Below are 143,361 nucleotides of genomic sequence, written 5' to 3'. Positions count from 1 at the left end.
AACTCTGCACCTTTGGGCGGGGGGCTTAATGCTTGAGGGACTTTAACTCTAACATTCCTGACAGGCAGTATGTCCTCAAGCCACTGATATGAATCTGCAGATTCATCTGCAGCCCTGATTTTGGTCTATCTTAGGTACTTATTTGTTTCCATAGGACATAACCACCGCCTCCTAACACTCCAGTGAGGCACGGCAAGACTATTTTCCCCAATATACAGTGTTAGGGGGCTTATTCCTTCACCCACTTACTTCCCTGATCCTTCTCGCATGAACAGAGAGCAACAATACCCGAAGTCCAAAGGTACAAACAATTCGATGTTTATTGGGGTGAACTTCCAACAAGCGTGATTCCAGTTTCCTTCCTTAGTGTCCCCCTTCCCAGCTCTGACACTACAGAGCCTTATACCTGTGTCCCTGTTTCCATTCCTGCCCTTAGCTAAACATGATTCCAATTTCCCCATCCCCATTCCCTGTTCCCATTTCCCCCTTTAGCAAAATGTGATTCCAATTTCCCCACCCCCATTCCCTGTTCCCATTTCCCCCCGCACACTTCCTGATTGACTGCAGACTATACAATGGCAGGTTGTGAGCTGTAGCTCATGAAAGCTTATGCTCAAATAAATTTGTTAGTCTCTAAGGTGCCACAAGTACGCCTTTTCTTTTTGCAGACTATATCGTAAAACTTGAGTTCTACTTTGCTATACCTTAACCAATCATTTTCCTGAAATTTAACTAACCAATCCTAACATATTGTAACATGATTATTTAACCAATTATATCCCACCACCTTAATTAGTTTACACCCAGCAAAATTAATTATACAGCAGACAGGAACAATCACAGAACCAGACAGAGATTATACAGACAAACAATAGCAAAGTGGGAACTATAATAAAACAATACAGAAGTGAGGATTTCACATCCCAGCTATTGATAAGTGAGTTCTTGCCAGACAGGATGCTATCAAATTAAGTTTCCTTTTACATCTTCTAGGCACTTCCCTTTCTCTAGAGGCAATAGGCACTATCAGGACAGGGTTGTATTCCTAACAGCCCAATAGCACCTTATTTCAATGTGACTAGGTTGAAATGTGAGGATGTGACCGGTCGCTTCCTAGCTTGTGGCTGCCTCTGCTGCTTAGCCAAAGGCCTTAGACTCAGAACAGGGCCTCAGACTGTCACAGTAAGAGAAGGCCCTTACGCTGGCAGACAGTGATTTTGATTCTTTTATACCTCTAGAACTAGCCAAGTGATAAGAATACACCTAAATTCTTAGAGTATAGGCCTTTACAGACAGGCCTGAATAGGACATAACCACTGCCTCCTAACACTCCAGTGAGGCAGGGCGAGACTATTTTCCCCAATGCACAGATGGGAAACTAAGGCAGAGAGTGTCTACATGACTTGCCCCAGGTCACACAGGAGGTCTGTGGTGGAGCAGGGACTTGAACCCGTGTCTCCCAAGTCCTAGGCTAGTGCCCTAAGCACCTCAGCTTAACAAAGTTTTGTATATGAAATAAATACAAGGGGGGGGGGGGAAGAGTCCCCCGCCCCCCAGAACACCTGATCCAAGCAACCCAGAAATTCATAGTTCAGATCTAGATGTGAGCTTTGCTACAGGCCCTGCTCTAGCTAATGGGCCAAACTGAAAACGGTGAATCTGAACTTCTTGAATTCTGGTGGAGTCTGGACCTCAGAGCTGGAATGTTGCTGCTCAGCCTCATGCCTGAGGTGCCATGCACAGATATATTTGTCTGAGCTGTAGATGTACTTCAGTAGTCTGACTCACTCTTTATTGCTCATGGCAGTTCATTTGTTGCCGCTGCTTGGTGCCCAGCTGATGGCTGTGGGCTTTGGAAATGGGCTTTGATCTTACTTAGCTTTCGGATTTTCTTCTCAGAGCTCTGCAGCTGAGAATTGAAGAACCTGCAGAACTTCTGCAGCCCTTTCTCAGGATCCCTCAGGTATAAGGTGTGGAGTTTGGAAAGGCTCATGTTGTGCATGGACAGCATCTGCACCGAAGGCTTAGTGAGAAGTTTCTCATTCAGCAATGGCTGAAGGGAAGCATAACATTCCAGATTAGAGCAGGTGAGCACAGGCCTCGGGTTCTCCACTGGATCAATCTCTAGAACTGTGCACAGATCCCTAAGGGCCTTTGCGTTTTCCAGGGGGTTGTTATCATTTAGCTGCCGCCAAATGTAAGTGTTGGCCAGGTTCTTCAATTTGTAACTCCCAGCCTTGGGGATCTTCTCTTTAATCAGGGGCAAGATGTCCAGGAAACCAAAGACAGCTGCACTAAACTCCTCTTTCTTGCTAATGAGATCCAGGGATTGAAACAGGATAGGAAGGGCTGGTGACCAGAGGTCATACCCTGCTAAGATGGGTTTGTGGACAGAGTAGAGGTAGTGGAATAAAGTCTTCACACCAATCTCACAGATACTGCCTTTTGAGATCAAGCCAGGCAAAGATTTCAGAGGCTGAATCAAGATGGTAAAGTTCTTTTCTCCATCCACCACAGCCAGCTGAAGGACTTTATTTGCCGCTGGGAGTGAAAGACAGAATTAGTCGAGGGAAACTAGAACACTGAGTGAGCTCCTCACCTGGTGTAATCATGGACTTCAATGGAGCTACAACGATTAACAGCAACTGGGGATCTGGCCCATTCCAATTCTCCTCATAGCCTTCCCCAAGCAGGTCATCAGTGTCTGACATCCAAGTATAGCTTGCCACATCAGGGATGCTTCAACTAATCCTTCCCATTTACAGTATCAACTGCTATCTCTGTAGCATCATGTTTCTGGGAAAGGGGAAAGGTGTCTCTCTGACGCTGCTATGATGGGGCATCTGAGGTGCTTGAGAAGCAAGTGCTTCCTCCCTTGAATGTGTCACTTCTGAAAGGGAATGGCTGCTCCAGAAAGTCCTGTGGCCATTAATCTGGAGCCCTGCATGACCATGTGGAAGGTGAACTGGCCACTAGCAGCTGACCATCCTTACATAAAATATTCATGTCCTCATGGACTTAGTGCTCCTCCCAATGGCAGAGCTGCCTCGCCATGCTGTAGGGAGCATATTGCACCCTAATGGGGACATGACAGATTGTACTTTCCCCAGCACGACCAGGAAGCCCCATGATATCTGGCCTGCCCCTCCCTCCCCCTTGATAGGACTGTTGCTAAGCACAGTGATCTCATCCCAATGATTTGCAGACAGGGATTCACATTTGCCTTTAAAACAGAAATTCTCAGGATCTTACTCAAGAACTTGAGGTCAAAGAAGAGCAGTGATGCTTGTCTCATGTTGAGCTCCCTCAGGCTGCCAGCAGGACAGGCCAGGATGTCTCCCTTGCTGCTCTCACAACTGATGCTGTTGATGTCGTCTGGCAGACTAGAGTCCTGGGAAAGGAAATGGTGACTTGTTCTCAAAAGCTCCTAAAGATGCCAGAGCATCAGCTCTGGAAACTCACGACCTCTAGTTCCCCCAGGATGGGCTGAGGCACTGCAAACTCACTAAGGCTCTGTCTTCACTGCAGAGTTCATTCAGATGATTGGCAACTGGGGTTTAGCTCCTGGGTTAGCCTAGCCTGGATGTGAGCAGAAAAGCCTTGCCTGGGTTACTGTGTCCTCATGGCTGCTGTGCTCCCACGTGTGTCTTTAGGGCTCTGACACCCCTCCGATGGTTCTTAACACAGCAGTGAGCTAAGCTGCTCTATGATTCTTCCCAGATAATTGCGGGAGACTTCCTTTATCCTTCTGGGCACAAGGGGATTGTGGGAAGGCAGTGGAGGACTATCAGCACTGGAGTGGTTTAGCTGTATACTCACTGCAAAGCAGGTGGGTTACCCAACTCAGTGAAAGCAGGGCTCTAACACTCCCCTCACCCACTCCAAGCTGGGCAAGCTAACTTGGGTGTAAAGCACTGCTAAACTCAGTAAGGGGGTTTTGCGTATGGACAGGATGGGGGTTGGAGCAACACCAAGGGAAGAGCCCAGGTTAACTCTGCAGGGAAGACAAACCCTTAAGTGCTTTGGTAAATCCATTAGGTGCCTCTCTGCATCGTTAGGTGTTTAAATATCTCTGCCAATCTGGTCAGGGGCATTAAATCTCCTTTGAAAATCAGCCTAAATGCTGAGCGCTCTACACCACATATACAGACAGTGTCTGGTATGTTCCAGCTGAGACAGGTCATACTGGAAGTTGCTCTCCGTCTCCCAGCATCTACCCTGGGAGCTGTGATGCCATAGGTACTCTTGGGCATTATGCCGCACTCACTGTTGACTCTTCATCGCTGTCATCCCCATCAGAGCTGTTCAAACAATCCGTGGGATCATCTGCAAGAGACGAAAAGGCACGTCAGACCCCTGAAGGTGTCTGAGTGTGCCAGGGACCGCAGGGGTGTATGTGCAAGACTAGGGATTGGTGTGTGTGATAGATAACCTTCCTTTTTCACATGGTGCACAGTTAGCCTGTGGAACTCACTGCCATAGGAGATCATTGAAATCAAGGTCTTAGCAAGATTCAAAAGAAAGACTGAATATTTTAATTTTGCTGCTTCTAACTACCCTGACTGTCCCCTTGTTCTTGTATTATGAGAATGGGTGAATAGCAGCCCCCATCTACTTTCTCCATCCCATTTATGATTATGTATGTCTGTGTCACATCCCCTCTCATTCATCTCCTCTCTAAGGTGAAGAATCCCAGTCTTTTCAATCTCTCTTTCTATGGAAGATTTTCCTTACATATAGCAAGGGAAGAAGGGTGCAGGAGGCCAGGCTACCAGAATCTGAACAAACATCCAAGTTGGGGGATTTATTTTGCTCTCATTTAAACTGGGTTTTCTGATGATTATATGGGGGTAACTAAGAAAGGAAGCTGGCACTTGGTGTGCTTCGAGATGCACACATTGCCTGGAGAAAGAGAAGAAAGGGAGCAATTCTGCACCAAGCAACAGTCCCCCAATATTCACACCTGGTATATGTCAAAATTCTCTGGTGGAAAGAGTGGAAAAACACAGGGCTAATAATAATAATTAAAACAAAAAATTGTGTGAGATTTTCTTAAGGAAAATTAGGCATCAATGGAAGTTGTGCACCTAACTTCTTTAGGTACCCTGGAAATTTCCGCTCCTAGCTAGCAACTTAAATTCATAGTTTAAGGAGAGAAGGAACCATTTCTGACCTTCTGTATAATACAGATCAGGTAGTTTCTCCCATTTACCCCTTCTTCCACTGTAGGACCCAGCTCGGGTTAGGTATGGAGTACCCCGAGGTCAAGGGAGGCACTTGCCCAGTGCAAGTTTGCCTTTTCATTTGTCAGTTTTAGGTTTCCATGATCTGCGACTGGTAGCTGCAACCTCAGAGTCTGGTGCATTCTGGGGCATCAGAGCAGAACCAATCAGCTGTGGAATATATGAAGATACATGTGGAATCAGCTGTATGATAATGCCCTGTGTCACTGTGTCACGTCAGGCATTCAGCACATAACTCTAGGCTTGTGTCTGTGTGTGTCCGGGGCTGCATGTGTTTGTGTAGGGATGAGGAAGTTTCTGTGGCCTACTCTGGCCTATTAAAGAAAAAAAAAGTTTGCAGGTCACCATTACATTACATCCTGTCAAGCATTTATGTGGCTTTCCTGGGGCTAATACAACACAGTGTAGAAACATGAATGGAATTAAATCCAGTGCAGTTAAAAGGGAATAGGATCAACCAATATATACAACTCATTTGGTTCTGTGAATAAGATCTTGAACAAGATCATAAAGTGACCATCCCTTTAGGAAATCTGTAGGAAATCAGAGGAGGTACTTTTCTAACTGTCCACCAGATGTACCTCTCATAGACTCAGACTTTAAGGTCAGAAGGGACCATCAATGGTCATCTAGTCTGACCTCTTGCTAATTGCAAACCAAAGAACCTCACCCAACCACTCCTGTAATAGACCCCTAACCTTTCGCTGAGTTACTGAAGTCCCCAAATCATGATTTAAAGACTTCAAGTTACAGAGAATCCACTATTTACACAAGTTTAAACCTGCAAGTGGCTGTGTCCCAGGCTGCAGAGGAAGGCAAAAAACCCACAGGGTCTTGGACAATCTGATCTGGGGGAAAATTCCTTCCTGACCTCAAATATGGTGATCAGTTAGACCCTGACCATGTCAGCAAGACCCACCAGGAAGATACCTGGGAAAGAATTCTCAGTATAACTCAGAGCCCTCCCCATTTAGTGTCCCATCACCAGCCATTGGAAATATTTTCTGCTAGCAGTCACATATCATTTACATGCCATTGTAGGCAGTCCCATCATACCATCCCCTTCATAAACTTATCAAGCTCAGTCTTGAAGCCAGTTAGGTTTTTTGCCCCTACTGTTCCCCTTGGAAGGCTCTCCAAAACTTCATTCCTTTTATGATTAGAAACCTTCATCTAATTTCAAGCCTAAACTTATTGTTGGCCAGTTTATATCCATTTGTTCTTGTGCCCACATTGGCCCTTAACTTAAATAACTCTTCTCCCTCCCTGGTATTTATCCCTATTGGTGTATTTATCTCCCCTCCACCTTCTTTTGGTTAGGTTAAACAAGACAAGCTCTTTGAGTCTCCTCTCAGAAGTGGGTTTTCCATTCCTCAGTTCATCCTAGTAGCCCCTCTCTGCACTTGTTCCAGTCTGAATTCATCTTTCTTAAACCTGGGAGACCAGAATTGCACACAATACTCCAGATGAGGTCTCAAAGGACCACATTTATTTCAGGAATCTCTTTGTGGATTCACTGATGTAGATGGTCAAAGTGATCATCTCTGTCTACCTGGCTCACATGGTTCATAGATGTTATTTTCCAGCAAGTCAGCTACTTTGGCTGCACTGAAGCTGTCAGTCACACATGAAGAGTTGCTTGCTGTTGAGGAGCTGGTCCCCGGTTGTTCCAGCAAATTCTGTTGGTGCTTCCCTGCTGATTGCTCCCATTTGCCTGCATCAGCTTCGGTCTTGATCACCTTCGCAGGGGCCTCGGTTTGGACTCCTTTCCTCTTCGCTGGTAAAGACAACGAAAGGGCCTAAAGAATGAAAACAGATCCTTGACAGCTCATAGTTTTCTGCTTGGGAATATGTTTGAAAGAGTTTTTGGAGATGGTGCGGCTCTAGGTTCCTTAATGTGGAGGCTAGACATATGCATTTTACACAATTCTGGACACATAATAGGAAAGGCCCTGACATATCATAACAATGGGTGATGGATGGATGTTCTCAGTTCTTGGAGATGACCCCAGAAATGTGGAAAATGGGTGGCGCTTTCTGCCTCCACCTGCCAGTGGATGGAGAAGGGAGCAGCACCCAAGTCATAGTCAGTGACAGTATCATTATTTTTTTCTCTTTGGGGAAAAAAAACAAGGTAATTCAGTGCAAATAACTTTGTTAATTAAAACTGAAGTTGGCAATTTAAACCCTCACATCAGGAAATGACATAAGGAGAACTTACATCTGCTTACTCACTCTATCTCTGTTCTCAGCAAGTCACTTCATTCTCCCAGCACCCCAAATACATTTCCCATTCCCCATCCCCTTAAATAGTTTGTTAGCCCATTAGTGACCCTTACTTTCTTCTGAGCTTCTGAAGCCACCAGGACCCTGTCAGAGCAGTGGTCTATATACATAGGGAGGCCATGCATGTAAGAGATGTCTAGTAAACATGCTCATTTGGAGCCACTGTAACCATGTGCTTCCTTTATATTACCTATATTGAGTAAAGAGACAAAGACAAAACAAAATCCCCTTGCCAAGTATCAGTTAGGGAACTATTTATATACACCTGTACATCCTGAGCATTTGCTAACATTAGAATCTGGAATATTTACATGGCCTGTGTTTTGATGCCTCAAGGTTCAATGTCTTTCCTACACCTTATCATGTAAGGTGGCGGGGTTAGGGGTGGCATGGAAAGGGCAAGAAGGACAGTGAGGGCTAGGCTCTACAGCCCTTCCTAATGCTGGTGAGTTCTTACTCACATCAGCAGTCCCACTGGCGATAATGCTACTGATCTCCTTTGAGATCTCCTACTGATGAAAAGTGCTAGATAAGTCTGACGGGGTGTATCAACCCCATACTGGTGAGGCGAGGGTTAACAATCTGCTTTGGACCCAAGAGGCCATGCCTCCTCGCCCTTGCTGGGCATACTCCCAGTAGAGAGAATATTCAGAAGTGAGCAGCACAACGCAGTCTTGGCTTACTGAGGAGGAGAGCAGTTATGTGCTGCAGTCTCCTCCCAGGAAGCCGCCAGGACTCCCAGCCGCTGGGTCTGAGCCTCCTAGTCAGTCGGCCATGGGAACTAAAGGGAATGACTTCCTGTTACCAGCTGAGGAGTTGCTCCAGATGGACCAGCACGATCGCGAGAGATACCCCACGTCCGACCCCAGAGATGATGCTGGAGGAAATAAGATGAGGGCAGGAAGCGACCCAGGGTATAAGTGTGGAGATACTGGACCTGAGCTCTGTGCTAGGCTACCTGGTTTTAAAAGGCAATGGGTCAGAACATGGAGGAGTAGGGTAGGCCCTGGTTCCCCTACCCTCCCGACTTTCACCACAGAGCGATAACGCCATGAGGCAAAGCGGCCCTTTGGACTCTCACAACACGGCAATAACACCCGCGAGGTGAAGCGGCCCCTTGGACTCTCATCTAAGGGCAATAATGCCTCGAGGCAAAGTGGCCCCTTGGATGGTCATCACAGGGTGATAATGCCATGAGAAAAAATGAGTTCTTGCACTCTAACCACAGGGTGATAAAGCCATAAGGCGTACTGAACCCTTGGATTCTCACTGTGGGGCAATAATGCCACAAGGCGAAGCGGTCCCTTGGACTCCCAGCCACAGGGCAATAATGCCATGAGGCAAAGCAGCCCCTTGGATGGTCACCACAGCGTGATAACGCTGCTAGGCGAAGTGGCCCCTTGGGCTCCCAGTCACAGGATGATAACGCCGCGAGGTAAAATGGCCCCTTGAACTTCCACCACAGGGAGATAACTCCACGAGGTGAAACAAGCCCTTGGACTCTTATCACAGGGCAATAAAGCCATAAGGTGTACTGGACCCTTGGACTCTCACTGTGGGGCGATAATGCCATGAAGTGAAGCGGCACCTTGGATGGTCACCACAGTGCGATAACGCTGCAAGGCGAAGTGGCCCATTGGACTCCCAGCCACAGGGCAATAGCTCATGAAGGCGAAGCGGCCCCTTGGCCTCTCACCCCAGGGCAATAATGCCATGAGGCAAAGCGGCCCCTGCGACTCCCACCACAAGGCAATAATGCCATGAGGCAAAGCAGCCCTTTGGACTCTTACCACAGGGCGATAACGAAGCAAGGCGAAGTGGCCCCTTAGATGGTCATCAGAGGGAGATAACGCCGCAAGGCGAAGCGGCCCCTTGGACGATCACCACAGCTCAGTAACCGCTGCAAGGCGAAGTGGACTATTGGACTCCCAGCCATGGGGCAATAACTCATGAAGGCAAAGCGGCCCCTGGGACTCTTACCACAGGGCGATAACGAAGCAAGGCGAAGCAGCCCCTTAGATGGTCACCAGAGGGAGATAATGCCGTGCAAAAAACGGCCCCTTGGACTTCCACCACAGGGCAATAACACTACGAGGTGAAGCGGTCCCTTGGACTCTCACCACAGGGCGATAGCGCTGTAAGGCGTACTAGATCCTTGGACTCTCACTGTGGGGCAATAACGCTACAAAGCGAAGCGGCCCCTTTGACTCCCAGCTACGGGGAGATAACACTGCAAGGCGAAGCGGCCCCTTGGACTCTCACCACAGGGCTATAACTCTGTGAGGCTAAGCGGCACTTTTAACTCTCATCACAGGGCAATAACTCCGTGAGGCGGAGTGGCCCCTTGGACTCTCAGAACAGGGTGATAATGCCGCGAGGCGAAGCGGCCAGTTGGACTCCCAGCCACAAGACAATAACACCACGAGGCGAAGCGATCCCTTGGACTCTCACCACAGGGCGATAACTCCGCGAGGCGAAACGGCCCCTTTGACTCTCATCATAGGGCAATAACGCTGTGAGGTGAAGTGGCCCATTTGCTCCGTGACTGGGAGTCCATAACTCATGAAGGCGAAGCAGCCCCTTGGACTCTCACCACAGGATGATAACTCTATGAGGCTAAGCGGCCCCTTGGACTCCCAGCCACAACACAATAATGCCATGAAGCAAAGCAGCCCCTTGGACTCTCATCACAGGGCGATAATGTCTTAAGGCGTACCAGACCCTTGGACTCTCACTGTGGGGCAATAATGCCACAAGGCAAAGTGGCCCTTTGGACTCCCAGCCACGGGTTGACAACTGTGCAAGGCGAAGTGAGACGAAGCGGTCTCTTGGACTCTCACCGCAGGGCGATAACACCTCGAGGCAAAGCGGTCCCTTGGACTCCCAGCCTGGGGTGATAACACGTCGAAGCAAAGCAGCCCCTTGGACTCTCATCATGGGGCTATTACACCACAAGGTGAAGCAGCCCCTTGGACTCTCACCACTGGGCAATAACGCCACAAGGCGAAGCAGCCCGTTGGAATCTCACAACAGGGCGATAATACCTCGAGGCAAAGCAGCCCCTTGGACTCTCACCATGGGACTATTACACCACAAAGCAAAGAGGCCCCTTGGACTCCCAGCCACGGGGCGATAACGCCGTGAGCCAAAGCGGCCCCTTGAACTCCCTGCCACGGGGCGATAATGCCGTGAGCCAAAGCGGCCCCTTGGACTCCCAGCCACAGGGCGATAACGCTGTGAGCCGAAGCGGCCCCTTGGACTCCCAGCCACGGAGTGATAACGCCACGAGGCAAAGTGGCCCCTTGGACTCTCACCATGGGGTGATAATTCCATGAGGCAAAGCATCCCCTTCGACTCACCACAGAGCTATTACGCCGTGAGGCAAAGAGTTTCCTTGGACTCTCACCACCAGGCGATAATGCCGCGAGGCGAAGCTCCCTATTGCACTCCCAGCCATGGGGCGATAACACCGTGAGCCAAAGCAGCCACTTGGAATCTCACCATGGGGCGATAACTCTGGGAGGCAAAGCGTTCTTTTGGACTCTCACCACGGGGCAAGAACGCCACGAGGAGAAGTTGACCCTTGGATTCCCACCATAGGCAATATCTCCGCAAGATGAAGTGGCCCATTGGTATCTCACCACGGGGCAATAACACCATGAGGCGAAGCAGTGCCTAGGACCCCTGCTGTTGGGTGTTATATCCCGGAGCATCACCATTGGATGGTGCTGTCGTCCTGGTTCATCCAACCAACCCCCTGAGAATAAGAGCTAGGGATTATCATTTTTATTGGCTCACGTGTCCGCCAGTATGGATGTGCAATCAAACCTTGAGGCAGGGGAAAGGGAGGGATAGCTCAGTGGTATGAGCATTGCCCTGCTAAACCCAGGGTTGTGAGTTCAATCCTTGAGGGGGCCATTTAGGGATCTGGGGCAAAAATTGGGGACTGGTCCTGCTTTGAGCAGGGAGTTGGACTAGATGACCTCCTGAGGTCCCTTCCAACCCTGATATTCTATGATTCTATGAAAGGGATGGAATTGAGGGAACAATAGGACCTTAGATTAAAATTGCTGTATTAAAAACAAGCCGGGGCAAGAGGAACATGTATATCAATCAGCCCTCCATTCCAGCCAATGATCCTGAGAACTGAGCTTGGATTTCTGCCACAGGTACAGGAAATGCTGCATGTGCTGATCCCCAACTCTGTGAAAACAAGCACAAAACTGTCTTACCTTGTTGGAATTATCTATGGATCTAGCTGGGGCAGCTTCTAGAAAGAACAAAAAAGAATGAGTTAAGTAACAGGCCAAACCACCATCAGTATGCATGGGAACAGCAGTGTTGGCTAATAACAAAACCTAGCTTTAATATAGTATTTTTCAGTCGTACATCTCAAAGAGCTTTGCAAAAGAAGTGTCATTCTCCCTGTTTTAAAGATGGAGAAACTGAGACACAGAGTGGCAATGTGATTTGTTCAAGATCACCCAGCAGGCCAGGGGTAGGGCCAGTAATAGAGCTCAGGTCTCTTGAATCCTAGTCCAGTGCTCTATCTACTAGGCAAAACTGCCTCCCAAAATTGCTGGTAGGAGCCCCTACAGAATGCAGAAGAGAGCAACTAATGTGCACAACCCATTCTCAGAAAGCTACCAAGGGTAGGAGACAAATTCATGGTACACTGAAGCTGCATGGGGTGAATGGCCATGGCATATCAGCTGCCATTATTCAAAAGCTCTAGCAAGTGTCCTACATGCCTGAACATGTGCTGCCACTTTGACTGAGTCAGCTGGCACCACTTAATCCACTCGCCTCACACAGCCACTCCCTGGACCAAGCAGCCAGTGCACACTGGCAGAGCAGCCTACTCACCGCTCACAAGGCCCAGCTAACACACTGCAGGATCGGGGCTGCACACGGGACCCGGGACAGGCAGGCAGAGAGAACACAAACCCTCATGCACTCACACACAGAGTGAGACAGCAGGTGAGCATGTATTAGGGAACTCATGAGAGAAGAATAGGTGGGGCTAGGTGTAAAGGAAGGGGGAACTTCCCCATTAGGCAGCGAGAGCCCTGAGGGGAAGGAGCCATATGGCCCCTCTCTCAAGGCCACAAGATGCTGCTGAGGAACACAAAGGAGGAGAGGAGGAGGAGTGGAGGGTGAAGGGAACCCAAAAGTTAAATAGCCAGAAGCTGATGGTGCATAAACCCAGCCTAGAGATAAGGGGCAGATTTTAACAGGGAAGGTAACTGACCATTGGAAGAACTTACCAAGGGAGATGGTGGATTCTCACCCCATGAAGTCTTTACACTGAGACTAGATGGATGTCTGTCTAAAACATACACTCCAGCTCAACTATAAGCTACTGGCTGGCTGCAGGACCCCGGGTGGTTCTCTGGCCTGTGCTATAGAGGCAGGTCGGACTAGATGATCATAATGGTCCCCCAGCTTTAAAACCTATTGATGGATGCAGAGACACACATACAATTCAATCCATCAGGACTTCATTGTCCTGCCAGACTATACAAGGGCGACAAACAGACAGAGCCACAGGAACCTGTCAGGGGTAGTTGCTGCGTGCTATGCAGACACAAAATGAGAAACAGTCCCGGTCTGAGAGTAGCAGCCGTGTTAGTCTGTATTCGCAAAAAGAAAAGGAGTACCCGTGGCACCTTAGAGACTAACAAATTTATTAGAGCATAAGCTTTCGTGAGCTACAGCTCACTTCATCGGATGCATTTGGTGGAAAAAGCAGAGGAGAGATTTATATACACACACACAGAGAACATGAAACAATGGGTTTATCATACACACTGTAAGGAGAGTGATCACTTAAGATAAGCCATCACCAGCAGCAGGGGGGGGAAAGGAGGAAAACCTTTCATGGTGACAAGCAAGGTAGGCTAATTCCAGCAGTTAACAAGAATATCAGAGGAACAGTGGGGGGGGGTCCCGGTCTGAACAGCTTTCAGCCTGACTAGAGGATCCACCAGGACGAGGTAGCCCACTGGGTTTGGGGGTTGACCTGCTGTGTCCATCTGTCACTCCTGCCTGAGGGACTGGTGGCTATATGTGCTAGGCCTTGGCTGCCACCTCTCTCCTAGGGTCAGGAACGGCTATTTCCCTCATGGCTTTTTGATGAGATGACGATTCTGATTCCTGCAGTAATCTAGGGAGAGGTCTTGCTCCCGCTCCCTCGTAACTTGGATACTGGCACGGAAGCTGATTCCAGAAGAACACTGAGATGATGTCATTGTTAGTACTAGTGTTATGCAGAGGCCCCATGATGCTAGGTGCTGTACAAACACATGGTGAATGACCGTCTCTGCCCCAAACGACTGACAAAGGCAGTGCTGTTATCCCCTGTGTACTGAGGGGGAATTGAGGCACAGAGAGATTGGGTGCACTGCCCAGGCTTGCCCAGAGAGAACTGAGCCCAAGTCACCTTAGTCTTCCTTATACACAAGGCCATCCTTTCTCCTCAGTGACACACGCTTTTCAGGGACATAAAGGGAAAGGAAACATGCAGCGTCCAACTCTGGCAATTATCAAAGCACCAGGAAATCGAGAGGACTAGCAAGGGGAACATTAATACTTCTTCTTTTTGGAAAATGCTGTAGTCAGGCCCTGGCGTCCGCGCTTGTGTCGCTTGCCTCTGCCATGATCCATCGATGTGCCGGTTGCTGTTCAGGCCCCCTCTCCTGTCCCAGCCCTCTCTTCTGCCTGTTTGCAGAAGCAAACAGACTGGGGTTGCACAGGTAGTTTGGTGGAGGAGGTAGATGCCTGGGGAGGAGGGGAGATGGAGTGGCTGCTGGAGCAATGGGCAATGGGTGCTGCTGGGAGCAGGGAGACACTGCCCTCTGGGGTGTCAGGAAGGAACAGGTCCAGCAGGTCTGAGGGCAGTGATGACACTGACAAGCCCATAGTCTCAGGGAGGGGTGGGCTCCCTGAGCCAGGAGGGGCTGGAAGAGGCCGCTGCATGGCTTGCCATCAGCTAGTGGTATTCTGCAGAAAGGGAATCAAGGCCAAGGTGAGGGTGTGGAGGGAGCAGGAGATGGATGTGATCCCATGCAACATAGACAGCAGGTGCCTGTTTGTGCTTTGCTGTCCTTTCAGGATGCTGCTGCCTAACACCAGGAGACTGTCTGCCTGGCTTACACTAGCCCTGGGCCGGGCCGCTAAATCCCCAGGCTCGGAGGCCAGAGGGCCCCATATCTCCCCACGGACACTCGGGATTTCCACCTCAGTACTTGTGAGCTGCCTGGAGGCGGTCTCCTCCTCCCCCTTCCTTCGCGCCTGGGCTAGTGGAGTGGTCGGTAGTATTGGAGAGTCATCACCCTGGTTAGCTGGACAGATATCTCCTCCTCCATCCTCAGATGGGTGAGGCTCAGCCTGGGAGCTGGGGGGACACGTGGGGTCCTCATGGGAGAGCAACCCTTCACTGTCATTGGCAGGGAGGTGTCTCTGCTGGTGGGAAGCCTCTGGAGGATGCAGAGGCTCAAGGCTGAGCGTCACAGTGCTCTTGTCCTCCGAAGGGGGGGGCCCATTGGGGAGCAGAAGTACCTGTGCGAGGGGGACATAGGAGGGAGAATCAGGAGCTGAAGGGCCGCCTGCTCCATGGGACCAGTGACCAATTCAATAGAGCGGATTGTAGGGTTCATGGGCGCCTGCTTGCACAGGTGGTAGTGCTGTGGACGGGTTGGGGGGAGAGTAGATGGGGTGGAGATTCCTATCTGGAAACCCCAGCCATCTGGGGCAGTCTCCTTCCAAATGTAACAGCAGGGGTCTTCTGAGGACCTCCTTGAAATGCCTGCCCCCAGCTCTGTGCCCCAGACCCCCAAGAGGAAGGATGAACTGAGCTGCAGGCTATGCCAGCAGTGCCCAATCTCCCAATGCCCATCGTGGTGTCTCAAAGCATGCCCTACAGCAAAGCTGCATCCTGGGCGTGGACATTGAGCCCCTGTGCCCCCGACCAGCTAGCCCACAATGAACCATCATGAATGCCACATTTGTTGCAGTGATGCTACATGTCTGCCTCAGAACTAGTGCCATCTGCTGCATGGCTACGCTGCTTCTTTCAGACTCCGAGGCCAGTGTCTAATTGTTGGTGCTGCTGCTCATGGGGGTCGAGACAGCAGTGCATGGCTCCCATGCGGCGCGTGAGACATGACAGTGCATGTAATCAAGTCCAGTTGTTCCTTTACACCAGGGTCCCCCACTGTGCTGTCTGCCTACATATGTTCCATCCCTATGTGCCTCCCTTCCTGCCCAACAAAACGGGTGGGTCTCTCCCCCCCAGTACACTCCTCTTTCATCATATGGTGAGATGGCTATGTCCAGTAGCATCCCTGCTGCTGCCCATCGCCCAGGTGGCTACCATTTCCTGACCAGACTGCCCCTTTTTGAACACTTGTGACTGCTATTATCTTGACAGACACACTGTGATTGAACCAGGAACCACCAGAGCTAAAAGCATAAGTTCACTAACTGGAGCGGTAACAGACATATCTCCTGTGCACTGGGCATAGATAGAGGCTTTGTTACACCCACCTATCAGTGGCTTACACACACTCCCCTGGAGGACGGCCAAGACCCATCCCTAATAGGCAGTGCTCAGTGTGTATTTTCAGAAGCCCTTATACAGCCAGACTGATGTCTTAAAACTGGCATCACATTCAATGCAGCCAAAGGAGAGCTCTCATGCCTGGAAATTCTGGCCTTAGCTCTTATTTTTGCTTAGCGAGTCATTCCAGAACCAGCAGTATCTTTGCTATTCATCAATACTCACCGAAGAGTCTGGACAAACACATTTCAGATCACGGATTGTTCACCACTGTTTCACTTTGACTAGTCACCATTCATGATTCTTGCTGTATGATTTGTCACCTAAGCCTTTTCACTCCATGATTGGATAACTGAGTATACCAAGTAAGGAACTTCCCTCTTTCCACTACCATTTTTCAGATAACAATTCATTAGAGTGGAAGTTCAGGGCCGTCAAACACCCAGCTATTTTTCAGAAGCTCAGAGATAATTGGCCCTCACCAGCCAGTGAACGCAGCTTGACATTTGGGTTAAAGAAAATATTGGCAAATCCTTTCTTTTACCAGTCAGCCTACTCTAGTGAATGGTAAGCAGATAATGTTGATGGTGCGGGGAAACTGTGGGTGATCACTAGAGTTGTCAAGCGATTAAAAAAATCAAACATGATTAATCACATGATTAAAAAAATTAATCATGATTAATTGCGCTGTTAAACAATAATATAATACCATTTATTTAAATATTTTGGATGTTTTCTACATTTTCAAATATATTGATTTCAATTACAACACAGACTACAAAGCGTATAGTGCTCACTTTATATTTATTTTTATTACAAATATTTGTACTGTAAAAAAACAAAAGAAATAGTATTTTGCAATTCCCCCATTACAAGTACTGTAGTGCAATCTCTTTATCATGAAAGTTGAACTTACAAATGTAGAATTATGTACACAAAAATAACTGCATTCAAAAATAAAACTTTACAGCCTACAAGTCCACTCAGTCCTACTTCAGTCAATCACTCAGACAAACAAGTTAGGTTACAATTTGCAGGAGATAATGCTGCCAACTTCTTGTTTACAATGTCACCTGAAAGTGAGAACAGGCGTTCGCATGGCACTGTTGTAGCTGGTGTCGCAAGATATTTACGTGCCAGATGTGCTGAAGATTGATACGTCTCTTCATGCTTCAATACCATTCCAGAGGCCATGCGTCCATGCTGATAATGGGTTCTGCTCAATAATGATCCAAATCAGAGTGGACCAACGCATGTTCATTTTCATCATCTAAGTCAGATGCCACCAGCAGAAGATTGATTTTTCTTTTTTGGTATTTTGGGTTCTGTAGGTCCCACATCTGAGTGTTGTTCTTTTAAGACTTATAGAATCATAGAATACCAGGTTTGGAAGGGATGTCAGGAGGTCATCTAGTCCAACCCCCTGCTCAAAGCAGGACCAATCCCCAATTTTTGCCCCAGATCCCTAAATGGCCCTCTCAAGGATTGAACTCACAACCCTGGGTTTAGCAGGCCAATGCTCAAACCACTGAGCTATCCCTCCCCCCAAAAGCATGCTCCACACCTCATCCCTCTCAGATTTTAGACGTCCCTTCAGATTCTTAAACCTTGGGTCGAGTGCTGTAGCTATTTTTAGAAATCTCATATTGGTACCTTCTTTGCATTTTGTCAAATCTGCAGTGAAAGTGTTCTTAAAATGAACATGTGCTGGGTCATCATCCGAGATTGCTATAACATGAAATATATGGCAGAACGGCAGGGCTAAAACGGAATAGGAGACATATAATTCTCCCCCAAGGAGTTCAGTCAAAAATTAAATTAACGCATTTTTTTTTCACAAGCATCATCAGAATGGAAGCATGTCCTCTGGAATGGTGACCAAAGCATAAAGGGGCATATGAATGTTTAGCATATTTGGAACGTAAATACCTTGCAACACCGGCTACAATAGTGCCATGCGAACGCCTGTTCTCACTTTCAGGTGACATTGTAAATCAGAAGCAGTATCTCTCATGAATGTAAACAAACTCGTTTGTCTTAGCGATTTGCTGAACAAGAAGTAGGACTGAGTGGACTTATAGGTTCTAAAGTTTTACACTGTTTTGCTTTTGAGTGCAGTTATGTAACAAAACAAAAATCTACATTTATAAATTACACTTTCATGATAAAGATATTGCATTACAGTACTTGTATGAGGTGAGCTGAAAAAATACTATTTCTTTTATCATTTTTACAGTGAAAATATTTGTAATAAAAATAATATAAAGTGAGCACTCTACACTGTATTCTATATTGTAAAAGAAATGAATATATTTGAAAATGTAGAAAAACATGCACAAATATTTAATAAATTTCAATTGGTATTCTATTGTTTAACTGTGCAATTAATCAAGATTAATTTTTTTAAATCACAATTAATTTTTTCTGAGTTAATCATGTGAGTTAACTGTGATTAACTGCCAGCCCTAGTGATCACTAATTCACAGGCCAGAAGAGACCATGATGATCATCTAGTCTGGTCACCTGCATAACACAGGCCAGGGCATTTCCCAGACAGGCTCTAGAATTGATGCTCATCTTCTATTTTGTCTCATATGCACACACACCACCCCTGAGGCAATATTCTCCATCCTCACTCTTCAAACTGACCCAACTTGCAAAACTAAAAGAGCAATCAAAAGCTTCATTATGCAGTCACACGTGAAAGGGTCACCAGCCCCACTCCATCCCATGCTGGCGGCAGCCAGAGGTAATGATGGTACCATGTCTACAACCACCATCTCAGAGACGTGTCAAGTTTGTGAAAGCGTCTTACCTCTGTCCCCAGTCACTCTTTCAAACAGAGCCTGGAGTCTGGCTTTACACTTGGCGAAGCCTCCAGCCTGCACACTGGCTCCCACAGCCAGGGGCTGCAGCTTCCTGAACTCCTCCAGTGACCCCTTGATGAAGGAGTGCAGGTCCATCACCTCCTGGTCTGATGCGTAGAGATGCATCTTCTCCACCAGCTGCTTGCTGGCCCCCATCCTCTTGAGCACGGCTTCTGTCTGCTGCAGCTTCCCCTCCAGCTCCTTGTTCCCCAGGTGGTGCTGCCTCTCTGTCATCTCCAGCAGCTCCTGCTCCTTCTCTCTGATCAGCTGAACCATCTGCTTGACTCTCTTTCGGATCAGCTCCTGGGTTTCAGTCGTCACTTGGTCCAGGTGGTCAGCTTTGCTCTTCAGGTTACTATAGGCATCTTGGAAGAGTTCCTCCTTCTTCTTCAGCTCTTCACTCGTGCTCCCCAGCTCCTGCAGCCTCTGCTGGATTTCCACCTTGATATCACAGTGCTTGCCCATGTGGCGGCTGTCCAGCAGAGCACAGATGCAGCAGATCGGTTTTTGGCATTCTCTGCAGTAGATGCTATTGATGAAAATTAAATTTAGAACAGTCATTTAGACGACTCTTACCCCATTCTGCTGGTGGTCTTATCACACCCTTCCCATAGCCAGTCCTCCTTTGTCTAAGGGTAGTATGGGAAAGTGGCCAAGGATATCGAAGAGTAGAGCCATTAAATCAGGCAGTGAGTGACTTGGGATGTCTGGCTGTGCTGGGTTTCAATTAACTATTCAGTTATAGGCCTTCATTTCTTCCCTCCTTATACTGCTCCCTGCTGGGGAGTTCAGATCATTCCCCAGGCACAGCAACCCTTCTCTTCCCACAATGCACTCCTCCAGCAATATCCTTGACTAGGACAGAGCCTGCCTGATTCCCAGCCACCTCTCCCTCCTATGACCGACTGAACAATTCTGCGCTGACATTCTCATTCCTCCCTCCAGCTTCCTCTTTGCCAATCTGCATCTGCCTGCTAAAGAAAATGGGCCAGATCTCAGTTGGCGTAAATCACTGCAGTTAAAGAGGTGAGGCCCATTGATACCAGCTGGCCCAATATGATTTGTCACCCAACAGTGCGTGCCACAGGGTGGTGGGCCCCTTTAAATGATGCAGATCCAGTGCCCCTGTGCTAGAACCGGTACTCCCAGCTTGGCCAGCTAAGAGGGCAGGGCAGCAGCTGGGGCTGTGAAGAGCCAGGGTGTCAGAAGGGAAGGGAGAGTAGTAGCAGAGTGAGTTCCCTGGAGGGGAGGCAGTGGGAACCTGCTGGGGAACGGGAGCCTCCAGGGCAAGAGCCCTGGGAGATGGTGTTCAGCTAAGAGCGGACAGGAGAATCCTGCAACAGGCCCTGAAGCAGGAAGGACTGAACGAAGCATGGGGCTGGGAGCTGGAGCCCAGGCTGAGCTGAGGAACTCTTTTGGTGGTTTGCCTACATGTGAAAAAGAAAGCTGGACCTGGAAAGAGACTCTGGGTGCAACTGCATGGAAAACAGATCAGGTTGTGAACATTACCTCAGCATCTGGTTCGCATGGGTTGGATTGGGACAGGACAAGTTACTGAGCTTCCTGGAACCACCAACGAACTCCCTGGCAGATCCCACCCTGAGATCCCTCACCGTCTTGGCCTCATGGCTCTCTCGCTTTAGATACCTCTGATGGGTCTCAAAGCACTTGACACAAAGGAACTCCTCACAGTCAGAGCACCAGAACTCTCCCTCTTGCCTACAGTTGTCACAGACCAGGTCACTGCCTTTGACGATCTTCTGGTAGGTGCTCAGCTTGTCCTGCAGATTGGCGAAGAGCAGGTTGTTCTGGTCTGGGATCCCACTGGCTTGTGGGATGGGAGTGTGGCAGATGGGGCACTGGCCAACAGGCTTGTTCTCTTCCAGGCAGTTGGAGCACAAGGTGTGAAGGCAGGACAGGAGCTTAGGATTTCTGGGTTCTTTCTGGCATCCCTGGCAGATCAGGAACTGGAATTCTTCCTCCATTGCCTTTGGAAAGAAGAGAGATTGAGGCCCGGGGTTACTAATACTGTATGGCTCTGTTCTGCAGCCCAGTAAGGGAGGCAACACATGCTGTATGCAGGCAACTTGATGGGCCAGGTCCTGAACCCCATTAAGAGTGCTTTCCCATTGCTGCTCTGGTGGCACAGAGCAAGTCGCATACTATTAGGAGTGTGACCCCATGCCACCCCCTATCCCAGCCTCATGGCATGGAGGAAACAAGAGAAAAAGCACCTTTCACTTTCTCAGCTGGGTATCATCCCAAAAAACCCCTCTCACCCCTACATCTGTCTCTCCCCCCTGCCTTTCTCTCTGTCCCCCCAAGCTATCTCTCTTCTGGCAGGGCTAAGAGGGAGTACTGCTCGGTGACTCTGGGCTGAAGCTCCCTCCCCCACTGTAGATGCATCTGCCCAGCCTTGTTTCATCTTTCTAAGGCACTTATTGCACCCCTGTTATCACAATTCCTCACAACCATTGAGGCACTCACACTTACAATGGTGAGGTGGGAATCAGTTATGCCCATTCTCCAGATGGAAAACTGTGGCACAGATCCTCAAATAGGCTCTGAACTCCTCCTAGAATCAATGGGAGTTAGGCACCTCTCTACGTTTGAGGATATGGGCTTGAGTGATTTGCCAAGGTCACATGGGGAACCTGTGGGAGACACCAGGAATAGACACCAGGAATAGAACTCAAGTCCCCTGATACACAGGCTAGCACTCAAACCACTGGGCCACCCTACCTCTCCAGAAGGGCATGCTGAAGAAGCAGCCCATAAAAGTCCAGGACGGAGTTAGGTAACTGGCAGCCATCCCCAGTGGCAAGCAGGAGACTCCACCGAGCTGTGAGACCCTCCCCACTGCCAGGTTGTCTCTCATTTCCTGTTCCCCCTTTGATGCCCTATTCCTCCTTTGCCCAGCCACTTCCCCTGCTGCATGGTCACTGTCATCATGCTAACCTCCCTTGTGTGCTGGACACAGCACCACCTGCCATGGGGAGGTGGGATCCTCAGGCATCTCCTGGACTGCTACACATCTTGCTGCTCCTCATTTTCCTTTTGCATGTATCAGAATGCCTCAATCTCTAAACACCCCAGCCAGTCCCTCAGGAAGAAGATCCGACCATCACAATAAGCTCACCTGTGTCTGCAGGCTGCCTGGGCTCCCCTGGGACAAGAGAGCCATAGTCCATGAGGCCCTGCCTCTATCAGAACTGTATCTGCGGGATCTGGACACTCCTCTGCTGAGTAATTGCTTCAGCAGGCTCTGGCTGGTAAGTTTCGATTTCTGAGAAGGGAAAGGAGTACTTGTGGCACCTAGTCTCTAAGGTGCCACAAGTACTCCTTTTCTTTTTTTGAGAAGGGAAAATAACCTCTCTTCCTGTTTCTGGCCTGTAGTGAGTCCCTTTCCCTGTGCAGCTGCCTCCTGCCCTGCCCTCTGGTTATCATTTGCTGCTTTGACACATTATTTATCTTGCCAGGGCAGAAGAGAAATTCTGAGAACACCCGGCCCTCCCAGAGAAAGAGCTTCTCAGGGAAATAATGTGCCTGAGGCCACGCATGTTGGGTCTGGATCAAGGCCTGAGCTTCCCAAAGCTCCAGGGTGCATAGATCAGCATTTGGGGTTGAGCCTTTCAGAAAAGACTTTAACTTACAGTTAAGGGGCCTAATTCACTGCCCCACTTCTGTTCCAGGCCCCCATTGGCAGACAGGGAAGGTGCCACTGGGCAAGCTGCCTGCAGCACTCACTCCTTGCATGGCTGCGAGTGAGCAGGGACAGCTACTAATGTGGACTGATTCCACTACACCTGATTGCAGCACCCCCCTGCAGCAGCCACCAAGAGGCCGCTGTACCAGATGGTCAGACGGCAGCAGTGTTCCAGTCACACCCCAATATGTTTTTTCTGCAGGTGGGGTGGGGTGGGAAGGGCTTGAAGGGGGTGGGATAGAACAAGCTAAGCCCTTGTGTGCAGTTGGAATGATACAAAGGGGCTGATGTGTTTTCCATGACACTGTTTATTTCTGTATCATCTTTGGACCCCTTCTGTTTCTGCTTCATCTCCTGTGATTCATAAGCACCATACAAGAGATCACCTAAGATGCAAACATACATCATCATTTCATGGCTGCTAGCAGGGACACTGGAGATGTGTGACAAGGGGCAGGCACTGAGGCCCACCCACTGATGGGTTCAATCGCAATGTAACATGCATGGGATTCGCCACACAGTAACAGCTGTGCTGGGTGCCTAATGCTGCCATAGGTGCCAATGAAATCCTCGCTTCCCCTTAGCACATGGCTCAGAAGCAAAGCTAGGTCTTTTGTCTCACTGGGCCAGATTCCTGATCTGTTATACCAATGTTATCACACCAGCTCTGTCGACATTTGTGGGTTACTCCCGATTAACATTGGCATATCTTGGCCCAAGGGGCAGGCGGGGAATAAATCCCTTACTCTATTGCAGTTTTGCTTTCAGCCACAGTAGGGCACCAGCTTGCTATTTAAAAGAAATCTAAAGCTTGTTTCAGGACAGGATGGTTATTTACAGAGAGCGGGGCCAGCAGAAGGGATTGTAGGAGATCAGGCCTGAAAGCACCAGTAAACGGCTCCTTGTTTATTGCAGCTGTGTAATTAATTGTTGTGGGCCAAAGTGCACCTTCCTTATATAGCAAAACTTCTAATCAAGGCACTGGGCACTTTGCTTGACTAAGGATTAAAGAGTTTGCCCCTGGTGGTTTTGTGCTGCTCAAAGATTGGTGCTTAAGGCAACAACCAGGTTCCTGGCTAGGGAACCTGCCAGTCCTGCCCAGGATATACTCACACAATAGACTAGAGCAAGACATGCTCTATAGGAGTGGTGAGTGTGTTTCCTTTGTCGCTTTCATGTCACCCCGGCTGTGACACTGGTATGGAACCAGGGGGGCTTATAGCTGTGTCAGCCACCAGCTGAGTGTTCTGCTGCAGGCCTAGCTTGCTCTTGAGGATGTCTCAGAGTTGCATGGTAGGACAAGTCCTCATCTTCCTGTATCTTTTAAAAGGATTTGGTGCCAGGAAAATGGACTCATCTATCCTTGGTGTACAGCACATTAATTATTAATAAACATTTCTACTGTATAAGTGCCCAGAGGTCAACCACGCTGGGCCCCATCATCCTAGACCCTACAATCTCAAAGCACATGCAGAGGCAGGGATCAGCACCTCACAAGATGTACCTGGCAGATCCCCTCTGTTGACTTCCCTGAAGTTATGCTGATTCACAGCAACTGATGAGCTGGCCCCTGGCCTCCAGAACTCTTTGTAGTCTCCATATTTTCAAGCTAAACATTTATTTTAGATCATAGGAAACAACAAAAAACAAATGATTGTTCCCCTGAGAAAGTGTGCAGAAAGAGAGTGGGGATCTCCCACTTCCAGCATGCTGCATGAGCTCTGCAACACATCCTGGCAGACAGTAGAGCTAGAGAAATTTAAAGCTGCAGTACACCAAAGTTACGTAGCTACAGATACCACAAAAAGTGTTCATTAACAATCCCTAGCTCTCATGTAGTGCATTTCACCCATAGATCTCAAAGCACTTCACAAAGGAGGGCAGTATCACTATCCCTATTTTACAGATGGGAAAACTGGGGCAGGGGGCAAAGTGATTTGCCCAAGGACACCTGCAAGTCAGTGGCAAAGCCAGAAGTAAAACCCAGATCTCCTGAGACCCAGCCCAGTGCTTTATCCTCTTAATGTATACAAATGATCAGACCACCACAGTCAGATAGCTAGGTACATGTAACATGTTTATTGTAGATCAAGAATTAATACAGAGGAACTTACAAAATAAAGATATGTACATATACACATCCACATATATAGCTAATCAAAAGTATGCAAATCACTTTGAAGCACAAATTAGACCAACCACTGAATTCTAACAACTTGTGCACGGAAGTTCAAGAACTTCTAGGGATCCTTAGTCTAGGACATTCCCAAAAACTCCTTCTCTCATCCCTCCTCTATAAATTCTATGGCCCAAAGTTTTAGAAATGCCTTTGTTTTCACAGGCACAATTTTTCACTTGCAAATCATGGGTGCAAAAGTCAGCAGAGAACAGGGCTTGTCTATGTGGACGTTACTACATGGCAAGCCAGGGTGTGAATCTATGCACACTCTGGAACTTTTAATGCGCTATAGCAGTGTCCACACAGGGATGCTGCACTGTGGCAAGCTAATGTACTGTAGAGTCACACCTTGCCATGCCTTGCAGTAATGTTCCATGCGGACAAGACCTAAACATCCCTTTGCACCAACAAATCGTCATTAGATGACTAGCTGCAGTGCTGGAGCACTGCAATTCCACCTCTCCTGCTGGAAGGGAGTGGTTTATTTTTTGTTGACAGGAACCCAATGCCACTCAATGAGATTCACCCGACAGGTGAATGCCCAGCAAGATGGATGGGATTTTAAGGGTTTAGTTGCCCAAATGTCCCCATTCAGGGGACATGTGTCAGGATTCCCTCCCCACTCTGAACTCTAGGGTACATGAAAGACCCCCCTAAGCTTATTTCTACCAGCTTAGGTTAAAACTTCTCCAAGGCACATATTCTTTGCCCTTAGAGGGTACGCTGCTACCACCAAGTGATTGAACAAAGAATCAGGGAAAGGACCACTTGGAGTTCCTATTCCCCCAAAATATCCCCCTGAGCTCTTACACCCCCTTTCCTAGGGAAGCTTGGGACTAATATCCTAACCAATTAGTTACGAAGTGATCACAGACCCAAACCCCTGGGTCTTAGGACAATAGAGAAATCAGTCAGGTTCTTAAAAGAAGGAATTTATTTTAAAAAAAGGTAAAAATCACCTTTGTAAAATCAGGATGGAAAATAACTTTACAGGGTAACAAAAGATTCAAAAACACAGCAGAATTTCCTCTAGGCTTAGTTTCAAAGTTACAAAAAACAGGAAAAAACTTCCCTCCAGCAAAGGAAAAATTCAGGAGCAAAACAAAAGATAATCTAACACACCTTGCCTGGCTTTTACTTACGATTTTTGTAACATGAGAGACATTTAGGATGGTTTATAGGAGAAGGAACTTTCTGACCTGATGCTTCTCTGCTGCCCAAGAAAACACAAGCCTTCCCCCCACCCCAAGATTTGAAAGTATCTTCTTTCCCCATTCGTCCTTTTGGTCAGCTGCCAAAAAGGTTATTTGAGCTTCTTAACCCCTTGCAGACAAGGAGGAATTCTAAGCTACCCTTAGCTGTATGGTTATGACAACATGAAACTCTTGTAGACTTCAATTAGGGAGTAACACAAATTCCAATTGGCGGGGTGGGAGGGAAGGTTCTGTACTAACATGTGCACCCACAAAAACAAAAGCGTCGGTTGAAACCCAGCTGTGCATCAAGCCTTTCACCTGATGTTTTTCCTCTTCTTGAGCTGAGTCATAGATTGTAAGCCCAGAAGAGACCATTAGACCTCCTGCATAGCACAGGCCAGAGAATTCACTTAGGCATGCCTGTGCTGATTCCAACAATTTGTGCTTGGCTAAACCACATCTTCCAGGAAGACTTTCAGGCTTGTTCTTATAGTACTGAGAGCTGCAGAATCCACCACTTCCCTTCGGAAGTTTGCTTAGGCCTGACCCATTGGTACCCAACCTCCATCATCAGAGCTTTGTGCCAAGCAGATTTTCATAGAATCATAGAATCTCAGGATTGGAAGGGACCTCAGGAGGTCATCTAGTCCAATCCCCTGCTCAAAGTAGGACCAATCCCCAATTTTGCCCCAGATCCCTAAATGGCCCCCTCAAGGGTTGAGCTCACAACCCTGGGTTTAGCATTGCTGGGCTCTCAGTGTGGCCTCTCGCACTATCATTCTGCAATCCCCCAGGGCGCTCCTGTTTGGAGGGTGTGACACTCTACATCCCAGGGGAGCGCCCTGTAACCCACATATTAATCATTTTGTATATAATTGTGATATTGCATATAAAGTATGCCGTGTAAGGTAGCATGGGAAAAGTTATGATCTGCTGAAACCATCTAAATATATATATATATCTTTCCATCTAAATATATATATATGTGTGTGTATATATATATATGTGTGTGTATATATATATATATATATATATAATATATATATATATATCATTGGTCCATATGAAGTTATGAGAAATTGTGTTGTATGGTTGTCAGTAAAATATGCTGTAGGTTTGGGAAGCACCCAGATATTAGCTCTCCAGAGACAATAACTAGGGGGATAACCAATGCCCAGATGAGTGTCGAACAATCAACAACCACCATTGTCCAGCAAGGGAGCTACAATGCAATGACTCACCTGCAGAAGGCCATACCGTGGAATTGCTTAACCTTGCCAAGTGGTGTCTCAGCAATGCCCATCAGACATGCCTGGACTTGTGTTCTCCAAGCACATGGACTAAGGGTATAAAACAGAACACAGCTACATGCTTGGCCTTTTCTTCTTCCCCCACCTATGCTGCAAGCAGCAAGGACGTCCAGAAGACTGAAGACTCCAACAGAGGAGACTGGTCCAGGTTTCAAGGGTGAAACCTGTGTACTATGAACTGCAGTATCCAGTGGGGTGAGAAAAACTGCTTAATCTAGATGTTTCCCAGTCTAATAGGGTTGAGAGTTTAGGCTGTGTGCTTATATTTTCTTTTCTGTTGGTAACTAACTCTGACTTTTTGCTTATCCCTTAAAATATATCTTTTGTAGTCAATAAACTTCTTTTACAGTTTATCTTTACCAGTGAATTTGCTTGAAGTGTTTGGTAAATCTGCTCAGGTTTGCAAAGTTTGGTGTATATCCACTTTCCATTGATGAAGTGGCAAACCAATTAATAAACTTGCACTGCTCGTCTTGAGCAGTGCAAGATGGTATATTCCTGAGGTACAGTGCTGGGAACTGGAGGGATTTTGCTGGTGCCTTTCTCTGCAATTCATGAGTGGCTCTGGGAGCATTCATGCAATCTAGCTGGGTGTGGGGCTCCACATGTGATTGTGCTGAGTGATCACAGCGCCTGGAGGGGTTTGCTGCTTGTCATTAGCAAGGCATTGTAAAAGACAGACCAGGCTGGAGAGTTAAGGGGGCACAGCAGTCCCACAGTCCCAGGCTGCACCCAGGGATCCCATCACAGAGGGGATTTGTCTTTCTCCTCTGTGCAATGATCAATATCCCCAGTGTATGAAACAGAGAACAGAAGAGCTTGAGTCCTCACTCCCTTCACAATTAAATGGTTCTCCTGACAGACTCTTCACTTCTCCTGCATTCTCACACACGCACACATGCATGCACGCATGCATACACACATTCTCTCTCATTCTACATTGGTTCATTGCCTTGAAGAGCTCGTCTAGTTTCAGGGCAATGCTCAGGTCGTCGTTGAGACACGCAACCTCCCACTCATGTAGGCACTCAGAGGAGAAAGTTCACCTGAGAAGAAAGCCTGCAGGTCAGTTTCCGTCATCTCCAGAATCACATCAGGGTTGCGCTCAGGGTCCCCATGGCCAATCCGCCCACTGCCTGCAGGGTATGGATATATGGGGGGGGGATCAGTACCAGGGTTTCACATCTAACACCTTGGGGAAGCCAGAGACCCTTTGTGTTTGTTTTGTTTAATGAAGTGAATTTAGAACTGGTGAAAGGAACTCCTCCTTTCCTTAGAGGAGAGGAAAGTGATCAGGAACAGTCAGCATGGATTCACCAAGGGAAGGCCATGCCTGACTAATCTAATCGCCTTTTATGATGAGATTACTGGTTCTGTGGATGAAGGGAAAGCAGTGGATGTATTGTTTCTTGACTTTAGCAAAGCTTTTGACACGGTCTCCCACAGCATTCTTGTCAGCAAGTTAAGGAAGTATGGGCTGGATGAATGCACTATAAGGTGGGTAGAAAGCTGGCTAGATTGTCGGGCTCAACGGGTAGTGATCAATGGCTCCATGTCTAGTTGGCAGCCGGTGTCAAGTGGAGTGCCCCAGGGGTCGGTCCTGGGGCCCGTTTTGTTCAATATCTTCATAAATGATCTGGAGGATGGTGTGGATTGCACTCTCAGCAAATTTGCGGATGATACTAAACTGGGAGGAGTGGTAGATACGCTGGAGGGGAGGGATAGGATACAGAAGGACCTAGACAAATTGGAGGATTGGGCCAAAAGAAATCTAATGAGGTTCAATAAGGATAAGTGCAGGGTCCTGCACTTAGGATGGAAGAATCCAATGCACCGCTACAGACTAGGGACCGAATGGCTCGGCAGCAGTTCTGCGGAAAAGGACCTAGGGGTGACAGTGGACGAGAAGCTGGATATGAGTCAGCAGTGTGCCCTTGTTGCCAAGAAGGCCAATGGCATTTTGGGATGTATAAGTAGGGGCATAGCGAGCAGATCGAGGGACGTGATCGTTCCCCTCTATTCGACACTGGTGAGGCCTCATCTGGAGTACTGTGTCCAGTTTTGGGCCCCACACTACAGGAAGGATGTGGATAAATTGGAAAGAGTACAACGAAGGGCAACGAAAATGATTAGGGGTCTAGAGCACATGACTTATGAGGAGAGGCTGAGGGAGCTGGGATTGTTTAGTCTGCAGAAGAGAAGAATGAGGGGGGATTTGATAGCTGCTTTCAACTACCTGAAAGGGGGTTTCAAAGAGGATGGCTCTAGACTGTTCTCAATGGTAGCAGATGACAGAACGAGGAGTAATGGTCTCAAGTTGCAATGGGGGAGGTTTAGATTGGATATTAGGAAAAACTTTTTCACTAAGAGGGTGGTGAAACACTGGAATGCGTTACCTAGGGAGGTGGTAGAATCTCCTTCCTTAGAGGTTTTTAAGGTCAGGCTTGACAAAGCCCTGGCTGGGATGATTTAACTGGGACTTGGTCCTGCTTTGAGCAGGGGGTTGGACTAGATGACCTTCTGGGGTCCCTTCCAACCCTGATATTCTATGATTCTATGATTCTATGATTCTATGAAAGGAGACAATCCCCTCCCTCCAGCAGCAGGGCAAGCTTCTCCCTACAGTGCTCCAGCAGCATCCTAGATGGGAAGGGATGTCCTCCTCCATGCCCTCTCTGCTGAGGGCACCAACAAAGGTGCCAGTTAATGTCTAGGATGCTGGTAGGTTACTGAGCAACATGGCTGCCCATCAGCTAGGAAGTGGAGATCACCCAGACAATGTGCTTTAGGCCAAGCTGCAGCAATCCCACACCACAGTAATTGCTCATTATAAAGATGGGCAGAAGACATATTTCTGTTTGTAAAATTTTCCATCTAAATGTTTTTTTTGAAGGAATATTGAGTTTTTGCTCTCCACAGAGAACTGATTTTTTGTTGAACCACCAAGTACTCAAAAACTGGAATATTTTCAGCTGCAAAACCAAAATATTTCTATTTGGAAATGCTGCTGCAGTGCCTGATAGGAGTTGTAGTTCAGCTGCTTCATGCTCCTATTCTTCCTGTGCCAGCCAGGCTGGACTTCATCTCCCATGATACACCATGGCCATGCAAGTCAAGGTCATGGAACAGTGTGGTATCATGGGAAATGTAAAGCTATGTGCCATCCCTGTGCACCCTTTTGTGGCTGGATGTGTCACTACAGGTTAGCCCTACCTTATATTCCCCATTTGGTGTCAAAATGTTCCCCATAAAGGATCTGAACAAGTGCAAGGCAAAAAACAAGCTAATCAGAGTAAATTTGTCTCCTTTAATAAGCTCTCACCTCAGACCCTGGCTCACAACTCCTCAGCTAAAAGTCCTCACAGCAAGGTGTCAGGACCAGGCACCTCCTACTGGGCCTGAGTACTCTCCAGGCTGATAGATGGGTTCTGCTAGGGATGCCTGAAGAGAGTCAGTGGGCTTGTTTTTAAGCTCAGCAGCAGGTTGCTGGCTGCTCAATGCTGGGCCCGCAAATGTGATGGTTTGTGCTCCAGCCCATGTCCCCTTCCTGGCTCGGGCTGTGACCTTTTGCCCCCTCAGCCCAATTGTAACCACTGAGCTGGACTGCCAGTGCCCAGGCCCCTGACACAAAGTCTCTGAGCCTGGTCAGGTTCATCTTCTGGAGCCCAGGAGAGAGAGATATCACCACTCCTTGCAACCTGGATTCCTTCTAGTCCCATCTCCTGCTCAGTGACCGGTTTCTGTTTAGACAGCAGAGCAGGGAGCCTCCTGGATTATACCCCAGCTGTTCTGGTTGTGAGTTCTGGCTGACCCATGGGGTGCTACACGCCTTAGTAGAGAACGAATCCTACCAGGAGCTTTTGTTAGAGAGGGGACTGGGGTTGGTGATATCACCTCCCCGCCAAACTACAACTCCCAAGTAGCACCATTTCAGAACCAAAATATTTCAATTATTCACTGAAAAAGTTGAATTTTTCCATGGAATTCCCCCCACCCCGCATTTTCCAACCAACTCTACTAATGAGTTCAGCTCTGTGTGTGGGGAATAAAGAGCATGCACATGCCTGCACCCACACACAATCACAGCTCAAAGTCCTCACCCACCAAAGTGCCTCCCAAACACAGGGAGAATAAATGGCAGTGACCTGCAGTGAGATCTATGAAGTAGGTTCTCCGCGCACCACTCGGAAGTATGATGTTGAGCTGGTAGGAAGCTCCGACTGGCCCAACCAAGAACTCAGACAAGAACAGCTCCAGAGATGACAGCAACTCCTCAGGGCTAGGTTTCCTCCTGCTGCTGCTACCACTGGTGGTGGTGATGGTAGGAGCTGGTGGTTCTGCCTCATTCACTGTCACCACGCTGTCTGCTGGGGACAAAGGTGTCAAGATGGGTTCGGGGGCGCCAGGCTGATTGAGATGAAGTTAGCTGTCAGCGCAGGAGTGGCAGGGAACCACAAGCCACTGTCCAGTAAAGCTCTGATGAGTGGTCAGAAAGGAGTCCCCTAGTCCTTCCTGTCCATCCATCCTCTATCAGCCACATGTATAGCACACGAACCCGCATCATATCTGGGTATTATATTAACGCACTAAAACATAAAAATAGATAAAAGAGGTATTGTGAGTCCTGTTCTGAGAGTTAGGATGATCCAGTGGTTAGGGTACTAGTCTGGGACTTAGGAGACCCAGCTTCAATCCCCTGCTTTGCCACAAGTTTCCTGTGTGAGTTTGGGCAAGTCCCTTAACCTGTCTGTGCCTCTATATACTGGAGATAATAGCACTGCCCTACCTCTCAGGGGGCTGTGCGACTAAATACAATAGATTGTGAGGTGCCCATATACTAGGGCAAGGGTCTGAGAAGGTACCTAAATATACAGTCCTTATTTAATCTCTTCTTCCTGTCCTGGTGACCGTGATAGAGACATTTGGCAACACTCACTGCACACCAGCATCTGAGATACCAATTATCTCCCTCCTCTCACAATGGGAGGTTGCCACGACTCTCAGCTGCTGCTCTATGGTCACTTCTGGCAAAACTTTGCCACCAGAGACATGGTCTGTCCCACTTGGGATCTGAGAGACAGATTCATCCATTGATGCCTATAGACATCCTGGCTGTTTAAAAGCCAAGCAAAGACTTCTTGTTTTGTCCCCCTGAGGATAAAAGCAGAGCACATAGCAGGCGTAGTGAGGGAGGTGTGGCCGGGCTGATTACTTGTCTCAGGACTAGCTGCTGCTGCCACTGCCATGCTGTTGCTAAAGAAGTGAGTAGCCAGCTGCTGAATGGTGTTATGTAGTCCTTCAAACCCAAGGATCTGGAGTGTCATGGTCAGAGGTCCAGACAGACTCTCTTGGGAGGGTTGCAGCACTGCCTCCAAAATCAGCTCAACCCGATCCACTTCCAGGCCTCAGGACTTGGGTCATGTCGTTGATTTCAAGCTAAAAGGCAATTGGCAAAGCAAAAACCAAAAACATCCCAGTCAGATCTGGGTAAGTGCAAAGCAACAGACTATAATGGAGCATGGAAAAGACCCCTCCACTCTGAGCTCTGGCTGAGCAGGCTGAATGGAAAGAGAGAGGCCCCCAGTGCATGCTCCATTCCCTCCTTGTAGTCCTGAGGTTGTCCTCTGTGTATCCGCCTTATCCCCCTTACACCTGCAAGCCCCTCGCTTGGTTCCCCCTAACGCATTCTGCCTACCTTTCCCCTGTGCAGGTGTAAGGACCCCAGACTGCCCCATAGGGGCTGCATCTCCACCCTATCCTCCTGCACACCCCAACACACCTCTGGCTCTGAGACACAGTGAAACCTTGAGAATCCACATAGTCGCTTGGAGGCAGATTCAGGGTGAAGCAGCTATAGTTTCCCTCCTTGGTCGTTATTTCCGTGTGTTACATAGCTAGAGAATTAGGGATCCAGGTCCTTGTTTCAGATGAAAGGTTTCCTGCAGCTGGTGAAGCACAGTCTGCAATGGGGTGCTGCACTGTCCATGTCACAGCGCAGGAGCAGGGCCCAAGGTCACAAGCAAACTCTCACCAGGAGCTGGTCCCCAATCCGCAGCTTCTCTGTCTGGATCTCCCTCAGGTTCTTCTTTAGCAGGGTCTTGTTCATGGCATTTTGGGCCATCATTCAAGTGGCTGCATTCAGATCCTTCACCATCATGACAGACAGCACAGGATCCCACACCCGGAACTGGATATCAGCCCCCATGGAAATCACGGCTCCATCGTTGGAGGTCAGCTGTGAACAGAAGCTTTAGCAAGGAGGGCCCAGATCCTCCAAGCTATTGATTCAATGGAAGTTAGGTGCCCACATACCTTGGAAGATCTGGACTGCTATCCCCCAAACTCTAATTCCTGACCAGTGAGACTTCCCCCATTCATTTAAACAGGCAAAACAAAATGTAGGAAAACCCCACAAAACCCCCACAAACCTTCCTCCACAAATCTCAAACCAAACCTTATTTATAGAGTTACAAAAACCCAAACAAGTTAACTCCTTCTCCTTCATCTTATGTATCATGGCTAGGGCTCTACAAAATTCACAGCCATGAGAGACACGTCACAGACCATGAAATCTGATCTCACGCTGTGAAGTCTGGTCTTTTGTGTGTTTTTATCCTATATTTTACAGATTTCAAGGGGAGACCAGCGTTTCTTAAATTGGGGGGTCCTGATACAAAATGGAGTTGCAGGGGGGTTACAAGGTTATTTTAGGGGGGTCCCGGTATTACCACCCTTACTTCTGCACTGCCTTCAGAGCTGGGCAGAAGGAGAGCTGCAGCTGTTGGCCAGGTGCCCAGCTCTGAAGGCAGTGCCCGGCGAGCAGAAGCACAGAAGTAAGGATGGCAATACCATACCATGCCATCCTTACTTCTGTGCTGCTGCCTGCAGAGCTGGGCGGCCGGAGAATGGCCGCTGTTGACTGAGGGACCAGCTCTGCAGGCAGCAGCGCAGAAGTAAGGGTGGCAATACCATACCATGCCAACATTACTTCTGCACTGCTGCTGGCGACAGCTCTGCCTTCAGAGCTGGGCTTCCAGCCAGCAGCCACCACTCTCCAGCTGCCCAGCTCTGAAGGCAGCACCATCACCAGCAGTACCATAGAAGTAAGGGTAGCAGTACTGCAAGCCCCCCTACAATAATCTTCTGATCTCTTCCCTGCCTCCCCTCCCCCGCACTCAAAACTCCTTTTTGGGTCAGGACTCCTACAATTATAACACCGAGAAATTTCAGATTTAAATAGCTGAAATCATGAAATTTATGATTTTTAAAATCCTACAACTGTGAAATTGACCAGAATGGACCGTGAATTTGGTAGGGCCCTACTGATGGCACTTCTTGGTCCTTCTGGAACCAGATGCCAGTGCAACCAAGAGACTGTGCTAAGGGCTCCTTTTGTGTAGTTTCCCGAGGCAGACACTGGAAGTGCTCAAGATTTCACCAGGCAACCTGTCAGTGTGAGCCTTCTGGATGAATTTTGCTGTCTTGGCTGAGTATGTGAATCAACTTTAAGGTGCTTGTCCAGACCCGCACTCTACACCGACACAGTGTCACCCAGCACCAATGAGGGGGGCAAGTTCTACCTCTCCCTCACCCTGTGTCTGTCTTGTCTATCCAGATTGTAAGATCGCACATGCAGGGGCCATCTAGTGGTTGTCCTGTTCTTGTACAATGGGGCCCCATTCTTGGCTGGCCCTTAGGCACTGTCATAAAGAACATGATTATTATTATTGATGTAAGCAGGGTCTAAATGAATTCTTCCCTGATAGCTAGCTGGGAGGGGGAGAGACTTTAGGTGTGTTCATGTAAATACAGTTTGCTCCTGCTCTGCTTAGATATTCAGCAGATAGAGTAGTGTGTTGCTCAGAGTAATCAACTTTGGCTGGTGTTGGGTTACAAATCATTTTAGTACTGAATGCAGGGGTAGTGAAATGCTGTTACCAATGTTGTCATTATTGTATGAATAAAGGGGAGCAGAACTGTGCTTAACCTGTCCCAAATGAGGGGGTCACCCTCAGCTGAAAGGACCTTGTTAAGCCAGGGCTTGAATGCCAGAGCCCTGTGACAGTAAGAGGAGTGGGGACAGGTGTCCTAGCCAGGAGGTGTGGACCCTCCCCAAGAGTTCTCCCCAGACTGGTTTAATCTGTTCTTCTGCACTGTTAAAAGAAAGAGCTAAATAGGCTTCATTAGGAGCCTCTTTGTTATTTTAAAGGCTCAATCAGAGCTGAAATCAGTTATGGTGGGACTGTGTTCAGCACAGAGCTGAAAATTACTAAGAGACTGATGTGCAGAGGTCACAGTAGAGAAGCAGGTGGCAACAGAAGACAAGTGGCTGGTGAGGCAGTGACCAGAACAAGTGGCTGGTGGGACAGCCAGTGGAGAGGAACCATAGCTGGTGGGGTGGCCAGCCAAAGCAAGTGCTCAGATGGTGGAGCAAACATGATGCTTTCTTCCCCAGGTGGGAGGTGAACTCAGACAGATGCACCTCTGAACTCTGGGTCTTCTCTGACCAAGGACAGGTACTGTGAGTGGGGTACGGTGAGGGAGCTGAGAGGGGCACAGAAAAGGAACTTTTGGTTGTAGAACTCAAGAACATGAGGCGGAAGGCACTGCCCCACGCACACTGGGGTGAGTGTCCTGCTCACAGTTTTATGATTATGAATCCCGCTTGTACCATTTTCCCTAATTAATGTCAGGTGACTTCCCTCCTTTCATTAACACTCAAACTCTGTGCTTGTGAGTGGGGAAGTATTGCCTCCCAGGTGCGCCCAGGGGTGGTGTGTAATTTTCCCAGATTATGGGGTGGGAACTCAAGCCAGTTCTATATTGCATCGATGGAAAGGAAACCCTAGATATTGAACCTGGCTCTGGTTGCTGCTGGCTCCATGTGGCAGAAGGGTTACTTTAACAACATCATCTCAATTTCAGATCTCACAGCTTTGCAACTAATATTTTTTGTCAATGAGACATTGACATTTTTTGTCAATGAGACATCTGTCTACATTTGTCTTTTATCCATGGCTCAACCCCCCCCCCAACCCCACCGCCCAAGGTTGGACTGGTCTAAATCACAGCCAAGTTCTATAAGAGTAGTGATTGTGGGTGCCTACGTGGAAATACCTGAAAAGGACCTGATTTTCACAGGTGGATGCTCAGCACTTTTGGAAAAGCAGGTGTCACTTACCCACAAATTCAGGCACCAGAACCACTGGTGGCTTTTGAAAATCTTGGCTCAGCATACCCCATCAAAGGCTGTGCGGAAGGAAAACCCTGGCCTGTGATCTCATGATATTTGGCCTCAGTTCATCTAAAAGGTTTGTGAATCTGAACTACAGTTTTGCAACAGGAATGAAAGCCCAAAGCATGCAAGATTCAGCATGTGGCTTTCATTAGGAAGGTTTGCAAAGGTCTCTACCCTGATCTATTCAAGAGGGTTGCAATGGATGACGAGGCTCATCAGAGAAGCTGCCACATCGCATAGCAAATCCTCCGCCGTAGAAATGGGTGTAGCTCACCTTACCTGGTGGCACATTAAAGACTCTTGTCCTCAAGTCTACTCGTTGCCAGTGATCTATGAACGGCAACAGCAGGACCATTCCTGGCCCCTGGGGGGCTCGGATCCGGCCCAAGCGGAATACAATCATTCGCTCATAGGCAGGGACTATCTGGAAAGGAAACATTTAAACCAAATAAACAGGAGGAAAAATACACATTGGGCACTTTAAAAAAAAGTCTTTTCTCTGTCTCTACAATGCCTGGGCTTAATGCACAGTGCTCCCTCTAGTGGTTGGCTCTGGCAAACATAAGAGCCCCACACAGCTAATGGAGCTCATCCTTTTGCACCAACAGTAAGGGTTTGTGCTTCTGCTGTGGAGCTCATGGGTTCAGTCCCCAAGGACAACCATGGGCTCTGCTGCATCTGGCCATGATTCATTATATTCATATCAACTGGGAGAAAATGAAAAACTACAGAGATATCTGAAAGTCATTTGGCTCCACCTGCGAGGTATACCCTTCTCTGGCAGGTGACACCAGATGTTTGGTTGTAAACTCAATACTCAGTACGCTGAGCAGAATCCGATGGCCAGATGATGCACATTATAGGCAAGCTGAGCTCCTCCAACTGCCCCTGGAGTCAACAGGAGTCAAGGGTACATGGCACCTCTCATGGGGCTGTAGCACATGACTTATGAGGAGAGGCTGAGGGAACTGGGATTGTTTAGTCTGCAGAAGAGAAGAATGAGGGGGGATTTGATAGCTGCTTTCAACTACCTGAAAGGGGGTTCCAAAGAGGATGGATCTAGACTGTTCTCAGTGGTAGCATATAACAGAACAAGAAGTAATGGTCTCAAGTTGCAGTGGGGGAGGTTAGGTTGAATGTTAGGAAAAACTTTTTCACTAAAAGGGTGGTGAAGCACTGGAATGGGTTACCTAGGGAGGTGGTGGAATCTCCTTCCTTAGAGGTTTTCAAGGTCAGGCTCGACAAAGCCCTAGCTGAGATAATTTATTTGGGGATTGGTCCTGCTTTGAGCAGGGGGTTGGACTAGATGACCTCCTGAGGTCCCATCCAACCCTGATATTCTATGATTCTATGACCAGGGGATCCCCAACTTTGAGATGCCACAGGCTGCACTGGCAACTTGCCAGTAACCTGCAGCTGCATTTACCTTAAATATACATTTACACAAATTTTAATAGTAGAAAATAAGACACTCTGCTCTTCCAGTCCCCCAGGAGAGACTCTTGCACTCACACCTGGACCATTGCACCAGTGGCAGCCTTTGCGCTACAGAAACTACTGATGTGACACTCGCTATGGACTATCTGGTGGGTTGGCTCTAGTCTGGAGAGCTGGGTCTCACTGGCAGCACAAAGGGGATGGCCTGAGGTGAAGATAATGCTGCCACTCCCGTCAGTTGGCTTTTATGCCATAGGTGCCCACTGGAGAGGCGGCAGCAGGACGCAATGCAGCTACTTAAGGACACTCCAAGCAGCAAAAAGGGCATCATTGCCTTTCCCCAGACTCTCCCCGTCCCACCAGCACCTGTATTTAGGGGTAAGGACCAGGCATTATTTCCCACTTACTTTCAAGACAAACCATGCGGAGATGGGGAAGGTGATGACCATCAGTAGGAAGGCCAAAAACGTTACAATCCCATGGCAAATCCATGACAGCCAGCCCTAGGAGGAACCTGTAGGAGAGAAAGAGAGGGTCAGGGAATGAATTTGGAGAGAGCAGTAGCTCCCCCAATCCCTCAGCACCACCCATAGCTTGGTCTCAGGCCTATGGCCTTTCCCTTGTTTCAAGGCACACCTGCAGCAAACCACAGAAAGCAATGCTGGGATCTCGTAGGCAATTCATGGATACACCCAACGACTGTAGTCACAGATCTGTACCCCGGTGTCCTTCAGCAGCATTGCCCTTGAGGGGCACGCCATAAGCTGCAAGCCGCCCAGAGACAGAAGGGGCTGCCTCAACCTCATTCTGCTCTGTTACACCAGCCTCAATCCACTGAAGTTAGTGCAGCGACTCCAGATTGACACCAGCACAACACAGAACAGCATTTGTCCTGGGGTCTCTTGCTCCTGATCAGTGAATGTCCATACACCTACAGCATTCACGGAGGGCCACAGGAGATGATCCCCAGCCTGGACTCCCCCAGCCTGCCTCCATCTTGGACTCTTCAAACCCCTGAATCCCCAAATGACACATCCATAGGGCCTTATTCTGCTCTGCCCAGCGCAAGCCAGGAGTAACGCCAGGGCAGCCGTGGAACTGCACCCTGCGTAAGGCTGGTGTGAGGGAGAGGCCAGTGTTTGTAGGGGCTATAACCACCAAGGTGAATGGTGATGCGTGGGCCAGCAGAGAAGGAAACCTTGCTCCCCTGCCCTGTACTCACCTTTCGTATGCGGGATCTGGCCCCATGGATCTTGCATATGCCCAAAGGAAAATAAGCTCTTCTGAGATCCATAGAATCCAATGCTGGATTGCTGGAAATGGTCAAAGTCCCCCAGTGGAAGAGCTTGATATCCCAACCTGCTGAACATGATCCAGTTTACCTCCTAAGCCTTTGTAATAATCTCTCCACTCCTTCCCACTGCACATCCTGCTGGTAAAATGGCTGGTGGGAGTCCCCAGGGCAGCATTCAGTTGCTTGTGCCTCAGACTGAACAAACAATTAGCCCACTCCCCACAAACACTGCCATACAGTCCTGCTTGATTCTTTGAATCTTGCAATTGAGTGCCATTCTTACCTGCAGGTTAATGTAAAAATTCCTGCACACCCAAGGTGTTTAGCGGCAGGGGAAAAAAGATACCAAGAACACTTCAAGATGTTGAATAAAAAAGAAACAAGTATTTACAAGCGACTCTGAATCTGAGAAATCCAGCTTCTTCAGGGGGCCTTTGCAGGCTGGAGGGGTAACAGAATACAGTCTATGCTTGCTTGCTTTCTAAACTCAGACACAGCTTTTGTACCTAGCCAGCAGGGCTTCTGGATGATTTCAAAGCCCCATCAGCACCATAAATAAAGACAAAACAGTCCTGACAGTTCCTGACAGTCAAATGCCAAACAGCAGCACCGAAGATTTTCAATACCAGGCCAAGGGCAATTCTTAAGCCTTAGATTAGAAATCATTGCTAATCCAAGGTGAGCCGTCACAGAGCAACATTAAGGGCTCGCTCCCTACCACTCTGATCCAATCCCCTCCCCTCCCCTGGATGCTAGGAGAAAATCCTTCCCAGGCTGGAGCAAGGAGTGTCTCCATCTGCTTTGTGTCTCCTCCGCAACCCCAGCAGATCCCTTTCTAGCCCTTGCCAGTGGATCTGGTGTGTCTCCTTCCAGGCAGGGATGCTGGCGCAGTAGCACTTCCTGGTATTCTACGTCATGTGGGCACTGAGAACAGTACTGCCTGCAGAGCAGGGGAAGAGGAAGGTTTTCTTCCTAATGAGATTTGCTTCATCAGCTGCAGAACAGCTCCATCCGCCTTGGGGAGGATTCCCTTCGATCTCCCCAGAGGCAGCAGCAGGATGGCATCTCTCCAGGAGCTCCCCTCTCGCTGTGCTGCAGGGATCCCTTCCGAAGGCTGGCACTGACCAGCAGGGATGGGGATTGGGAGGAAAGCCCTTGGGAGGGAGATTTCCCTTTGGGGTGATCATTGTCACCAAATCTAATGAGAATGCCGGTGAGGGGATCCCCAAGGGCAGCCCCTGGGGGAGTGGGGTAAGTAGCATCCACTAGGAGCCCAGCACAAAGGATTTAGGCTGTAAGTGGGGAAGGTTTTTCTCAGTTGCCAAATCATCCCCCAGGGTCACCCATGCCCCCCCGACCACGGCTGACCCTCCACCCATCTCCAGTTTCCTGAAACGGCCCTATGGGGAGAGACTCCAGCCCCAGGTTCTCAGGGCAGCACTGGTTTGAGGCAGCAGCCACTCCTCAGCTGTCACTCTCTGCTTTTCCATGGGGTGGGGAGGCTGGGGGGGAGCTGTGCCATGGGAGAGAATCAGGGAGTTTCTGTAGCATGGAGGGAGGGGAGGGATTGCACTGTCAGAGGGTCCTAACTGGACGGTCAGGTGGAGGCTGGCTCTGACTCTGGGATCAATACAAACCTATCAGTCAAAGGACTCACCCACCCCCAGCCTGAACCCCATTGCTGAGAAGGGGTTAAATCTCATGGAAACAAGGCCAACACCTGCCCAATAGGATCCCCAACCTGCTGCTTGTCATGGCTTCGTTCTGCTGGGGTGCTGCCCCCAAGGCTCCCCCCCGTACCCACACCCGCAAAACACTGGGTGAGGATTAAGTCATCCCTCATCTGAGACAGGCCCCAGCCTGAGCACAAAGAAGGAGCAGTGCTCCAGGGAGATAAGAGGAGGCCCAGAAGGCTGGCAGTGGGATCAGCAAACTGCTCTTTTGGGGGCGCCAATCCCATGGCATGAGACCAGAGGTCCAGCATGGGGAAGGACAATGGGCCTTATGTGGGGTTTGGGTGACCCGGTGTCCGCTTTTGGAGTGGAACACCCGATGAAAAATAGATCCTGGCGGCTCCAGTCAGCACAGGTAGAGTTACATATTTCGAGTTCCAAAATAGAGGACACTGCCAGGGGAAGAGGGAGGGGGAACTGGAGGGGTGTGTGTGTACTTGGAGGGAGGTATTTGGGGGGTGCATGTGCAGTGGGAGGGGGTATTTGGGGGTACTGGACAGGGTTCCTGCAGTCTCACTCTCAAGATGGGGGGCAGGGTCACTCCCTGTCGCCATGGGGGGGGGGCAGCTGGCGCATGCCCAGGATGCAGCACCAGCCCATCAGCGCCTCCCTGCAGGCTTCTCTTCGGGGTGAAGAGCCAGGGTCTGGCCCTATCACCCCCCTTGGCCAGGCTCTGATGCCCTACGGCAGGGAAGGCAGTCCAGCTGAGAGGCAATGGCATCTCCACTTACCTGGCAGGCCAGGCTGGGGCAGGTTATATGCTCAGTACAACATAGGCAGCAAATTCTGACAGAGAGCAGTTTATGCTGCTGGCAGCCGCAGCCGTTGTTGTGGGAGGGACCAATCTGGGCATGGAGACAGCTTTCTGAGCTGCAAGGTCTGCTCTGAAAGGAAAAATCCCAGACATTTCCTCCTATTTGAAAAATCCTCCTGTACACAGATGGGCAGATCAAAAAAAAAAGAGGCCATGTCCAGGAAAACCCAGATGTATGGTAACCGTAGACACAGGCAAGTCAGGGCCTTGCAGACCTCACTGCACCCAGTGGTCGGTACCATCCCGGCTTCATTAGGGATGAGCCTGCTGTGCACTGAGCATGTTGGCATCCCAGGCAGGGCCAAGGCACAAGCCTGGCCCCCTACATGCCGCAGGCTGAGACAGGCAGCCTGCAAACGGAGAACTCGGCCTGTTCAGGCCCTGCAGCCAGCTGCTCCCTTCCCCCAACAGTAGGCTGTGCCACCTTCCTTGGCAGCAGTGGAAACTTCCTGCAGCTCCTCCTCCCAGCAGGTCACACAGAGAAAATGAAACTAGCTGTGGCGCTTCTGCTTTGCAGAAAGCTCCTTGTTACTCTCCGTTGGCCGGTTACTCTTCCTTGACCACAGCAGCAGCTAGACCGTCCCCAGAGCCGTGGCAGGAGCTGGCTGTGCATCCGCTCTCAATGCAGGTATTTTATCTTTCACTCGACTTTGGGTGATAGTGTGCCATTTGTTTCCCAGCTACACAGAAGGGGTGGGGGGATTCCTGCATGAGACAAACCCCAGCTCCCCACTTTTTGGAGACCATTTCTGGGAGAGACCCACTTTGCGGGGCACACTCTGCTCCGGATGGGATGGCGCATCAGCCATCAGTATTGTGGCACAGCCTCAGTACATCAGTGTCCTGTGACACCATTGTGCCATGATGCGAAAGTGCAAAATGCTGTGGTTTCATGCACCCCTGCATTTCTGGAGGGTCCCATTAACTTCCTTCACATGAGGCAGGCAGGCTGTGAATTTGGGGCTATCCCAGAAATACTGAGGTGGCTGGATCTAGTGCCCAGAATAGGACCATGGAGTTAGCTCTCAGAGCTGGCATCCTACTTGTGCATGTTCCTCTATTCCCTAAAAAAAAGAAAAGGAGTACTAGTGGCACCTTAGAGACTAACAAATTTATTTGAGCATAAGCTTTCGTGAGCTACAGCTCACTTCATCGGATGCATTCCTCTATTCCCTGTCTGCTTCCCTCCCCATGTGATATCCCAAAGGCCCAGCCTGACAAAGTTGTATTGCAATTGACTTCAGTGGGAACTGGCTGCTAGATTATTCAACAATCACAAGCTGAAATGGGTCTCAAAGGCAGCATACACCTCTGAAAACAAGCCCACACAACACCCCCTAAGTATGTACTCCACCCACCTGGCGACCCACATCCCTAGGACTAATATTCCCACCAGGGGAGGGGCTGCAGTTTGCTCTGCAAACTTGCTGACAAGGAATGGAGACTAATTTTTTGTAACTACAGCTTTGCCAAGACTGGAGCTTCACCCCCATCTCCCACCCATCCACACTCCAGTGTAAAATCCTTGTTGTTGCACTTGTTGCTGTGTCTGTTCTATATTAGTTCTTATGCTGCTCTCATGGCTATAGTATCTGAGTGCCTTTCAGCAGTTCACTGAGTGACTAACGTATGTCATGTAGTGTTTGACACTAACGCCACCCCTCCTGATCTTGGTGGAGAGACTCACATGTGGCATGACAGTATGCTTGTGCTGAGAGGTAGCATCACAGCCCTACCTGTACTGGGATTCCTTTCTACTGGGAGAGGTGGCTCTTGTCCATCTCTTACCATTAGGGATGATTGGAGTCCTCCTCCAAACTTTGTCCAGGGCACAAAAAGTCAAGCTTCTGCTTTAAAAGCTGGTGACTAGTTAGCAGACACAATGGGGAAGAGGGGTAAGATGGTTTTGTGGTTACAGCTGGGGAGTTGTGAGATCTCTGCATATTAACCCCTTGGTGGCTTGGGCGAGTCACTGAACCGCGCTGTGTCTTAGTTCCCCATCTGCAAAATTGGGATAATAATATTTCCCTGCCTCCAAGGACTGGATAAAATAATCTTTCCATGGTGAGGTTTTATACCGGAGCAGTGGGGACAATGTAGACACCCAGGAGAGATAGGCATGCAGCCCTGTTGCATGCAATGTCACTGTGAACTGTGTTCTGTAATAAGCCAGTTCGCATGATGTTGAGGGCCATTAATTTGCAATATGTAGGCACAAACATATGAGTGCCATATTCAGGGGCAGGATCCTGCAGCCTCCAGTAGGGGGCCTCTAGGCCAAGTCCACCCCATCACACAGGCCATATATCACACCTCACAACACTTCATAGTTACCATTGTTCCCCTTCACCCTTCCTCAAAACACAGAAACAAGGGGATGCCTGGGGAAACTGAAAGGTGGCAAATTTAAAATGGATAGAAGGGATTTTAAAAAAATACAATACATGGTTAGCGTGTAATATTATTACTGTTACATAGAGACACCTCTTCCCCCCCCCACCCCCATCACTCACTGGAGTTCACAGCAGAGCAGCACGGCATTGGTGACTCCCTGGGTCTCTCTCTCCCAAAGGTGATGGAAGAAGAATTTCAGTTCCTGCTCTGCCAGGGGTGCCAGAAAGAACCCAGGAATCCCAAGCTCCTGTCCTGCCTTCACACTTTGTGCACCGACTGTCTGGAAGAGAACAAGCCTGTTGGCCAGTGCCCCATCTGTCAGGCTCCCATCCCACAAGCCAGCGGGATCCCAGACCAGGACAACCTGCTCTTTGCCAATCTGCAGGCTAAACTGAGCACCTACCAGAAGATTGTCAGCAGCAGCGACTTAGTCTGTGACCGCTGCAAAGATCTGGCCGAGTTTTGGTGCTCTGAGTGTGAGGAGTTCTTTTGCATCAGATGCTTTGAGGCCCATCAGTGGTTCTCAAAGAAGAAAAGCCATGAAACCAGGAAGGTGAGGGAGCTGAAGGCAGAATCTGCCAAACAGTTTCTGGAGGGAGCAAAGAAGTCCAGAATCCTCTTCTGTTCCAATCCCACCCACAATGACCAGAACTACATTACAAGGTAAGAACATCAGCCTTCTATGATTTATTCCCATACAGTTGTGAGCACATTGGAAAAGGGTATTGGGAGGGAGGGTCTGTGGTGAAGGCCAGGCCTGGGAGTCTAGGGAACTTAGGACCCTTTCTTCCTGCACCAAGATATAAGAGTAACTCCCATTGACTTCCGCAGGAGCTACTTGAGTCATGTAGGAAGAATATGGTCCTTCGGTTCTATTCCCAGCTCTTCCACTGACCCACTATGTGACCTTGGGCAAGTCACAGCTGTGATAGGTTGGACCCCTCTTCTGGATGTACCGGGGTTTCACTGAGCCCCACCTGCTCCACCAGCCTGGATTCCCTCTCCCTATTTTGCTGAATTAGGCTCTCCAGCCCCTTGCAGCACACACACAGAGGTAGGGCCACACCCAGCTGCAAACACAAACTGAAGCCAGCTCTGTGTGAGAAGATTCACCCAGCACTCATTTGCACACCCCTTTTTGGGAATAAACCCAAAATAATATTGTCTTGTGCTATATAGAAAGATCTGCACAGCGCAAACTCATAAAAATTTGCCCTCTCCCTCAATGTGAAGAGAGATATGCACAACTTCCCCCCTCAGTTAGAAATTGCACAAATTGGGTTTAATAATAAAACAAATTTATTAACTGTAAAAGGCAGATTTTAAGTGATTATAAGGGATAGCAAACAGAACAAAGCAGATTACTGAGCAAACAAAATATGCATACTAAGCGTAAGATCTTAAAGAGAGTGGTTTCAAGAAGTAATTTCTCACTCTAAATGTTATTTTAGGTAAGTTGCAGAGTTTCTGTATCTTAGAGTTCCAGTTATTTCTTCTTACAGACTGGACCCCTGTCACAGTCTGGACTCGCCCCGCCTTTCCCCTCAGGTTAGTTCGTTTGTCCCTTCAGGTACTTTCAGCAGTCTTTCTTCTTGAGTAGGCAATGGAGGAGAGTCCAGATCAACCCGCGCCCCAGCCCTTAAAAAGGATTTACCTAAGGCGGGAATCCTTTGTTTGATCCCCATCCCCCTACAGTGGAAAAGTACCAGCTGTGTCTAAACAGGTATTTTTCATCAGGTGAGATTATCACCTGACCTTGTAGTGTCAATACAGCATCCCAGGAAGCACCTCAGGAAGGTGGAAGATTTGTATCTTCAGAGTTCTATTGTCCTTCTTAAATGGATCATTCAGGAGGATTGCCTACTGTCTGGTGGGAGTTCCTCCAAAGTACACACACAGATGTAATTGTTACATAGTCAATATTCCTAACTTAGATACAGAAATTATACATGCATACAAATTGGATAATCACATTCAGTAAATCATAACCTTTCCAATGATATCTTACCTGAACCATCTTGCATAAAGTCTTAGTTATGCCATATTCATACCATCACTATCTTTCTATGCAGAATATAGGGTATACCGTCACAACAGCCTCTTCCTGTGCCTCAGTTTCCCCATCTGTAAAATGAGCCCAGCTCTTTTTCAAGTGGCCTCTGCACATTCCCACCCTTGCTTCATGGTGTCAGCAGATCACAACAATGTTCAGGCTGGAATTCGCATCCCCCTGCACCTCAAAAAATGCCCCAGGGCTGCTCTTCTGCAGGTACTGAACCTGGGACCTCAGCGTCTAAATTCATGTACCCTTACTGCTTGAATTAAAAAAACAGGCTCTTTAGTTTGGAGGCAAGAGGAGACTCAAACTTCTATGTGTGGTGCAGTAATGCGGGGGACAAAGCATGGGTCACACACCCCATAGAACAATCGGCCAGGTACATCTTGGGATTTCCCTCCCACACACCATCTGACACAGGGCATGTTGACCACTGCTGGAGGCACTGGCTTGACGAACCCTCTGAGCTAGTCTGGGAAAGCCTCTATTCCTAAATATCCTTCATAGAGTCTTACAAACTCCTTACACATATGTCATATGGAAAGGCATATAACCATGGGCAGCGGGTACAGTAGGCCAGGAGGGGCTAAGCTTCCCCGGTGCAGCCACTGCTGATCCTGCGGCCGGAAGCCTGGGCCATGGTGGCTCCACCTCTTCCCCTCCATGCTGGGAATGGACTTCCATGGGAAGAGTTTGCTTATTTATTATGTGCCATGCAGGTTCCCAGGGAGCTGAGGAGCCGGTATCTGCTACTCAGCTTCCTGGGTCCCTGGGACTCCCCAGGGAGATTACTGATGAACCCAGGAAGCTGAGTAGCAGATATCACCTCCTCAGCTGCCCAGGAATCTGCATGGCTCATATAAAAGCTCAGCGTTTTCTGCCTCGGTGCTCCTCCCCAGCACTCTCCACCCCCCTCTCTGGAGGTCCCTCCCCCACCGCTCGCTGGGTCCTCCTCTCCACTCGGCCCCCCACCGCCGGTCCCTCCTCCCCTCCCGCTTGGCCTCCAATGGGAGGAGAGATGCGGTGGGTGGCGATGGGGGGTTGTGTGGGAAGAGGGGGTAGGGATGTGGCGAGGGTCAGTGAGGTTGGAGGAGAGAAGGGATGCACATGGGGAGGGGGAGAGAGGAGGGACCAGTGAGCAGAGGTGGGGGAGGCAAGCGGGGACAGGGGGAAGAGGGACCAGCGAGCAGTAGCTGTGGGGCTGAGTGGGGAGGAGGGGGGAAGGAGAAGAGGGTCACATACAGTGAACAGGGAGGGGACCAATGGTGGGAGCAGGTACCAGTGAACAGCAGCAGGGCAGGCTGAGAGGGAGGAGGAGGGACTGGCGAGCAGCGGTAAGGGGACTGAGCAGGAAGGGAGGAGGGACTGGTGAGCAGCAGTGGGGGCCCAAGTGGCAAGGAGGAGGGGGGATGGAGAGGAGGAACACCCGTGACAGGGAGGGGGCTGAGCAGAGGAGGAAGTGGGTGTAACAAGGAGTTTGCTTGTCCTTGCAACAAATCAGCCAGAGACCTCTTCTGAGTACAATCACCAGGGCCTTTTATTCACAGTGTCAACTCCCATCACCTTCTATTTACAAACCACTGCAAACTAGCAACCTGAGGGAAAGCTAGTTTCTCCAGCCAGCAGGGATGCACAGTCCTTGGCTCCTCCCTTTCCTACCTGCCTGCCTGCAAGCCCTATATAGCCCCCTAGCTAATGAGGCCCGCAGGTGCTTCCCTTCTAGCAATTAAGCGTGGCGTACTCAGCCAGCCCCAATTAATGCTTCTTAATTGGAGCTCGGCTAACAGAGGGCTGGCCCAGGACTTCCTGGCCAGCACCCTGTTACAGTGGGCCCGGGGCAGAGTGGGGGTGCAGTGCGGTGGGGCCGGGCCACTGCCAGAAGAGGTAGGACAGGGAGCTAGCCTCCCCGAGGGGAAGCTTCACCCACCAATCATGCATATAACACACATGTATAATAATCTATTGCTGCCTGTACCAATCACTAATTCATAGATTCATAGATATTAAAGTCAGAAGGGACCATTATGATCATCTACTCCGACCTCCTGCACAACGCAGGCCACAGAATCTCACCCACCCACTCCTGTGAAAAACCTCTCACCTATGTCTGAGCTAATGAAGTCCTCAAATTGTGGTTTAAAGACTTCAAGGAGCAGAAAATCCTCCAGCAAGTGACCTGTGCCCCATGCTACAGAGGAAGGTGAAAAACCTCCAGGGCCTCTTCCAATCTGCCCTGGAGGAAAATTCCTTCCCGACCCCAAATATGGCAATCAGCTCAACCCTCAGCATATGGGCAAGATTCACCAGCCAGATACCCAGGAAAGAATTTTCTGTAGTAACTCAGATCCCATGCCATCCAACATCTCATCACCGGCCATTGGGCCTATTTACCATGAATATTTAAAGATCAATTAATTGCCAAAATCATGTTATCCCATCATACCATCTCCTCCATAAATTTATCGAGTAGAATCTTAAAGCCAGATAGGTCTTTTGCCCCCACTGCTTCCCTTGGAAGGCTATTCCAAAACTTCAGTCCTCTGATGGTTAGAATCCTTCGTCTAATTTCAAGTTTAAACTTCCCAATGACCAGTTTATATCCATTTGTTCTTGTGTCCACATGCGTACTGAGCTTAAATAATTCCTCTCCCTCTCTGGTATTTATCCCTCTGATATATTTATAGAGAGCAATCATATCTCCCCTCAACCTTCTTTTAGTTAGGCTAAACAAGCCATGCTCCTTGAGTCTCCTTTCATAAGACAGGTTTTCCATTCCTCAGATCATCCTAGTAGCCCTTCTCTATACCTGTTCCAGTTTGAATTCATCCTTCTTAAACATGGGAGACAAGAACTGCACACAATATTCCAGTGAGGTCTCACCAGTGCCTTGTATAATGGTACTAAAACCTCCTTATCTCTACTGGAAATACTTCGTCTGATGCATCCCAAGACCGCATTAGCTTTTTTCACAGCCATATCACATTGGCGACTCATAGTCATCCTATGATGAACCAATACTCCAAGGTCCTTCTCCTCCTTCGTTACTTCTAATTGATGCGTCCCCATCTTATAACTAAAATTCTTGTTATTAATCCCTAAATGCATAACCTTACACTTCTCACTATTAAAGTTCATCCTATTACTATTACTCCAGTTTACAAGGTCATCCAAATCTTCCTATCTGATATCCCAGTCTCTCTCTAAATTGGCAATACCTCCCAGTTTTGTATCATCCGCAAACTTTATTAGCACGCTCCCACTTTTTGTGCCAAGGTCAGTAATAAAAAGATTAAAAAAGATTGGTCCCAAAACTGATCCCTGAGGAACTCCACTGGTAACCTCCCTCCAGCCTGATAGTTCACTTTTCAGTAGGACCCGCTGTAGTCTCCCTGTTAACCAATTCCATATCCACCTTTCAATTTTCATATTGATCCCCATCTTTTCCAATTTAACTAATAATTCCCCATGTGGCATGGTATCAAACGTGTTACTGAAATCTAGGTAAATTAGATCCACTGCGTTTCCTTTGTCTAAAAAATCTGTTACTTTCTCAAAGAAGGAGATCAGGTTGGTTTGGCACGATCTACCTTTTGTAAAACCGTGTTGTATTTTGTCCCATTTACTATTGACCTCAATGTCCTTAACTACTTTCTCCTTCAAATTTTTTTCCAAGACCTTGCATACTACAGATGTCAGACTAACAAGTCTGTAGTTACCCGGATCACTTTTTTTTCCTTTCTTAAAAATAGGAACTATGTTAGCAATTCTCCAATCACACGGTACAACCCCTGAGTTTACAGATTCATTAAAAATTCTAGCTAATGGGCTTGCAATTTCATGTGCCAATTCCTTTAACATTCTTGGATGAAGAGTATCTGGGCCCCCCTGATTTAGTCCCATTAAGCTGTTCGAGTTTCTACCTCAGATATGGTAATTAAATTTCTGGTTCTCTTAGAGGACAATGGTTTGATTATTCCTCCCATCTACCCAGCCCTGTTTCTTTAGTTGCCTGTAGATTTTAAATCATGCTTTGGGGTGGGATTAATGGGAATGCCATCAAACTGAAAAGTGACGGGCATGAAAAGAAACAAGACTGGGCGGGAGGAGAGAGAATCTCACGTAACATTTCTCTGCATGTCTTAGTTTTGCTCAGGCTCTCGGTGTCTGTATCCCAGACCCCATGGTCTTAAACACAGAATGGACCAGATTCAGATCCAATTTCCACCATTATAAATGCAGAATGACTTCATAGTCACTACGGAGTCCAGAATCTGGCCCGGTGAGTTACTGCAAATGAGAAGCATGTGTTGCACAGACATGCTGGATACTCTGTCTCGCTTACTCACTGGGTGCAGCTGCGCCAACGACTGCCAGCAACGGTGCAGCTGAATCATTGCTATTAGGGTAGATGGGACTCAGGCATTTTCACCACCAGGTCATGGAAATCTGCTCAGCATAACCTGCACGGTGAAAGTAGTGACTGAGCCCTGGGTATGCTGCAGCTGACACCATTAGTACCATTCCTGCAGCTGCACCAGTATGTCCTTGCAAGGAGGGCTGGTCCAGTGTTTAGGGGACTAGGCTAGGACCTGTGAGATGGGGGGGTCAAATCCCTGCTTTACCACAGACTGTGTGTGACCTTGGGCAAGTCTCTTAGCCTTTCTGTGCCTCGGCTGTTAATTTAGTTGGTACCTACAAGCAGTTGTGTGGGAGGAGAAATGGAATCAGAGCAGCAGGGACATCCCATTTCTCATCAAGAGAGAATTGCCAACTTCTAAAACAGTTCCTAATGAATCACTTTGTAGATTCCAGCCTCTGGGTGGCTATGCTGAGCTGCAGCTTTTCTCTATTTATCTCCTCTTTGGAGACTGTCCCTCTCCTGGACTCCCTGTAAAACAGAAGGCATCATACTCAGCTGGTGTAAATCACATGACTCCATTGATTTCAGCACAACCATTTCCATTAACACTAGCTGAGGAGGATCTGTCCTAGAGAATCTCTAAGGAATTCCCCAGAATGGGAAGGGAATTTCCACAGGATGCAGCTATTATCCCATTATGTCGCTGCCCTTTTTCTCTATGTGCCAGCAGGGAATGCTTTTGTTAGGGATATGCCAATGGCCAAATATTTGAATCAACCCCCATAAGTCTGGCTGCCTGTGGGAAACTTTGGAGATCTTATTTCTCCTTCTCTTCCTCTATTCCACTTTTCCCCTACACCTCTCATCACAACAGTATTGGGTGGGAAATGGTTTCCCATCCCACTAAAATCTTTGAGAGTTCAAAACTTTTTCCACATCCTGAATCGGAACAAAAAGTCAAAATCTCAATGATTTTTCCAAATCAAAAAAGGTTTCTGTTTGTATAAATCAAAACATTTTGTTTCGGTTTTCACCTTTTTTTTTCTTTTTATAAAGCTCTCCCTTTTTTGACTGCAGTTAGCTTAAATTTCTTTTTTTTTAAATTGTTTTGGACCAGAAAACCAGAATTTTTCATTTTGAAAATGTTGAAACTAACCCTTTTGAAACATTGCTTGACATTTTGTCGAGTCATGAAATTTGTTGACACCGATTCTGTTTGTGAACGGTTTCACTTGGGACTAATTGACATTTTTCAGTGAAAAAAATGTTTATTTGAAAAAATCCCAACCAGCTCTAATCACGAGGCTCAGGATGTGGCTACAACCAAAGGCCTTGCCCCAGCCTCAACTATAGCCCAAGCAGTGGGTTGTGGAGAAGAAGGGACTTCTTAGGATGCATTCAAATTAAACTGTATTGTGTTTGCATTAGTAGTATCTACTGCAGAGGATGTTTCAAGCCTCTCTGTTGTTCCTGCGCGCTCCTGGATAGTGAGCACTCAAAACTCTACTGCAACATCCAGACGGAAATCGAGCGGCGGCAGGAGGAGCTGGGGAGCCTGAGTGAAGAGCTGAAGAGGAAGAAGGCCCACTTTGAAGATGTCTATAAAAGCCTGAAGGGCAAAGCTGACCACATAGACCGGGTGAGGACTGAAAATCAGGAGCTGATCCGAAAGAGCATCGAACACATGGTGAAGTTGATCCAAGAGAAGGAGCAGGAGCTGCTGGAGATGGTGGAAAGGCAGCACCGCCTGGGGAATGAGGACCTGGAGGGGAAGCTGAAGCAGATGGAAGCCGTGCTCAAAAGGATGGGGGCCAGTGAGCAGCTAGTGGAGAAGATGCATCTCTATGCGTCAGACCAGGAAGTGATGGACATGCACCCCTTCATCAAGGGGTCCTTAGAGGAGCTCATAAAGCTGCAGCCTCTGGCAGTGGGAACCAGTGTCCGGGCTGGAGACTTCGTCGAGTGTAAAGCCAAACTCCAGGCTCTGTTTGAAAGAGTGACTGGGGAGAGAGGTAAGATGCTTTCACAGACCTGACCTGTGTGGCACCTGCTGGAGTGAGATGGGGCAGTGCTTGGTGGGATGGGGGCATGGCTGCATGATGCCGTCTGATGTCCTCAGTGTACCACCTGCCCTGCCTTACTAATTACTATACCTCGAAAATGGGGCAAACTATTTTCCCTCTTGCAAAATGCTGCCTGTGATATCTGAGGAAGATGTTACACTTTGGGGCAGCTATGTTAAAACCCACAAAATATCAGCATCTTTCAAGTGTCCAGGAATTATTTCCCTCTTTGCATAATTGGCCCTCATTCAGCTAACTGTGCTCTAACTTTCAGGGTGGTGGGAGGTGATGTGAAATGGGCCAGTTCAACCTTGGTCCCATTCCCCTGATTCCCCATCGTCCCATGCCAGGGGTCCATCATTCCCACCAATGCAAAGTGCGTGGCAATAGCTCCCTTTCTGATTCCCTAGCCTTTTGCACCTACTGGTATAAAGGATGACCTGAGGTGCAGGACAATGGAGAATTCAGCCTGTGTGCTCCAGTTTTGGGTTTTCAGTCCATAGCACTCTGACAAGACTGGGCCCGCCCGTCAACTAGCTGGATGATTTAAGTGCTAGGAGTTGTCCCTTCAGAATAGGAAGCTGTGTCCCAAAAGCAGGGCCTCAGTATCTCGAAGGACTCAGCACCACCTCCTCCAGTTGAGGCCATTCCCACATCACTGCAGGCCAGGTGGCAACTCTGTGCTCTGTCCAAAAGCAGAAGGCCAGATTCACCCCTGGTGTAACTCCACTGCAGTCAGTTCCACCAGCAATGAGGTTGGTCCAACAGTAGCATCACTCAGCGGTCTCTGCCTCATCTCCCCATACAAATATGAAGATTATTAGGCTGGATTTTATGATGTGCTGGTTTCACTGCTGTGGTTCTGCTTGCTGGACTCCCGGCTAAGGTAGCAGGCACCTACGTCCCTGGTTCATCCAGAACCTAGCAGTTGGGCTTTTGATGAGGGATTGAGAATCAGAATGAGAAGCAAGCCAGATCTTACTATTACAGGCCTTCCGCCAAGGCCATTCCCAACTCAGCTGCTTGCAGGGCATAGGGACACTCTGCCGACACTGTAACCAGGAATCTGGGAGTATTTTCACTGCCTCTGAGAACAGCTTCACCCAGCTCAATCTTTCTCCTTCGTAGATGCTGCCTGCTGCGCTGCCCGAGTAGCTCCAGTGACTGAGGTGTCTTCAGCTAAGGACTTGGTGAGAGGAGCTATTTGCATTTGCCCTTATCAAAGGGGTAGGGGAGGGGTCCTGCCATGCTAAGGGCTGATGGAGATGCTGATTTTGTAGTTTCTCCCACCTGCCACACTGGCCAAATTTACATGCATGAAGGGGGGTAAGGAGTGCTGAGCAGGACAAGGAGCATGGGGGGGACCCAATTCTGCATTGATAGGAGCGTGGCTGCCGCAACCCTTCCACCAAGCACTAGCAGGAAAAGGCCGAAGGAGGGGAGCATGGCACCTCATTGTGTTGAAGCCCGTGGGTGAGATTCTGTCCAGACACCTAATAACAGAGATCCCCCAGGGACCTTCACCACCATGCAGTTCTACTCCATGACATTCTCTCTTTGTCCCCATCTCCCATGCTAGGGGACAGGCCTGTTTCATGCCGCTCCCTTCATCTGGAAGAGCCCGAACTTTTGCCCACATTCAGAGACATTTCCCTCTTTTCTGCAACATAGAATCATAGAATATCAGGGTTGGAAGGGACCTCAGGAGGTCATCTAGTCCAACCCCCTGCTCAAAGCAGGACATATCCCTTCTTCCCACCCTGTTCTGTCACCACACCCCATTCGCTGGCTAGCTGCTGCTCTGCCTGCTCCACCTCTCAGTGGCTGGTCTCTGTAACGGGGTCACACACCCCTTACTGAGCCTGAGCAGAAGGGAGAGAAGAGCCTTTCCTGCTTACAGGCAATCATCTAGATCACACCCCGAATAGCTGCCAGAACTGCCAACCCTGGAGACAGGCAGCCACACCTGTGACCAACAGAGAAAACGACCCGGTATAACACGGAGAGAACAGCCGGAGTGGCACTTTTTTGGTCCTCTTAATGTTTCATTGTTGTTGTTGATTTGGGGTCTACATTTAGTGTGAACCTCTCTTATGATGTTTTAAAATAGTATCCATGCAGCTAACAGGCATTTCACTCTTGTGACTGTTCCTTAAAAGGCAACAACAACAAAACAGTAAGAAGACCAAAAAAGTGCCACCATGGCTAAACAACCGAGTACAAAATGCGGTAAAAGTTTAATTGGACAGGCCCAAAAAGAAATTGAAGAGCAACTAGCAAAAGACACAAAAACTAATAGCAAAAAAATTCTTAAGTACATCAGAAGCAGGAAGGCTGCCAAACAATCAGTGGGGCCACTGGATGATTGAGGGTCTACAGGAGCACTCGAGGAAGTCAAATGATTCTTTGACCATGGGATGGTGTTCCATGAAGGAGGAGTGCTGGGCAGAGACGGGCTCCATCTTACGAAGAGAGGGAAGAACATCTTTGCCAGCAGGCTGGCTAACCTAGTGAGGAGGGCTTTAAACTAGGTTCACCGGGGGAAGGAGACCAAAGCCCTGAGGTAAGTGGGAAAGCGGGATACCGGGAGGAAGCACAGGCAGGAATGTCTGTGAGGGGAGGGCTCCTGCCTCATACTGGGAATGAGGGGCGATCAACAGGTTATCTCAAGTGCTTATATACAAATGCACAAAGCCTTGGAAACAAGCAGGGAGAACTGGAGGTCCTGGTGATGTCAAGGAATTATGACGTGATTGGAATAACAGAGACTTGGTGGGATAACTCACATGACTGGAGTACAGTCATGGATGGTTATAAACTGTTCAGGAAGGACAGGCAGGGCAGAAAAGGTGGGGGAGTAGCACTGTATGTAAGGGAGCAGTATGACTGCTCAGAGCTCCGGTACGAAACTGTGGAAAAACCTGAGTGTCTCTGGATTAAGTTTAGAAGTGTGTGCAACAAGAGTGATGTCATGGTGGGAGTCTGCTATAGACCACCGGACCAGGGGGATGAGGTGGATGAGGCTTTCTTCCGGCAACTCACGGAAGCTACTAGATCGCATGCCCTGATTCTCATGGGTGACTTTAATTTTCCTGATATCTGCTGGGAGAGCAATACAGCGGTGCATAGACAATCCAGGAAGTTTTTGGAAAGCGTAGGGGACAATTTCCTGGTGCAAATGCTAGGGGAGCCAACTAGGGGGAGCGCTTTTCTTGACCTGCTGCTCACAAACCGGGTAGAATTAGTGGGGGAAGCAAAAGTGGATGGGAATCTGGGAGGCAGTGACCATGAGTTGGTTGAGTTCAGGATCCTGACGCAGGGAAGAAAGGTAAGCAGCAGGATACGGACCCTGGACTTCAGGAAAGCAGACTTTGACTCCCTCAGGGAACAGATGGCCAGGATCCCCTGGGGGACTAACATGAAAGGGAAGGGAGTCCAGGAGAGCTGGCTGTATTTCAAGGAATCCCTGTTGAGGTTACAGGGACAAACCATCCCGATGAGTCGGAAGAATAGTAAATATGGCAGGCGACCAGCTTGGCTTAATGGTGAAATCCTAGCGGATCTTAAACATAAAAAAGAAGCTTACAAGAAGTGGAAGGTTGGACATATGACCAGGGAAGAGTATAAAAATATTGCTCGGGCATGTAGGAAAGATATCAGGAGGGCCAAATTGCACCTGGAGCTGCAGCTAGCAAGAGATGTCAAGAGTAACAAGAAGGGTTTCTTCAGGTATGTTGGCAACAAGAAGAAAGCCAAGGAAAGTGTGGGCCCCTTACTGAATGAGGGAGGCAAGCTAGTGACAGAGGATGTGGAAAAAGCTAATGTACTCAATGCTTTTTTTGCCTCTGTTTTCACTAACAAGGTCAGCTCCCAGACTGCTGTGCTGGGCATCACAAAATGGGGAAGAGATGGCCAGCCCTCTGTAGAGATAGAGGTGGTTAGGGACTATTTAGAAAAGCTGGACGTGCACAAGTCCATGGGGCCGGACGAATTGCACCCGAGAGTGCTGAGGGAATTGGCGGCTGTGATTGCAGAGCCCTTGGCCATTATCTTTGAAAACTCGTGGCGAACAGGGGAAGTCCCGGATGACTGGAAAAAGGCTAATGTAGTGCCCATCTTTAAAAAAGGGAAGAAGGAGGATCCTGGGAACTACAGGCCGGTCAGCCTCACCTCAGTCCCTGGAAAAATCATGGAGCAGGTCCTCAAAGAATCAATCCTGAAGCACTTAGAGGAGAGGAAAGTGATCAGGAACAGTCAGCATGGATTCACCAAGGGAAGGTCATGCCTGACTAATCTAATCGCCTTTTATGATGAGATTACTGGTTCTGTGGATGAAGGGAAAGCAGTGGATGTATTGTTTCTTGACTTTAGCAAAGCTTTTGACACGGTCTCCCACAGCATTCTTGTCAGCAAGTTAAGGAAGTATGGGCTGGATGAATGCACTATAAGGTGGGTAGAAAGCCGGCTAGATTGTCGGGCTCAACGGGTAGTGATCAATGGCTCCATGTCTAGTTGGCAGCCGGTGTCAAGTGGAGTGCCCCAGGGGTCGGTCCTGGGGCCCGTTTTGTTCAATATCTTCATAAATGATCTGGAGGATGGTGTGGATTGCACTCTCAGCAAATTTGCGGATGATACTAAACTGGGAGGAGTGGTAGATACGCTGGAGGGGAGGGATAGGATACAGAAGGACCTAGACAAATTGGAAGATTGGGCCAAAAGAAATCTAATGAGGTTCAATAAGGATAAGTGCAGGGTCCTGCACTTAGGATGGAAGAATCCAATGCACCGCTACAGACTAGGGACCGAATGGCTCGGCAGCAGTTCTGCGGAAAAGGACCTAGGGGTGACAGTGGACGAGAAGCTGGATATGAGTCAGCAGTGTGCCCTTGTTGCCAAGAAGGCCAATGGCATTTTGGGATGTATAAGTAGGGGCATAGCGAGCAGATCGAGGGACGTGATCGTTCCCCTCTATTCGACACTGGTGAGGCCTCATCTGGAGTACTGTGTCCAGTTTTGGGCCCCACACTACAAGAAGGATGTGGATAAATTAGAAAGAGTACAGCGAAGGGCAACAAAAATGATTAGGGGTCTAGAGCACATGACTTATGAGGAGAGGCTGAGGGAGCTGGGATTGTTTAGTCTGCAGAAGAGAAGAATGAGGGGGGATTTGATAGCTGCTTTCAACTACCTGAAAGGGGGTTTCAAAGAGGATGGCTCTAGACTGTTCTCAATGGTAGCAGATGACAGAACGAGGAGTAATGGTCTCAAGTTGCAATGGGGGAGGTTTAGATTGGATATTAGGAAAAACTTTTTCACTAAGAGGGTGGTGAAACACTGGAATGCGTTACCTAGGGAGGTGGTAGAATCTCCTTCCTTAGAGGTTTTTAAGGTCAGGCTTGACAAAGCCCTGGCTAGGATGATTTAACTGGGACTTGGTCCTGCTTTGAGCAGGGGGTTGGACTAGATGACCTTCTGGGGTCCCTTCCAACCCTGATATTCTATGATTCTATGATTCTATGATAAGCCCCTTTTGGAGAAGCTAAATGAATTCTTTGCACCAGACTTCACTGCAAAGGATGTGACCTCCCACACCTGAGCCATTCTTTTTAGATTACACAAATCTGGGACAGTTCCTCAGATTGAGGTCAGTAGAGGAGGCTTTGGAACAAAATTTTAAATTTAACAGTAATAAGTATCCAGGATCCGATGGTAATCACTCAAGAGTTCTGAAGGAACTCAGATATGAAATTGTAGAATTTCTAATGGTGATATGTAACCTAATGCTTAAATCAGCCTCTGTACCAGATTACTGTAGGATTGCTAATGTAACACTGATTTTTTTTTAAAGGCTTCATAGGCGATCCTAGCAAATAGAGACCTTGACTACACTTGCAAGTTACTGTGCAGTAAAGCAGCTTTCTGCGGTGTAACTCCCGAGGTGTACACACTGCCAAACCACTTAGTGCACAGAAACTCCTCAGTTGCAGCGTTGCAAAAAAACGACCTCGATGAGGCTGTGTCTACACTGCCACTTTCAGCGCTAAAACTTCAGTCGTTCGGGGTGTGAAAAAACACCGCCCTGAGCAACAAAAGTTTTAGTGCTAAAAAGTGCCAGTATAGACAGCGCTTCATTGCCGGGAGCCGTGTTCAGGGTGGGGTTTTTTTATCAGCGGGGAGAGCTCTCTCCCCGGCGATAAAGCGCGTCTACACTGCCCATGTCACAACGCTGCCGTGGCATCATGAGCAGTGTATACCTATCCTGAGAGTCCTAAGCACAGAGGCTCCAGCGTTGTATTGGCAGTGTAAACACATTACAATGCAGAAAGCAATCAATTGGCCTCCAGAAGTGTCCCATAATCCCTCAAGTGGCCGCTCTGCTCATTGTTTTGAACTCCGCTGCCCTGGAGACATGCGCCCCTCCCCTTTCAAAGCTCTGTTTCTGATAACCCTTGCATTCTGTGCTGATCTGCTCTGCGACACAAAGCAAACCACTGATGTGGAATGCTCGTGCTGTAGAACACAGAGCTGAGAGAGACAGACCAATTGTTGTGCAGAGAGCTGGGGAGGAAGGCCTGGGCTGATGGCAGGGAGTACCCCTCCCCCCTGCCTCAGAACTGGTTGCTTCCTGCTGCTGTCTGAATTTACAAGACAGCAATCTGACACACTCTTTTCCCCCAAAACACAGTCTCTCTCCCTGTCCATACACACACACATTCCCTGTCACACACTCTGCCACCCCACCCCCTACTTCAGTTAAAAAGCAGCTGGCAATGTAGTAAGATGCCCGTGGAACAATGGGATTGGGAAACCTGCATCATGCGATGCTGTGCCTGCCCCATGAAGCATTGCGAACCCTTCCCAAAGCACCCTATGGCCAGTTGTACAGTGGGATAGCTACCATGGTGCGCTGCTCTCTTTGCTGTTGCAAGAGCTGCTAATGTGGATGCGCTCTACCGTCACAGGGAGCATAATGTGGACACGCAACAGTAGTTTAATTCCAATGCAATAAAAGTGGTATACCTTGTTGCACAGAAATTTGCCCATGTAGACATCCCACAGCCTTGTAAGCCTAACTTCAGTACCAAGCAAACTGGCTAAAACTATAGTAAAGAAGAGAATTATACATGAACACAATATGTTGGAAAGAGTCAACCTGGCTTTTGTAAAGGGAAATCAGGCCTCACCATTATTAGAATTCCTTGAGTGTGCCAACAAGCATGTGGACAAAGGTAATCTAGCTGATATAGTGTATTTGGACTTTCAGAAAGCCTTGGACAAAGTCCCAGACCTAAGGCTCTTAAGCAAAGTAAACAGTCATGGGATAAGAGGGAAAGTCCTCATATGGATCATCAACTGGTTAAATGAGACAAAAAAGGGTAGGACTACATGGTCAGTTTCATGAGAGAGGTACATAGTGGGGGTTCCCCCAAGGATCTGTACTAGGACTAATGCTGTTCAAAATATTTATAAATGATCTGGAAAAAGGGTAAGCAGTGAAGTGGCAAAGTTTTCAGACAATACAAAATTACTCAAGACAGTTAAATCCAAAGCTGACTGTGAAGTTACAAAGGGCTCTCACAAAGCTGGTTGACTGGGCAACAAAATGGCAGATGAAATTCAAAGTTGATTAATGCAAAGTATTGTACATTGGAAAACATTGTCCCAACTGTACATACAAAATATGAGGAACTAAATTAGCAGTTACCACTCAAGAAAGAGATCTTGGGGTCATTCCCCAGATCTTGGGGAAAACATTTGCTCAATGTGCAGCAGCAGTCAAAAAAGCTAACAGAATGTTAGGAACCATTAGGAAAGGGATAGATGATAAGACAGAAAATATCATAATGCCACTACATAAATCCATCTTACTTGGAATACTGCATGAAAATCTGGTCACACATCTCAAAACAAGCTTAAGAGGTATGGAACAGCTTCTGTATGAGGAGAGATTAAAAAGACTGGGAGTGGTCACCTTAGAAAAGAGACGACTAAGGAGGGATATGATCGAGGGCTATAAAATCATGAATGGTGAGGAGAAAGTGAATAAGGAAATGTTACTCTTTCACATAACATAAGAACCTGGGGTCACCCAATGAGATTAACAGGCAGCGGGTTTAAAACAAATATAAGGAAGTGCTTCTTCACACAATGCTCAATCAACCTGTTCAACATGTTGCCAGGACATGTTGTGAAGACCACAATTATAATGGGATTAAAAAAAGAATTAGATGAGTTCCTGAGGGATAACTCCATCAATGGCTGCTAGCCAAGATGATCAGGGATGCAATCCCATGCTCGGGATGTCCCTGGCCTCTGACTGCCAGAAGTTGGGAGTGGATGACAGGGGTGGATCGCTTGATAATTGTCCTGTTCTGTTCATTCCCTCTGAAGCATCTAGCACCAGCCACTGTCAGAAGATAGGCTACTAGGTGAGGTGGATCATTGGTTTCACCCACTCAGGCCATTCTTATGTTCTTATTCCCTAAACTGTTTCCCAGACTCCTGTCCCGTGATTCTCTTCCTTTGGAGGTCCAACTACCTGGGCTGCATCCCACCAGGCCCTACACTCAGTGGTTCCTCAGCCTCTCTGGCAGCACCTTCTCCCTTTCTCTCTCCCCAGCTGTAGCAGGCCACCAATCAGCCCAAGCTGAGGAAGCAGCTCCTCGAGGTCTTTGGATCTGGCCCCTGTGATGTCGAGATTAGAACTCTGAGAAGCTGACTTCACATACACACTGGCCCTTATCAGCCTGAATGCTAAGGGCTTCTTTTAATTGCTCCTTTGTGCTTTCTCCAGCCAGGGGAGTTCACTCAGCTTAGGACTCAAGAGCAGCACCCGGTTCCCATGCTTACCGGCAACATCCAGGAGGTACACCTGGGCATGGTAAGTTTCCTGCTGATTATGGAACATTGCGCTCTGGCTCGTGGATGACCCTCCCTCCCAGATCAGGACCTGAGCTCAGGGGGGTGGAGCCCAGCAGCCAGCAGAACAATTGGACCAAAAGGTACAGCAGATGGCTGGGCTGTAGTGAAAAGTTGTCAGGGCTATGCTGATTCACACCAGCACGTTTTATCTATTTGATTGCCTCCATGCCTTCTTGGCCTGTAATCTCTTCGGGGCAGGGATTGTGTCTCCCTAAGTCAATGACCAGCATAAGGGAGCCTGTCCCTGGTATGGTGGAGGTATTTTTCTCTTCCCTGAGGGGTATTGGGGTCTCTGCCCCTTATGCCACCTGCTGGAGCATCCCCCAGGGCCCCTCCAAAAATTGGACAAACCCGGCACTTCTGTTGGTCTCTGCAGAGCAGGATAGGGTGCAAGTGGCGTGGAGGAAGCTCACCCGACTTCCTCCTGCCCAGGTCTGTCCTGTGGGTTCGGAGAGGCTGGCACTCGGGCTCCAGATTCACTACAGTGCTTCGTAAAGAGCACAGGGAAGAGGAGGGAATGTCACTGGTTGTAGCGCGGCAGCTTCTAGGTTCCAGGCATGGCCCAGGAGCCCATTGTGCTATGCAGGCATTGTACAAACGCAGCACAGAGACATGGCGACTGCTCCAAAGAGCTCACACTCAGTACTCTGACCATGTAGGGCGAGGCTGCCCTTTGCACACACCCTGAGCTAGTGGTTGCAGGTGCAGGTTACTGCCCCAGCAGTATCCCTGGAGCGTCACGGTCCCTCCCATAGCCCTCTCTACTGCGGGGGTTTGGTGAGGATCTCATTTACCGCAGCCCTGAGAAAGGTGCAGTTTGCCTCCCCCATTGCCCTGGGCACCCAGCCAGCGCCAACTAGGGCATGGGGGAGTGGGGGGAAGGAGGCTCATAGCTCCATCCACTCCACCCACCCCCTGCAGACAGCATGTGGCTTCCGGAGCCCAGACCCAGGCTCCAGGGAGCTGGGTGACAGAGCAGAGGCCTCACTTCCCAATCACAGTCCAGCACTTTATAGTTTACCCTGGACCTTTTGAGCAGTAATTGGATTTTAAAGAGTCCCCCACAGCCGGACTGGGTGTTCAGAGGACCGAGTAAACCTCTGGCCCAGGACACTGTCAGCCTGCCCCACAACACTCCCTGGATGGGTACCCATCCCCATGCTGCTTAGGGGCTCTTCTCTCTCCCCAGGCACCCCCAGGGAAGAGGAAACCAGGCCAAGCTGAAAAGGCCATCCAGACACCTCTCAAGGTGTTGAAGCTTGAATCTCAACCCAAGGTGCTGGGGAGAACCCCCAGCAAGTGCGACCAGGGCTTGCTAGACTTGGACCTGCAGCCTGGACCCAGCACCTCAACACCCAGCAGAAACTGTGGAGAGGCTCCTGCAGCGAGGGGAGCTGTGCTCTCTCAGGAGTTGAGAAACGCCCACTCTGAGCCCGGAGATCAAGGTAGGAAGAGTGAAGTGGGAGCCTTGTTGGGAGATCACCGCAGGGCATCTTGAAAGGGAAGCTTGGGCCAAAGCAGCTAGACATCACCACGAGAAGGGTCCTGAAAGGAATGTAAGGATTATGAAGCAGAGGTCATGGCCTCACCCTCCACATTTCTGGCTTTGTAATTTGCACCTTCCATGCTTATGTAAACAGCAAGGCAAAAGCAGTACAGCCTAGTGGATAAGGCACGGGACTGGGACCCAGATAGGGTTGCCAACATTGTAGTTCAAAACAAACATATGGGACTGTTTTCTTAACACCCCCCCCTCCTGCTCTTATTTATTATTATCAATGAAGAAGAAGAAGCAGGGATCCTAGAAATCTGTTTGCCAGGGAAAAACATGGAATTTGTGTTTTTATAAAAAGAACGGGGAGTACTTGTGGCGCCTTAGAGACTAACAAATTTATTTGAGCATAAGCTTTCGTGGGCTAAAGCCCACTTCATCAGATGCATGCAGTGGAAAACACAGTAGGAAAAGATATATACACAGAGAACATGAAAAAATGGGTGTTGCCATACCAACTCTAACGAGACTCATCAATTAAGGTGGGCTATTAGCAGGAGAAAAAAACTTTTGTAGTGATAATCAGGATGGCCCATTGCAAACAGTTGACAAGAAGGTGTGAGTAACAGTAGGGGGAAAATTAGCATGGAGAAATAGTATTTAGTTTATGTAATGACTCATCCGCTCCCAGTCTTTATTCAAGCCTAATTTAATGGTGTCCAGTTTGCAAATTAATTCCAGTTCTGCAGTTTCTCGTTGGAGTCTGTTTTTGAAGTTTTTTTGTTGAATAATTGGACAATCAATTACAGACCTAAAAGTCTCAATTATTCAACAAAAAAACTGACCCCAGGCGGCAGGGCTCAGGCTGCTAGCTGAAAAATTGTAAATAGATCAATCAACCATTGTGTTCAATGGATACCCATCTATACTGTGGCTAGGGAAACTACAGTTCAGTGTTTCCTTTTAATAGTGGAAAAACACAGAGTTTTATATTTTTTATCAGAGAATTTTTGGGGGGAGAGGGTTATAATGGAAAACTAGGATCTCTGATACTAAGCAGCACTCACCTCCATTCGCCAAGGGTATTTCTTCTGCTTTTTGCAGTGCTCAGCAACTCCTGTCCTTGTACAGAGATGAAAAAATATGGGACGTTCCTTGTAATAAGAGACTATTGGTCACCCTAAACTAAGGAGATCTGGGATCAGTTCCCAGCTCTGTCCCTCAACTCTGGGTGACCTTAGCCAAGTTTTCACCCTTCTCTGTGCCTCAGTTTCCCCAGCTGTAAAATTGGGATATAGATACTGACCTCCCTTTGAGAGTGAAAGGGGAAAAGCGGCACTTTGAGAGTGAAAGGGGAAAAGCACTGTGTAGTTGAGCACCTCCAGGACCTTGCAGGGTTGAATCCCAATTGCCCAGAGTTCACATTGGGATGGTGAGCAAAGCTGACCTACATCTCCTGCTTTCTGTGTCCTACCCCTAGTGCTCCTGCAGCCGTGTCTCCCACCCAGCCCTCTGTGTTAGAGCACCCTGAGCTACACCTGCCTGTAACACCCACAAGGCACCAGGACCCAGATCCCCAAATGACTTAGGCACCTAACTTCCATTGAAATCAATGGGAGTTAGGCCGCCTGAAGATCTGGGCCTCAACTGCTAGGTCAGTGAAGCCAAGCTGTTCTGACCGTACCCCTTTGGGTGCCCCTGCCTCTCCACCCACACCACTATGGCAGGCAGCATGGAGGTGGTATGAGAGAGAGGTCCTATATCAGCAAGTATAACACAGGGGTCAGGGGGAAACTTCTTGGGGCCGCTTAGCAGGCTTGCGAGGCCACAGTGCTCAGCAAGGCAGGCGCAGGCACAGTCCAGCCAGGGATCAAGCCCTACCAGTCTAAAATGCAGCCACAGCCTTGCCCAGATAGTACTGGGCCCTTCCCCAGCCCTCCAAGCCAGATCAGTTCCAGCTGGACAGGGACTGCAGCGGGGACATCTTGTGGATACTTTTAAAAATGCAGCCTCCCATGTTGTTTTCCATAGTGAAGTCCTGAGAAGAGGAGCTGAGAGATACAGCTGCTGATCCAGCAAATCACTTCATTTGAGTCCTGGGTATTTAAATTTAAGATCTTTGCTAGATCAGGGCCATAGGCCAAAGGAGAGACCTGTTTTCAGAGGTGAACTAACCCCCTCTGGGTGAACAGGCTGGCGAGGGGGAAAGATACAAGAGGCTTTTTCCAGCTAGGAGGAGTTTCAGAGGACAATGCTCTTGCACCAGCCCTGGGCAGAGAGCTAATCAATGGCCCACAAGCAGAGGGTATGGTGAGGGGAGGAGAAAAAACGCAATATCCATCAAAGAGGATGGACCATATCCTTGGAGGGAGGCAATTCCCACTGGATCCTGGAATGCAGGGGAGCTGGCAGAGGAGCTGAAGAAGGCAGTGATGGGGCCACACTTTCAGGGTAGGCATGAGGAGGCAGGTAACAGGCCCTGGGAGAGGAGTGGCATCCATGGAGCCAGATGAGGAAACACAGGCTAGCAGCAGGAGGAGGTTTCAGTGTTGTCATTGGCTCAGACATGCACACCCCATCACACTTTAGTACTTCCACATATACCCAGCTATCATATAACATTGCCTGGCCGGCCTGCAGGGGCCTAAATAGGCTGTAGTGACATGTGCTTAGCCAGGACTCCTTATCCCAGGGTAAAGGGTTGGGTTCCCTAATTGTCACGGCAGCTCAATGAAAATCAAATGAGTTGGAGCTTCAACATGTAAAACCAAATGTCCATTAATGAAGCCTTTACAATCATTGCAGAGCAGTTGGCTTCTCAACCTTTTTCAAGGCATGACCCCATGTTACAGCAAAAAAGTTCAGAGACCACCACCCCCCTTCCAATAATTTTGGGACCTCTCCCATGTAGCCATAAAGAGAAGTCCCACCCACCACATCCCCAAACTGTTCATGAGCCCCTTGCTAAGGATCTGGACCACAGGTAGAGAATCCATGATCTATAGCAACATCTAGGAACCTGGATTTTCCTGGGTCCACGTACAGACAAACAGGGAACTGTTCCAAAATTAGTGACTGAAAATAATGAGGAGTTGAAAGGGTTGACTGGGGAGGAGACAGGAAAGGCTAAGTTCAGCGTGGCTAGACAGTGATGCAGAGAGACACAACCACACAGCGTCAACACACAGGGAAGGAAGAGAGGAAGGGCAGCAGAAGGTCTCAGGAGTGGAACTAGGAGTAAGGGAGGAAAATAAGAAAGTAAGGAATAGAAATGCCCGGCTGATTGAAGGCTATGATGCTGGAAATGATTCCCTGAAGCACTGGACTTCTTGTAGCAGATCAGGGCGGGAGGGCAGCACAGAGGTGAAAAGTATTTCAGCTGGGGTGAACAGGAAAATTGGCACATGCAGCAACGAAGGAAACTGCCTCTCTGGAAAAGCTCTCGCTGCTACGCCCTAGCCAGTGGAGGGGGCTCTAATGCAACACTCATCAACCAGCCCACTATGTGGCCCTTATATGTGTGGCTGGGGAGGGACCCACGTTGCTTTGCCAGTTTTTCCTCTGTCCTGTACCCTTTCGCGCTGTGCTTGTTCAAACGGGCACTTGACTCCCTGTCTTCTGTTTGCAGAAGACTCCAGCATCGTGATAAGCAGTTCCGAAGATACCGACGAAGACACGGTGGTGAGTGAAATAAGAGCCCAGCATCCATGGTAACTGGGATACAATATGGATTGTGCCAAAATGCTGCGAGTTGCTGCCGCTCACACTGCCTCTTGTAAGATCAACGGCAGTGAATGCAAACACAAGCACACTATGGTTGGAATGTTCAGCCACCTGCCTTAGCATTACAATTCTCCCTACTTGGTTCAGTGTGGATTCTGAGACCATGCATTAAAGGTCTGGCATGTCCTAAAGATCCACATTAATCTGCCAGTCACATACCTTTTCAGATTCCTAGGTGTGGGCAAGAAAACCTCTCCTTATTGGAGAGGATGAGGAGGAGTTGGATGAGAGTCATCAGGCAGGTATAAGTTTAACCTTCTCCTCCAGGACTCTTTCTGAACAAGTAACCACATTATCTGTTGGCTCCTCTTCCCATAACTCGGTCAGATTCCAGCAGAAGGAATCTGCTGGGACATTTCCAAACATTCTTCCATCACCCTGACATTTGTTCAGCAAGAGTTCTCATAATCTGTTTGCTCGCTCTCTTCTCCTTCAGCGACTCTATGCCATTTCTCAATGCACCACAATGGGTTGAGCTCTTGTTGCTGTAATAGCAAGAATAGGTCCTTAGCTACTTTCTGATTGCTTAAGAGCCCTTCCAAAATGAAGCCAATTGTGGATTTTCCCCCAGCTGTTGTTCCCAGTGATCTACACACCCCTTCTCTCTTTCCCAGATAGGCACATGCCTCCCCTTCACCAGTGGCATTATGTGTTTGACATATCCACTTCCTGCTCCTAGACAGTGTTGCCTAGTGGATAGGGCACGGGACTAAGACTCAGGAGACCTCGATTTTATTCCCGGCTCTGCCATTGGCCTGTTGTGTGTTCTTGGGCAAGTCACTTCAGTTCTCTGTGCCTCAGTTTCCCCACCCGTAAAACAAGAATAACGCTACTGCCCTCCTTTGCAAAGCAGTCTACAGATGATCACGCTACCTGAGAGCTGGGTATGGTTATTCTGCAATGCCTCTCTCAGGTAACTGGTATCAGAGACTGACCTGAGTAGAAGTAGAAGGCTGCTGACTGTACATGAAGTCACAGGCAACCACGGGTGAGACTGACCCAAGCACAATGCCCTAGGCTGAGGGAGAAATAGATCGCTAAATGCCAGCCAAAGAAAACAAAAGCAGACTAATTCATCCCTGCTGTAACCCCCCCTGAAGCCCAGAGAGCCACGCAGGTAATATTTTGTCCAAGGTGTCATCCCGTCTCAAACATGCCCTCTTTACTGACTTCGCCTCTGAGCATGGAACAAGCAATGCAAGTCCCATCTCCCTTCCCAGCACGGGCAACCCTCACCCGTGCTTTGGTGATCTCCAGCTGTTGGCAAACCCCCTCTGGACCCATATCCCTTAGCCCAATTGCTGCAACTCCAACGTGGTGAGCCAAGTGGCTCCACCAGGGGCCGGATTTGCCACTGTGTCTTGTGATGTCACTCACACCTGTGCAAAGTGGGCGTGAACCAATACCATTCAGATCTGCTCCGCTCACGCTGCCTAGGTGTAATTGACTATCCAGAGTGCAGGGCAGCGGGGAACCTGGACCCACATGTTTCGTGAATGCCTCTGTAACTGTCTCAGGCATTTTATCTTGCAGGGAATGTGCCAGCAAGTACTTTGAAATAGTCTCACGTCACATGGAAATACAGCTTTGCAGCTGGCGCTGCAGAAGTGGCCCTCTCAAGTCAATCTGTGTGAATGTCCCCCTCTCTCAGGGAGTTCATTTCCTCCTTCGTGGGTGTTTTTTTTTCCTGGTTTGTAAGAAACATTAGTGACCAGCGCTTAATTAGAGATGGCCCCAAAAAAGTTAAGATCTGGATTCAGGTCCAAACTTTGCATCTTTCCTGAGATTTCCAAAGAAGTCTAAGGGAACTGCTAAATCTCCTAATAAAAATCCCAGCTCTTTTGCACATTTCTATACTTAATGTTTCCAGTTTTGTCCAGTACAGAAATTCTGCCCAGTTGGTATTGTTTCTGGAACTCAAGCACCTTCCTACATCATTCTCGTTGAGATGTTCTGGTATTATTCTTTATTGATGACACTAGTATAAAAATTAAATAGGAGGAAGTATGCTTTATAGAATTTGGCAGTATGATCCCAAATTAGTTTTTTCAAGCTTAACTTGGATAGCAGTACTGTGGTACAGTACAGAATGAAATGTATGAAAATCATTTTTTATAATTGGTGCTGGTAGCATGTGACCTAGTTAAGATTGATTTCCAGCTTGCTCTTTCAGAGGCTCATAATTTACACAGACAAATGTAGGCTTCAATTTTATGTTTTTGTCTCAGCCAAAAGGGTAATTCTTTGAGCCACTTCATTTGAGCTGTTTGTGAGTTATTGGAGAGTGGGGGAGTGGGTGAACAATAATTCCTATTAGTCTCCATCAGAAAGTGTTCTCAGATGACTCAATATGACTAAAATGTAGAGGGTCTAATTCTTCTCTCACTTCTGTCACTTTTACATTGGTTTCAGTGCACTCACTCTTGAGTTACACCAGTGTAGGTGAGAGGAGAATTTGGCCCAGGAACTTCAGACTTGACTTGTTTTTAGATCTCACTAAGATTTAAAACCACAGGCTATGTTTGTAGGCAGTCAATTCAGATGGTTTGAAGTTTGGAATGTTAGAAGTCAGCAGTTTTGTGTGTCACCATTAGAATTTTCCTGTTTTTTTACTCGTTTTAAGGATGACTTTGTCAACGATGCCACCATTGTCTATGACACACCGCACTGTCAGAGTAAAAAGACGAGTATCTCCGATTGAAAGAACTTACCCATTCTGCTCAAGAAATAGGCAGAGCTTTTAAGATCTTCAGACCAAGTAGCTTCATATCAAGAAACTTACAAGACCAGTTAAGGATAACTGAATTAAGGATGTTATATTTAAGGATATTTTAATTAATCACTCTAGGGGCTGAAGCTTGTAGAATTTATAAGCCTCACAGAGAAGAGAATTTTTAGCTTAGGCCAAAGATAAAGCAATATGGCAGATTGTCTGTTCCAAAATGAATTGGCCCAGATCAAGGGAAAAGTTAGGGTATGACTCAAACAACTGAAATCAGTGGGAGTCTTTGCATTGCCTTCCTTGGGCTTTGGATCCGCCCTTGGAGCTTTGATGCATGGAAACATTAGCGAATGAGGTTTTATGTAGTTTGTTTGTTACTGTTGAATCAGCATTAGCAATTATCTAGGGCCTATAAAAATGGGGACCATTTGATGCATGGGACGGGATAAGGTGTTCAGTGTGCAGAAATTTTAATAGTAGTTGTGTAGATAAAATGTCACGTAACACTTTGAAAAGGTACCAACCGCCCCCTACTTTGAAAACAATATTAAAAATCCACAGGATTCATGATATATTTAACCATATATATTTAAATATATTTTATATTTAACATGACGAATCCTAGTGGCAGATATCCTTAGAAATAAAGAAGCAGTTCAATTGATGGGGTGGAGAGGGACCTGTTTTCAGTGGAAGGGGTTGGATATAAAATTGGGATGGGACCATGGTTTTGGGGAATGTAATGTGGAGGTGCTTTTGTATGGGATAATAATACAGGAATGTAAGTCACTCTTGTTACCCTCAATAAAACTATTTCCAAACTAAAAGCAACCCACTGCCATCTTCCTTACCCGTTTTCTTTGCAATTTCTCTTTCCTTCTTCCAGTGGTGAATTGAGCCTAAATGGGAACTGGATCCAGTCCAACCAAGAGACTTATGCTCATGCCATTCCTTCTTCCAATGCTGCCTCCTGCACCCCTGTCCCTCTGGTAAACCCTAACGCCTTCTGGCATTTTGTCCCACAGGTAGCATGGTCTGGAGGAACAAGCATGGAGTTTGGAGTCATAGGGGACTGGCTTCCAATCCTGGCTCTGCCACTGATTCACTATGTGGCCTTGGGTGATTCACTTCACCTTTCATTCGTGTTTCCCCACCTGTCAAATGGGGATGATGATACTCACCCTCCCTGCCTCACAGGGGTGCTGGGAGGATTAATTAGGGTAGTGTCTGTTCAGTGCTTTGAACACACCTCCCAGGCGAGGTGTCTTTAGTAGGTCAGAGTGCTTTGACTCAACATGGAAGTCATTGAGCACCGTTGCTCAGAGCCCACTCCCACTGCACTCCTGGCTGAGAATATCCAGGAGCACGTTATCCTTTTCAAAGGATTCAGACACCTGACTCCCTCAGACTCCTTTGGAAATCCCAGCTACCAGGTGTAGAGTGAATTGGGACAATTATTAATCTAGCTGCCCCCTTTGCCTTGTAAAGAGCTGCTGTCTGGCTGTATTGATGGGGGCCCCCCATGGGTATCTCCATGGGATGCTGATGTTAGCATGGAAAGGAAGAAGCAAGCAGCCTAAAGGACCAGGCACATGGGCAAAGGTTCAGGTGGCCACTACTCCCAGTCAGTTGACGCCATCAACAGCAGTGAAAGGGGTAGCAGATATAAGAGAACAGCAGAGCAAACCCAAGCCACGCATAAGGATAAGCCTGCTCAAATAAATGGCACTCATCTCACCCTTTAAGCAGCTGGTGAAGGACTCCAACAGATGCCCTCTAGGGGAGTTCTACCACCAAGGACCCTCCACAGGGAAAGTCCTGTCTCCAGCCCCATCCAGACTGAACCTAGGGACGAGGAATAGTTCTGCCTCCCATGAATAGTAACTGATGGGCAGAGACTGAGGTCAAGAGTACTTACAAATTTAGAGTCTTCTTTGAGTGGTGGTTCCTATATGTATTCCAAATGTCGGTGTACATGCACGCCATGCGCCAGAGCTGGAAGGTTTTCCTAGCAGTGTTCATTGACCTGCACGTCGTCTTGTGCTCCCAGCTGAGGCTATATTATGCTGGATGAGTGAACGCTGCACCAGTTCCCTCTTACTGCCGCATGTATGGAGTCAGAACCCCTCTTCCTCTGGGATCTCAGTTTTTGACTAAGAGAGCACTTTTGACTGTTGTATATAGTTCTTGTTTGTTGTTTGCCTGTATAGTATGGTAAGTACACATAGTAGTTAGTGTAGTTAATTAGAGATTGTTTACCCCGCTCACAGTACGTTTTCCCTCCCCCAGGTACTATGCCCCAAGTTCCAGGATTTAAAAACTGTGCTTTGTGTCCCCACTTGTTCTCGGTGAGCGACGAGCACCAGCATTACCTTTACTTCCGTGGGGAGGCTCATATCGCAACTTGTTGCAAGATCTCTAAGTCCTTCCTGCCACATACTTGGGAAACGCAGGAACTTCACCTCAGAAAGTTGCTTATGGAGGAGGCCATGAGACCGCATGCACACTCTGATTCAGAACCGTCACTGCAGCGCCCATCACCAGCGGTGAGTGCTCCTCCCAGCACTTCCCATGCCTCCGATCTGACAGTACAGACGGTCAAGGGCGAGCCGAGACATGAGGGTACAAAGCATTCTCATGGGCATCTGAGCAAGTCCCTATTGAGGGCCGCCTCCAAGCATAGCATTCCCTTTCCAAACCAGACCAGGTTGGGTGAGGAGTCGTGTACCAGCACCGCCGCACCGGTGCTAAGCTTCCCCGTACCGAGAGTGAAGTAGAGCACAAGAAGGATCCATGGGTATTGCTGGTCATCCCAGCATCTGCCTGCCCTGACCGGTCTTCAGCTCGCACACTGTCCATCCACCAACTGCCTTCGCACCTATCGGTCCAACCATCCCCATGAACACCACCTCGGTTCTCCAGTGCTTCCAGAGACATCCCCTGGACTCCTAGCTGTTTGGAGCCTCTTCTCCCCACAGAGCAACTGGAGCTGCCCTACCTGCCTTCTCCACTGCTTGCCTGCAAGCTACCCATGCCAATGAATGAACAGGGTCCTACTGACTCCCCTTCCTCTCTATGGCCCCAGATAACCAAAGGCAATATCAGGTCCTGTTACAGCAGGTAGCTGTGGATCTGGGCGTACCGTTAGAGGGATCCAGGACCAGCACCATCAACTGCAGGACGTCCTCCAACCACAGGGACTGTCACGGCTAGCACTGCCCATTAAAGATGCTATCCTTCAGCCCACATGGGCAGCGTGGCACATCCCGGCTGCCTGTACCCCCACACCAAAACGTGTGACGTGCTAGTACTTGGTACCAACTAAGGGGACAGACTTTCTCTTCTCCCACCCATCCCCCAGCTCTCTGGTTATGCATGTAGTGATGGAACAGGTGCGCCAGCACACACAAGTCCAGTCCTCCAGACTGGGCGGCCAAGCGCCTCGACCTTTTGGGGAAAAAGGACTACTTGGCAGCATTGCAATGCCAAATGGCAAATTACCAGGTTCTGCTGGCTAAGTATGATTTCAACAACAATGCTGCACTAGCAAGAACCAACAGTTTAATGCCCTGTTGGAAGAGAGGTGCCTGGTGGCCAAAGTGGGCCTCCAACTGGCAGTCAATGCCACGGGCAGGTCTTCATGCTCTCTTGCCATGGGTGTTATCATGTGACAACACTCCTGGCTGCAGTCCTCTGGCTTTCCTCGGAGGTGCAAACCTTCCTTTTGACAAGGACAAGTTGTTCTCTGCCAAAACAGACTAATCCCGCTGAAGGTCTCTAGCAACTGTGTGCTCCATGGGGATCTATACCCCAGCCCTCCAACGCAAACAGCAGCACCAACCATTCCACCCTCAGCCATATGGACCCTACCAGCCTGGTATCAGCAGCACCCCCCTCAAATCCATTGTGACATGGGCCTTCCTTCCAGCAGACTGCTTTGCGATGTTGTCAGCCACAGTTGTGGACTTACACTGCAACCCTCACACCACGGTCCACCATTTCCTCTCCCTCTGCTGGCACATGGCAGTCTGCACTTACGTGACACCACATGTATGTCTGCACATGCGTTGCTTCCAAATGTGACCCCTTTCCATTTACAGACCCTACAAGAGACCAGTTGCATGCCAAAATCATTTTCCCAAAGACAGTTCTGGCCTCCCTCACCTGGTGGATTGACCCTTCCAAGGTCCTGGTCGGTACCCCCTTCACCCAGCACCATGAGATGATCCAAGCCACGTACATCCCAGACACCAAACATTTCCTAGCCGACATGCTCAGTGGGACTCTCTACCTCAACCATGAGTGGGAATTACACAATCCCACTCTCTGTTTCATCTTCCGCACGTGGGGCACCCCACTCTGGGACCTCTTTGCCACTCACGACAACCACAAGTTACCCCTCTATGGTTCCAGGTGAGCCAATCGGGGACGACTCGCAGGGTGATGCTCTTTTCCTACTCTGGATGGGCAATCTCTGCTGTGCCTTTTCCCCCCATTCCGCTCCTCCCACAAGTCCTCTGCAAGATTCGCCGGGACTGTGCCACCGTCATTCTCATGCCACCATTCTGGCCCAATCAATTCTGATTCACAGACCTCCTCAGCCTCTCCATGCATACACCACTCCCCCTCCAACCGCTCCTGGACCTCCTCACACAAGACGGGGACAAAGTCCAGTTTCCCAGTCTGCGCCCTCTTCACCTCATGGCCTAGTTTTTGGATGGGCCTCAAGAGAAGACATAAGAACGGTCATACTGGGTCAGACCAAATACAAGGCATGCTCCACTCTGCTGAGACACATCCTTAACCAGAGCAGGAGGGTATGCCCCTGGACCTACTCAGCCACATAGCCAGGTGGAGGGAACAGGGGGAGTGATCCAAAAAAAAAAAGCACCACCCGCTATGGCACTTTTATTCACCCAGTGGCACTCCAGCAGCAGGCCCTCACTCGCTCCGGGTGTCTTCGGCACTGAAGGTCCCGCTGCTGAGGTGCCACTGAAGACCTGGAGCGAGTGAAGGTCCCGCTGCCGAAGACCCGGAGCGCTGCTGGGTGAGTAAAAGCACCGCAGTGGGTGGCGCCTTTTTTTTGGATCGCCCTTGTTCCCTCAACAGGGGAAAATTTAAAAGGCGCCAAGACATTGACAAAGCGCCACTTGTGCTCAGTGGGGGAGCGGCCGCTGCCCCGCTCCCCACTAGCTACACTACTGGACTTACTACTGAGCTAAATGTAAATGCTTCACCTCATGTCCTCCCGACCATCACCATCAGCTGAGACCAATACTCATACCAAGAGAAGGAGGTGGGTGGTGGTGGTCGGGGACTCTCTCCTCAGGGGGACTGTGTCATCTATCTGCCGCTCTGACTGGGAAAACCAAGAAGTCTGCTGCTTGCCAGGAGCTAGAATTCACGATGTGACGGAGAGACTGCCGAGACTCATCAAGCCCTCAGATCGCTACCCCTTCCTGCTTCTCCACGTGGGCACCAATGATACTGCCAAGAATGACCTTGAGCAGATCACTGCAGACTACATGGCTCTGGGAAGAAGGATAAAGGAGTTTGAGGTGCAAGTGGTCGTCTCGTCCATCCTCCCCGTGGAAGGAAAAGGCCTGTGTAGAGACATCGAATCTTGGAAGTCAATGAATGGCTACGCAGGTGGTGTTGGAGAGAAGGCTTTGGATTCTTTGACCATGGGATCGTGTTCCAAAAAGGAGGAGTGCTAGCCAGAGACAGGCTCCACCTAACGAAGAGAGGGAAGAGTATCTTCGCAAGCAGTCTGGCTAACCTAGTGAGGAAGGCTTTAAACTAGGTTCACTGGGGGAAGGAGACCAAAGCCCTGAGTAAGTGGGGAAGTGGGATACCAGGAGGAAACATGAGCAGGCACGCGTGAGAGGGAGGTCTCCTGCCTCATATTGAGAAAGAGGGACGATCAGCGAGTTATCTCAAGTGCCTATACACAAATGCAAGAAGCCTGGAAAACAAGCAGAGAGAACTGGAAATCCTGGCACAATCAAGGAATTACGATGTGATTGGAATAACAGAGACTTGGTGGGATAACTCACATGACTGGGGTACTGTCATGGATGGATAAACTGTTCTGGAAGGACAGGCAGGGCAGAAAAGGGGGGTGGGGAGGAAGTTGCATTGTATGTAAGGGAGCAGTAGAACTGCTCAGAGCTCAAGTATGAAACTGCAGAAAAACCTGGGAGTCTCTCTGGATTAAGTTTAGAAGCGTGAGCAACAAGGGTGATGTCGTGGTGGGAGTCTGCTATAGACCACCAGACCAGGGGGATGAGGTGGACGAGGCTTTCTTCTGGCAACTCATGGAAGTTACTAGATCGCAGGCCCTGGATCTACTACTCAGGTTTACTACCTGAAAGGGGGTTTCAAAGAGGATGGCTCTAGACTGTTCTCAATGGTAGCAGATGACAGAACGAGGAGTAATGGTCTCAAGTTGCAATGGGGGAGGTTTAGATTGGATATTAGGAAAAACTTTTTCAGTAAGAGGGTGGTGAAACACTGGAATGCGTTACCTAGGGAGGTGGTAGAATCTCCTTCCTTAGAGGTTTTTAAGGTCAGGCTTGACAAAGCCCTAGCTGGGATGATTTAACTGGGACTTGGTCCTGCTTTGAGCAGGGGGTTGGACTAGATGACCTTCTGGGGTCCCTTCCAACCCTGATATTCTATGATTCTATGATTCTATGATTCTCATGGGACACTTCAATCACCCTGATATCTGCTGGGAGAGCAATACAGCGGTACACAGACAATCCAGGAAGTTTTTGGAAAGGGTAGGGAACAATTTCCTGGTGCAAGTGCTGGAGGAACCAACTAGGGGCAGAGCTCTTCTTGACCTGCTGGTCACAAACCGGGAAGAACTAGTAGGGGAAGCAAAAGTGGATGGGAACCTGGGAGGCAGTGACCATGAGATGGTCAAGTTCAGGATCCTGACACAGGGAAGAAAGGAGAGCAGCAGAATACGGACAATGAACTTCAGAAAAGCAAACTTTGACTCCCTCAGGGAACTGATGGGCAGGATCCCCTGGGAGAACAACATGAGGAGGAAAGGAGTTCAGGAGAGTTGGCTATATTTTAAAGAATCCTTATTGAGGTTACAGGGACAAACCATCCCGATGTGTAGAAAGAATAGTAAATATGGCAGGCGACCAGCTTGGCTTCACAGTGAAATCCTTGCTGATCTTAAACACAAAAAAGAAGCTTACAAGAAGTGGAAGATTGGACAAAGGACCAAGGAGGAGTATAAAAATATTGCTCAGGCATGCAGGAGTGAAATCAGGAAGGCCAAATCACACCTGGAGTTGCAGCTAGCAAGAGATGTTAAGAGTAACAAGAAGGGTTTCTTCTGGTATGTTAGCAACAAGAAGAAAGTCAAGGAAACTGTGGGCCCCTTACTGAATGAGGGAGGCAACCTAGTGACAGAGGATGTGGAAAAAGCTAATGTAGTCAATGCTTTTTTTGCCTCTGTCTTCACAAAGAAGGTCAGCTCCCAGACTGCTGCACTGGGTAGCACAGAATGGGGAGGAGGTGACCAGCCCTCTATGGAGAAAGAAGTGGTTTGGGATTATTTAGAAAAGCTGGACGAGCACAAGTCCATGGGGCCGGATGCGCTGCATCCGAGAGTGCTAAAGGAGTTGATGGATGTAATTGCAGAGCCATTGGCCATTATCTTTGAAAACTCATGGCGATCGGGGGAAATCCCAGACGATTGGAAAAAGGCCAATGTAGTGCCCATCTTTAAAAAAGGGAAGAAAGAGGATCCTGGGAACTACAGGCCAGTCAGCCTCACCTCAGTCCCTGGAAAAATCATGGAGCAGGTACTCAAGGAATCAATTCTGAAGCACTTAGAGGAAAGGAAAGTGATCAGGAACCGTCAGCATGGATTCACCCAGGGCAAGTCATGCCTGACTAATCTAATTGCCTTCTATGATGAGGCTCTGTAGATGAGGGTAAAGCAGTAGAGGTGTTGTTCCTTGACTTTAGCAAAGCTTTTGACACGGTCTCCCACAGTATTCTTGCCAACAAGTTAAAGAAGTATGGGCTGGATGAATGGACTAGAAGGTGGATAGAAAGTTGGCTAGTTTGTCGGGCTCAACGGGTAGTGATCAATGACTCCATGTCTAGTTGGCAACCAGTATCAAGTGGAGTGCCCCAAGGGTTGGTCCTGGGGCTGGTTTTGTTCAATATCTTCATAAATGCTCTGGAGGATGGTGCGGATTGCACCCTCAGGAAGTTTGCAGATGACACTAAACTGGGAGGAGGGGTACATACGCTGGAGGGTAGGGATAGGATACAGAGGGCCATAGACAAATTAGAGAATTGAGCCAAAAGAAATCTGATGAGGTTCAACAAGGACAAGTGCAGAGTCCTTCACTTAGGACGGAAGAATCCCATGCACCGCTACAGACTAGGGACCGAATGGCTCGACAGCAGTTCTGCAGAAAAGGACCTAGGGGTTATAGTGGATGAGAAGCTGGATATGAGTAAATAGTGTGCCCTTCTTGCCAAGAAGGCCAATGGCATTTTGGGATGTATAAGTAGGGGCATTGCCAGCAGATCGAGGGACGTGATCGTTCCCCTCTATTCGACATTGGTGAGGCCTCATCTGGAGTACTGTGTCCAGTTTTGGGCCCCACACTACAAGAAGGATGTGGAAAAATTGGAAAGAGTCCAGCAGAGGGCAACAAAAATGATTAGGGGACTTGAACACATGACTTATGAGGAGAAGCTGAGGGAACTGGAATTGTTTAGTCTGCGGAAGAGAAGAATGTGGGGGGATTTTGATAGCTGCTTTCAAGTACCTGAAAGGGGGTTCCAAAGAGGATGGATCTAGACTGTTCTCAGTGGTAGCAGATGACAGAACAAGGAGTAATGGTCTCAAGTTGCAGTGGGGGAGGTTTAGGTTGGATATTAGGAAAAACTTTTTCACTAGGAGAAAACACTGGAATGCGTTACCTAGGGAGGTGGTGGAATCTCCTTCCTTAGAAGTTTTTAAGGTCAGGCTTGGGGATTGGTCCTGCTTTGAGCAGGGGGTTAGACTAGATGACCTCATGAGGTCCCTTTCAACCCTGATATTCTATGATTCTATGATCATCCTCAGTTATCTCCTCAAACTCTAAATGTAGGGCCTTGCCCGCAGTTCTGTATGGGTCCATCTGGCCACACTTAGTGCCTTTCCCCCCCTGTGGATGGCAGCTTGGTGTTCATGCATCCTACCACCATTCATTTCATAAAAGGTCTCCTCAACCGTTTCCTGACAGTACTTAAGCCCACTCCCCCATGGACCTTGCCCTTCTTCTGTCTGCCCTCACGAAGCCGCTCTTCGAGCCAATGGTGACATGTTCCCTCTCCCATGTCTCCATGAAAGCAATATTCCTAGTGGCTATTACATCGCTAGATGGGTCAGCGAACTAGCAGCCATGATTGCTGACCCCCCCACACACACACACACGGTATTTCACAAGGATACGATTTCCTGACTGCTGCATGCTAAGTTCCTCCCATAGTTGGTTTTGGAGTTCCACCTCAATCAGTCTGTTCCCCTCCTTGTCTTCCATCCCAAACCAACATACTGCCCCCTGACAGAGTTATGGTGTACTCTACGCAAGCGCAAGCAACGATATCTGCCTACCTGATGGATGTCTCCCGGCAAGTCACATGTTGAGTAGCAACATGGTGCTCCATGGACACATTCACATCCCATTATGCCATTGCCCAAGGGGCAGCTGATGATGCATCAGTGGGATGCGCCATACTACACACTGCACTGCCTCTTGCATCCTCACACCCCTCTCCACACTGATCACTGCTCAGTACTTACTCAGGTTTGGAATAAATATTGGGACCATCACTCAAAGAAGAGGAGACTACTTACCTGTAACTGGAGGGTCTTCAAGATGTGTGCCATCCATCCCCTCAGCTGTGGACTGCACTACTCAGAGGTAAGAGTGTCACTGGAGTGGCACAATCCACATGGCCTAATATAGCCTCAGCTGGGGAGTACAAGACAACGCACAATGCACGTGCATATCAACGGACACTGCTAGGAAAGCCTTCCGGCATATGGTGGGCATGCACACCCAGTACAAATAGGGACCACACATCTCAAGGAACCTCCAGTTACAGGTAAGTAATTTCCTCTTATGACTGTCCTGAATCTTCTGGTTTACATCAGTGTAAATCAAGAGTAACTCCACCCCTGTCAGCGGGGTTACATCAATGTAACAGAAGTGTAAGAGGAAAAGCTAAGACCTAGAATTGTTCCCTTTAGTGTACAGGCTCGCAACAGAGTCCAGGTGTGCTGTGCATTCTCTATCTAGAGATAACTGGCCTCAGATACAGTGTGCAGTTCACAGATAACTTGGTCTCAATCTCTGTCTTGGTCATTTGATGATTCCCTCCCCCTTAACTCCCCTGCCCAAAATTATAAAGTGTGTTGGTTTGGAAACAAGGGAACTGGACAACCAAATCAACCCCCAAATAGAACAAGATCCAATGGCTGGAAGGTGAAGTTGTCTAAGTTCCATTTTCAGAAGTGACTTGATCACTCAGGCCCAGATCCTCACAAATATTTTGGCATCTAACTCTCATTGATTTCAATGGCAGGCACCTAAATATTGGGAGGGACCTGGATTTCGGAGCCTATATCCCATTAACAATCAGTGGGGCTTAGGTTCTTAAGCCACTTTTGTAGACGAAATTTATGCTCCTGAGTCACATAGACACTTCAGGAAATTTTACCCAAGAACTTCACAGCTTGGGGCTATCTCTGTGTGTTACTACTCAGTAACAATGTGCAGATGTGCTTGGCTGGTCTGTAGCAGCAGTTAACAGCAAGAGAGTTTCCCTGAATGGTTTTTCGTTCCTGAGCACACTGAGGATACTCTGGCACTGACAGGAAATGTGACTGGTAGTGGAGGGGGCCATCTGCACTTTTTATGCAAGGCCTCCTCCATATCCTGTCCGGCAGGGAGCTGAGTTCACAGGTCACTGACAGCAGTTTTTAAATATATTTTTAGGTCCTACATATATAAATTCCTTTTACAATTACCACACACAAATAGATCTTTATAAACCCAGGCACACACATATACACTAACACTATACTATACCAGAACTAGAACTTTGTCTGACAAACTTACTCCGCTGCACTGTCCTGCACGCTCTCTCTATGCCTCTTCTCCTGAGGTCTCTGCTTCTTATTTGTCTCTCTCTCTCTGTGCATTCCAGTGGCACGGCAGGGCTCCCTCTGCTGCTTTCCTTCTCTCTCTGCCAGCTTTCTTAACCATCAGCTTTCAACTCCCACCAGCTGTCAATCCAACTCAACTGACACACTGACCTTTATATCGTTCTGTCAGAACTTTCTGTACACTTCTGCTCATATCTTCCTGTCAGATCTTTCTTGGACGCATGCCAGCTGACAACATTCTAAACTGTCAGTTCTATTTTTAGCCTGTGATCATTATTTACCTGACAGTGGTAAATAACAGTCTGCTGTTTTTAGCATTGTTGTTCACCACCTTTTCCCCGCCAGTTTGGTTTTCCTACCAATTCTGTTTTTCGTGCTCTGTGACCTGCAGCTTCTAACGATGAAGTGACTCTTGCTTATTCAAAATGAAATCCAGGAATATAAAATGGAGTCTGAAACCCCCCCCCCCAAATAAGGTGACCAGGTGTCCGCTTTTCGACTGGAATACAACGTCAAAAAGGGACCCTGGCAGCTCCAGTCATAACTGCCGACAGGGCAGTTAAAAGTCCAGTGGGCAGTGCTGCAGGGCTAAAGCAGGCTAGTCCCCACCTGTCCTGGCTCTGAGCTCCCTACCCCAACCCCGAGCACCGGCTCCGCACTCCCATTGGCCAGGAACCATGGCCAATGGAACTGCCGGAGCGGTGCCTGTGGGCAAGAGCAGTGCGCAGAGCCACCTGCCATACCTCCGCCTAGGAGCTGGACCTGCTACTGGCCGCTTACGGGGTGCAGCATGGTCCAGGGTGCCAGGACAGGGAGGAAGCCTGCCTTAGCCCCCAAGCTGTGCCGCTGACTGGGGGACTGGAGGTAACCCAGTGCCCCAACCAACTGTCCCAGCCCTCAGCTCCCCCCAAACCCAGAGCCCCCTCCTGCATCCCAAAGCCCTCCTCCCTGCCCCATCCCAGAGCCTGCATCCCCAGACGGAGCCCTCACCCCCTCCCTGCACTCCAACCCCCTGCCCCAGCCCAGAGCCCCCTCCCACATCCTGAACCCCTCCACCCCACTCCCCAGCCTGAAGCCCCCTCCTGCATCCCAAACCCCTCATCTCCGGCCCTACTATCAGACATACGCTCCCGAGATTTTTGCTACCCTGCCCCCCCAACGCAGACAGGCTGGGTGGCACACTAAAGATAGTCAGGGGCTGGAGATGGCACTCTCTCCCTAATCCTGGTACATGGGGCTGGCCCACCCAAGCCTTACCACCTGGGACTTTACCCGTCACCTCTGTTTCTGCCCCATTTTTCCGCCTCCATCTGGGTGGCTGCCCCTTTCGCCCTGCCTTGGTTACGGCTCTGGCTAGAGCATGGACTGGAACTTAGACTCATAGATTTGAAGGCCAAAAAGGACCATCGTGATCATTTAGATACGATATCTGGATATGAGTCAACAGTGTGCCCTTGTTGCCAAGAAGGCTAATGGCATTTTGGGCTGTATAAGTAGGAGCATTGCCCGCAGATAGAGGGGAATGATCACATCCCTTGATTCGGCATTGGTGAGGCTTCATCTGGAGTAATGTGTCCAGTTTTGGGCCCCACACTACAAGGAGGATGTGGAAAAATTGGAAAGAGTCCAGCGGAGGGCAACAAAAATGATTAGGGGGCTGGAGCACATGATTTAGGGGGAGAGGCTGAGGGAACTGGGATTATTTAGTCTGCAGAAGAGAAGAATGAGGGGGGATTTGATAGCTGCTTTCAACTACCTGAAAGGGGGATTCAAAGTGGATGGATCTCAACTGTTCTCAGTGATACCAGATGACAGAACGAGGAGTAATGGTCTCAAGTTGCAGTCGGGGAGGTTTATGTTGGCTATTAGGAAAAACTTTTTCACTAGGAGGGTGGTGAAGCACTGGAATGTGTTACCTAGGGAGGTGGTGGAATCTCCTTCCTTAGAGGTTTTTAGGGTCAGGCTTGACAAAGCCCTGGCTGGGATAATTTAGTTGGGGATTGGTCCTGCTTTGAACAGGGGGTTGGACTAGATGATCTCCTGGGGTCCCTTCCCTGATATTCTATGATTCTATGATTTAGTGTGACTTCCTGCACATTGCAGGCCACAGAACCTCACCCACCCACTCCTGTAATATACCCCGAACCTCTGGCTGAGCTTCTGAAGTCCTCAAATCATGATTTAAAGACTTCAAGCTACAGAGACTCTGCCATTTGCACTAGTTTAAACCTGCAAGTGATTACATGCTGCAGAGGAAGGGCCTCTGCCAATGTGACTTCGGGTCGGGGGAAGTCCTTCCTGACCCCATATGGCAGACAGTTGGACCCAAAGCATATGCGCGTGGCCCACCAGCCAGACAGCTGGGAACAAATTTGCTGTAGTAACTCAGAGCTCTCCCTATCTACTTTCCCATCAGCATCCACTGGGGATATTTACTACTAGCTGTCGCTGATGGGCCACATGCCATTGTAGGCAGTCACCTTATACCATGTCCTCCATAAACTTAGCAAGCTCAGGCTTGAAACCAGTTAAGTTTTTTGCTCCCACTGCTCCCCTTGGGAGGCTGTTCCAGAACTTCACTCCTCTGATCATTAGAAACCTTGATCTAATTTCAATCCTAAACTTCCTGATGGCCAGTCAATATCCATTTGTTTTTATGCCAACATTGGCCCTCACCTTAAATAACACCTTTCCTTTCCTCATATTTATCCATTTGATGTATTTATAGAGAGCATTCATATCTCCCCTTGTGAGAGCTTGGTTCTGTTTGTGGCTCTGCCATTGGCCAGTTGCATGACATTGGGCACATCACATCTCTATGTGCCTCAGTTTCCCCTTCTGTAGAAAGGTGGTGCTGATGACACTATATAGAGAGCTGAAGATCTCAATGGTCAATATCAGTGTCCACATTGTAGAGATGGGAGGGAAGTGGTTTGCCCAATATCACCTTGCAGGCCCATGGCAGAACCAGGAATAGAACTCACAATTCTTGCAGCCCAATGGAGTGCTTAAAGCCATTGCTCTCCGTCTGCAGGTGGGAAAACGGAGACACAGCAAGGAGCAGCGCTTGTATCCCAGCATACACAAGGCACCAGTGTCAGAACCTAAATAGGAACTCGAGAGCTCTGGATTGGACCCCTGGCCCACACCTCTGTCTAGATATGACGCAACAAGGGCTAGTTTGCTGTGGGCAGTCCATGGCACAAACTCTGGGATCTTTCATATGCAGGTTACCTTCTGTGAAAAAGTGAAAGCAGAACAACTGATTTCTCATTCCAGGGGAGTGGCAGCAAGACCTAGCCTCTCAACTGCTGGGAATAGAAAGGAAAAGTCAGCACAGTGCTTTTGACCTTGGGTAACTCCATTGATTATGGACTTCCTTCTGATTTATACCAGTGTAAATGAGAGCAGAATCAAGCCCTGGCATACTATGTGTTCCTAGTATGCAAAGGAGAGAGAAGAATTGTTTCAAGGGGTATAAACTTGCATGAATGAAATGAAACTGAGCAGAAGATGATGTAAGCTGGACATCAGGCAATATAGTCTATTGGAAAAGGGTAGTGTCCTTTTAAATAGCTGGTGAGCCTTCCAGTGGCATTCACCATGTTCTAAAAGCCACCAGCAACCAGCCCGCCGTGTGGAGTGTAGCCCTGCCTGTTAGGGTATATTTAGTAACCACAATTATTTGGGACCTGACTCAGCAGGATGGTTTTTGCAGATTGTGTTTACAAGACACAACAATTTCCTAAGCTGCAGATCTATTAAACTCCAGTCTCCCAAGCAGAATGGCAGACATGCAGGTACATCTGGAATGGAAAGAGGATTGGAGACTGTCATGTAGGAAGCAACCCTGCATTTGTCCAAGGAGTACAGAGCCTTACAGTGCTTAGTCTGAGTGCTTCATAAATACCAAGGGGGTAAGAGAGACAGAGAGAGAGGAGAAATGATCAGAAATGTCTCAACATTCTGCCCAAAACATTTCAAATTTTGCAGAAAACCAAGAAAAAACAATAAAGCATGGAGAAAATTTTCACAAAATCTGTGCCCCCATTTTTCAACCAACTGCAGAGTAGGTCAACATATTTCATATCAGGTGAGATTTCAAAATTATGAGGTGCCAGTGAAAACCTGGAGAAAAAGAATATGAAAAGGAAGTGTCATCCATTCCCATCTGCTTTTTTGTTTTTCATTTGGTTCCCACAGCATTAGATATGGGCACTGAGAGATCAGACAAGACCATGGAAAAAGACTTTTCTACCTCCTCCTTTTCCTTTCCCTTTGGGGAGGGGAGCGGTCCCAAGCTCACACTACTGTCAAGGTGGTTACCTAGACAGGTGTTAGAGCGCAGACTTCAAACTCGGCCACTACTCTACCCATCGGCTCGGCCACCTTTTCCCAGCCTCCTTTTCCACCTCTCAGCACATGCAGGTGAACCCGGCTGATTCTTGGCACTATTGGGAGCATGGTGCATTCTCTTTGGTTTTCTGTTGCAGCTCTCCAGCATGCTAGAGGGCAGCCAGGACTCCTCTTCATACCTGCCGTTCGAATGGGAAAGCAGTGTGCCAGGCTCTGGGGTCGTGGCCAGCACTGGCTTTGGGGGAAGCACACTGGTGTTCTTCGACATGAAGGTCAACAAAGACAGTGAGTCTGCTTTGCTCATTGAGAATCTCTATTAGCAGATAACCTGCATGGTATAGACAGGGGTTAGGAGCTTCCATAGCAGCTCGTGCTCCTGACCGGCTATTAAGCAATCCAGAGCAGATCTTTCTCCTGGAGTTCCTACAAACTCCAAGGCCGGTTCAGGTTAGACATGTGCAGTCATACAGGGCTTCACACAAATCAGCCCCCAGCACCAAGAAAATCCTGAGGCTTTCATTCTGTGGTTAGGCCCAGGTCCACTCCCCCTTTGTTTATCCTTCTACTCATAATATTTCTATAGTGCTAATCACTATGGGGACAAGATGCTTTACAGAGCAACCCAATGACTACTGTAATGACCCTAGCTGAGTCTTCACTGAACCTGAGCTGTATAGCTCCAAAGCACAGGCCCCTGCCATTTGCACTAAAGGACTAACTCCATTAGCAGGAGGCAGCAGCAGGGCTGATATCCTCTTATATTTGCCAGCCATTATAGGGACATAGACGCACACTTTGCTAAAGTGTTACGTCAGGTGAATGAATAATTGGAATCTAAGCCTTCTCTGATCAGGATCTCGCTTAGCTCTATGCACAAGCATTCTCATCTGCTTGGAAAGGAGACAGCAGGATGGACTAGCTGGGAACCCCCTCCCTCAATGCTGCCTTCACACCTAGGCATCACTTACAGAATGCAAAGATCTCCAGCTAGTAGGCAGGAGGTCCCTACAATACCAGAGTTTGACAAGAACTAAGAGATCACTTGGCCCTCTGACCCCTTTTTCTCAGCTCCCTATATCCCAGTTCTCTCTGCATTACCGATGCTGTATGATGTCTCAAAAGTTTCTGATTCTGCAATTTTCCTACTCCAGCACAGATGATCACTCAGCTGGCTGCAATGAATGGAGAAAACAGCTTTAAGGCTGTGATACAAACCCCAGAGTCTGTGCTCGGTTTGATTTCCCAAGGTGTCTCCCTTGAGACAGGGTTAGAGAACTTTCTCTGCTACCTCCGCTCTGTTCCCAAGCCCATCTTAGTTGTATATAACTTCTGGACATCGGAGCTCACTGTTCTCTTTAAAGCCTTGGATTCTTTTGCCAAGAAATGGGACTTCTGCACAACTGTCTGTGGTTACCTGGATACTCTGCCCTTGATTAAGGAAAAGATTCCCATGTTTGGTCTTTATAAAATGAAGAACCTGGTGAGAATGTACCTGCAGAAGCCGCTGAACGACAGCAGCGCTCTGGCATCGGCGAAGGCCCTAAGGGATCTGTGTAAACTTCTGGAGATCCACACAGATTTAGATCCGAGGCCTGCACTCTCTCATTGCAACCTGGAATCTTACACTTCCCTTCAGCCTTTGCTGCAGGAGAAATTGCTCACCAGGTCTGCCACAAAGACTCTGGCAATGCGCAGTATGGTCCTCTGTGAACTGCAAGAGTCATAGCAGGAGAGGGCTGCCAGTGACTTCAGGTCTCTCTGTGATCAGCCTGAAGGTTTGAGTGATAAGTTATATTATTATTCCGTGCTGCTGCTGACGGTCGACCTGCTTCTGCTGGTGCCGTCAATTGCTAGTGTATCTGTGCTATGGATAATCGAGCTCTGTATTTCCGATGGACACTGGGAGGAAGCTGCTAAACAGCTAAAAACAGCTCTCCCTTTTCATAGCAAGAGTGCAACAAGCTGCAGCGTGAGGCCATTACTGAGCTAACTCTCTTTAGGTGCTTTTAGCATGTCAGTCACCAGACTGTCCCAGTGCTCTATCTGTCATGTATGATTAAACTACTTTTAAAACTAAGAGAGTCTCTAAGGTGTTCCTGGTTGGAATCTAACCCACGTCACAACTGTAGAGAGGCCTATTTGCTACACACACCTTTGGAATTCTGGCTTCTTGCCCTAAACATGACTCTGTGAAATTAACAAGCATCTGATAAGAGATTTACTATCCCATGTTAGGTTTTTCTAGTGTCTATCCTGCTCCCCAAGTCAGACCCTGCTCAGTTACAGAGGTATAAATCCTGATCAGTTCCACTAAAGATCTATGGAGTTACTGAATTCCTCTGATACAACCAAGAGCAGAATGTGGGCCACATTCACTTGCTTAAAAAGGAAGGATGGTGTGTGTGGAGGCATTGCATGGAGACTCAGGAGACCGGGCTTCAATTCCTGATTCAGCCACAGACTGTTTGTATGACCTTGGGAAAGTTGTTTGATCTCTCAAATCCCCAGCTGTGAAATGGGGAATAATGAGCTGTCCTCTCTCTGTCGTGACTATTTAGACTGGAAGCTCTTTGGGGCAGAGGCTGTCTCAGTGTGTATATACAGCACCCGGTATAATGGGGCCTGCGTCTCAGTTAGAGCCTCTAGGCACTACCCTAATGCAAATCATACTGCTCTCTAACAAAAAGCTACTTTCTTTTTGTGTGGGTGGTATAGTGGTGAGCATAGCTGCCTTCCAAGCCGTTGACCAGGATTCGTTTCCCAGCCAACACAATAATGACTTTGGATGATTTAATTGGGGATTCGGGTGATTTAGTTGGGGATTGGTCCTGCTTTGAGCAGGGGGTTGGACTAAATGACCTCCTGAGGTCCCTTCCAACCCTGATATTCTATGATTGAAAAGGACAGGAAGCTAGGCAGGATGGTCTGCAGGACTGCAGTCAGGAATCCCCTCCCTGGGAGAATATAGACTGTAAGGAGATCACATCCAGTCAATATATAGCAGGAATCTTACAGCAGCACAAGACAGTGAGGTACCCTGGAGGAGTGTTTTCATCCTAGCCACCATTCAGCTCCATCGGCCAGTTTGATCGCTAACAAGTGGGTTGGGAGTTTAGTGCTCCAAGGGGAATTCCAGTCGACAGCGTCACAGAGATTCCAGTCACGCTAGTTACAGACAAGAGCAAGTCGCTAACCACACCAGAGTTAGCATGTGAAGAAGTCACTGTCCTGTGGCCTTAGTATCAAGAAGATCACAACCTAGCCAACTTGCTCATTGCACAAGTCTTGCTGGAGTCCAGGTCTGCCCCCATCCCATCCCTAATGCCAATGGGGGCAGCCTATCCCGGATGGAGCTTTGGGCCCAACCCTGCCCCTTCTGATGCCAGTGGCCCCAGTCCTACTCCAGAACCAGCAGTCTTTGCTATTCATCAATAGTCAGTGAAGAGTCTGGACAAAGACATTTCAGATCATGGATTGTTCACCAACACTTCACGTTGACTGATCACTGTTAATGATTCCTGCTGTATGATTTGTCACCTAAGCCACATGCTCTCATTTGCACTCCCTGAGTAGATAACTGAAATTAGATAACAGTTATCTCCCTCTGCTCACAACCTCAGCTGCCGCTCTGAGTTCACTGCTGGCAACAGAGGAGCTGCTGCTGAGAAAGGGCAGGCATTCCCTGGGAAGAGGGAGGAGTGTTTGGAGGCTGCAGAGATGCACAGGCTGCAGTCGCTCCCAGGGAGGAGGGTTTGGAGCTGGTACACCCAGGGCAAGGACGGGAACGAGAATGGTTGGTAGCAGTACAAGGAAAGAGCAGTGAGGGTTGGGGAGAGGACAGCCCAGAGCAGAGGGAAGGCCAGGTACTCTTACTGGCCACTGAGGGAGTGGCCCCTGCATCAGTGAATGGGAAGACTGCCTGGGGTTGCTGAAGGACAGACTTTGATTTTCCCCCAGAAGTGGGGAACACTGAGCGACACAGCTGGAGGGCTGACTCATGAAGAGGATGCTGTCATTCCTGGGACGGAAAGGAGCTACAGACTGAGAGATGACATGCGCCCACAGGAAGGGACGTCGGTTTTGAGCGCTAATTCCCAGAGTGACCAGGAAGAGGCACCAGACAAGCGGAGCGCAGTGCACCCTGTGACACCCTTCCATGGCATGGGGCCAGGGATCCAGCATGGGGGTGGGGCTATGGGGGGGTTGCCTTACTACAGGCAGTGCACAGCACATGGGGTAGAGATTCCAGTGATTGAGCACAGCAGGACACCGAGCAAACGCAGACTCCTGGCATCCCCGGGTGGATGGAGGGATTGTCTCAGCTGCTGCATGAGCTCTCCTTGTGGAGGCAAGGCCACTTGGCCTGGTGCCCTGGGGCACGTCCCCCTGCAGGGCTGCCAGCCATCTCATTTGATGCCCTTGCCACACCTGCTCTCAACTGTGTCTCGCTGCCAGCCGAGCTGCAGGGATCGCTCCACTGTGTCTCTTGCCCATGGTGAGTCGTAGGGCAGCACTGGGGCAGAGAGGCCCATGACCTCCACTTCTGCTGCTCCCTGTGCTGGATTGGCCCAATGGGGAACAGCCATGGGGAGAGGGACAGAGGGTAGGGGGCGGCAACGGCTGTAGCCAGCTGCTTCAATACCTCATTATGCTAGCTTTTCAGGGAGAGAGCCTGGGGTGCAGGGGAGAGAGGGGTGCAGAGACTGAGGTGGGGCAGAATGGGGGTCAGGGTCTGTAATGGACAGGGACAGGATGAGGAGAATAATGGAAAGCAGGGACTGCTCCAGGATTTCCTACCCACCCCAGCTGATTTCTCCTCCCCTGCCCCCAGCAATCGTCCCACCCCCTCGGACTGCCCTATGCTCTTCCCAGCCCCTACCATCCTCACCCCCCACAGTTGCCCTAGTCTCTCAATCCCTGCCCCGTGCTCCCCCCACTTGGGGGCAGGGGAGCAGACCCTGATAGGGCACAGCGATCCGTTCTCATTGCTACACATGGGGCTGCCTGGCAAAGGCGTGGAGAGGATGGGCAGGGGGCACATCAGGGCCTTGCAGACCTCACTGCACCCAGTGGCTGGTACCATCCTGGCTCCATTAGGAACAAGCCTGCTGCACATTGAACATGTTGGCATCCCTGGCACCAGCCTAGCCCCGTACATGCTGCAGGCTGAGACAGGCAGCATGCAAATGGGGAACTCCAGCATGTTGGGGCCCTGCAGCCAGCAGCTCCCTTCGCTGCCTTCCTTGGCAGCAGTGGAAACTTCTGGCAGCCGTTCCTCCCTGCAGGTCACACAGAGAAAATGAAAGAAGCCGTGGCGCTTCAGCTTCTCCTTACTCTCTATTGGCCACAGCAGTAGCTAGACAAGGTGGTCTCACAACACATTTTTGGTGGCCTCAGAGTGCATCCACCAACCCATGCTGGTTGCTGCTCTGACAACTGGGTCGTCCTTACCCATATGCAAAGCAGGCAGCTGTTTGCTGCTCCGGCTCTTCCCCAGGGCCCCGCCCCTACTCCCCTCAAGATTGCAGCCAGGCCCGACCCTGCGTTCACCCAGTGGTAAGTAGAGCGACCCAGCCCCAGCCTGCTCCACTCCCTTGGCTCCCAGTCACGCCGCCGGTGAGTGCTGTGGGGCGATTCCCCCCTCCCCTGGGAGCCTCCGTAGAGTACCGGAGCTGGCCACTTCCTGTGGGAAGTGGAATAACCCGGCCCCAGCCTGCTCTGCTCCTCGGGTTCCCAGGCCTGCGGGGAGGAGGGAACTGCCCCCCAGCATTCGCCAGTGGTGCAGCTGGGAGCCAAGGGAGTGCTGGGGGGCGGTTCCCTCCCCCCCCCCCAGGCCTGGGAACCCGGGGAGCAGAGCAGGTTGGGGCCAGGTCATTCCACTTCCCACAGGAAGTGGCCAGCCCCTACACAGGCCTGGGGCCAGCCCCCCGGCCCCCACCCACGGAGGCCAGGGGGCTGCGTAAGGCACCAAAATAGCTAGGGATGGCTCTGTGTGATAATCTGCACACTCAGGCCCCATGCATCTCGAAAGGCACTGCCCAGAAGCTGTGCAGTGAAGGGTGCCGAACCCTGCTGGCAGTGCCAGCAAACACCAAGGTGCCTCCTCTCTCGCTGACACACACACACCCCGTCTCTGCCCAAGACACTATAATGGCCGCAAAAAAATCTGGTGGCCGCATGCGGCCATAGTGGCCACATTTGAGAAACACTGAACTAGACCGACCTCAGAGCCGTGGCAGGAGCTGGCTGTGCATCTGCTCTCAATGCAGGTATTTTATCTTTTGCTTGTCTTTAGGTGATATCATGCCATTTGTTTCCCAGGAAGCCAACCTGCCAGCTATACAGAAGGGATAGGGGGATTCCTGCATGAGACAACTCCATCCCCCCCATTTTTGGAGAACATTTCTGGGGGAGACCTGCTTTGGTCTCCCACACAGTACTCCAGACTGGATGGTGCAACAGCCATCAGCATCGTGGCGCAGCTTCTGTACGTCACTCACTGTGACACTGTCATGCCATGATGCAAGAGAGCAAAATGCTGCGGTTTCACACACACCCTGCATTTCTAAAGGGCTCCATTAATTTGCTGCAGATGAGGCAGGCAGGCCGTTAATTTGGGACGATCCCAGAAACATTGATCTAGTGCCCAGCATAGGACCATGGAGCTAGCTCTTAGACCTGACATCCTACTTGTTCCTCTACTGCCTGTCTGCCTCCCTCCCCAGGTGAGATCCCAAAGGCCCAACCTGACAAAGTTGCATTGCAGCTGACTTCAGCGGGAACAGGCTGCCAGATTTTTCAAAAAACCACATGCTGACATGGGTCTCAAAAGCAGCCCAAACCTCTGAAAACAAGCCCACACAACACCCCCTAAGGACATACTCCAGTTGTTATGCTGATAAAACTACACAGGATCGTTTCAGGGGACAAGACACGATGTCACATTTATTATAATAAACACAATTTGATTTATGACCAATAACTAATATCTAATACACATACACACACAAATGTTCTGCAGCTGCTAGATAGTTACCAGTCCTGAATGTATCTTGAGTTCATGGCTTGGGTTCGTAGCTTGTGGCGGCTAGCTGGCCAGAAAAGCCAGGCACAAGGAAGAGCTGGGTCTCTGTTGGACATGCACCGATGCCCTTCCATGTTGGCAGCAGAATGTTGCCCTCCCAAGTCTTCCATCTCACCCATCCTTTTTGTAGGCTTTAGTTTGAATCCAGAGTCTATAGGTCTTGCTGTGTCATGCTGCCTCTGGGTTCTGTGTGATTGATCACCCGTCAATTGCAGACATGACTTTCAGCCTAGGTCCTGGCTTTGATGTTTCTTCAATTGTACTTTTGTTCTTTTCTTTTGAGGGTGGACTCCTCTTACTTTGTCAGAGCTGTTGTCTGCATCTTCAGCTGTTAGTGTATACACCACTTTATTTCATCAGGACAGCCTGGGGCTGGAGGTTGATTCCATCATCCATACATACCTCATTCACACATCTGAACTAAACTAATAAGATTACAGCAGGGTTTTGCACAAATGAAGGTTGCAGCAAGCTTTTACAAAATGGAGGGAGCATTTTAAAATGGAGTTTGGAACAAGTTAAAATGGAGTTTGAGTTACAATATGGACAAGTGTAAGGAATGACAAACAGTGAACAGAAGTTACAATGTTGAAACAGTGCAAGTTTCAGCAATTTAAGCAGCAATTGGATTGCAAGTGAAACTCAGCTAGCCAGTTATTGGGGTACCTGGTTTTATGAATGAATGTAGTTTCATTTATAAAACTTTGCTTATGAAGTTATATTAATAAAGTGAACAATTAAAAACAATTTCATTGATCAGTTCTACACAGCCACCCATCCCACTAGGGCTAATAGTCCCAGCATGGAAGGGGCTGCAGTTTGCTTAAGGTAGCAACATCATAGACTCCCAAAGCACCTGACCAAATCCAACAGAAACAAAAATGTTGCTGCTTAAATAGCTAGGCCAAATCAATCAGTGAAATTCACGCTTTATATATATATATATATATATATATATATATATATAAAGTGGATGGGATGACCATTCATGTGCCTCTGCTCATTTTTTAAAACAAGCATTGCAGTCCATTGGCTGGCAGGCAGAAGCGAGGGAGGGGTTAAAGAATGGAGGGGTGTGTGTGTTGCTCTGTACCTTAGGAGAACACCCAACACCCACATGTTCATCCTTGTAAAATGATTGTGTAGTATCTTATGCAAAAGTTTGTCATGTCGGGTATCTTCAGAAGGCTCATGATGCACTGAGCATTGTTGTTATGGTGCTGTTATGGTAATTGTTGTTACAGTAATGTTACAGGTTATAATTTCAGGGATATAGTTATGAGACTGAAAATTTGTCTTCATGGCTTAAAATAAGCCGAGGCAAAAACTGTCCAAGAGCAGAGGGGCAGTTCACACTTCATCAGGGCATGTATGGGACAAACCCAGCCCAGACTCACAGGAACAAAGGACACTGGCCTAAGCAGCAACAAAAGGATCTGTTGGACTCTCCAGTGAGTCACCCCCCTTCCTTTGGTCAGTTTGGGTCTGCGATTAGGTAATGCTTACCTGACTCTGAAGGGGAGAGGGGGATGGACACAAAGCCAAGAGGGAAGAAAGAACATGATAAAAGGGAGAGACATTTGCCATGATCTTCCTTTCTCTTCCACCTCCATCTCCAGACAACACCACCAAATGACTGAAGTGCTGATCAAAGGGGAGAGCCTGGCTGAAGGGCAACCAGCCAGCCTGTGGTGAGAAGCATCTAAATTTGTAAGGGCACTGAAAGTGATAAGATCAGCTTAGAATTCATTTTGCTTGACCAAATCTAATGTGTTATGTTTTGACTTATAATCACTTAAAATCTACCTCTATAGTTAATAAATCATAGAATCATCAAATATCAGGGTTGGAAGGGACCTCAGGAGGTCATCCAGTCCAACCCCCTGCTCACAGCAGGGCCAAGCCCCAACTAAATCATCCCAGCTAGGACTTTGTCAAGCCTGATCTTGAAAACCTCTAAGGAAGGAGATTCCACCACCTCCCTAGGTAACACATTCCAGTGCTTCATCACCCTCCTAGTGAAAAAGTTTTTCCTAACATCCAATCTAAACCTCCCCCACTGCAACTTGAGACCATTACTCCTTGTTCTATCATCTGCTACCACTGAGAACAGTCTAGATCCATCCTCTTTGAAACCCATGTTAAGGTAGTTGAAAGCAGCTATCAAATCCCCCCTTCATTCTTCTCTTCTGCAGACTAAAGATTGAATCATAGACTTTAAGGTCAGAAGGGACCATTATGATCATCTAATCTGACCTCCTGCACAACGCAGGCCAGGGAATCTCACCCACCAACTCTTGTAACAAACCCCTAACTTATGTCTGAGCTACTGAACTCCTCAAATCGTAGTTTAAAGAGTTCAAGGTGCAGAGAATCCTCCAGCAAGTGACCCGTGCTCCAAGCTACAAAGGAAGGCAAAAAACCCCAGGGCCTCTTCCAGTCTGCCCTGGGGGAAAATTCCTTCCCGACCCCAAATATGGCAGTCAGCTAAACCCTGAGCATGTGGGCAAGACTCACCAGCCAGACAACCAGGAAAGAACTCTCTGTAGTAACTCAGCTCCCACCCCATCTAACATCCCATCAAAGGCCATTGGGTATATCTGCCGTTAGTAATCGAAGATGAATTAATTGCCAAAATTAGGCTATCCCATCATATCATCTCCTCCATAAACTTATCAAGCTTTGTCTTGAAGCCAAGTTTGTCTTTTGCCCACCATTGCTTCCCTTGGAAGGCTGTTCCAGAACTTCACTCCTCTGATGGTTAGAAGCCTTCGTCTAATTTCCAGTCTAAACTTCCTGATGGCCAGTTTATATCCATTTGTTCTTGTGTCCACATTGGTACTGAACTTAAATAATTCTTCTCCTGCCATGGTATTTATCCTCTGATATATTTATAGATAGCAATCATATCAAACATATCCTAAAAACAATCCCAGTTCCCTCCACCCCCCTCATAAATCATGTGCTCCAGCCCCCCTAATCATTTCGTTGCCCTCCGCTGGACTCTCTCCAATTTTTCCACATCCTTCTTGTAGTGTGGGGCCCAAAACTGGACACAGTACTCCAGATGAGGCCTCATCAATGTCGAATAGAGGGGAAAGATCACGTCCCTCAGTCTGCTGGCAATGCCCCATCTTATACAGCCCAAAATGCTGTTAGCCTTCTTGGCAAGAAGGGCACACTGTTGACTCATATCCAGCTTCTCGTCCACTATAACCCCTAGGTCCTTTTCTGAAGAACTGCTGTCGAGCCATTCAGTCCCTAGTCTGTAGCAGTGCATGGGATTCTTCCATCCTAAATGCAGGACTCTGCACTTGTCCTTGTTGAACCTCATCAGATTTCTTTTGGCCCAATCCTCTAATTTGTCTAGGGCCCTCTGTATCCTATCCCTACCCTCCAGCGTATCTACCTCTCCTCCCAGTTTAATGTCATCTGCAAACTTGCTGAGGGTGCAATCCACACCATCCTCCAGATCATTTATGAAGATATTGAACAAAACCGGCCCCAGGACCGACCCTTGTGGCACTCCGCTTGATATCGGCTGCCAATTAGACATGGAGCCCCTTAATCACTACCTGTTGAGCCCGATGATCTAGCCAGCTTTCTATCCACCTTATAGTCCATATATAAAACAAACAAATCTGTTTGTTTCTTCTACCTGAAGCAGTGCATTTGGTTTGAAGCGTGTCAGAGACTCTCCTTGGTGTACATATCAATTTCTTTATTAAATTGACAAACTCATATAAGCTTGCAGTGTCCAGCAGGCATAACTGAACCCTGCAAAATGGAGGTTCCTAGGGTTGTGTCTGGGACCGGAGATATTGGCTAGTGTCATTCAGTTGCATAATCCAAGTGGCATTTTATATGCCAGAGGCTGTGCGTCAGCCCAGGAGTGGGGGTTCTCACAGCAAAGTAGGGAAAGGCTGGCTCCCAGAGTCAAGGATTGGAGTGACCTAGCACATCACTGTTCCAGATAACACCACAAGGGAATGTCACAGGGGCGCAAGAATATGGTTGAAGCATAAGAAGCAGAAGAGCCAGGGGAAAAAACAACCTATTTAGAATGAAGCAAAAAACCCACAGTCTGCAACTTGGTTAAAAAACCCACAAGGCTTAAAAATTGTAAACTCAAGTTTGCTCTTTTCCCCATGCCACCATGACAATGTCAGCTAGCAGTGGCTTCTGTACACTGGATCAGGGAGGGGCATGACACACCCAGCATCCTGCATATGGAAAAGGAGCCCCCCACTCCAGTTCTGCAAATCTGCTGACACAGAACAGAGACTAATTTTTTGTAACTACAGCTTTGCCCAAGGCTGGAGCTCCACCCCCATCTCCCACCCATCCGCACCCCAGTGTAAAATGCTTGTTGTTGCACTTGTTGCTGGATCTGTTCTATATTAGTTCTTATGCTGAGCTCATGGCCATCGTCTCTGAGAGCCTTTCAGCTGTGCATTAAGTGACTAACTTATGTCATGTGGTGTTTGATGCTAACTATGCCCCTCCAACAAGTCTTAGTGCAGAGGTGGAGAGACTCACACGTGGCATGACAGTATGCTTGTGCTGAGGGGTAGCGTCACAGCCCTGCCTCGACTGGGATTCCTTTCTGCCATGAGAGGTGGCTCTCCTCCATCTCTTAACACAAAAGGATGATTAAAGTCCTCCTCCAAACTTTGTCCAGGGCACACAGAGTCCAGCCTCTGCTTTAATAGCTGGTGACTAGTCGGCAGACATAGTGGACAAGAGGGCTGAAATGGTCGCCTTGTGGTTACAGTCTCTTAGAGGACAATGGTTTGATTATTCCTCCCATCTACCCAGCCCTGTTTCTTTGGTTGCCCTTTAAATCATGCTTTGGGGTGGGATTAATTAGGATGCCATCAAACTGAAAAGTAATGGGCATGAAAAGAAACAAGACTGGGCAGGAGGAGAGAGAATCTCACATCACATTTCTGTGCCTGTCTCAGATTTGCAACTGTTACTCAGGCTCTTGGTGTCTGTATCCCAGACTCCATGGTCTTAAACTCAGAATGGGCCAGATTTGGATCCAGTTTGCACCATTATAAATGCAGAATGACTTCATTGTCACTGATGGCTTACACTTGGCTTTATACCACTATAACAGATCGAATCTGGCCCGGTGAGATTACTGCAAAATAGAAGCATGTCTTGCACACACATGCTGGATACTCTGTCTCGCTTACTCACTGGGTGCAGCTGCGCCAACGACTGCCAGCAATGGTGCAGATGAATTGTGCTAAGATATTAGGATACATGGGACTCAGGCATGGAAATCTGCTCAGCATAACCTGCATGGTGAAAGTAGTGACTAAGCCCTGGGTATGCTGCAGCTGACACCATTAGTACCATTCCTGCAGCTGCACCAGTATGTCTCTGCAAGGAGGGCTGGTCCAGTGCTTACGGGACTGGGCTAGGGTCTGGTAGACTGGGGAGAGGATGTCAAATCCCTGCTTTACCAAAGACTGTGTGTGACCTTGGGCAAGTCCTGCCTTTCTGTGCCTTGGCGGTTAATTTTGTTGGTACTTTTAAGCAGTTGAGTGATGGGAAAAATGGAATCAAGAGGCAGGGACATCCCATTTCTCATAAAGAGGGAATTGCCAACTTCTACAAACAGTTCCTAATGAATCACCATGTAGATTCCGGCCTTTGGGTGATCGTGCTCGGCTGCAGCTGTTCTCCATTTATCTACTCTTTGGAGACTCCCTTTTCTGGGCTACCTCAGGTGCCATAAATCAGCATGGCTCCACTGATTTCAGCACAACTATTCCCATTAATATCAACTGCGGAGGATCAGACCCAGAGAATCTCTAAGGAATTCTCCAGTATGGGAAGGGAATTATGTCCCTACCCTTTTTCTTTATGTGCCAGCAGGGAATGCTTTTGTTAGGGATATGCCAATGGCCAAATATTTGAATCGACCCCCCCCAAAAATCTGGCTGCCTGTGGGAAGCTTTGGAGATCTTATTTCTCCTTCTCTTCCTCTCCTGCACTTTCCCCCTCCCCTTACCCCCACACTCCTCATCACAACAGAGTTGAGTGGGAAATCATTTTCCCATCCCACAAAAATTTTGAGAATTCAAAATTTTTTCCACATCTTGAATCGGGACAAAAAGTCAAAATCTCAATGATTTTTCCAAATCAAAAAAGGTTTCTGTTTGTATAAATCAAAACATTTTGTTTCGGTTTTGACCTTTTTTTCTTTTTTCCGTTTTATAAAGCTCTCCTTTTTTTGTATAATTAGCTGAAATTTTAAAAATTTTGGACCAGAAAAATCAGAATTTTTCAGTTTGAAATTGTTGAAACTAACCCTTTTGAAACATTCCTTGACATTTTTTAGAGTCAAATTTTTTAGAGGAAATTTGTCGACACCAGTCTTGTGTGCAAACGGTTTCACTTGGGACTAACTGGGGTTTTTTTGGTGGGAAAAAATAATGTTTAAATTGAAAAGTTCCCAACTAGCTCTAATCACGAGGCTCAGGATGTGGCTACAACTAAAGACCTTTCCCAGCCCCAACTGTAGCCCATGCAGTGTGTTGTGGAGAAGAAGGGACTTCTTGGGATACATTCTAATTAAACTATATTGTATTTGCATCGGCAGTATCTAATGCAGAGGATGTTTGAAGTCTCTTTTCTGTTCCTCCACACTCCTGGATAGTGAGCACTCAAAACTCTACTAAAACCCTTCTCTACTGCAACATCCAGATAGAAATTGAGCAGTGGCAAGAGAAGCTGGGGAGCCTGAACAGAGAGCTGAAGAGGAAGGCGGCCCACTTTGAAGATGTCTATAAAAGCCTCAAGGACAAAGCTGACCACATGGACCAGGTGAGGAATGAAAACAAGGAGCTGATCCGAAAGAGTCGAGCACATGGTGTGGCTGATCCGAGAGAAGGAGCAGGAGCTGCTGGAGATGGTGAAGAGGCAGCACCACCTGGGGAACAAGGACCTGGAGGGAAGCTGAAGCAGATGGAAGCTGTGCTCAAAAGAATGGGGGTTGTTAGGGGCTTATTCCTTCACCCGCTTACTTCCCTGGTCCTTCTTGCATGAACAGAGAGCAACAATACCCGAAGTCCAAAGGGTGTAAACAATTTGATGTTTATTGGGGTGAATTTCCAGCAAGCATGATTCCAGTTTCCTTCCTTAGTGTCCCCCTTCCCAGCTCTGACACCACAGAGCCTTACCTGTGTCCCTGTTCCCATTCTCTCCACCCCTTAGCAAAACATGATTCCACTTTCCCCACCCCCATTCCCTGTTCCCATTCTCTCCCCGCCCCTTACCTCCTGATTGACTCCAGACTATAGAGTAAAACTTGAGTTCTGCTTAGCTATACCTTAACCAATCATTTTACTGAAATGTAACTAACCAATCCTAATATATTGTAACATGATTATTTAAGCAATTATATCCCACCTTAATTAGTTTACACTCAACAAAATTAATTATACAGCAGACAGAAACAATCACAGAACCAGACAGATTATACAGACAAACAATAGGGAATGGGGACTACAGTGAACAACAAAGAAATGGGGATTTCACATCCCAGCTATTGATAAGTGAGTTCTTGCCAGACAGGATGCTATCAAACTAAGTTTCCTTTTACATCTTCTAAGCACTTCCCTTTCTCTGGAGGCAATAGGAATACAATCCTCTCCTGATAATGCCTAACAGCCCAATAGCACTTTATTTCAATGTGACTAGTTTGGAATGCAAGAATGTGACCATACGCGTCCCAGTTTCTGCTGTTTAGCTAAAGATCTTAGCCTAAGAACAGGGCCTCAGACTGTCTCTGTAAGAGAAGGCCCGTAAACACCCAGACTGTGATTTTGATTCTCTTTTATACCTCTATAACTAGCTAAGTGATAAGAATACACCTAAATTCTTAAAGTACAGGCCTTTGCAGACAGGCCTGAATATCTATATCTTAAGAGGGGACAGGTTTCAGAGTAGCAGCCGTGTTAGTCTGTATTCGCAAAAAGAAAAGGAGTACTTGTGGCACCTTGGAGACTAACAAATTTATTAGAGCATAAGCTTTCGTGAGCTACAGCTCACTTCATCGGATGCATTTGGTGGAAAAAACAGAGGAGAGATTTATATACACACACAGAGAACATGAAACAATGGGTTTATCATACACACTGTGTAAGTGACCACTTAAGATAAGCCATCACCAGCAGCGGGGCAGGGAAAGGAGGAAAACCTTTCATGGTGACAAGCAAGGTAGGCTAATTGCAGCAGTTAACAAGAATATCAGAGGAACAGTGGGGGGGAGGTGGGGGGGGAGAAATAACATGGGGAAATAGTTTTACTTTGTGTAATGACTCATCCATTCCCAGTCTCTATTCAAGCCTAAATTAATTGTATCCAGTTTGCAAATTAATTCCAATTCAGCAGTCTCTCGTTGGAGTCTGTTTTTGAAGCTTTTTTGTTGAAGGATAGCCACTCTTAGGTCTGTAAGAGGGGACAGTGAGCAGCTAGTGGAGAAGATGCATCTCTACGCCTCAGACCAGGAAGTGATGGACATGCACCCCTTCATCAAGGGGTCCTTAGAGAGAAGCTAATGAAGCTGCAGCCTCTGATGGTGGGAGCCAGTGTCCAGTCTGGAGCTTTTGCTGAGTATAAAGCCAAACTCCAGGCTCTGTTTGAAAGAGTGACTGGGGAGAGAGGTAAGACACCTTCACATACATGACCTGTGTGGCTCCTCCTGGAGTAAGATGGGGTAGTGCTGGGTGGGATGGGGGCATGGCTGCATGATGCCATGTCTGACTGACATGCTAGATGGCCATCAATGTACCACCTACCCTGCCTTGCTAATTACTATACCTTGAAATCTGGGAGTATTTTCACTGCCTCTGAGAACAGCCTTGCTCAGCTCAATCTTTCTCCTTTGTAGATGCTACCTCCTGCACTGCCTCAGCAGCTCCAGTGACTGAGGTGTCTTCAACTAAAGACTTGGTGAGAGGAGCGGTCATAAATATAAAAGGAAGGGTAAACACCTTTAAATCCCTCCTGGCTAGAGGAAAAATCCTTTCACCTGTAAAGGGTTAAGAAGCTAAGACAAGCTCACTGGCACCTGACCAAAAGGACCAATGAGGAGACAAGACACTTTCAAAGATGGAGGGGGGGGGGGAAACAAAGGGCTCTCTCTATGTTGCTTTTGCTGGGACCAGAGCAGGAATGCAGGTCAGAACTCCTGTAAAGAGTTAATAAGCAATCTAGTTACTACCTGAAAGGGGGTTTCAAAGAGGATGGCTCTAGACTGTTCTCAATGGTAGCAGATGACAGAACGAGGAGTAATGGTCTCAAGTTGCAATGGGGGAGGTTTAGATTGGATATTAGGAAAAACTTTTTCACTAAGAGGGTGGTGAAACACTGGAATGCGTTACCTAGGGAGGTGGTAGAATCTCCTTCCTTAGAGGTTTTTAAGGTCAGGCTTGACAAAGCCCTAGCTGGGATGATTTAACTGGGACTTGGTCCTGCTTTGAGCAGGGGGTTGGACTAGATGACCTTCTGGGGTCCCTTCCAACCCTGATATTCTATGATTCTAGTTAGATATGCATTAGATTCTGTTTTGTTTAAATGGCTGATAAAATAAGTTGTGCTGAGTGGAATGTATATTCTTGTTTTTTGTCTTTTTGTAACTTAAGGTTTTGCCTCGAGGGATTCTCTGGGTTTTGAATCTGATTATCCTGTAAGGTATTTACCATCCTGATTTTACAGAGGTGATTGTTGTACTTTTTCTTTAATTAAAATTCTTCTAAGAACCTGATTGTTTTTTCATTGTTTTTAAGATCCAAGGGTTTGGTCTGTGTTCACCTATGCAAATTGGTGAAGATTTTTATCCAGCCTTCCCCGGAAAGGGAGTGTAGGGCTTGGGGGGATTTTGTGGGAAAGACATTTCCAAGTGGGCTTTTTCCCTGTTATATTTGTTAGACGCTTGGTGGTGGCAGCAATAAAATCCAGGGACAAAAGATAAAATAGTTTGTACCTTGGGGAAGTCTTAACCTAAGCTGGTAAAAATAAGCTTAGGGGGTTTTCATGCAGGTCCCCACATTTGTACCCTAGAGTTCAGAGTAGGGAAGGAACCTTGACAGGAGCTATTTGCATTTGCTCTTATCAAAGGGGTAGGGGAGGGCTCCTGTCATGCCAAGGGTTGGGGGAGGCACTGATTCCGTAGTTGCTCCTGCCTGCCGCACTGGCTGAGTTTACATGCGTGATGGGGGGTAAGGAGTGCTGAGCAGGACAAGGAATGTGGCGGGGGACCCGATTCTGTATTGATGGGAGCGTGGATGCCATGTCCCTCCCACCAAGCGCTAGCAGGGGAAAGGCCAAAGGAGGGAAGCATAGCACCTCATTTTGCTGAAGGCCATCGGTGAGATTCTCCACCGCCCTGCCCCTCATGCATTAATTGCACCATGAGTCCAAAACATAGTAGAGACAAGTGGCACTGGTGTAAATGCTGCACAAGGGGTGGGGCAATGGAGAATCCACCCCTCTGTCTGCACATACATGTCCATTCCTCCTCCCTTTGGGTACCCTGGACTCTTGTGAGTAAGTGAGAAAGCTAACAGGAGATTCATTCCCACTGGGTGCAGAGGGCTAGGCCTAGGGCTCAACCTCACATGCCCTCTCAAGGAGCCATCGTTGCCCTGTGTTGTCCCAGTCTGGCTTGCATAGGCCTTGCACATGCTGCAGGTCCCTGTGGAGGGACTGGTGGGATCAGGGCCTATGTGGTTTGGGATGAGGCTTGCTGATACGGGCCATCAGAAAAGGTGGGATCGCCAAGCCCGGCCCACATCCTACTGACACTGATAGAATCTAAACTCCTCCCTGAAGGCACTGTTTGCCAAGCATTTGCCTTTGTTGTTCCTGCTGGCTCAGCCCCTCTGGCAGTAGGAACAATGGCAGCAATAGTGCAGGCACAAGGTCTGTGTTCACCGGCATTTTAGCTGCTAGCAGAGTACAGAGAACACAATGGTAATGCTATAGGATTTGGGACTGTCCCCTGCACTGGCACGGCTACCAGCACAACCACTAGTGAAACTGTTGTTTGCATTACAGGGGCGGCCAAGGGCCCCAGCAAGGATCAGGGCCCCATTGTGCTAGGTGCTGTCCAGATACCTAACAGAGATCCCCCAGGGACCTTTACCACCATGCAGTTCTACTCCATGACATTCTCTTTGTCCCTGTCTCCCACTCTTGGGGACAGGTCAGTTTCATGCCACTCCCTTCATGTAGAAGAGCGCACCCTCCCCTTCTGCCCACATTCAGAGACCTCGCCCTCTTTTCTACCACATCCCTTCTTCCCACCCCATTCTGTCACCACACCCTATTTGCTGGCCAGCCGCTGCTCTGCCTGCTCCAACTCTTAGTAGTTGGTCTCTGTAATGGCGTCACACACCCCTTACTGAGCCTAGGCAGAAGGGAGAGGAGAGTCTTTCCTGCTTAGAGGCAATCAGCTTGATCATACACCTGCGTAGCTTCCAGAACTGCCAACCATGGAGACAGGCAGCCACACCTGTGACCAACAGAGAAAATGACCCAGTATAACAAGGAGAGAACAGAGAGGGAGAAGGAGGCAGAAGCGCCTGAGATAGCCAAGGGGCTATGGACCCACACCAGGCAGCCTCTGAGAAAGCAGTCAGGAGCCAGAAAGAGAGTGCCAGGTCAGAACCAACCGGGAGCCCGGCTTAACCCTCTCACATGAAGAGGCAAGAAGCCCTAATGTCTCCTCTCAGAGACACTCAAGAGGGTAAAGGATCTCCCGCAGGGTCTTTACCCTTGGTGCTGTCAGCGCCGAGAGCAAGCAACTCTGACCGCCCCTGCACTTCACAACCAACTCACAGGGAGCTCAAAAGCAGGGACCTGACTTAGAATCATAGAATCATAGAATATCAGGGTTGGAAGGGACCCCAGAAGGTCATCCAGTCCAACCCCCTGCTCAAAGCAGGACCAAGTCCCAGTCAAATCATCCCAGCCAGGGCTTTGTCAAGCCTGACCTTAAAAACCTCTAAGGAAGGAGATTCTACCACCTCCCTAGGTAACGCATTCCAGTGTTTCACCACCCTCTTAGTGAAAAAGTTTTTCCTAATATCCAATCTAACCCTCCCCCATTGCAACTTGAGCCCATTACTCCTCGTTCTGTCATCTGCTACCATTGAGAACAGTCTAGAGCCATCCTCTTTGAAACCCCCTTTCAGGTAGTTGAAAGCAGCTATCAAATCCCCCCTCATTCTTCTCTTCTGCAGACTAAACAATCCCAGCTCCCTCAGCCTCTCCTCATAAGTCATGTGCTCTAGACCCCTAATCATTTTTGTTGCCCTTCGCTGTACTCTTTCCAATTTATCCACATCCTTCTTGTAGTGTGGGGCCCAAAACTGGACACAGTACTCCAGATGAGGCCTCACCAGTGTCGAATAGAGGGGAACGATCACGTCCCTCGATCTGCTCGCTATGCCCCTACTTATACATCCCAAAATGCCATTGGCCTTCTTGGCAACAAGGGCACACTGCTGACTCATATCCAGCTTCTCGTCCACTGTCACCCCTAGGTCCTTTTCCGCAGAACTGCTGCCGAGCCATTCGGTCCCTAGTCTGTAGCGGTGCATTGGATTCTTCCATCCTAAGTGCAGGACCCTGCACTTATCCTTATTGAACCTCATTAGATTTCTTTTGGCCCAATCTTCCAATTTGTCTAGGTCCTTCTGTATCCTATCCCTCCCCTCCAGCGTATCTACCACTCCTCCCAGTTTAGTATCATCCGCAAATTTGCTGAGAGTGCAATCCACACCATCCTCCAGATCATTTATGAAGATATTGAACAAAACGGGCCCCAGGACCGACCCCTGGGGCACTCCACTTGACACCGGCTGCCAACTAGACATGGAGCCATTGATCACTACCCGTTGAGCCCGACAATCTAGCCAGCTTTCTACCCACCTTATAGTGCATTCATCCAGCCCATACTTCCTTAACTTGCTGACAAGAATGCTGTGGGAGACCGTGTCAAAAGCTTTGCTAAAGTCAAGAAACAATACATCCACTGCTTTCCCTTCATCCACAGAACCAGTAATCTCATCATAAAAGGCGATTAGATTAATCAGGCATGACCTTCCCTTGGTGAATCCATGCTGACTGTTCCTGATCACTTTCCTCTCCTCTAAGTGCTTCAGGATTGATTCTTTGAGGACCTGCTCCATGATTTTTCCAGGGACTGAGGTGAGGCTGACCGGCCTGTAGTTCCCAGGATCCTCCTTCTTCCCTTTTTTAAAGATGGGCACTACATTAGCCTTTTTCCAGTCATCCGGGACTTCCCCCGTTCGCCACGAGTTTTCAAAGATAATGGCCAAGGGCTCTGCAATCACAGCCGCCAATTCCCTCAGCACTCTCGGATGCAATTCGTCCGGCCCCATGGACTTGTGCACATCCAGCTTTTCTAAATAGTCCCTAACCACCTCTATCTCTACAGAGGGCTGGCCATCTCTTCCCCATTTTGTGATGCCCAGCACAGCAGTCTGGGAGCTGACCTTGTTAGTGAAAACAGAGGCAAAAAAAGCATTGAGTACATTAGCTTTTTCCACATCCTCTGTCACTAGCTTGCCTCCCTCATTCAGTAAGGGGCCCACACTTTCCTTGGCTTTCTTCTTGTTGCCAACATACCTGAAGAAACCCTTCTTGTTACTCTTGACATCTCTTGCTAGCTGCAGCTCCAGGTGCGATTTGGCCCTCCTGATATCTTTCCTACATGCCCGAGCAATATTTTTATACTCTTCCCTGGTCATATGTCCAACCTTCCACTTCTTGTAAGCTTCTTTTTTATGTTTAAGATCCGCTAGGATTTCACCATTAAGCCAAGCTGGTCGCCTGCCATATTTACTATTCTTTCGACTCATCGGGATGGTTTGTCCCTGTAACCTCAACAGGGATTCCTTGAAATACAGCCAGCTCTCCTGGACTCCCTTCCCTTTCATGTTAGTCCCCCAGGGGATCCTGGCCATCTGTTCCCTGAGGGAGTCAAAGTCTGCTTTCCTGAAGTCCAGGGTCCGTATCCTGCTGCTTACCTTTCTTCCCTGCGTCAGGATCCTGAACTCAACCAACTCATGGTCACTGCCTCCCAGATTCCCATCCACTTTTGCTTCCCCCACTAATTCTACCCGGTTTGTGAGCAGCAGGTCAAGAAAAGCGCTCCCCCTAGTTGGCTCCCCTAGCACTTGCACCAGGAAATTGTCCCCTACGCTTTCCAAAAACTTCCTGGATTGTCTATGCACCGCTGTATTGCTCTCCCAGCAGATATCAGGAAAATTAAAGTCACCCATGAGAATCAGGGCATGCGATCTAGTAGCTTCCGTGAGTTGCTGGAAGAAAGCCTCATCCACCTCATCCCCCTGGTCCGGTGGTCTATAGCAGACTCCCACCATGACATCACTCTTGTTGCACACACTTCTAAACTTAATCCAGAGACACTCAGGTTTTTCCACAGTTTCGTACCGGAGCTCTGAGCAGTCATACTGCTCCCTTACATACAGTGCTACTCCCCCACCTTTTCTGCCCTGCCTGTCCTTCCTGAACAGTTTATAACCATCCATGACTGTACTCCAGTCATGTGAGTTATCCCACCAAGTCTCTGTTATTCCAATCACGTCATAATTCCTTGACATCACCAGGACCTCCAGTTCTCCCTGCTTGTTTCCAAGGCTTTGTGCATTTGTATATAAGCACTTGAGATAACCTGTTGATCGCCCCTCATTCCCAGTATGAGGCAGGAGCCCTCCCCTCACAGACATTCCTGCCTGTGCTTCCTCCCGGTATCCCGCTTTCCCACTTACCTCAGGGCTTTGGTCTCCTTCCCCCGGTGAACCTAGTTTAAAGCCCTCCTCACTAGGTTAGCCAGCCTGCTGGCAAAGATGTTCTTCCCTCTCTTCGTAAGATGGAGCCCGTCTCTGCCCAGCACTCCTCCTTCATGGAACACCATCCCATGGTCAAAGAATCCAAAGCCTTCTCTCCGACACCACCTGCGTAGCCATTCGTTGACCTCCACGATTCGACGGTCCCTACCCAGGCCTTTTCCTTCCACGGGGAGGATGGACGAGAACACCACTTGCGCCTCCAACTCCTTTATCCTTCTTCCCAGAGCCACGTAGTCCGCAGTGATCCGCTCAAGGTCATTCTTGGCAGTATCATTGGTGCCCACGTGGAGAAGCAGGAAGGGGTAGCGATCCGAGGGCTTGATGAGCCTCGGCAGTCTCTCCGTCACGTCACGAATCTTAGCCCCTGGCAAGCAGCAGACTTCTCGGTTTTCCCGGTCAGGGCGGCAGATAGATGACTCAGTCCCCCGGAGGAGAGAGTCCCCGACCACCACCACCCGCCTTCTCCTCTTGGGAGTGGTGGTCGTGGAACCCCCAACCTCAGGACATCGCATCTCATGCCTCCCAACCAGCGGAGTCTCCTTCTGCTTTCTCCCCCCAGACCTATCATCTGGTCCACTCTCCGCAATGGTACCTGTGGAGAGAACATGAAAGCGGTTAGTTACCTGTGTCTGTGTTACTGGAACCCGGACATTCCGCTTACCTCTTCTGGAGGTCACATGTTGCCAAGCTTCTTCACTGGCCTCTTGGCTCCTCTGTGCAACCTGCTCTATATCTTTAGAGCTTTGTGCCCCTCGAAGGCTATCCTGAGTTTGGTCCAGAAAATCCTCAGTCTCTTGTATACAACGCAGGGTCGTTACCTGTTGCTCCAGACCTTCAATCTTCTCTTCCAATATGGAGACCAGCTTGCACTTTGTACAGACAAAGTCGCTTCTGTCCTGTGGAAGAAAGACAAACATGGCACATCCAGTGCAGGTCACAACAGCTGAACCCCCCCCTTCCATATCACCTACCTACTATGAGCTTCCTCAGAGACGTTGGCAAGATGTAAGCTTCACTGGGCTCACTCCAGGCAAACTCCTGCTGTGAGCTGCTCTGCTGTCCCCGCTGCTCCGCTGCCGCTCAGCTGGTTCGCGAGGCTCTGGCTATTTTTAAACAGCCAGGCTTCCCTGACGCAAACACACAGACACCCTAATGCCCGCCCCCTGCAGGCTAGCAGCCAATCGGACACTCACTCAGGCTCTCTCCCGCAGCAGGAAGCTCTCCTCGGCACTGGTTCCCCCAGCACCGACAATTGACCCGGTGCCGACAACATGTTCCACCCCGGTGCCGACAAGAATGTCGGCACCAAACCTGCCTGCAACCCCCGGAGCAGATTCAGACCCCCTGTGGGGCTCTGACCAATGGCTCTCAGCTCCTGCTAAAGTGAAACTAAAATCACTCCGGGCTGCCGCTCACACTTCACGCTCTGCAGCACACCAGCCTAGGGAGCAGCAACAATTCCTGGATTAGCAGGATATCTCCGTGGCCTCTAAGCCGGACTCTCCGCTCCTAAAAGAAAAGGAGTACTTGTGGCACCTTAGAGACTAACAAATTTATTTGAGCATAAGCTTTCGTGAGCTACAGCTCACTTCATCGGATGCATTCGATGAAGTGAGCTATAGCTCACGAAAGCTTATGCTCAAATAAATTTGTTAGTCTCTAAGGTGCCACAAGTACTCCTTTTCTTTTTGCGAATACAGACTAACATGGCTGCTACTCTGAAATCTCTCCGTTCCTAGACACGGAGCACTCATTGTTTGAACAGCAGCTCTCACCACCTGACCTGGATACTTTCACTTATAATGAGAACAGCACACAGCAGCAGACAGAGTTCTCCCTGCCTGAGTCTTCCCCTCCACCGGAGCCAAAAATACCCCAAGATATGGGGCATCATAAGAATCAGCCTCAGTTTCCCTACTTTGTCCCCCAGTGACCGGGACTCAAATTTTTCCTACCCGATGCCCTGGCCTCAGTGGTACCCGTGATTGGCTCCTGCCACCGCTCCTCCTTGTGCCCCTTCTACTGGACTGAAAGATTGTACTACACCTATATCCCCAGCTCTATCAACATCTAGAGCTCCTGAACCCCGTCCTGAAGACGTGGGATATGAACCCTTCCCAGTTTTACCAGCTCCTGCCTCGCCATCAGCCGCAGAAGTTGCCCACGTGCCTCCACTTCCACAAAACGTGGACAACTTTAAGCAATTCCAGGAACTTTAAGAGAATGGCACTCAGCCAGGACATCCCTTTGGAGGAAGTCCAGGAGACACAACATAGGCTTCTCAAAATCTTCCAACCCTCTGCACCTTCAAAGATAGCACTACCAATAAACGAAGCTCTCCTAGAACCAGCTGGTACTCTCTGGCAGACCCCTGCCTTCATTCCACCAACATGCAAGAAAGCTGAACATAAATACTACGTGCCTGCGAGGGACGTCGATTTCTTATTTTCCTACCCACAACCCAATTCTGTTGTGGTGGATGCAGCGACCTAGGGAACAAAGCAGCCACACTACCAGCCCACTCCTCAGGACAAGGACCTCAAATGGACTGCAAGGTTTATACCTCTTCTACTCTAAAATTTAGAATTACAAATTATCCCACCCTCCTTGCAAGCTATGACCATGACAACTATAACAAGCTCTTCGATTTGCTTCCCATATATTGGAGGACAGGAGAGCGCACTTCAAGTTAGTCCTCGTTGAAGGTCAATTGGTGACTAGGACGGCACTACAAGCGTCCATGGACATGGCTGATCCAGCAGCTTGCACCACTGCAGTGGTGATGTGCTGCTCTTTCTGTCTCTCAGCATCCGGTATCCCCAAAGATTTGCAGTCCAAAGTGGAGGATCTCCTCTTTGACAAAGATAAACACTGTTTTTAAAAAACAAACAAACAAACAATGAAGTTCTTCACACTATGAAAGACTCTAGAGCCATTATGTGCACAATGGGCATATACCCATCCATCCGCAGGAGACCACAGTATCAACCTTATCAGAGGCCCAGTGCACAACAATATCACCGACTCCAGTCCAGACAGTAGGACACTGGGAAAAACCACAACAGAACTTCTAGGCACAGGCAAAACCGGGTGCAACCAACTACTTCCCACCATCGGGTAACAAACAATTTTGAAGTGCTGGTCGGGGGTCTGCACCACCATCCCTTGACTCCGCTGCCTATTTGGTACTGCCTCCAGGCTTTCCACCATGTCTGGCAACAGATCACGCAGGACCGCTGGGTCCTGGAAATAGCTCAGTCAGGTTACTCCATTCCTTTCCTATCTTCCCTGCCCACCCTTTCCCCTTCCCCATCCATCTTCGGGACCCCTCTCACGAGCAACTTCTCTGTGTGGAGGTGGCTCATCTTCTCCACCTAGGTGCAGTTGAACATGTACTGACGCAACATCGGGGAAAAAGGATTCTACTCCCACTACTTTCTAACCCAAAAGAAAGGCGGGGTTGGAGACCTATGCAGACTGAACAAGTTCATACATGTACAAAAATTCAAGATGGTCACATTGGACACAATAATATCTGCGCTGGAATAAGGACACTGGTTCACAGCCCTCGCCCTACAAGATGCCTATTTCCATATATCCATTCATCCAACCAGCAGATGTAGTTTCTGCATAACACTGACTCCGCCACCAAACGTATTGGTTTCCTTACACTGGTGGACAAAACCAGAGAACCTATGCACAGGTGTTCCCTTCCATCCACACTCCCCAGTACTCATGCTGACCGTGGATGCTTCCCAGATAGATTGCGGAGTGCACTTAGGTGACCACAAGGCACAGGGCCGCTGGTCCCTATCAGAGATGTGTCTGGACATCAATCTCCTAGATCTCAGAGCCATCAGGCAGGGAGGAGCACAATCTCACTCCCTATGCACAGCAGCCATGGAATTGGTGCATACAACACCACATAAAAGTCATCGCTTCCTACCTACCCTCATGTTACAACACTACTGCTGACACACTCAGCAGACACTTCTCTGAGGAACAAGAATACTCCGACAGCTCTCCTCCCACTAGGGCACTCCATTGATAGACCTGTTTGCCACTCCTCAAAACTGCAAATGCCATTTATTTTGCTCCAAAGTGGGACTCAGAAACGCATCTCTAGGGGATGCATTCCTCATTCCTTGGAACAACTCCCTCATGTACGCTTTTCCACCGATTCCACTCTTATACAGGGTTCTACGCAACATCACAGAGAACAAGGCCCGAGTCATACTTATTGCCCCAGCTTGGCCCAAGCAGACATGGAATCCTTACCTGCTATGCAGGTGCATCCGTCCTCCCCGGCTGTCCGCGGCAGACCAGATCTTCTCTCCCAGAACTGCTGTTGGCTCCTTCATCCGCAGCTCTGGAGACTCCATCTGATGGCTTGGTTCCTTCATGGTTTCAATTCCACGAATTAGCCTGCTCAGAACAGGTCCAACACATCCTCCTGCACAGTAGAAGGGACTCCACTCCTAAGACTTCCCTGCAAAAGTGGAAACGCTTCTCCATCTGGTGCTTCCACAGATGCCTAATACTCCAGACTGAAACCTTCCCTGACATCTTAGACTATCTTGTCAAACTAAAACAGGACAGGTTCTCTCAGTTCTATCACAGTACGCCTCGCGGCCCTTACCACCTTCCATGACACTCTGGATGGCTATTCACTTTCCCCCACCCCACCATGAAATGCTTCCTCACGGGCCTGCAAAATCTCTACCCCGAGATTCATTCACTAGTAGCCTCCTGGAGTCTCAACCTAGTTCTCCACACTCTTATGCGACCCCCTTTAGAGTCCCTGGCCACCTCATCCCTGCTCCACATGTCCATGAAAGTGGCTTTCTTGGTTGCCATAACGTCAACAAGAAGGGTTGGTGAAATAAGCGCCCTGATGGCCTACGCTCCCAACACCATTTTCTCTAAACACAAGCTTAATAGACGAACCTGCTCCAAATTCCTCCCCAAGGTGGTGTCTACCTTCCACCTTAACCAGTCAATACACTTACCTGTATTCCATCCCAAGCCTCACATGACTCCACAGAAAGCTGCATTACATACCCTTGACGTCCGACATGCTCTTGCATTCTATCTTGACAGAATGAAAACATTTCGTGAATCCCCTAGGCTATTTGTTTCTACAATCAAGAGATCAAAGGGTGATGCTATCTCTAAGCAAAGACGATCCAAGTGGATCTCGGTCTGCATCAGATCCTGCTATCAGACCCAGAATGTTCAACCACCAGAGGAGGATGTTAGGACTCATTCTACTAGATCAATATCAACATCCATTGTCTTCTTCCACAACGTACCTGTTACAGACATATGCAAGGTGGCCATGTGGACATCTGACCACACATTTGCCAAACATTATGCTATCACATGGGATACCACGGCAGACATCATAGTCGGCCATACGGTACTGTCTACCGTTGTCCCTCACACAACTCCAAAATCCCACCAACCATAGTGGGTACTGCTTCACATTCACCTAAAGTGGAGAACGCACAGGAACAGCACTCGAAGAAGAAGAGAAAGTTACTCACCTTGCAGTAACTGAGGTTCTTCGAGATGTGTGTCCCTGTGGGTGCTCCACTCCTGCCCTCCTCCCCTCTACTTTGGAGTACTAGTATGATTTCTCCACTGTAGAGAAGGAACTGAGGAGGGTGCAGGACACAAGCGCTCAGGAAGATTCCAATGAGACAGGACATACCAACTGAGCATGTGCATCCCAACCAGGCACTGCTACCAAAGATCTCCAATCAATGGCGCCGGGATGTACCACCACCTAGAATGGAGCACCCACAGGGACACACATCTCGAAGAACCTCAGTTACTGCAAGGTGAATAACTTTCTCTTTCCCCTTTCTGTGCCTCAGTTTCCCCATCTGTAAAACAGCGATAATGCTCCTGACCTCCTCTGTAAAGAGCTTTGAGATCTATTGATGAAAAGCATCACATAGGAGCAAGGTATTCTAATGCCATTGACTTCAATGGGTCCAGAATATCACCCATAGGATTAAGGCCTGCAGAGACCATTAGATCATCTCATCTGACCTCCTGCACAGCCTAAGACAGAGCATTCCACCCCATGATGATGACTTGTGCTTCTCTTCGTGTAATTGAGGCATGGGCAAGTTGGGACCTGTGCCCCATTGAAGTCAATGGCATTAGAATACCTAGCTCCTATGTGATGCTTTTCATCAATAGATCTCAAAGCTCTTTACAGAGGAGGTCAGGAGCATTATCCCCATTCCTGACCCCTTCAGGGCTGCTTGCAGCAGCATGCGCCCACCCCCTCCCAGTTGAACAGGTACAAAGGCATATCTGCCCCCTTGGTTCAGCCAGTCACCATTTAGCCCTGTGCCTGGTAGTTTCTCACTATGACTCTAACCAAGTCTATAGTGATCGCTCCCCTCCAGGGATGGTGAAACATCTAGTGATGCAGGACACCGGGAAAGCGAATCAAACAATCAGCGGGGAGAAGGGATGATTGAGGGGCTACAGGAGCACTCAAGGAAGTCAAGCCCCTTGCGGAGAAGCTAAATGAATTCTTTGCATCAGACTTCAGTGCAAAGGATGTGACCTCCCACACATGAAACATTCTTTTTAGATTACCAGTCTGAGGAACTGTCCCAGATTTGGATATCAATAGAGGTGTCTTTGGAACAAATTTTTTAATTTACCAGAAATAAATCTCTGGGATCAGATGATATTCACTCAACAGTTCTGAAGGAACTCAGATATGATATTGTAGAACTTCTAACTGGTGTGTAACCTAATGCTTAAATCAGACTCTGTACCCGATTACTGGAGGATTGCTAATGCAACACTGATTTTTTTTTAAACGGGTCCAGAGGCGATCCTAGCAATTACAGGCTTGTAAGCCTAAACTTCAGTACCAGGCAAACTGAAACAATAGTAAAGCAGAGAATTATCAAACACATAGAATCATAAAATATTAGGGTTGGAAGAGACCTCAGAAGGTCATCTACTCCAATCCTCTGCTCAAAGCGGAACCAACCCCAACTAAATCATCTCAGCTAGGGCTTTGTCAAGCCAGGTCTTAAAAACCTCTAAGGATGGAGATTCCACCACCTCCCTAGGTAACCCATTCCAGTGCTTCACCACCCTCCTAGTGAAATAGTGTTTCCTAATATCCAACCTACACCTCCCCCACTACAACTTGAGACCATAGCTTCTTGTTCTGTCATCTGCCACCACTGAGAACAGCCAGCTCCATCCTCTTTGGAACCCCCCTTCAGGTAGATGACGGCTGCTATCAAATCCCCCCTCATTCTTCTCTTCTGCAGACTAAATGACCCCAGTTCCCTCAGCCTCTCCTCGTAAGTCATGTGCTCTCTCCAATTTGTCCACGTCCCTTGTGTAGTGGGAGGACCAAAACTGGACACAATACTCCAGGTATGGCCTCACCAGTGCCGAATAGAGGGGAATAATCACTTCCCTCAATTTGCTGGCAATACTCCTACTAATACAGTCCAATATGCCATTGGCCTTCTTGGCAACGAGGGAACACTGCTGACTCATATCCAGCTTCTCATCCCCTGTAATCCCCAGGTCCTTTTCTGCAGAACTGCTGCTTAGCCAGTCGGTCCCCAGCCTGTAGTGGTGCATGGGATTCTTCCTTCCTAAGTGCAGGACTCTGCACTTGTCCTTGTTGAACCTCATCAGATTTCTTTTAGCCCAATCCTCCAATTTGTCTAGGTCACTCTGGACCCTATCCCTACCCTCCAGTATATCTACCTCTCCCCCCATCTTAGTGTCATCTGCAAACTTGCTGAGGGTGCAATTAATCCCATCACCCAGATCATTTATAAAGATGTTGAATGAAACCGGCCTCAAGACATACCCCTGGGGCACTCCACTTGATACCACCTGCCAACTAGACATCGAGCCATTGGTCACTACCTGTTGAGCCCGACAATCTAGCCAACTTTCTATCCACCTTACAGTCCATTCATCCAATCCATACTTTTTTAGCTTGCTGGCAAGAATATTGTGGGAGACCGTATCAAAAGCTTTGCTAAAGTCAAGATATATCACATCCACTGCTTTCCCCATATCCATGGAGCCAGTTATCTCATCATAGAAGGCAATCAGGTTGGTCAGGCATGACTTGTTCTTGGTGAATCCATGTTGACTGTTCCTGATCACCTTCCTCTCCTCCAAGTGCTTCAAAATGGATTCCTTGAGGACCTGTTCCATGATTTTGCCAGGGACTAAGGTGCGGCTGACCAGTCTGTAGTTCCCCAGGTTCTCTTTCTTCCCTTTTTTAAATACGGGCACTATATTTGCGTTTTTCCAATCGTCTGGAACCTCCCTGATCATCATGAATTTTCAGAGGTAATGGCAAATGGCTCTGCAATTACATCAGCCAACTCCCTCAGCACCTTTGGATGCATTGGATCTGGACCCATGGACTTGTGCACATCCAGCTTTTCTAAGTAGTCCTTAACCTGTTCTTTCACCACTGAGAGCTGCTCACCTCCTCCCCATACTGTGTTGCCCAGTGCAGCAGTCTGGGAGCTGACCTTATCTGTGAAGGCCAAGGCAAAAAAAAGCATCGAGTACTTCAGCTTTTTCCACATCTGTCACTATGTCACCGCCCCCATTCAGTAAGGCTTTCACACTTTCCCTGAGCTTCTTCTTGTTGCTAACATACCTGTAGAAACCCTTGTTGTTACCCTTCACATACATGAACACCTATGTCAACCTGGAATGTAAAGGGAAATCATACCTCACCATTATTAGAATTCCTTGAGTGTGCCAACAAGCATGTGGACAAAGGTAATCTAGCTGATATAGTGAACTTGTACTTTCTGAAAGCCTTGGACAAAGTCCCAGACTTAAGGCTCTTAAGCAAAGTAAACAGTCATGGGATAAGAGGGAAAGTCCTCTCATGGATCAGCAACTGGTTAAATGAGACAACAAAGGGTAGGACTAAATGGTCAGTTTCAGGAGAGAGGTACATAGTGGGGGTTCCCCCAAGGATCTGTACTAGGGCTAATGCTGTTCAAAATATTTATAAATGATCTGGAAAAAGGGTAAGCAGTGAAGTGGCAAAGTTTTCAGACAATACAAAATTACTCAAGACAGTTAAATCCAAAGCGGACTGTGAAGTTACAAAGGGATCTCACAAAGCTGGGTGACTGGGCAACAAAATGGCAGATGAAATTCAAAGTTGATTAAAGCAAAGTATTGTACATTGGAAAACATTGTCCCAACTGTACATACAAAATATGGGGAACTAGATTAGCAGTTACCACTCAAGAAAGATCTTGGGGTCATTCCTCAGATCTTGGGGAAAACATTTGCTCAACGTGCAGCAGCAGTCAAAAAAGCTAACAGAATGTTAGGAACCATTAGGAAAGGGATAGATAAGACAGAAAATATCATAATGCCACTACATAAATCCATCTTACTTGGAATACTGCATGAAAATCTGGTCACCCATCTCAAAACAAGCTTAAGAGGTATGGAACAGCTTCCGTATGAGGAGAGATTAAAAAGACTGGGAGTGGTTGCCTTAGAAAAGAGACGACTAAGGGGGGATATGATCGAGGGCTATTAAATCATGAATAGTGTGGAGAAAATGAATAAGGAAATGTTATTTACTCTTTCACATAACATAAGAACCTGGGGTCACCCAATGAGATTAACAGGCAGCAGGTTTAACTCAGCTCAGGACTCGAGAGCAGCACCCGGTTCCCATACTTACTGGCAACATCCAGGAGGCGCATCTGGACATGGTAAATTTCCTGCTGATTATGGAATATAGCGTTCTGGTTCGCCTATGACCCTCCCTCCTTGATCAGGACCTGAGCTCAGGGGGAGGAGCCCAGCAGCCAGCAGAACAATTGGACCAAAAGGTACAGCAGATGGCTGGGCTGTAGAGAAAAGTTGTCAGAGCTATGCTGATTCACACCAGCACGTTGTATCTATTTGATTGCCTCCCTGTAAGACTCTGCCTTCTTGGCCTGTAATCTCTTCGGGGCAGGGATTGTGTCTCCCTAAATCAATGCCCAGCATATGGGAACCTGTCCCTGGTATGATGGAGGTATTTTTCTCCTCCCTGGCGGATATCAGGGTCTCTGACCCTTATGCCACATGCTGGAGGCATCCCCCAGGCCCCTGTTAAGCAAGAGTTAAAATTCAGTTAGCAGCTGAAACAAAAACCCACGTAACAAACAAGCAGGAACACCGGAAGCCAAAGGACACTGACAACTGTAAACACTTGATAAAGGTATATGGTCAAATATCTGCCCAGTAACTTGGCTCTTAGAACAGAACAAACCCTCCCTTCACAGCCCTCTGGATATCTGTAAACACTCACTCCCACCCCACCCCTTTGCCTTAAGGTAGTCATGAATAATTGATGTAATCAAAAAACAGTTTGATGCATATGTTCTGTTCCTGTCACTGTCATGTTAAGTGCATTCTCTGTCTCTGAAACAACGTTTGTCTCTGTAAGAAAAAGATTAATGCAAATTAAGTGATAAAAGAAAGGTATATAATTGGTCACTGTAACCCAGAGGTGGGCAAACTCTGGCCTGCAGACCCATCCTGCCCGGCTCCTGGCCTGGGATACTAGCCCCCGGCCCCTTCCCTGCTGTCCCTCCTCCCCCGTAGCGATGCCACCGGACGGGCAGCGCTCTGGCTCCAGCATGGCTCCCAAACATGCTGCTCTGAGCGGCATGGTAAGGGGGCCGGGGGGTTGGATGAGGGGCAGGGTGTTCTGGGGGGGCAGTCAGGAAGTAGGGGGTGAGGTTCCGGGGGGGGCGGTTAGATAGGGCTGAGGTTCTGGTCGGGGAGGCAGTCAGGGGACGGGGAGTGGCAGGAGGTTAGATAGGGGGTGGAGTCCCAGGGGATGGGGGTCCTGGGAGGGGGCGGTGGGGGGACAATGAGTGGGCAGGAATTGGATGGGTGGGGGATTCTGAGGGGGGCGGGAAGTCGGAGGGGGCGGGTAGGGGGCGGGGGCCAGGCTGTTTGGGGGGGGCACAGCCTTCCCTACCTGGCCCTCCATACAGTTTTGCACCCCAATGTGGCCCTCGGGCCAAAAAGTTTGCCCACCCCTGCTGTAATCCTATGCCTTTGAAGCTGTTTGTCAGTCTTCCTGGTATCATAAATAACCCCCCTTCAGTATTGTCTATGCCTTCCTGATTCTTGGGGTAAAGAATCTCTTTGTTTCACAGTTTGGCGCAATGAGCAGGGTGTGATCGGGAATCCTCAGAGAGTTTCTCACAACCAGGAATAGAAGTGAGTACCCTTTTACTTACTACCTCTAGCGCACACCTTCGTTTGGGACTCCCCGAGACACCTCTTCACACCCCTTCTTAATATGAACCACATATAGGATGCATAGGCAAGTGGACTGAATGGGATGGTGTTTATGGCCAAGCTTTCTGGGGTGCAGGGATCACTGGAGGTGAAGGCTGCATCGCCAGGTACTGAGCACCAGAGTGTGTGCTGCAGTAGACTGAGTACAAGGATGTGCTCAGTCAAACCCACTTAAGCGATGCTTCAGGGGAGACTCGGGAAGCTGGGATACAATGTTGTATGAGTTGCCCCAGTATGCATCAATGATAAATGTCTATGGAAGGGGACTCGCTGGCATGCCCCAGGGTGCACCAATTATATCCTCTACAGGAAGGAGACTCATTGACTGGCCTCGGGGAACATCAATGATGCCCTCTATGGGAGGGAGACTCAGATTTTATAAAAGGAAAACATGAAAAGGTTCAAAAGCGATGGCAAAAGATGGATGGAATGAGGGTATGAGTGTGAAAGATAGCATGTTGTGGTGGTCTGGTCAGACAAAAGGAAAGTTAGAGAAAGGAATCATAATACTGTACTGTGAATATGAAAGGAAGTTACAGAAATTGGTAACACTCCAAAACTCTTACATCAGAGCTGAACCAAAAGACAGATCTAAACCACATATTAAGTAAGCTTCAAGCAGAAAATACTCTGAAAGCAAAAATAAAAGAAAGAAGCTCCTCTGCACGCCGTATTGCTGCTAGCATACAACAGAAGGGTAATTTTGCTGATCCTGATTCAAGCAGCGATACTGATAAAGACTAAAACTAAATTAATTGGAAACACCTTGAAAAACAAATCCAAGATTGGAACCTGACACACACGGGGGAAAATTGGGATAATTGGCTTCCTCCCACTCCTCCTAACCCAGACTTAAGTGCCAGCACTCCCCTGACCCCTCTCCAAGTAACCACGTGGTGATCAGGGCCAGCAGATAACAGACTCAAATTTGGTATTCTGGAAAAAAAATAAGTCAGATGATTACCACCTATACATCACATCCTAGGGATCTTCATATCCTAACTAAGGCTAAATGCCTCGACCTTTCATGGGTCAAGATACCCTCAGAAGATCACTGGAACAGCACTTAGGCCTCCATCAAATTTGAATCAAAGTGATTTGACTCATGCCTGCACTGATTTTAAGGAAGCCGTCAAAAACGCCATGGGGAACGGAACCGGTAATGGGGGACTACTAGTGGGATGCATTCAGGGCAAGGACAAACCTGCTGCACAATACTGTGAGAAAAAATGGGAAATGTATTCAAGTAATGCAGGCATAGCCGATCCAAAGTAAACTAATCAGGTGTTTCTAAAAAATGTTAAAGGAAGGTTTTAACTCCCACCTGCAAATAGCCCTTAACTTGGGAGTGAATCCAGGCTCCGATTATGAATCCATCTGTACGTGGGCCTCTGAATGCAAAGTCAGACAAGCTAAAGATATAAAGGGTCAGGCTACTTGTATTTCTGTGGTAACAGCAAAAAGTAATGTAACCTGTTATAATTGTCATACCCAAAATAACTGCAGGCACAAGGCCCAAAAGACTAGTCAGGGACAGAATCATGGCCAGTTGAATCCCCGCAGTATCTCACTGCCCTTTCAATCTGGTCCTGGTCCCGTCCCCACAGCCCCCCCCCCCCCACTTTACAGTGTTTTGTATGTGGGGAGACTGGACATTGGGCAGCTGGATGCCCAAGCCGAGTAGCTCTGGGCAACCGGCCCCAACCGGTATCTCAACCAGCTGCCAACGCTTACTCACACCTAAGCAAATAGGAAATGGCCAGGCTTTAAAATTCCATGACCCGCTAGGATCCAGCGGCCCCCCCCCCCTTGCTTGTCAGTACTGCTGATGCAGATATAAATCCCTCGAATATGCATGGGGATTTATGCACTTACAAGCATGGATAAGGGGCCAGCACAATTCTCGTGGACACGGGAACATGTGTTTCCATTACTGACCTCCCGCTCCCCACTACTAAACAGTATATTACTATTTCAGGGGTAGGAGGTGCACAACTCAACTTATAAAAACAACCCTGTTCTTTTAGAATCTAATCTATTCTTCTGGACTCAATCTTTTATGTAGCTCCAAATGCAGAGGGAGCTATTTTGGGCATGGACGCTGTCTGCAATCTTGCAGCGACTCTTAATCTTGCTCAGAGTACAGTTACCTTTACTGATAAACTTATGCATACTCATACCATTCCTCTCCATAATGATAGATTTCTCTCTTCTGTTGCAGCTGTCAAATCCATGGCTCTCACTTGGGACAACTCTAACCCTTTTCAAAAATTATGTTCCAGGTTTCCCTCTGTTTGGGCAGAGAACAAGCTGTCTTGCAGTTTGGTGCCTGCTCATCTCTCCCCAACCATCCAGGTTACCAGTCAACTCCCTCCACCTACCAAGCAATACCCTCTCAAACCGGAGGCCATGGACATGGTAGGTGACATTACTCACTCTACTTCAACAAGGCATACTTGTTCCTTGTGGAAGTGCACCCTCTTAAACCCACATATTATAATTGCACACTTTAATCTTATTAATCCTGCTACTTTGATGCCAACTACAGGGGAACCTCATCAGTGCCCTCTTTCTGAGGGTACTATTGTTAAGGAACCAACTGGGTAGCACAACTACTTGCTGCCCTTTTCATGAGGGCAACCCCTAACGTTAGTACAGAAGTTTCACCCTTCAAACTCATTACTGGAATGACTATGTCATTGTGGGAAGGATGTGTAGTCCCGGTTCCCCTCCCCCGATCTCTGACTCTGCACAGGAATATATCAAATGCCTAAATGAAGTCTTGCACCTCCTAAGACTAACTGTCCAAGACTTACAAGAAGCCCAGAGACCCCCTCCTGGACGAACGTACAGGAGGGAAATCAGGTTGTTAGGATATAGATATTCAGGCCTGTCTGTAAAGGCCTATACTCTAAGAATTTAGGTGTATTCTTATCACTTGGCTAGTTCTAGAGGTATAAAAGAAAGAATCAAAATCACTGTCTGCTAGTGTAAGGTCCTTCTCTTACTGTGACAGTCTGAGGCCCTGTTCTTAGGCTAAGGTCTTTGGCTAAGCAGCAGAGGCAGCCATAAACTGGGAAGCGACCGGTCACATCCTCACATTCCAAACTAGTCACATTGAAATAAGGTGCTATTGGGCTGTTAGGAATACAATCCTGTCCTGATAGTGCCTATTGCCTCCAGAGAAAGGGAAGTGCCTAGAAGATGTAAAAGGAAACTTTGTTTGATAGCATCCTGTCTGGCAAGAACACACTTATCAATAGCTGGGATGTGAAATCCTCATTTTTGTGTTTGTTCTATCACTGTAGTCCCCATTTCCCTGTTGTTTGTCTGGATAATCTCTGTCTGGTTCTGTGATTGTTCCTGTCTGCTGCATAATTAATTTTGCTGGGTGTAAGCTAATTAAGGTGGTGGGACATAATTGGTTAAATCATCATATTACAATGTGTTAGGATTGGTTAGTTACATTTCAGTAAAATGATTGGTTAAGGTATAGCTAAGCAGAACTCAAGTTTTACTATATAGTCTGCAGTCAATCAGGAAGTAAGGGGCGGGGGAATGGGAATGGGAGTGAGGAATTGGAATCATGTTTTGCTAAGGGGGGGAGAATGGGAACAGGGACACAGGTAAGGCTCTGTGGTGTCAGAGCTGGGAAGGGGGACACTAAGGAAGGAAACTGGAATCATGCTTGCTGGAAGTTCACCCCAATAAACATTGAATTGTTTGCACTTTTCGACTTCGGGTATTGTTGCTCTCTGTTCATGCGAGAAGGACCAGGGAAGTAAGTGGGTGAAGGAATAAGCCCCCCAATATAGGTTATGGTAAGAACATACAACTCTGGGGTACTTCAGCCAAAGTACTCCAGCCCATGCATGGTATTGGCCCATACAGACACCTCCGTGAAGGTGCAGGGAATCCCAACTTGGGTTCATAAAACTAGAATTAAAATGTATAAATAAATTCATTTTGTTTCTTCCTAGGTAACAAATGTGGCTCCTCACATTAATCCTCTTGGTAAATATACCTGATGCAGCCTCCTGGGACCCGCCTTTGGTAAATGTCACATGATACACTTGCTTCAAGCTGGCCAGTATGTGCAACTCCCTACAGGAGGCAGCGATGAATGCGTAAAGAAACCAGACACTTGGCTTACTCCCAGACCAAATTACCTGGGACCTATCATGGTTACAGTTCACCTCCAAAAACATCCAGGCTCCAAGGTCCCAATCTGACTACCACAGCCCGGGAGCAATCTTTGGTTCCCTCCCTACATCTTACCAGATCTGGACAGTAACTGGGTATTTAGCTTCAGGGGATGTGGGCACACACACATATAGGACCCCCAGTTTCGGGATGCAAGATCACAGATGGTTGGGAAAAGGACCAAAGGACAGGTCAATTTAAGGATACCCCCTTAGAACAAACGAACTATTCTATTTCCAGGGCCTCAGATGGATCAGCTGAGATTCATAACATTTATGAGGCCGCTAATGGATTGGGAGAGTATAGGTGTGAACGTATGTGGGAGAATTGGGCAGTTTTCATTAACCCAACAGTGTTTGTAGATGCAGGATGGATGGATGTTCCTCTCTGCTGTGGGAACCTGGGATGGAGGGACATTATTATCAGGAACACTGTGTATACTCAGTTAAATGTTTATATTGTACTGATATACGATGTTATAACCTGACCAGTTGTGGATACTCCCTGCCTGCTATCTGTCCGGCACTGTACCCTACCCCACTGGACGGCATTATTCAAGTAGGCCCCAACAAAACACTTTTGCATGATACCTTTATGGTTAAACCTTTCAGGTTAAATATGATTTGTCCAATTTTTTGGCACCATTGTGAAATGTATGCTCAGACCATCCCAGCTCCATGCAATGGCTGCAGGACCAGCTACAGTTTCTAATGCACCAGTATGTTATTCAGGCCCGCACAGCCAAAAGACAAAAACGTGGCATCTTAAGTGGTATAGGAGGATTCTTTGGAAGCACCAGTTCTATACTAAATATGCTTAACCTAAACTCTGAAAGGTCATACAATTCTTGGGTCAAATGCCAAACCACCCAAGCCCTTAGACATACTAACACAAGTTTATCCTATGCTCTGACTGCAATTGATGTAGCAATAGAGGATTTTTACCAAATCATTGAAGAGACCTCAGACGCTATAGTCAACCTGGCCAAGTCACAAGCTAAGGCCATGCTTGTGATATATTAACTTGTGATCTATTTAATATTGCAAAAGATGACATGCTAGATGTATGCCTAGGTTTCCCCCCTTCCCATACCCTTTCTTCCCCTACCCTTTTCTGCACTGCAAAGGTTTCCACTCAATTGAAATGCATCCGATGAAGTGAGCTGTAGCTCACGAAAGCTTATGCTCTAATAAATTTGTTAGTCTCTAAGGTGCCACAAGTACTCCTTTTCTTTTTACTCAATTGATAGTGGCCTCTTTACTTCCTCCAGACTCATCCTTCTCCTTTAATTTCCTCCTTGCATATCCCTCTGTTATTCCTGCCCATGTGTTTCCTTCTTCTTTCCGTTTCAAGTCTATCGATATGTAACTAACAATACAGTGTACAGAGTAGGACTGTCTGGATATCTGGCACCATCCTCCCATAATACCACACTAATGACAACATCAGACTGCTGCACAGAGATGGATAGCTACATTGTGTGTTCCTGTTCTACCCTCCATCCTTTAACTCTGTCCACTTCTATCCTTGTGGATAGCCTTCCTCTTATAGATGCTGAAGCTGCTGTGCAAGTATCCACCACTCAGTGGTGTTTTATCACCGCTGCATCCAACTACATGTATGGACCACTACAGTGCCAGGCAAATGCTTCCATGTGCCTGTAAATTACTAACTTATTTACCCTAGTTGATGTGCACCTCTCCGGCCGTGTGTTCACTGGAATGACAATGCCTCCTCGGTGGTATAACAACCTATACCTGGACAACACACCAGTTCAACTGGCCAAGGAGCTACTACACAGAGTGGTCCTGGCTGCTCCTTCTGTGTCTATCACTGTTCATGACAGCACCACTAAAGACCGCATCAAAGTTCAACTCTCCAATCAAACCATCACCTGCCTGGAAAATCTTGTTCGTAACGCAGCCTACAACCCCCTCTCCTGGTAGACTATTGTACTGCTGCTGCTGCTTCTGTTTTTGTAAAAAGAAAAGGAGTACTTGTGGCACCTTAGAGACTAACAAATTTATTAGAGCATAAGCTTTCGTGAGCTACAGCTCACTTCATCGGATGCATTTGGTGGCATGCATCCGATGAAGTGAGCTGTAGCTCACGAAAGCTTATGCGCTAATAAATTTGTTAGTCTCTAAGGTGCCACAAGTACTCCTTTTCTTTTTGCGAATACAGACTAACACGGCTGCTACTCTGAAATTCTGTTTTTGTGTTACTAACCTCTAGTGTCATGTGTGGATATTTCAGACATATACTTAAAAATCTCACTACACTTCCTATCTCTGCCCCCTTCCCCAAAATCCCCTCTCCCACCTCCCCTAGGAAATCCTAAGACCAATTATGCATATCAAAGCATTTAAGTATTGACTACATCTCATCTAGGAGTTCGATTTGTCAAACAGGAGGGAACCGTTAGGCAAGAGTTAAAAAATTCAGTTAGCAGCTGAAACAAAAACACACATAACTAACAAGCAGGAACACTGAAAGCCCAGTCAAATGTCCGTCCAGTAACTCGGCTCTTAGAGCAGAACAAACCCTCCCTTCACAGGAATATCTATAAACACTCTGAAAAAAGAAAAGGAGTACTTGTGGCACCTTAGAGACTAACAAATTTATTTGAGCATAAGCTTTCGTGAGCTACAGCTCTCTTCATGAAGTGAGCTGTAGCTCACGAAAGCTTATGCTCAAATAAATTTGTTAGTCTCTAAGGTGCCACAAGTACTCCTTTTCTTTTTGCGAATACAGACTAACACGGCTGCTACTCTGAAACCTATAAACACTCTGGATATCTGTAAACACTCAACCCCACCCCACCCCTTTGCCCTAAGGTAGTCATGAATAATTGATGTAATCAAAACAGTTTGATGTGTATGTTCTGTTCCTGTCATGTTAAGTGTGTTCTCTGTCTCTGAAACAATGTTTGTCTCTGTAAGAACAAGATAAATGCAATTGAAGTGATAAAAGAAAGGTATATAATTGGTCACTGTAACCCCACACCTTTGAAACTGTTTGTCAGTCTTTCTGGTACTGTAAATAATTCCCCTTCAGTATTGTCTGTGCCTGCCTGATACTTGGGGAAAAGAATTTCTTTGCTTCACACACATCCCCGGGCCCCTCCAAAAATTGGACAAACCCAGCACTTCTGGTGGTCTCTGCAGGGCAGGGTGGGGTGCAAGTGGGATGGAGGAAGCTCACCCATCTGCATCATGCCCAGAGTCTCTCCTGTGGGCTCGGAGAGGCTGGCACTTGGGCCCCAGATTCACTACAGCGCTCTGTAAAGTTCACAGGATAGAGAAGGGAGTGTCACTGGTTATAGCACGGCAGCTTCTAGGTCGCAGACACAGCCCAGGAGCCCATTGTGCTACACATACACTGTACAAATGCAGCACAGAAACATGACCACTGCCCCAAAGAGCTCACACTCAGTATTCTGACCATGTAGGGCTAAGGCTGCTCTTCGCGCTCACCCTGAGCTAGTGGTCGTGGGAATAATGCTACTGTCCTCCTTTGCAAAGCACTCTACAGATGATCGCGCTAGCTGAGAGCTGGGTATGGTTATTCAGCAATGCCTCTCTTAGGTGACTGGTATCAGAGACTGTCCTGAATAGAAGTAAATGGCTACTGACTGTACATCAAGTCAGTGGCAGGCGACCAGCTTGGCTTATGGCAGGCGACCAGCTTGGCTTAATGGTGAAATCCTAGCGGATCTTAAACATAAAAAAGAAGCTTACAAGAAGTGGAAGCTTGGACATATGACCAAGGAAGAGTATAAAAATATTGCTCGGGCATGTAGGAAAGATATCAGGAGGGCCAAATCGCACCTGGAGCTGCAGCTAGCAAGAGATGTCAAGAGTAACAAGAAGGGTTTCTTCAGGTATGTTGGCAACAAGAAGAAAGCCAAGGAAAGTGTGGGCCCCTTACTGAATGAGGGAGGCAAGCTAGTGACAGAGGATGTGGAAAAAGCTAATGTACTCAATGCTTTTTTTGCCTCTGTTTTCACTAACAAGGTCAGCTCCCAGACTGCTGTGCTGGGCAACACAAAATGGGGAAGAGATGGCCAGCCCTCTGTAGAGATAGAGGTGGTTAGGGACTATTTAGAAAAGCTGGACGTGCACAAGTCCATGGGGCCGGACGAATTGCATCCGAGAGTGCTGAAGGAATTGGCGGCTGTGATTGCAGAGCCCTTAGCCATTATCTTTGAAAACTCGTGGCGAACGGGGGAAGTCCCGGATGACTGGAAAAAGGCTAATGTAGTGCCCATCTTTAAAAAAGGGAAGAAGGAGGATCCTGGGAACTACAGGCCGGTCAGCCTCACCTCAGTCCCTGGAAAAATCATGGAGCAGGTCCTCAAAGAATCAATCCTGAAGCACTTAGAGGAGAGGAAAGTGATCAGGAACAGTCAGCATGGATTCACCAAGGGAAGGTCATGCCTGACTAATCTAATCGCCTTTTATGATGAGATTACTGGTTCTGTGGATGAAGGGAAAGCAGTGGATGTATTGTTTCTTGACTTTAGCAAAGCTTTTGACACGGTCTCCCACAGCATTCTTGTCAGCAAGTTAAGGAAGTATGGGCTGGATGAATGCACTATAAGGTGGGTAGAAAGCTGGCTAGATTGTCGGGCTCAATGGGTAGTGATCAATGGCTCCATGTCTAGTTGGCAGCCGGTGTCAAGTGGAGTGCCCCAGGGGTCGGTCCTGGGGCCCGTTTTGTTCAATATCTTCATAAATGATCTGGAGGATGGTGTGGATTGCACTCTCAGCAAATTTGCGGATGATACTAAACTGGGAGGAGTGGTAGATACGCTGGAGGGGAGGGATAGGATACAGAAGGACCTAGACAAATTGGAGGATTGGGCCAAAAGAAATCTAATGAGGTTCAATAAGGATAAATGCAGGGTCCTGCACTTAGGATGGAAGAATCCAATGCACCGCTACAGACTAGGGACCGAATGGCTCGGCAGCAGTTCTGCGGAAAAGGACCTAGGGGTGACAGTGGACGAGAAGCTGGATATGAGTCAGCAGTGTGCCCTTGTTGCCAAGAAGGCCAATGGCATTTTGGGTTGTATAAGTAGGGGCATAGCGAGCAGATCGAGGGACGTGATCGTTCCCCTCTATTCGACACTGGTGAGGCCTCATCTGGAGTACTGTGTCCAGTTTTGGGCCCCACACTACAGGAAGGATGTGGATAAATTGGAAAGAGTACAACGAAGGGCAACGAAAATGATTAGGGGTCTAGAGCACATGACTTATGAGGAGAGGCTGAGGGAGCTGGGATTGTTTAGTCTGGAGAAGAGAAGAATGAGGGGGGATTTGATAGCTGCTTTCAACTACCTGAAAGGGGGTTTCAAAGAGGATGGCTCTAGACTGTTCTCAATGGTAGCAGATGACAGAACGAGGAGTAATGGTCTCAAGTTGCAATGGGGGAGGTTTAGATTGGATATTAGGAAAAACTTTTTCACTAAGAGGGTGGTGAAACACTGGAATGCGTTACCTAGGGAGGTGGTAGAATCTCCTTCCTTAGAGGTTTTTAAGGTCAGGCTTGACAAAGCCCTAGCTGGGATGATTTAACTGGGACTTGGTCCTGCTTTGAGCAGGGGGTTGGACTAGATGACCTTCTGGGGTCCCTTCCAACCCTGATATTCTATGATTCTATGATTCTAAGTCACAGGCAACCACGCCTGCGACTCACCCAAGCACAATACCGTAGGCTGAGGGAGAAATGGATCGCTAAATGTCAGCCAAAGAAAACCAAAGGGGACAAATTCATCCCTGCTGTAACCCACCCTGAAGCCCCAAGAACCACACAGCTAATATTTGGTCCAAGGTGTCATCCCACCTCAAACATGCCCTCTTTACTGACTTCACCTCTAAGCCTGGAACAAGCAATGCAAGTTCCCTCTCCCTTCCCAGTACAACCAGCATGGGCAGACCTCACCTGTGCTTTGGTGATCTCCAACTGTTGGCAAACCCCCTCTGGACCCATATCATTGAATACCAGGGTTGGAAGGGACCTCAGGAGGTCATCTAGTCCAACCATCTGCTCAAAGCAGGACCAGTCCCCAAATAAATCATCCCAGCCAGGGCTTTGTCAAGCCTGACCTTAAAAACCTCAAAGGAAGGTGATTCCACCACCTCCCTAGGTAATGCATTCCAGTGCTTCACCACCCTCCTCGTGAAAAAGTTTTTCCTAATGTCCAACCTAAACCTCCCCCACTGCAACTTGAGACCATTACTCCTTGTTCCGTCATCTACCACCACTGAGAACAGTCTAGATCCATCCTCTTTGGAACCCCCTTTCAGGTAGTTGAAAGCAGCTATCAAATCCCCCCTCATTCTTCTCTTCTGCAGACTAAACAATCCCAGTTCCCTCAGCCTCTCCCCATAAGTCATGTGTTCCAGTCCTCTAATCATTTTTGTTGCCCTCTGCTGGACGCTTTCCAATTTTTCCACATCCTTTTTGTAGTGTGGGGCCCAAAAGTGGACACAGTACTCCAGATGAGGCCTCACCAACGTCGAATAGAGGGGAATGATCACGTCCCTCGATCTGCTGACAATGCCCCTACTTATACAGCCCAAAATACCATTAGCCTTCTTGGCAAGAAGGGCACACTGTTGACTCATATCCAGCTTCTCATCCACTGTAACCCCTAGGTCCTTGGCTAGGCAGCATTTCTGCAGAAAATCAGTCCCTAGTCTGTAGCAGTGCATGGGATTCTTCTGTCCTAAGTGCAGGACTCTGCACTTGTCCTTGTTGAACCTCATCAGATTTATTTTGGCTCAATCCTCTAATTTGTCTAGGTCCCTCTGTATCCTATCTAACACTCCTCCCAGTTTAGTATCATCTGCAAACTTTCTGAGGGTGCAGTCCACACCATTCTCCAGATCATTAATGAAGTTATTGAACAAAACCAGCCCCAGGACTGACCCTTGGGGCACTCCACTTGATGCTGGCTGCCAACTAGATATGGAGCCATTGATCACTATCTGTTGAGCCCACCGATCTATCCAGCTTTCTATTCACCTTATCATCCACTCATCCAGCTCATACTTCTTTAACTTGCTGGCAAGAATACTGTGGGAGACTGTATCAAAAGCTTTGGTAAAGTCAAGGAATAACACGCCCACTGCTTTCCCCTCATCCACAGAGCCAGTTCTCATCATAGAAGACAATTAGATTAGTCAGGCATGACTTGCCCTTGGTGAATCCATGCTGACTGTTCCCTATCCCTTAGCCCAATCACTGCAACTCCAATGTGGTGAGCCAAGTGGCTCCACCAGAGGCCAGATTTGCCACCATGTCTTGTGATGTCACTCACACCTGTACAAAGTGGGCGTGAACCAATACCATTTGGATCTGCTCTGCTCATTCTACCTCGGTTTAATTAACTATCCTCGGTGCAGGGCAACAGGGAACCTGGCCCCACATGTTTTGTGAATGCTGCTGTAACTGTCTCAGGCATTTTATCTTGCAGGGGATGTGCCAGCAATTACTTTGAAATGGTCTCACATCACATGGAAATACAGCTTTGCAGCTGGCGCTGCAGAAGTGGCCCTCTCAAGTCAATTTGTGTGAATGTCCCCCTCTCTCAGGAAGTTCATTTCCTCATTTGTCAGTGTTTTCTTTTCCTGGTTTGTAAGAAATGTAAGTGACCAGCACTTAGAGATAACTTTTTTCGGGCTAAGATCTGGATTCAGGTCCAAACTTTGCATCTTTCCTGGGATTTCCAAAGGAATCTAAGAAAACTGATCCAATATGGCTGTTCTGAGGTTCTTTTAAAAGGTTAAAAATTTAAAAGATTGAAATCAAACGAAAACATTTCAAAAGATGGTCAAAACAAAACATTTCAATTGATCTGCCCTGAAACCATTGTCAAAATATCGGGTCATGGAAAAATGTGAGTTTTCAGCTTTTATCCCAATTTGGGATGGGAACATTTGTTTTTTAAATCTCGAAGAGCTCACAGAGTGGGAGAGAACAATTTCCCACCCAGCTCTAGAATGAGGTGCATTGGCCGAGCTGGGGGAAGGGGGGAGTCCAGGACTAGGATAGCAGGCGGGCCTTCAGGTCAGCACTAATGGGAAAAGGTGTGGAAGGGAGACGATGACATGCCTCATTTGCAGTGCATTAAAGCCCAAGATAAATCATTAGCAGGCCCAGTCCAGCCTTCCTAGGGCTGGTTGAAATGAATATCGAACCAAAATCAAAGTTGTCAAGAGTCGCAGATAGGCCGGTAGAAGATTAATTATTTCCCCCTCATCAATTTCACTCTTCTATTTCCCCAGTCTTTTGTATGTGTTGAAATCTCAGACAAAGACAGATTTAACAACACTTATAGCCCTTTAATAACCCTGACAAGTTAATGTCAGGGTCGTTGACTTGCAGGAAGAAAAGTTAGATGGGGCGGGATCTGAGTTATTACAGAGAATTCTTTCCTGGGTATCTGGCTGGTGAATCTTGCCCATATGCTCAGGGTTCAGCTGATCATCATATTTGGGGTCAGGAAGGAATTTTCCTCCAGGGCAGATTGGAAGAGGGCTGGGGGTTTTTTGCCTTCCTCTGTAGCTTGGGGCAAGGGTCACTTGCTGGAGGATTCTCTGCACCTTGAAGTCTTTAAATCATGATTTGAGGACTTCAATAGCTCAGACATAGGTGAGAGGCTTATCACAGGAGTGGGTGGGTAAGATTCTGTGGCCTGCATTGTGCAGGAGGTCAGACTAGATGATCATAATGGCCCTTCTGACCTTAATATCTATGAATCTATTAATCCAGAACTATGTCACTGCGAGAAACAAATAAATACCCCTGCATTCATAATAAATAAAGCAGTGGGATAGCTCTCTTTGTTGGACACCCAGCCAGCTGAAAAATCCCTCTTGGTAGCTGGTCTTTACTTGCTTTACCTGTAAAGGGTTAAAAAGTCCCCCAGGTAAAGAAAAAAGTGGGCACCTGACCTAAAGAGCCAATGGGAAGGTTAGAACTTTTTAAAATTGGGAAAGAAACTTTTCCTTTGTCCATTGTTCTCTTCGCTGCAGGGACGGAGCAGCAATGCTATAAGCAGAAATGCTGTGTAAAGTTTGAACCAGGTATGAAAAAGTATTTTCCATACCTAGAAGGAATAATTTGGATAGGCAATGTTTAGATAGAATTGGTTAAATGGAATTAATTACATACAAAAATGTATGTAAAAAATTTTCCACCAAATGCATCTGATGAAGTGAGCTGTAGCTCACGAAAGCTTATGCTCAAATAAATTTGTTAGTCTAAGGTGCCACAAGTACTCCTTTTCTTTTTGCAAATACAGACTAACACAGCTGCTACTCTGAAACCTGTATTTACATACAGTAATGGCAAAGTTTTGGTTCAGGCTTGTAGCAGTGATGGAATAAAGCTGCAGGCACAAATCAAGTCTCTGGAGTAGATCTGCAGCTGGGAAGGTCGGCTCCCAGACTGCTGCACTGGGCAACACAGTATGGGGAGGAGGTGAGCAGAACCTCAGTGGTGAAAGAACAGGTTAAGGACTATTTAGAAAAGCTGAATGTGCACAAGTCCATGGGTCCAGATCTAATGCATCCAAGGGTGCTGAAGGAATTGGCTGATGTGATTGCAGAGCCATTAGCCATTATCTTTGAAAATTCATGGCGATTGTGGGAGGTCCCGGATGACTGGAAAAAGGCAAATATAGTGCCCATATTTTAAAAAAGGAAGAAAGAGAACCCGGGGAACTACAGACTGGTCAGCATCACTTCAGTCCCTGGCAAAATCATGGAGCAGGTCCTCAAGGAATCCATTTTGAAGCACTTGGAGGAGAGGAAGGTGATCAGGAACAGTCAACATGGATTTACCAAGGGCAAGTGATGTCTGACCAAAATGATTGCCTTCTATGATGAGATAACTGGCTCCATGAATATGGGGAAAGCAGTGGATGTGATATATCTTGACTTTAGCAAAGCTTTAGATATGGTATCCCACAGTATTCTTGCCAGCAAGCTAAAAAAGTATGGATTGGATGAATAGACTGTAAGGTGGATAGAAAGCTGACTAGATTGTCGGGCTCAACAGGTAGCGACCAACGGCTTGATGTCTAGTTGGCAGGCGGTATCAAGTGGAGTGCCCCAGAGGTCGGTCCAGGGGCTGGTTTTGTTCAACATATTTATCAATGATCTGGATGATGGGATTAATTGCACCCTCAGCAAGTTTGCAGATGACACTAAGATGCGGGAGAGGTACATACACTGGAGGGTAGGGATAAGGTCCAGAGTGACCTAGACAAATTGGAGGATTGGGCTAAAAGAAATCTGATGAGGTTCAACAAGGACAAGTGCAGAGTTCTGCACTTAGGAAGGAAGAATCCCATGCACCACTACAGGCTGGCGACTGACTGGCTAAGCAGCAGTTCTGCAGAAAAGGACCTGGGGATTACAGTGGATGAGAAGCTGGATATGAGTCAGCAGTGTGCCCTTCTGAGAGTCCTTATCTTCAGATTTCAGAGTAGCAGCCGTGTTGGTCTGTATACACAAAAAGAAAAGGAGGACTTGTGGCACCTTAGAGACTAACAAATTTATTTGAGCATACCTTCAGAGGCAGTGTCTAGGCTGAATCCCCACTCTGTCACTCTGTGTGCAGGAAGTGGGGGTCTGCAAGGATTTAAAAACTAATACTTGCCACTCCAGGCTTGTATTAAACTCCCAAGATTACACCTTCTCTCTAACATTGGCTTGGTAAATGCTGCCACCACCCAAATGCAAAAAAACAACAACCCCAACCTTTGAACCCAGGAAGGAGCACTTGGGACATGCCCCATCGCCTGGCAGAGGAAGCTCCAGGCCTCCCCCATGGAGTAGTGCACCCAGTAACGGGTCCCCTGGTAGGGGACTAGGAAGGACCCCTCGAGCGCCTCTCCATCACACACCGCCAGCGGCAGTTGAAGCTGCACTTGCCAGCGGAACAAGAGGACGTGACAGAGGGCGGGGTCCTTGCAGCCCAACGGGAGAGGGCTGATGACAGTGATGGGCTTCTCCAAGGTAGAGAGGGCGGGTAACAGGGCGGCATTAGGAAGAAAGGGAGGGACGGAGGTCAGGACCAGGCGGACGCCCAGGTCCTCTAGTGGCTCCAAGGGGACGAACACGCCCTCTACTGCCAGGCCCTTCTCCACCGCCTCCTGGGCAGCGGCCTCCGATGCTAAGAAGACAATCTTGCCATACATTTTGGAGGCCGCCATAATGGCCGTGGGCCCACCACCCTCGCCAACGCCCGCATGTAGGTCACCACGTGGGGCAAGGCGGGCACCAGGAGGCAACGGACACCATGCTTCCTGGTCATGGTGGGAAAGGGGCCCCGGCCACTATAGATGGTAGCGGAGGCGGTGGGCGGGAGAGATGATGTAGTGGCAGGCGGGGGGGCTGCCGCCACCTGGGCGTACACCTTGGGGGCCGGGGGAGGGACACCCGCAGAGCTGGTGGAGGGAACAGTGGGGATGGATGCCCCAACTGGTGGTGGGGCCGGGGCATTGGGGGCAGCCCCTGCCATGGAGGGCCTGGTCTTTTTAGCGGGGCCCTTCCCCTTCTTCTTACCCTGGCTTTTCCCACCGTCTAGGGGGGCTCCCCCCGAATCTGAGGGGGTGAGAGTCATGGCAGCAGTGGAGGTCACCCCGGTGCCCGTCGTTGCTGGTGCCCAGCGGGGGTGGTGGCAGATAGTTCGGAGGCGGAGGTAGAGGCTTGCGGGGGTGATGGAGGGGCAGGCGGGGGAGGGGTAGCCAGGGCTGCTGGGAGGGCCCCACCTGTCTCTTCCCCCAGCATCGTGAGCAGGGAGGGAAGGGGAGATACCAGAAGAAGGAGGGGAAAGGGAAAGCAGGTCGACCACTCCTTCCCACTAGGCTACAGGCAGGGGAGGAGGATGCCAAAAGGGGTGGGCTGGATGTGGGGGCAATCAGGGGTTAGGGGTCAGTCACCAACACAGGGTGGAATTCCGGCTCCTCTAGCTGCACTAGGGGAGAGGGGGATGCAGTAACATTGGGGGTGCAGTGAAGAGGGTTGAAACTAAAATGGGGAGTTGCACAAGTGCATGGGAGGGGGCATGGGCACACGGAGCAAGGGGATAAGTGGGCTGGAGGTAGGGCAGGGAAACCAAGGGGCTAGCTTCAGAGTCTGGGGCAGGGCAAACAAACAGAGGCTGCAGGAGGAAATGGGTGGGGCAGGCAAACAAACTGAAGGTAGTAAGCGGGGGCTGGGCATAAGGGGGGGGAAAAGCTGCATAGGGCAAATGGGGCACGTTGGCAAGGGCAAAACTATGATGTAGGCAGTCCTCTGTATAGATGTTTCCTTGGCGCGGTCTGAAAACGGACCAGCTGCAGCTCATGTAGCTGGCTCACAGTGAAGGGGCAGCGGGGCCGGTCGGGTCCACGGAGTAGGGGCCCAATGAAAAGGTCCGGAGGGCCTGGCGTGGAGGGTGGGCGGGGCATGCCCTCCCTTAGGACCCAGTCGAGGAAAACCCGAGCAGCAGGCGGCAAAGCCGCCCTCACCTCCTGAAGTACGCACAGGGGAGTACAAGGTCTGGAGAGCCCCATGCGCTGAGCGAGCGTCAAGGGATCCAGCCAGTCTCCCCGGTCGTAGTGCAGTAGGTCCCCGACTCTGGTGACTTTTGCCAGGACCAACCTCCGGTGCACCGCGGGGGACTCCGCAATCTGCACACAAAGCTGGGGGCTGTGAATCAGGGGCTCCGCGAGCAGATCTTCCCCCACGGAGGCCGCCACAGACCTGGTCGTTGAAAAGAATTTCCAGGTCCGGAGGAGGTCCTGGTAGAAGACCGGCAGTTTGGAGAGGTCTTGTGGAAGACCTCTCGGATGGAGATGAAGGAGCTGTCAGTCGTATCGGAGTCCCCGGAGGCGGTGCAGGAAGGCGTGCGCCAATACGCTCCATGCCGGACTTCCTGCACCATAAAGGAGCCTCTGCAGGGCCTGGAGGCAGAAGACACGGACCTGAGTGCGAAAACCCTTCAGGCCCTGCCCTCCCTCCTCCAGGGGTAGATGGAGGACTCCTGCAGTGACCCAATGCAGTCCTGACCAGAAGAACTCCAGAGTCAACGTCCGGAGGTTGGCCAGGAAATCCGGGGCCGGGACCGGGGTGTTGAGCCGGTACCAGAGCATGGACAGAACTAGTTGATTAAGCACCAGTGCCCTCCCCAGAAGGGAGAGACACCGGAGTAGTCCTGTCCATCTCCGGAGCCACTCTACCACCCTTCCCTCTGAGACGGATGCATGGCAGAAAGGTAAATGCGGAGATAGAGCAGCTGACCCGCGCTCCACCGGATGGCCTGAAGCACGGGTGGGAGGGAGCTCGCCTACCACCAAGCCAGAGCTCTTGACCCAGTTAACCCAGGCGGAGGAGGCTGCCGAGTAAATGGCCTGACAAGCCTCCATCCGCGCCAAGTTGCCCGGGTCCCGGACCACGAGGAGCACATCGTCGGCATATGCCGACAGGACCAGCCGCAGCTCCAGCTCCCGCAGCGCCAATCCTGTCAACCTCCTACGGAGGAGACAGAGGAAGGGCTCGATCGCCAGAGCGTATAGCTGGCCCGAGAGGGGGCACCTCTGCTGTACTCCTCGCTCGAAGCTGACCGGTTCGGTCAGGGTCCAGTTGAGCCTGACCAGACACTCTGCGGAGGCATACAGCACCTGGAGAAAACCCACATACTGGGGTCTGAAGACAAACGCTCGCAGAGTGCTTAGGAGATACCCGTGATCCACCCTATCGAACGCCTTCTCCTGATCCAGGGACAGGAGGGCGAACGACAGACCATCCCTACAGCCGAGTTCCAAAAGGTCCCGGACCAGATACAGGTTGTCGAAGATGGTGCGGTCTGGGATGGTGTAGGTCTGGTCTGGGTAGATCATGTCCTCCAGCACGGACCCTAGCCCCAGCGAGATGGCTTTAACTACGACCCTTTAGTCCGTGCTGAGGAGCGAGACGGGACGCCAATTCCCCTCCTTTGGCAATAAGGCGAGCACGGCTCACCTGCACGAAAGAGGGACGACCCCGCTCTGCAAAGACTCGTCCAGACCGTGACTAGGTCTGGGTCGAGGACCTCCCCAGAGGCAACAGCAAGGCAAGTAACCAATGCCCAGGCGGGGTGTGAAACAACCCATTGTCCAGCAAATCAGCTACAATGCAATGACTCACCTGCATGAGGCCACACCAAAGGAATTGCTCAACCTTGCTTGGAGAGATTCAGTAATGCTTACCTGACCCTGAAGGGCAGGGGGCAAAGCCAAGGGGGAGGAAAGAACATGATAAAGGGAAGAGATGCTTGCTATGCTCTTCCTCTGTCTTCCACCTACATCTACAGACACCACACCAAGCGACTGAAGTGCTGATCAAAGGGGAGAGCCTGGCTGAAGAGCAACCAGCCAGCCTGTGGTGAGAAGTATCTAAGTTTGTAAGGACACTGAAAGCGTTAAAAAGAAAAGGAGTACTTGTGGCACCTTAGAGACTAACAAATTTATTAGAGCATAAGCTTTTGTGAGCTACAGCTCACTTCATCGGATGCATTTGGTGGAAAAAACTGAGGGGAGATTGATATACACACACAGAGAACATGAAACAATGGGTTTATCACACACACTGTAAGGAGAGTGATCACTTAAGATAAGCCATCTCCTTACAGTGTGTGTGATAAACCCATTGTTTCATGTTCTCTGTGTGTGTATATAAATCTCTCCTCTGTTTTTTCCACCAAATGCATCCGATGAAGTGAGCTGTAGCTCACGAAAGCTTATGCTCTAATAAATTTGTTAGTCTCTAAGGTGCCACAAGTACGCCTTTTCTTTTTGTGAATACAGACTAACACGGCTGCTACTCTGAAACCTGAAAGTGTTAAGATCAGCTTAGAATGTTTTTTGCTTTTATTTCATTTGATCAAATCTGACTTGTTATGTTTTGACTTATAATCACTTAAAATCTATCTTTATTAATAAATCTGTTGTGTTTATTCTACCTGAAGCAGTGCATTTGATTTTGAAGCATAACAGATTCCCTTTGGGATAACAAGCCAGGTACATATCAGTTTCTCTGTTAAATTGATGAACTCATATAAGCTTGCAGTGTCCAGCAGGCATAACTGGACACTGCAAGACAGAGATTCCTAGGGTTGTGTCTGGGACTGGAGATATTGGCTAGTGCTATTTGGTTGCAAGTAGGTGGAAGCAGCTTATATGCCAGTCTGTGCGTGAACAGCCCAGGAGTGGGGGTTCTCGCAGTGGAGCAGGGTAAGGCTGGCTCCTAGACTCAAGGATTGGAGTGACCTAGCAGAACACTGATCCAGATAACACCTGAGGGGAACATCACAAGCCTATTCACAGAAAGCAGGAGCTGTCCCAGTGACTGGGGATTACTCTTTTCTGCAGGAGTGGGGATGCACAGGAGTTACTGCGGTGGTTTCTGCACCAGTGGCAGATTCCCCTATGCAGGGAGAATTGTCTTCTGGCTGGATCTACTAGCTTTGCAGCAGCTCAGTGCTGGGAGACTATCCTCAGAACTGCTCCAACAGACCATAAACTTAGCCCATCGTTTCCTGCCAAGCCATCTGGTCCCTTGCTATTCAGATTTTGGGGTTAGGTCACACGAAAGAGAAATCTGGGCTAAAGACCTGCATAACTGTGACATGGGAAAAGAACACATATTTTCTAATTCTGTTCCAAGAGTCATGGTGCGGACAGTTTAGTGCTAAAAGCCTGTGCAGAGATCCTTCTGGATGCAGAAGGGGAAATACATGGACAGTTACCCATTATCTCTAAAGGATCATGTAACGTTTTCAAGAATGCCTATGGGATTTAGGCACCCCAGGACTCATTGAAAGTCAATGGGACCTTGGTGCTTCTTGAAAATGTCAACTATCAAAATGTACCATATGCAGTGTCTGACTGGGATTCAAAGGGGCCCAAGGGAGTTAGGCACTCAACTGTCATAGAAAGAAAAGGAGTACTTGTGGCACCTTAGAGACTAACAAATTTATTAGAGCATAAGCTTTCGTGAGCTACAGCTCACTTCATCGGATGCATTGCTCTAATAAATTTGTTAGTCTCTAAGGTGCCACAAGTACTCCTTTTCTTTTTGCGAATACAGACTAACACGGCTGCTACTCTGAAACCTGTGATTATGCAAGGAACTGTCATAGACTTTCAGTAGGCCTCTTTGGAAATCCTGCCTTCAGTCAAACCATACTGTGCCTTTCTTATTCTTTGTATTGTAGTAGCATGCAGGAGTTCCATTCAGAGCTCAGCTCTCCAGCATGCTAGGCATGGCACACACATGGTGTCTGTGTCTTGGCTCTGACACCTTGGAGACCTGAGCTAAGATTTGCAATGGTATTTAAGTGCCTAAATCCCCTTCAGAGTTAGACCCCCAAAGTACCTTTGTGGCTCTGGGTTCTATTCCCAGCCCTGCCCGCAGTGACCTTATCCTGTTATAATAGTAAGCTGAGTGCAAGTGAACTAGGTGGAAACAAATTTATCCTGCAGCATTACCCATGTGGGTCAGTTACAGGCAGCTGCCCTGTAAGGGGCATCAGACTCAGCCTTGCCTGTGACCCAGTGGCCATCCCCCAGCTGAGCCTAGACTGGACTCATTTGCTGTTAGTAACCCCAGCTGTGACAAGGAGAACTCCAGAGCGCAGAACTCAGTCGGGGAGGAGATCCAGGACAGTGAAGCTGGGGAGTGCTGCTCTCTGTGAAGGGCCTGGGACAGGCAGGCTGAAGAGGGCCATAGGGCTGGAGTTAGTCACCCTGGTGTCCAGGAAAAGGGGCAGGCTGGAGAGGCACCCTGTGGGTTGGTGTTGCAGGGGAGGAAGGAACTGGGAGCGCCTGGAATCAGAGGTGAGACTGTGTCCCCCATGGGCTGCTGGAACCAGCACAAGGGGCTGAGAGGTCGGAAGCAGCTCAGGGTAGCAGCAGCAGTGTATCTGAAGGAGCAGGCCTAGCTGCTGAGCATTGGGTCCCTGGGGCGGACCCCAGAGCAGAGGGTGAGTCTGGGTTTCCCTCTCAGCCCAGAGGCAGGGGCGTAAAAGCCCAGCACAAGGTCTCTTGAGACTAGGCTGAGGACTGGGCCTGGAGGGAGGGTTGAGGAGCAGCCTTAGACGGGTGGTAGGACCTCTTGGGATGTTTGGACATTTAATTGTACTTTGTTACCTCAGAAGGGGCCTGGACTAGAAGTCGCTGAGCCAGAGGACTGGATTGTGCACAGGAACAAGCCCTCACAGGTCCAATGAGAAGACCAACAGGGGGTGCTAGAGGTAAAGACCCTGGGAGGCACATGGTGAGTGGTACTGCTGACAGTATCTAAGATGGGAGTTGAGGAGAAGGATGGCCTCATAGTTAGGGCAGTAGCTTGGAACTTGAGACCCAGGTTCAATACCTCATTTACTTGCAGTGTGACCTTGGGCAAGTCACATAGCCTCTCTGTGCCTCAGTTCCCTTCCTGCCCAATGGGGATGACAGTTCTGCCCCACAGGGTGTGTGATGATAAATGCAATAAAGATTGTGAGTTGCTCAGATACTGTAGCTTGGGTACTTCTAAGAGCCCCATTACTAGATACAGTCAAATTGTTATTCTAGCTGAGAAATTAACATGTGATCATGTCATTAAGTCTGGTAATGCACCAGGGGGCATTTGCATGTTTGATCTTTACTTTGCATGATATTTGCCAGAGTTCCTATAGCTCTTGCATTGGATGTGTCTGTTGCATGGGACAGAGTGGTGCAACAGGTGGGTTTAATGGGCGCTTGCTTGGGCGGACTTGTCTCGCTCACGTTCAAGTCAATCAAACCTCTTACCTTAAAGCAGGACTTGGAATGTTTCAGACTTCATGAATCCCTCTGATTTCTAACAGTAACACTGATTCCTCAGCCTGAGGCCCAAATCCTGCTTGTCTTCCTCATGGGCATAGTGCCATCATCTCCAGTGGCCTCACAGCAGGAGTAAACTGGGCCAAACAATATCAGGTGGAGCAGCATGGTAATGTTAGGGTGGCAGTGCTGGAAAAGTAGCCCATTGCGGGCAGGGACCCAGTTGGAATCAGCAGGGGCAGGGTTGGGCCCCATAGCTCCATCTGGGGTAGGCTGCCCCCATTGGCAGGGGTGGGAAGGGGGCAGGGCTGGACTCCAGCAAAACTTGTGCAAGAGCAAGTTGTCCAGGTTGTGATCTCCTTGATACTAAGGCCACTGGACAGTGACTTCTTCACATGCTAATTCTGGTCTGGTTAGTGACTCGCTCTTGTCTGTAACTAGTGTGACTGGAATCTCTGTGATGCTGTTGACTGGAATTCTCCTTGGAGCACTAAACTCCTGACCCACTTGTTAGCAATCAAACTGGCCTGTGGGGACAAATACTGGCAAGGATGAAAACACTCCCACAGGGTACCTCACTGTCCTGCTGCTGCTGTACATAAATCAGAATATTTCTGTACTGATATCAGGGAAAGAGGCTGGGAGCTGGGGTAGGATTAAGGCTGGTATTGTGTGTGTGTGTGTGTGTGTGTGTGTGCGTGCGCAAATCCCAACCCCGGATTACAAGAACACGCCATTACAATGGATCCCTTCTGCCAGGACCCCACCCTCCATCACGTCCTCTAGTTCCGCCGGCAAGTGCAGCTTCAACTGCCACTGGCGGAGCATGACGGAGAGGCGCTTGAGGGGTCCTTTTTGGTCCCCTACCAGGGGGCCCATTACCAGGTGCAGTATTCCACAGGGGAGGCCCAGTGCTACCTCTGGCAGGCAATGGGGCACGTCCGGAGGGACTGCCCCTTGGCCCAGCAAAGAGAGGCATCCGGGACCCCTGAGCCCTGGCGGGGCGCTGGCCCCGTCATCGCCAGCGCCCCTGGTTGCCCGGCACCCGCAGCCGCCCCTCCTCTCACTCAGTCCATTACTGCTCCTGCTCAGGTTCAAGGGGCGCTCCCCCCAGCACGCCCAGACGAGCGTGAAAGTCCCGCCTCTGCTTCCTGCAGTCTGGCGGGACATCTAGAGGAGGGTGCGGCAGGGATACCACTGAGCGTGGGAGAGGGCCCGCCCCAGGGGGATTTTTCCCTCCCTCATGCCACTCCACTGCTACCTCCTACAGTCCCTGAGCCATCGCCCCTACTTCCTGACCCGACCCCTGTTAGCCGGCCCCCTGATGATGCCAGGGAGGGCTGGGCCCTTGTCCAAGGGAAGCGGGGCAAGTGGAAGGCTTGAGCTCCTCTCCCTTCTACCGATGCGGAAGCCCCCCGGAAGACCAAAAAAGGGGGCACCAATACCGAGCCCTCTGCTTTGCCCACAGGCGCGTTCCATCCCCCAGTGCTGGCTGGGGAGGGTGTGGCAGCACGGGAGGGCAGTATCGTCCCTCCATTGAAGCCTCTTCCCTTCAAGGCCCCCGATGGAACCCCTCCTGCCCCGTTGCCATCCGGAGCCCCTGTGAGCCCCGAGGCGAGCATCGTTTTGGGCATTGGCGGGGAGACCTCCGGAGTGGTGGAAGGGGAGCTCCCCTCCATCTACGAGGAGATCGAGGCCCTGGGTCTGACCCCGGTCACCCAGGGGGAGGACGACTCTCTTCCAGCGGGCCTCAATCTGAGCAACCTCACCTCAGCCCCCACTTCCCTGTGCTCCTCCTCCCTAACTGCTGCTTCTGCTCCCGCCCCTGAGGGTTGCCTGGGCTCCTCCATCTGCCCAGCCGTGGGTGGCAGCATGCCGTCAGCCGCCGAGCCCATTAAGGCGACGGCCGATGCTGTGTGGCTGGGACCTGGGCCCCACGGGCTGTCCCTTGTGTGCGTGGGGCAACCGACTTCTTTCCCGGGTGGGGACCCCACTGGAGATGCTGTGGCTACTCTGCCAGCCATGGCGCCAGAACCCGGCATTGTGGAGGGCCCCCTTCCCACCCCCCAGTCCCTTGAGCTCCACCAAGGGGGGGGGGCAATCTCCAGCTGCGTGGCTCCTGAAGCCTAGGATCCTGCCTTTACCCCTCACCCAGACTCTGCTTCCAACCCTGTCCTCCTCCGACTCTGGATCCCTGCCCTGCCCTTGTTGTCAACCCCGTCCCTGTCCCCTCCACCTCACGTGATATCATTGCTGACCCTGGGGCCACCACCTCCTTGCCCCCAGAGGATAGTCCCCAAGGAGCGACCTCTTTATTTCCCAGTCACGACTCACCAGGGACTGGTATCTTCCCTCCACCGCCCCCAATTAAACCGCGGTTTGAGGTGGGGTCATGTGGTGCCAGCCCATCAGGCGCCACGTCAGGGGTCCACCCCTTGCCTGCCCATCTCGGTGGGCCATGGAGCTGTGTCGTCGGTCCCTCCGGAGCGAAGCCGGGGGCTAGTGACCCTGGCCCCCCATACGCTGCGAGAGGCGCTGCGGGAGTTCCTCGAGGACATTCGTGGCTCCCGTAACAAGGTGCAGCTCGCTCTCCAGCGATGGGGGGATTTCCATCTTATCCTCCAGGCCGCGAGGGCCCTCATGGGGGAGGGCAAAAGGACTGGGAAGCAGGGCACTGCGGCCTACTGGCAGGTCCACATCCTCCGTGACTCCTTACTCACCTACGGGGTAGGTCACGGA

At 48.7% G+C, this 143,361-nt stretch overlaps 3 protein-coding genes and 1 long non-coding RNA gene across 7 annotated transcripts; 2 read left to right on the top strand and 2 right to left on the bottom strand.

Moving 5' to 3' along the window:
* Nucleotides 1-651: 651 nt before the first annotated feature.
* Nucleotides 652-22,267, bottom strand: LOC119862209 (protein PML-like). Of its 3 annotated transcripts, XM_038418490.2 has the most exons (9): nucleotides 22,096-22,221; nucleotides 21,450-21,610; nucleotides 20,466-20,944; nucleotides 18,905-19,485; nucleotides 11,762-11,799; nucleotides 6,796-7,042; nucleotides 4,268-4,326; nucleotides 3,253-3,391; nucleotides 652-2,541 (listed from the first exon to the last, which is right to left on the bottom strand). In XM_038418490.2, exons 2-9 carry the CDS (start codon nucleotides 21,477-21,479, stop codon nucleotides 1,799-1,801), a joined length of 2,316 nt encoding a protein of 771 aa, XP_038274418.1. In that variant the 5' UTR covers nucleotides 21,480-21,610; nucleotides 22,096-22,221; the 3' UTR covers nucleotides 652-1,798. The 3 variants fall into 3 exon arrangements, with proteins under 3 accessions (XP_038274418.1, XP_038274416.1, XP_038274419.1); XM_038418488.2 differs by lacking the exon at nucleotides 21,450-21,610 and having other exon boundaries at nucleotides 22,096-22,266; XM_038418491.2 differs by lacking the exon at nucleotides 21,450-21,610 and having other exon boundaries at nucleotides 1,181-2,541; nucleotides 20,604-20,944; nucleotides 22,096-22,267.
* Nucleotides 22,268-27,973: 5,706 nt separating this feature from the next.
* On the bottom strand, nucleotides 27,974-40,590 carry STOML1 (stomatin like 1). Its single transcript, XM_038418492.1, is given in 9 exon segments — nucleotides 27,974-28,344; nucleotides 28,347-28,483; nucleotides 31,493-31,754; nucleotides 32,591-32,761; nucleotides 32,763-32,783; nucleotides 33,379-33,582; nucleotides 36,860-37,009; nucleotides 38,430-38,536; nucleotides 39,245-40,590. Coding segments are annotated over 9 exon segments (1,416 nt in total). The 5' UTR covers nucleotides 39,393-40,590; the 3' UTR covers nucleotides 27,974-28,128.
* Nucleotides 40,591-42,317: 1,727 nt separating this feature from the next.
* On the top strand, nucleotides 42,318-87,288 carry LOC119862208 (protein PML-like). 2 transcript variants are annotated; one of them, XM_038418487.2, is made up of 9 exons: nucleotides 42,318-42,491; nucleotides 44,436-44,920; nucleotides 52,102-52,685; nucleotides 53,865-53,926; nucleotides 61,531-61,617; nucleotides 62,848-63,103; nucleotides 66,779-66,831; nucleotides 85,349-85,496; nucleotides 86,363-87,288. In XM_038418487.2, exons 1-9 carry the CDS (start codon nucleotides 42,486-42,488, stop codon nucleotides 86,935-86,937), a joined length of 2,256 nt encoding a protein of 751 aa, XP_038274415.1. In that variant the 5' UTR covers nucleotides 42,318-42,485; the 3' UTR covers nucleotides 86,938-87,288. The 2 variants fall into 2 exon arrangements, with proteins under 2 accessions (XP_038274415.1, XP_038274414.2); XM_038418486.2 differs by having other exon boundaries at nucleotides 42,320-42,491; nucleotides 52,105-52,685.
* A 14,680-nt stretch (nucleotides 87,289-101,968) lies between these two features.
* Nucleotides 101,969-123,909, top strand: LOC119863040. The gene is made up of 4 exons (XR_005295462.2): nucleotides 101,969-102,032; nucleotides 118,430-118,493; nucleotides 120,857-120,992; nucleotides 122,555-123,909. It is a non-coding gene; the product is annotated as an uncharacterized LOC119863040 (long non-coding RNA).
* Nucleotides 123,910-143,361: the final 19,452 nt, after the last annotated feature.

Source organism: Dermochelys coriacea, chromosome 10, assembly GCF_009764565.3.
Source record: "Dermochelys coriacea isolate rDerCor1 chromosome 10, rDerCor1.pri.v4, whole genome shotgun sequence".
In the NCBI taxonomy this organism is placed as follows: domain Eukaryota; kingdom Metazoa; phylum Chordata; order Testudines; family Dermochelyidae; genus Dermochelys; species Dermochelys coriacea.
The sequence above is the reverse complement of the archived record's forward strand: the minus strand, read 5'-3'. Positions and strand labels throughout refer to the sequence as shown.

What these genes read in the sequence shown, in the direction of transcription:
- LOC119862209 (XM_038418488.2), bottom strand. Translation starts at nt 22,140, where the DNA reads ATGGCTCTCTTGTCCCAGGGGAGCCCAGGCAGCCTGCAGACACAG. An exon ending in CTATGAACCATGTGAGCCAG is followed by an intron (nt 4,327 to 6,795) that starts GTAGACAGAGAT and finishes CGTCTCTTGCAG; the next exon opens with ATGATCCCACGGATTGTTTG. An exon ending in CTTTGACCTCAAGTTCTTGA is followed by an intron (nt 2,542 to 3,252) that starts GTAAGATCCTGA and finishes TTTCACTCCCAG; the next exon opens with CGGCAAATAAAGTCCTTCAG.
- LOC119862208 (XM_038418487.2), top strand. An exon ending in AAGAGTGACTGGGGAGAGAG is followed by an intron (nt 52,686 to 53,864) that starts GTAAGATGCTTT and finishes TCTCCTTCGTAG; the next exon opens with ATGCTGCCTGCTGCGCTGCC. An exon ending in CATGAAGGTCAACAAAGACA is followed by an intron (nt 85,497 to 86,362) that starts GTGAGTCTGCTT and finishes TTCCTACTCCAG; the next exon opens with CACAGATGATCACTCAGCTG.